The sequence below is a fragment of the Camelina sativa genome, chromosome 15 (genome assembly GCF_030686135.1).
Source record: "Camelina sativa cultivar CO46 ecotype springtype chromosome 15, ASM3068613v1".
Taxonomy (NCBI): domain Eukaryota; kingdom Viridiplantae; phylum Streptophyta; class Magnoliopsida; order Brassicales; family Brassicaceae; genus Camelina; species Camelina sativa.
The window spans coordinates 11086411-11197590 of NC_141894.1; the positions used below are offsets into that span (position 1 = coordinate 11086411).

The 111180-nt window shown below is 35.6% G+C and overlaps 12 protein-coding genes, 2 long non-coding RNA genes, 1 other non-coding gene and 3 pseudogenes across 22 annotated transcripts; 6 read left to right on the forward strand and 12 right to left on the reverse strand.

Moving 5' to 3' along the window:
• Positions 1–2106: 2106 nt before the first annotated feature.
• On the reverse strand, positions 2107–5320 carry LOC104746477 (F-box protein At5g49610-like). 2 transcript variants are annotated; one of them, XM_087487819.1, is made up of 5 exons: positions 5179–5320; positions 4993–5083; positions 4242–4640; positions 2509–3672; positions 2107–2424 (listed from the first exon to the last, which is right to left on the reverse strand). In XM_087487819.1, exons 4-5 carry the CDS (start codon positions 3644–3646, stop codon positions 2402–2404), a joined length of 1161 nt encoding a protein of 386 aa, XP_087343945.1. In that variant the 5' UTR covers positions 3647–3672; positions 4242–4640; positions 4993–5083; positions 5179–5320; the 3' UTR covers positions 2107–2401. The 2 variants fall into 2 exon arrangements, with proteins under 2 accessions (XP_087343945.1, XP_087343944.1); XM_087487818.1 differs by lacking the exon at positions 5179–5320 and having other exon boundaries at positions 4242–4430; positions 4553–5150.
• A 451-nt stretch (positions 5321–5771) lies between these two features.
• LOC104746478 (ubiquitin carboxyl-terminal hydrolase 14) lies at positions 5772–12488 on the reverse strand. Of its 4 annotated transcripts, none has more exons than XM_087487897.1 (20): positions 12194–12488; positions 11897–12068; positions 11692–11804; positions 11248–11584; positions 10647–10741; positions 9805–9938; positions 9669–9725; positions 9473–9550; positions 9142–9196; positions 9016–9039; positions 8580–8660; positions 8247–8445; positions 8092–8149; positions 7899–8021; positions 7716–7804; positions 7536–7625; positions 6746–6916; positions 6524–6636; positions 6285–6414; positions 5772–6159 (listed from the first exon to the last, which is right to left on the reverse strand). In XM_087487897.1, the coding sequence occupies exons 1-20, from the start codon at positions 12287–12289 to the stop codon at positions 5981–5983; spliced, it is 2394 nt and encodes a 797-aa protein (XP_087344023.1). In that variant the 5' UTR covers positions 12290–12488; the 3' UTR covers positions 5772–5980. The 4 variants fall into 4 exon arrangements, with proteins under 4 accessions (XP_087344023.1, XP_087344022.1, XP_087344025.1 ...); XM_087487896.1 differs by having other exon boundaries at positions 7899–8024; positions 12194–12481; XM_087487899.1 differs by lacking the exon at positions 9016–9039 and having other exon boundaries at positions 12194–12450.
• Positions 12489–14478: 1990 nt separating this feature from the next.
• LOC104746480 (transcription factor bHLH123) lies at positions 14479–17481 on the reverse strand. Its single transcript, XM_010467964.3, has 7 exons — positions 16988–17481; positions 16193–16880; positions 15998–16111; positions 15529–15594; positions 15223–15288; positions 15055–15105; positions 14479–14844 (listed from the first exon to the last, which is right to left on the reverse strand). Exons 1-7 carry the CDS (start codon positions 17233–17235, stop codon positions 14695–14697), a joined length of 1383 nt encoding a protein of 460 aa, XP_010466266.1. The 5' UTR covers positions 17236–17481; the 3' UTR covers positions 14479–14694.
• Positions 17124–17610, forward strand: LOC147926494 (uncharacterized). Its single transcript, XR_015581418.1, has 2 exons — positions 17124–17262; positions 17470–17610. It is a non-coding gene; the product is annotated as an uncharacterized LOC147926494 (long non-coding RNA).
• A 23459-nt stretch (positions 17611–41069) lies between these two features.
• LOC104746481 (mRNA cap guanine-N(7) methyltransferase 1) lies at positions 41070–44434 on the reverse strand. The gene is made up of 14 exons (XM_010467965.3): positions 44020–44434; positions 43565–43704; positions 43405–43473; positions 43246–43317; positions 43049–43150; positions 42829–42885; positions 42555–42693; positions 42403–42467; positions 42255–42305; positions 42001–42063; positions 41778–41901; positions 41636–41697; positions 41459–41554; positions 41070–41384 (listed from the first exon to the last, which is right to left on the reverse strand). The coding sequence occupies exons 1-13, from the start codon at positions 44093–44095 to the stop codon at positions 41462–41464; spliced, it is 1113 nt and encodes a 370-aa protein (XP_010466267.1). The 5' UTR covers positions 44096–44434; the 3' UTR covers positions 41070–41384; positions 41459–41461.
• On the reverse strand, positions 44412–44484 carry TRNAR-ACG (transfer RNA arginine (anticodon ACG)). Its single transcript has one exon. It is a non-coding gene; the product is annotated as a tRNA-Arg (tRNA).
• Positions 44485–45090: 606 nt separating this feature from the next.
• Positions 45091–48860, reverse strand: LOC104746482 (organic cation/carnitine transporter 4). The gene is made up of 2 exons (XM_010467966.3): positions 48302–48860; positions 45091–46450 (listed from the first exon to the last, which is right to left on the reverse strand). Exons 1-2 carry the CDS (start codon positions 48711–48713, stop codon positions 45279–45281), a joined length of 1584 nt encoding a protein of 527 aa, XP_010466268.2. The 5' UTR covers positions 48714–48860; the 3' UTR covers positions 45091–45278.
• Positions 48861–49677: 817 nt separating this feature from the next.
• Positions 49678–50669, forward strand: LOC104746483 (putative histone H2A.2). The gene is made up of 2 exons (XM_010467968.3): positions 49678–50172; positions 50271–50669. The coding sequence occupies exons 1-2, from the start codon at positions 49984–49986 to the stop codon at positions 50478–50480; spliced, it is 399 nt and encodes a 132-aa protein (XP_010466270.1). The 5' UTR covers positions 49678–49983; the 3' UTR covers positions 50481–50669.
• Positions 50670–51101: 432 nt separating this feature from the next.
• On the reverse strand, positions 51102–52293 carry LOC104746485 (uncharacterized; annotated as a pseudogene).
• Positions 52294–52580: 287 nt separating this feature from the next.
• Positions 52581–53870, forward strand: LOC147926495 (uncharacterized). The gene is made up of 3 exons (XR_015581680.1): positions 52581–52749; positions 53032–53150; positions 53524–53870. It is a non-coding gene; the product is annotated as an uncharacterized LOC147926495 (long non-coding RNA).
• Positions 53871–62387: 8517 nt separating this feature from the next.
• LOC104748376 (putative F-box protein At3g20705) lies at positions 62388–63494 on the reverse strand. The gene has a single exon (XM_010470028.2). The coding sequence runs from the start codon at positions 63492–63494 to the stop codon at positions 62388–62390; it is 1107 nt and encodes a 368-aa protein (XP_010468330.1).
• Positions 63495–64432: 938 nt separating this feature from the next.
• On the reverse strand, positions 64433–65500 carry LOC104748377 (putative F-box protein At3g20705 pseudogene; annotated as a pseudogene).
• Positions 65501–72809: 7309 nt separating this feature from the next.
• On the reverse strand, positions 72810–74214 carry LOC104748378 (putative F-box/kelch-repeat protein At3g20710 pseudogene; annotated as a pseudogene). Its single transcript, XR_015582775.1, has one exon. The product of XR_015582775.1 is annotated as a putative F-box/kelch-repeat protein At3g20710 pseudogene (transcript).
• An 848-nt stretch (positions 74215–75062) lies between these two features.
• LOC104746489 (uncharacterized) lies at positions 75063–82953 on the forward strand. Its single transcript, XM_087489302.1, has 20 exons — positions 75063–75442; positions 75542–75630; positions 76008–76117; positions 76211–76265; positions 76769–76857; positions 77077–77143; positions 77220–77282; positions 77503–77670; positions 77789–77882; positions 77966–78045; positions 78138–78210; positions 78315–78358; positions 78853–78920; positions 79438–79520; positions 79628–79785; positions 79866–81171; positions 81313–81596; positions 81763–81975; positions 82065–82221; positions 82315–82953. Exons 1-20 carry the CDS (start codon positions 75331–75333, stop codon positions 82605–82607), a joined length of 3606 nt encoding a protein of 1201 aa, XP_087345428.1. The 5' UTR covers positions 75063–75330; the 3' UTR covers positions 82608–82953.
• On the forward strand, positions 82710–85181 carry LOC104746488 (pentatricopeptide repeat-containing protein At3g20730-like). Its single transcript, XM_010467972.2, has 2 exons — positions 82710–83527; positions 83621–85181. The coding sequence occupies exons 1-2, from the start codon at positions 82882–82884 to the stop codon at positions 84691–84693; spliced, it is 1719 nt and encodes a 572-aa protein (XP_010466274.2). The 5' UTR covers positions 82710–82881; the 3' UTR covers positions 84694–85181.
• Positions 84705–88470, reverse strand: LOC104746486 (polycomb group protein FERTILIZATION-INDEPENDENT ENDOSPERM). The gene is made up of 13 exons (XM_010467971.3): positions 87989–88470; positions 86846–86911; positions 86617–86739; positions 86421–86501; positions 86232–86324; positions 86074–86149; positions 85904–85983; positions 85742–85813; positions 85575–85634; positions 85395–85491; positions 85239–85302; positions 85082–85141; positions 84705–84958 (listed from the first exon to the last, which is right to left on the reverse strand). Exons 1-13 carry the CDS (start codon positions 88163–88165, stop codon positions 84898–84900), a joined length of 1110 nt encoding a protein of 369 aa, XP_010466273.1. The 5' UTR covers positions 88166–88470; the 3' UTR covers positions 84705–84897.
• A 1426-nt stretch (positions 88471–89896) lies between these two features.
• Positions 89897–91592, forward strand: LOC104746490 (GATA transcription factor 29-like). The gene is made up of 4 exons (XM_010467976.3): positions 89897–90107; positions 90255–90372; positions 90741–91259; positions 91357–91592. The coding sequence occupies exons 2-4, from the start codon at positions 90262–90264 to the stop codon at positions 91444–91446; spliced, it is 720 nt and encodes a 239-aa protein (XP_010466278.2). The 5' UTR covers positions 89897–90107; positions 90255–90261; the 3' UTR covers positions 91447–91592.
• A 585-nt stretch (positions 91593–92177) lies between these two features.
• On the reverse strand, positions 92178–104929 carry LOC104746491 (non-structural maintenance of chromosomes element 4 homolog B-like). 3 transcript variants are annotated; one of them, XM_087487662.1, is made up of 9 exons: positions 104715–104929; positions 94680–94951; positions 94510–94590; positions 94113–94371; positions 93923–94016; positions 93485–93695; positions 93298–93389; positions 92940–93199; positions 92178–92548 (listed from the first exon to the last, which is right to left on the reverse strand). In XM_087487662.1, exons 1-8 carry the CDS (start codon positions 104795–104797, stop codon positions 92945–92947), a joined length of 1347 nt encoding a protein of 448 aa, XP_087343788.1. In that variant the 5' UTR covers positions 104798–104929; the 3' UTR covers positions 92178–92548; positions 92940–92944. The 3 variants fall into 3 exon arrangements, with proteins under 3 accessions (XP_087343788.1, XP_087343789.1, XP_010466279.2); XM_087487663.1 differs by having other exon boundaries at positions 92178–92519; positions 104715–104890; XM_010467977.3 differs by lacking the exon at positions 92178–92548 and having other exon boundaries at positions 92621–93199; positions 104715–104890.
• Positions 104930–111180: the final 6251 nt, after the last annotated feature.

A 111180-nucleotide genomic window follows, 5' to 3' on the forward strand; every position in this document is an offset into this window, starting at 1 on the left:
TCATCCCCGAGCCGCACCTTACCTGTGACCGTCTTGTCAAGCTTGGAGAAGTATGTGAGATTTCCGGACATATGATTGCTCGCTCCATTATCAAGATACCAGACACTGGTGTCATGTTTTTCGAAATCTTTTGGTGTCACATTCTTCTCATTCAGGTAGACGACTTCATGTATCATGAGTTCCTCAGCTTCTTTGGTGTCCTCTTGATCATTCTCTCGTGTTTCTTGGAGTTTAAGCAACCTATCTGGACATTCTGATGCATAATGTCCTATTTTATAACACCGAAAACACACCACCTTAGACTTGTCTCGCTCTTGCCTATATCCTCCGTTTGATTGATTCCAAAAACGTCCTCTTCCTCGTCCTCAACCATTAAACCGTCCTCCTTGACCTCTACCTCTTCCACCTGAGCCATAGTTCCCTTGGTAAGGCTGAAAGTCCGTATTAGCATACATGAGTTTTCCTTGATCATTTGATTGTTCATCCTCTTCTTTGGCAGATATCCGCTCCTCATAGGTTTTCAGCCTTCCCACGATGTCTTCAAAACTTGTGGTATGAAGATTAAGCACTTGTTCAAGTGAAGCAATAATATGTATGTATCGCTTTCTTGGCAAGCTCATAAGGAATTTCTTGACAAGTTTTGGTTCTTCAATGGTTTCTCCTAAGGCAGCAGATTTTGTTGACTATTCTGAGAGCTTACCGGCGAAAGCATCGATAGTGTCAGATTCTTTCATCTTGAGTCGGTCAAATTCGGCCAGAAGAGTTTGTAATCGTGCTTCTTTGACCCTGTCAGCACCAACATATCTTGCTTTGATCGCATCCCAAACTGCTTTAGAATTATTGAGATCTCCAACTTATAGAATCAGCACCTCCGCTATGGACTGGAAAAGAAGAGCTCTCGCCATGTCATCCTTCTCAACATCGGTCGTTCCTGGTTCTATAGCTTCCCAGACCTTATGTACTTTGAGCGTAATCCTCATACGCATGGACCACACGGTGTAGTTGGTGATGGTAAGCATAGGACATTGTATGGACGAGAGATTGCTTTCTTTCGGTTTAGCCACAACGATATCACTCATGTTTGCGATTTCAAACGGAAGAACTTAGATTCTAGTTTTGCTCTGATACCAAATAAAGAACTAGAACACAAGAACTTCAAAGAATTTAAGAACACAATATCAAAAGAATTACTCTCTTTTATTAAGCTTTAGGAAAATCACTCAAAACCTAAAGTTCTCTCTTGCTCTCTCTTAAACTCATAAGTTATGCAACACCCTTGCATCTTCTTATATAGTAAAGACCTTAGACAAAGTTTCCTAAACCAAATTGGAAAACTAACTTATTAGATATCTCTTAAATCTCAAATATGTATATTTAGCTTTTCTCCTAAATATACTTATCTTTGGCCTCAAGCTATGTCAAGCTTATACAACAATATATTTATTTACAACTCTATTCACAAAATTGAAACCGTAAATCATTGATGTGCTTTTATAAAATTGATCGACAACACAAGTCAACAAAAATGACATGCTTCGTAGAAGATATATGTAATGTAAGTGGATATTGGATAATACAATGTTTTGGGGTTGTTGTGTCACTGCGACAATAACTCCTACAAGTTCAAATATTAAACCAATCGCATATTTTCTGAATAAACAAGTGTGCATATATAAATTTTAGTATGACTTCTTCTTTGCGAATAGTCGTCGGTTAGCCTGTTAAAAAAAATCATTTTCATGAAAACTATACTTACTATATACCTTCTTCACAAAACACTAGATTTATATTTTTCAAAGACGCGGTATAGTCTTTTTCAAATATTTTGTTTCGATTATAGTGAAAGTTGTCATTTGATTACTACAAAAGTTGTCATTGTCAAAGTTGTCATTGATTACTATAAATGTTTACAAGCAATGAATGACCCCTATTGATCTACTACATCATTTTCCTATCTACATCATTGTATATATATGCCTAACCCCTGAAACTGCCGACATTGGTAAAAAATTGCATTCTTCAAACGTAAACAAACTCGGTTTAATATGATATAATTTGATGTAGTGAGAAAAAAATGGCCCTAAGGTCGTTTTGAGCCGAAAGGAGAGAGAACTCAAAATCAGCACACTAATATATCAAATAACAACAACAGGTGAACCACACCATAGCATTAAAACTTTGTTTAGAGACAGCACCCACGGCTTATTATTAGTATCAATGAAGCTTCAAGTAAGAAACTGTATAAAACCAAGTTTAAAGAAAAAGAAGAGGAAAAAAAAAGAGAGACAAACTGACAGAAACAAAAAAAGTATTAAACCCCAAACCAATATGACAGCTCCTCAGAGAAACACATAGCCTTCCAATTCAACAATCTCTGCATCAGATACTCTTCATGTTCCATCTACAGTCCTACACCACCATTACCTGATTCACCAAACAACAGATCAAAGCGGATTACATGGCAAACAAAGGAAGAAACACAGTATCATTCATATAAACACAACTTACATGGAAGAATGCTTTCGGTGAATGGGAATACAGCCGGATTCCTAAATCCAGTACGAGGGCCCCTTCTCTTCCTCCAGATTTTAGTCTCCACATCATATATACGCCAGTGTGTCTCAGTCACACATATGATATTGTTCTTTAATGAAGTTACAGATAAAACCAGTTCTTCATCTCTGATTGGAGTTTTAATCGTCAGTACAGGGTCCCAACTATATTTCTCACCCTCGTCTTTCCAGACCCAAATATCCATCTTGCCTGGATGTAGAACAAACAATGCGAGAGATCCTTGAAAAATGATTAGATGAGTTGCCTCTGTGATCTTGTCTTCACCCTTTAGACCATCTGAATACTCAGGCAAGTTTATAACCTCAAATCTCCCTTCCAAATCCACTGAGAGGATCTCACCTGGCTCATCTAACGATACCAGCCAGTATATTTTACCTCCAACAAAAATATGACCAGTTCTGTATGGCCTAAGACCAGAACACATAGGAACACAAGGCACGGAGCCGATGTTTTTCCAAGAACCATTGCTGGACGAATACACCTCACATTCAAATGCTAAAGCATAAACAACTTGACCTTCTTGAAAATAATATCCCTTTACGGTCACCTTTTCTTTAGGAATTTCCTTTCTAACGCAGAATATACGGAAAATTCTATAGTCACTAATGTCGGAGCCATAAGCCACTCCAACACTTGGTTCAATCCCAAATGAGGATCTCCCTTTGGGAAGAAGGAGAGTTTCCCTCGTACAAGGGTTGCATATCCATATCTGCAGATCACAAAACTTGTTTTCTACGTCTTTGTCACAAAATGTATTTACACAGCAGATGATTCCGTTAGAGGATGATATCATGTACATGGACTCCTCATGGCTTCTTTGAGATGGATCAATAGTGTTGAGGAGTGAACATCTAAAACTCCTTGCATCCATCGAATACAACTTCATTGTTGTCTCCATAGTAGGACAAACTATAAATGATGGATTCTTTCTTGATTCAGATAACTGCAGCTCTGCAAGGTACTTGCTAATTGTCTTACAATACCGGATATATTTGACAGAGACTCGAGACCGCAAGTCAATTGCATCTACGGCACTCATCCGCTTGATCCGCTGAGAACAAGTTTTGACCATTTTCTGTTTGCTCTGTTGCTAGTCCTCTGCAGCAAAAAAAAAACGATTAACACATAAAAGAGATTCACAAAGAAATCAGTGCCCTTTAAGGACCAAAAAGACTGGAAAGAAATACCAAGCACCCATCAGAACCAAGTAAAACGGTTTGAAAATGACTTAAAAGTTAAAACTGAAATAACAGTACATATCAACAGTTCATAGTCACGATTTACTAGGAAATAGTTTACCGGCAGAGTAACTAACTAATACATGGACTGACTTAAAAGTTAAAACTGAACACTCTCTGCAAAGAACTTAAAGTGCATTGATGTGATCTGAGCATTCATATTCATATAAACCCACAATTTTGAGCATGAATTTCAAGAAACCTTACTTACATATACCTATACAGGTGACAATATTAATGAACAGAGAGAAGACAAACAATGCCAACTTTAGCTTCTTGATTGTGCCATTTCCCAAAATGCAGAATAAAGAAAATGCAGATTCTATGTAGCATATGAAACAATCTGAAAGAAATGGAAGCATATGAAACAAACTGTTCCTAGATTAGATTGGCTAATCATAGTCTATTCACACCTGAACAACAACGAACCTTTTCACAAATCTTTGATTGAAGCTTTCAATATTGCGTATTTGGCCTATGTTGAAAACCCTAGATTAGATTGGCTAATCATTGTTCCACTGTGAAGAGTATTCACAAACGTCAGTTGGTATTAGAGCCGAATCGGTACGCCTGATGCCATTCAAGACGGTGTCATTTCCCACAGGACGTGACTGTTGACTGACCACCGCACCAATCCCCAATTCAACAATGATTAGCCAACATAAATATATTAAAACCGGTACTCTTCACAGATTGGCCAAATACGCAATACGCCTGTTCTCAAAGATAAAGTCACTAACCTGGCTCTGATACCAAAACTGGCGCAGCGTAGTTGATATAAAACCTTATGTTCGTTGATTCCGATGAATAGCCGAACAGAAGGGTGGTCTTGTCGTTCGTTGATTCAAAGAATAACCGAACAAAAGACGATCTCGTGAATCGTTGATTCAAAGAATAGCCGATTAACAAGAGATAAAAGGAAAAGCTTAAAGCTTAAAGTATTATTCAATAAAGTCTTCCCTTGCTAATGACGCTAAGAGGCTATTTAAACAAAATAAGCAAAGAACCCTAGGTCACAAACCGACTCAAAGGAGTTTGAGACAAAACGTAAAGCCCAAGAAACTTAAACAAAACAAAGCCCAACGAGAAAAAGGAAATAAAAGAAGACAACATAAAGATGCGCTGCATCAATATCAATGCAAAGGGAGAGAAAGAAAAATAGTTTTCCTGGAAACCAAACCTGTGACAAAAAGACGCAGCTGCTGATTGCAGCGAAAAAAAGTCACAAATGATCCATGAAACTATGCATGACCTGTTTCATCCAGCTTACCCTTTAAAATGGAGAAAAATCATAAAAAGTGAGTCTTTTTAAGGTTTTTTTTATATAAATGAAACAACAAATCCAAAGAAAACAAATTTGACCCACATTTATGTTCATCAAATCATAAGAGATAAAAAAAATCGATTCTATTCTGATTCCCGCTTTTGTGCACCATCAATCACTAAAAGATTGTAACGCTTCGAACATGATTCGATTCACCAATTCTCTATATTTGTCAGTTACCTCCTCTCATAAGTAGTAGAAGAAGAATAAGATAACGGCAAGAGATTCCGATGACAGGCAATTAAAACTCCCCAACAAATTAGGTAACAGTTTCATCACTCACTCTTTTTTATTTTGCGGCTTTTGATTTTCTTTTTTTTTGGAAATGGAGAAGAGTATCGAGGAAATGAAGAACACGTGTTTTGATTTGGGAGAAGAGAGATATCAATCATATACTCCCTCCTGTAACGCTTGTCATTAGGTTTTGGTTACGATTCTCACAAATTTAACCGGGAAAAAAAAACGGAAACAACCCCCTCTCCTCCTTGACTCGTCAGGTTCAAACAATGCGGCATGCAAACCAAAAAATGATTACTTCTTTGGTCTAATTCATCAATGTGGAAGCCAAGCAAAAGCATATTGAAAAGAAGAAAAGAGAATGATAATTTTTTTGGCTATTTAAAGGGGACGTCAAATTTGTGAAGAATTTCCACAGATTTCATAGTCAACCAAATTTACTAATCCACAAGTAAGATTTTGGAACCGAACCATGTCATCATCACCCATGGGATGGGGACACCTCAATCCACATCTTAAAAAAGAAAACCCTATCGACCTTAAAAAGTTTCTACTAAAAAAAGGAAAGGATTAGTTTTTTTTTTTTTTGTCTTTGAGACAGAATTAATCAGCCGTCGATCCGCTGGAAGAAGTAGACGTAACCCATGTCTTTAGGTGGGTCAGTCGAGATACCAACTTTGCTGTCATTGAAAATCACCCAACGACCTTCTTTCAATATGTGAGCCACGTAATGCCCACAGTGAACTGATGTTCCCATGTGACTTACTATTCCAAACAGCTTGTATTCTGCAGTTAAAGATCATATTCTTAGAGTTAGGAATTATTCTCGTGAAAACATTGAAAAAAACACACTAAGATTTGTTTTGCAAAATGAGATCGAAAGACTAAAAAGGAGGGTTTAAGAAACTAACTCCCTCCTCCATCTGGTAATGCACTTTGAGCCGGAGTCTGCGCTGAATTGCTAGAGGAAACATCCATGTCTGAAACAGATGCATTAGGGTTGTTGAATATCCAATCTGTTGCTTTCTCAATATCTCCTCCCTGATTAAGAAAACCAAAAAAACAAAAAGAAGAAGACAATTTCAGTGATCAGAGTAAAGAAAAAAAGAGCCTCGCAGTACTGCAACTAATTTGCTCAAAAGTATTATACCGAAGCTTTTAGTGCCTTTCGAGCAACATCTTCAGCAAAACCAAAGGAGAGTAAGGTATCAACGCTTGATTGATCAACGTCCGATGTTTGATGTGAGATCGGTGCATCGATGTCTACGAAACATAATGCCTCATCGTATTAGAAATTGGTCTCCAAACGTAACATGATATAGTTTGATGAGTGAAGTTGAGCCTTAACTACAAGACTGGTGTTTTCAATTACCTGGATCATCCATGTGAGAAAGTAACCAGTTCATTGCCTCTTCAACCCCAGCATTGGAAGTATTTATGGCAGCTTTCTGGCAATGAAGCTGGTTAAATCCCATTGAGACAAGTTGTGCAACTATCTCCTCATTTGCCACAGGCTTCGCTGATTCCATCACTTCTTCTGGAACTGTATGCAAAAAAAATCCAACATCCAACAAAATTACAGGGAGAATTACAAGTTTTGTTTATCTGACAATATAATAAATGAATGGAGAGTGGACAAGGAAATAAAGAATAGAACACAAAGACTCTAAAACAACTATGACATGCAAAAGAAAAAAAAACGTAATCAAATTACTGAAAACAACCCAAATAAGTAGCTAGTGAATGCAGTCTAAAAGAAAGAAAACTCCTCTGTGATAAAAAAAAAAAAAAAAAAAAAAAGAAAAGAACGCAGCAGACATGTAGTTTGACTGTTAAAATTCCAGCAAAATTTATCTGCTTGGAAATGTATTTAAGTGATTTGACGATTAAGGATGATTTATTACAGCCATGGTGTACAGGATGCAACAGTACACAGACTTCCCTTCTTAGAAAGTAACTGCCATGATAAAGAAACAGTTTAAGGTATGCTGGTACTTTTAAATGATTAATAAACTGAGTACTAATCCAAGATAGGTTCAAAAAGGCCAGTAGTCATGACATTCGAAGAAGTAGCACTGAGATCGAAACAATCAATAAATTAAGTCAATCATTATGTATGTGAATCATGAAACACAATTCTTGTAATAAATATAACGACGTACCGCCATCTGGCAACAGTTCTTCCCCAGGTTGGAGTCCTTTGCTACGCATGTGGCTGATATCAATAACATCCGGAACATCAATGTACACATCTGCCTCAGCAAATCAAGAAAAAGCTAATAAGTATTTATATACAGGGCCAGTAGGGGAACATTACAAGGAACTGTGTATCAGAAAGAGACCAAGTTTCTTTGGCACCCAGCCTTCCTCCATAACAAACTTCCGCATGTGCAAAACCAAATAATCTGGGAAAGATGTCAAACCAGTAGTCCTGCATGAAATGGAAACCAAAAATACACCCTTAAAAACTTACTTTCATTTTATTCTTGGTGCACTTGAATTCACTCAGCAAAAAAATATCATACTTGATAGCTGTTGTCCTCCCCTTCAGAGCAGAGCTATAATAATCCTCAATCTGCTCTGATGATACAAAATTTGCTAAACAAGCTTCTAAAGGAACGCGTGGTCGTACGATTTCATCACTTGCCCTGCTGAAGATAAATATCTTAGATAAGCAGAGAAAATACGAACATATTAAACTTGAGTTAATTAACTCACATATCATTTTCTTCCAATCCTTTTCCTGCTTTCTGCTTGTTAAAGGCTTCTAATTCATCTTGATCACCAAACATTCAGCAAAACAAAGACAACAAAATTAAGAAACACACCAAATGACATAGGAAGGGGAACAGAGACAGACGAACAGGATATACCTTTATTAGTTGCCTCATGCAACGGAATGTTCAAAGAAAGAATACAGTCATCCCTCTTATTATATGAAACCTTTCCAGATGGACAAAGGATCTTTTCTTCTATCCCAAACTTGAAGCTCCTCGAGGGGTCTAAATCTGGCGTCGTGCTGTTGGCACGCTCAACCTTGCCTACCATATAGAGGAAAAAATCAAGAGCATCCTACGATACAAAATGGTGCTAGTTAGTGTCGAAACATAGGTAATTTCGTTGACAGATGCCGAAAAGGAGCATCATTCAAATACAAGTACGAAAATAAACAAAACTCCGAACATTTAAGAAGACATGGTTTTCACCTGCTGTCTCATAGAAGAGAATTCTGCGTGGCTCGCAGCAATTACGTTTTTGAACATGCGAGGAGGTATTCCCTCTTGGCTCTATTACCGATTAAAAAAAATGTGAAGTCATCAGAAATCAACACAAGGGGGGTATGCAAAACAAATTGTGGCCATTCACATACATATATTTATTAAAAAGTCAAACAAAGGACTTCAAGCATTTGTTTCTTAGCTGTGCTGGCCTGTATTTATTAACCACACAAGGCACAAGTCATACCAAAAATGAAAGCCTCTAAGAGTGAAAAATGACTAAAAATGAGGAACTACCATAAAGCCCGGAAAAAAACCCACTAGAATAAAAACATTGATATGCTTCTAAAGCTCTTGATTAATCAACGGTTTCTATTGAAAGATCAATAACGAATCTAATCATCATATAGAATAAGAATCTTACAGCATCTCCAGTTGCAGCATCCTTCTGCAATCAGAAGAATGGCAAAATCAATGTACTGAGGCCCTAAGAGGTGGTTTAGATAATATTTATGTATGCAAGCAAAAAAAATTCCTGATATAGTCATACCTGTGTTGCAGGAATAGAGTACTTCCCAGAGAGTAAACCATGTCCAAGCTTTGTTCTGCAACCAACATAACCAACAGTGTAAGGAGAAGGAAATAAATATGCAAATTGCCATGCAATTGTCCTCATGGAAACCAGATGAGAAACAGAAGTGCAGATCATATTAAATCAAACAATTAAAAAACAGAAACTAAAGCATGTATCATGCAGATACAGGGTATACACAAATATAATCTTAAAACCCTTTCATCAATACAATGTCAAAAGTTCAACCACATGATTTCAGAAAGTCCAGAGCATAAACGTAGTAACATTTGTTATAACAATAACTCACAATTGCATATTGAGGTCCAAAGTTGGATCAGCAGGAGCCATCTCAAAAGCCATCTTTAAGCTCTGATGCGAAAAGTATCTGCAACAATCTCAGAACCAAAAGTTACTATATAGTGGATATAAGAAGCAAAAGGTTTGTTTCGATTTAAGTTATACAAGTGAAAAAAAAAACAAGAAATATGGGCAATGGCATCTACCTTGAAATAAATGAATGGGTAGAGAAAACAACTTGCATCGTAGCTGCCAAGTAGCAACTGGCAAAGGAAATGAAATGGGCATAAGACATCTACAAGGAAACGAAATCCCTGAATAAAATATCATCACTAAGAGTACCTGTTCCCAAGATTGACAAGTCCGGTATATCCAGGTCCAAAAACTGGTACCAATTCTTTTCCACTCTCTTGTATACGGTTCCAATCAAAAGTTGTATTTTGATCAAGTTCTCTTTCGGCAGTTGTCATTTCAGTCTGTGAACATAGTAGCAAACATCCCAAGAAACTTAATATTATTCAGATGAAAGCTGTTCTATCAGAATAGGATATCTTTTAGCAAAGAAGATGATCAGGCAGTATAAACTGGAAAACAAAGACAGGTGAACTTAAGATGTACATGCAGCAAGGAATAGTGAGAAGACAAAAAAAAAAAAGCGTTTAGTAAATGTTAAGACGTTCATGACGCAACAAATACAAGTTATTAGACTGCACGCGTGAATGGAATATTGTCTCAAAACAACCTAAAATTACGTTCTCCAAGTGCACTATGCAATAATACTGATGTGAGTCTACTTGCTCTTGGTAAAGAAACATTTAGCCACATACATATTCCACATATGTACAGTTCTTTAGTGGCAATTGATACTGAAGAAAGAAATGAACACAAGACATCAGCTTTTTATTTCACCCAGCAGTTGACCAATGCGACACAGGAAGGTATCTTACAAACCATAGCACTCAAGAAAATAAATGAACTCGAGACATAAGCTTTCTAGTACAATCAGCACTTGCCAATGCGACTCAGGAAGGATATCTACACAAACCATAGCACTATAGCTTGAGTCTCTGATAAAGATGCCGTATACAAAATTCATAACTACAGACAACAACAATATAAAGTGCCAGACAAGATGCAGTCTTGACTTTTATACTTTAGCAGAACCATGAATCATCATTACTAACCTTCTGCATCGACGAGAAGTCTATTCCAAAATGGGCCAGATGCTCAGCCAGGAGCGGGTCCAAAACACTGTCATCTTCCGGATATGAATAAACATCTGCGTTGCCAAAATATTAGCAATCATTAGTGCTGAAGAAATCAAAACCCATCCAAAGAACATAATAATCCACATGTATCAACAAAAAAAAAACCAAAGTGATGCATGAAGTCCCCCTCTCCGGCCCAAAGAGAGAACTATCAACTGATACTAGCCATACACAACAGGGAAGTCTAGCGGCTAATCTGGTTTTATGAATAAGGGATCCAACATCTTTTTTTCATAGGCACGGTGTAGAAAATATACAACATCAAAGCTCTGAAAGCTCCAGCCACATGCAATGAATCATGACATACTAAAAAGGTATCACCTACATGATGGCTTTGCCTTAAGGGCAGATATCAGTATTATTGAACACATATGTAAAGCGGCTAAAGAGTACCTAGAAACTTTTCAAAAAGGCCAATTCTAATATCACAAGTCTTTACATTACTCAGAGTTAAAAAAATAAAGACATCCACAACAGAGTGAACTAAAACTAGATATAGGAAACAAGATAACTGTACCTGCTGCTTCTAAGTCAGCTGTGATTGTTCCAAGCTTAACAGCAAGAGGGTAGGCAGTCTCTTTGTAGTGCTCAACTGCATGGTTGTTTCCACCAGTTCCATCCCAGTTTTTTCTTCCACAGAGAATCATTCCATCGGTAAGATTAAGCCAGAGATTCTCTGTCTTATCACACTTGGCGCATTTCCAACCAGAGGGAGAAATGACAATGCCACTCTTGATTTGCTGCAGTGTCAATGCATGTTGACTAACTTGCTTTTTCTCAGCTGTCCAAGCTGCAACTTGCTCTTTCCGCTCAGCACCAACAGCATTCACTACAGTATCGACCGCAATCCTAACCTGCAAATACAAAATACCAAAGAAAGAAAGCTAAAGACATGCCATGGTATTTGCTATAAACCCTCTCTGACAACACAACTAAAATCAAAAAAACACATTGCAAACACCTTCTCTGGTAGTTCAACAGAAGGAAATGGAAGTGAAACAAAATCCGGAAGTATGAATATGCTGTAAGACTCCTCGTACTCAGGCTCATTGTTGTCAAATCCTCCATCAACTCCTGCGAATTGATAAACAGTTCAAAATCAACCTCCCTTTCTTTGGTTCAAAAATCAGTATAATAGATACAGCATTGGAATCATTGTAAAATACCAATAGCGAGCAGAGTGGGTTTCTTAAGAGGACGATCCTCGGGAACAGACTTAGGCGTCTGCTTGATATGAAGATAAACAGGGTTCCCAGTCTTCTCATAATTCCAAGAAACGTAATCCTTCCCGAAAGCAAGAAAACTATTCATGTCTACGAACAATCCTCCTTCGGATCTCTGTAAAAAATCATCATCGCGGAATCATCAAAACCACAAGAAACGACAAAAAGAACAGCAGTCGAGTACTCGGAACTGGAAGAAGAAAACGAACTGAGAGAGGAGGGTTTATTGAAGAGGCTTACCGGAGTATCGAAGGAGATGCAACACTCATGCTTGTAGATGCGGTGGGTAGGTTCGGGGATCTGAACCCTAGACAAGTTCGATCGAAGGAGCTCCATAGGGTTTTTGCGAAATCGGCGAAACTATCGACGGAGAGAAGACGAAGAGAAAAGAGTTTGTTGAGTAGTGATGAAATTGCAACACGTCGTCTCCGTTGCAAGCTTAAGAAGAAGAAGGAAGGTACGGATGAGAAACGTCGTCGTCGTCCTTCTATATTCCTTTCTTTCGTTAACCGGGTTCTTTTGTTGGGTAAATTTTAAAATTATTCCAAGTTAAGGATATACCAAATAATTTTGTTCGGCCCATTAGAATTTGTATTTACCCAATAGCAACCCAATATTATTCATTGACCGACATATTCTATCATTTCTATGCAATTGGTCTTGACTCTTGAAGCGACTTTAGTCTAGTAGTTAACTAAAAAGACTTCACATAATGCAATATGAGGATAAGACGAAGATGGATGATTTCCGAAATAAATATAGCACACAACTTAGTACAATATATACCACTCATCCAAGGCAACTTGACATCATATCCAAATAATATCACGATTTGCATCATGATCAGTTTGATGAGAAGGAACTACACAAGCGGGTATGTTGGCAATGAGAGGGTGTTCGGACTTCGAAGGATACATGTATATATGAATGCTTTTAAAGAAGGAACAATGGTGAAGTGGTTTTATTGAGATATATTTCAAATATATTTTGTAGTTATTTGGGTTTCTCTTTTTGTTATGTTACATAGGTAACTTGATCTAGGTTTATTAGCTAAGTCCCTTGTAAATACAGGCTCAGCGGCATCACTGTTTAACAACACAAAGATTCACATATGGATTTTGTCAGAGGTTTTGTTTTACGTTTGTATCTTAGTGTCAGTTTCTGGATCGGTTGGTACGGATCCAAACCGAAACGTTCGTAAATCATTCTTCCAGCTAGCAAAAACTAAAATGATTTTTTTTTTTTTTTTTTTGGGAACAAACGCAAAACGAAAATGATTTGGTTCAATGGTTCTTCACTCAATGTGTAAAATATACTATAATGTGTTTGTGGACTACATAACTTATTAGACTGAACTTCTGTTTCATTTTTATTCTCATATTTCTCAAGAGAGAACCAATGTTTTAAAAAGATAAGTACAAACCAAAATCTTTCGTTCCTGTGATAATGGGTAGTATTGTAATAGTAGTTTTAGCTTGTAATTCTCCTATGGAATGAAATCTTCACATTAAAACCAAAAAAAAAAAGATAAGTACAAACCAAAAGTAACAGTTTTGAAAATATTTTTCTGTTACTAAATCTAAAACTATAGTACAATTGTATCAATGTGAAGTGTTTGCACCAAAAGAAAAGGTATTGAAGTTATATGGATGACACCATGAGCAAGTGGGTGATTTTGGGTGAATAATATTGACAATGATAATCGCGATAGTAATACTAAAAGAAGTACTCACCTTTTTCGATGATCTCATTTTTCAGAAATTTTCCAAATATATATTTTTTATTAGGGATAAATAAAAGAAACCGAACTGGAATTGATAGGTCAGTGATCTAACATCATGTTACTAGATCTCACTGTGTTGGGTTCAAAATTCTACATAAGAAGTAAAAAAAGTGCTCTAAATCCACTAGAGTTGTTGACAACAAAATAGCAGAGCCGATTTTTTCCATCCAATTTTCTCCATATAGAAAACTATTCTCTTTTCAGTTTTCAAAAAAAATTATACTCCTATATATCCCTTTAAACAATACTAAATTCAGTGTAATGAAAATTTGCTTTTCGTTTTTTATTTCTTTAAACAAAATGTTCAATAAAGAAAGTTTGTAAGAGAAAAAAATAAAATAAATAAAAAAACGTTGCGGGCCATAACCTTACTTCCACTAACAATATTCCAAAGTTATAAAAATATATTTGTCCCAAGATTTTTTTTTCCTCTTGTCCAATCAAAATATGAATATCAACACATTACTCTCTCTTATTCGTGGAATCTAATTATTCCCTTTCAAAAAATAGAATAGCTAAAAAAAGGAAGAAACAAAAGCTCCTTTTCATCTTAATTAATTCTTCTTTCTCCCTCTCTGCATCAATGAAGACAATACTTACATTATAGATCCCTACATTCTTCTCCAAACCAATAACTTTACATCTAACTTTTTTATCTATCTATTATAACCCCCATAAAAAAAAGGACTCCTTTAGATATATGGTTTTAAATATGTTTGGAATCGATCGCGTGAAAAATTAATACATGTCAAATCTCAATAGCTCTTATATATTTATGCATGGTTCTTCGATTACACATTGTTTTGAACTAGTTCTATGTATAGGAAAATATAAATGGACAAAACGTTTCACTTGTCCATTAAAAATGCGGTGATTCTTATAAGCAATCAACGTATATATATAAAGTTAAAGGATACGTCAACCAACATCTAATATACGATTTTTCGTCTATATATTTCTATCGAAAAGTCCCACCAAATGTAGGAGTCCAGAAATCTACTGTAGTATCGTGTGTCACTGGAAACGTGCTTGAAACTGGCACTAAGCATAAACCTCGACTTCTAAGATCTGGTTCTTCTGATACTTCTAGTTCCTTGGGGTGATCACTCTGCATCATTAAAAAAACAAAGAAAAGAAGAAATAAGTTTCAAATGATTTCTTTTTTCTTTTTTTGTCCAATCTTGAAGATGAAGCAACCATTAAATACATGTAATAAAGAATGTGAAGGAGAGCCGTGTACGTACGTTGAATCAATTGTATAATAATAAGAGTATAATGGTTTAATAATGTACCTAAAATTATATAATCAAAGAAATACCTGTTGATGCTGTAAAGAAGCTCCACTTTTCATGTATGGGTTGCTCAGAGCCTGAATTATAATCATTTGCAGAGTTTGTACATCAGTAGAAAAATACAATATAACTAACTCAAACTGTAGCAGAAAAATGTTATATACTAAAAATATCAAAAGGATGGGCTAACTTACTGAAACTTGTTGGTGTAAGAACTTAATGTATTCAATGGCTTCAGAGAGCACTGAGGCTGCATCAGTCTGACACAAAACCACATGAGATTCAGTAAAACAAAATCTAAGAGTTATCTCTCATTCATTCATTCATTCATCCCCAACATAAATATCTATAGAAATAGACTTTACATATTCTATATATCAATAAAGATATAATAATAGTATGATAAGTAATAATGACAGTATACAAATATACTAATACACACTCATCATCTTTCTGAAAGCTAAAGCAAATTTTTGCAGACAATGAGAGAGAGATAGTACCTTTCCGAAAGGTGAAACCAATTGTTGGAGCGCAGCGATTCTGTCCCCCATTTTCTCTTTCCTCACCTAATTCAGCAAAATTTAATTCTTAATAATCCTTGTTCTTAAAAAAAAAAAAAAAAAAAATCCAAGTCTGAAAAACTAAAGAGATCTAGTGCAAACAATTATGCAAAAAAATTGGGTAGAATGTTTGTTTTCTTGAATGTTACAAGAATACTACAACTTCACAATAAAAGAGTCTTTTCTCTATATCGGTTTATCAATACTTTGGTGGTATAATGATAAACCTAATTTTATAGTTTAAATTAGGGTTTCGTTTTGTTTAATTAAAAAGATTCTTTTGTTTTTGGCAAAACCATAGAAAGCTAGTTTTATTTCATTGTCGTTAAAGATGCTTTTATTTTTCTACCAAAAAGAAGCTTTTCTTGTTTTTTTTTTTATAAAGAAAAATCATAAAAAAGCAAAATACCTTGAAAGCTGGTGACGGAGACGCTGTTTCGCTCTTAGCCCTTTTCGCCGCCGGCTGATCTCCTCCGCCTCTCTTTACTTCGTTGTTACTTGAATCTCGAATCTCCGATATATTCTACGACAAAAACAAGACATATAAACATACATACATGTAATTATATATAACTCGTGCAGCTAGCTATAAAAATATATATACCTTTGGTTGTTCGTCAAAGCTCGGCGCGTGAATTTGCGGCGGCTGTAACGCCGGAAAAAAGTTCGAAGACGCGTCATGAGAAGGAGGAGGACCTGCGTTTCCAGTCGCCGCAGGGTTCCAAAACGTTGCGTTGTTAGAAAATCTCAAAGGACTGTGTGGTTTTGGCGGCGAAGCTCTTAAAAACCAAGTCGAATTAGGTAACGCCGACGCCATTTGATCATAGTTTCCCGTGGATGATCCGTACTGAGAGTACCCCAGAGACGACTGCTGATGGTTCCTCGACGGTTGTTGATCGGAAGAGCCAAAACCAGCTGTTTGATGTTGATGAAACATACCCGAAGATGAATTAGGAGTTGTAGTTGCTGCTGCTGCGTACAAGGTGTTGTTAGACGAGTTGTCAACAGAGAAACCTTGACATGTCACTGTGCTACTGTCGGTACTTGAACTCCCGTGTGGACTGAACTGATGATCTAAGAAAAATCCGCGATTGTTGTTCGTCATGATTTGCGGTTTGAAATCGTTTTGTGGATCTCTCCACAAAGCTTGGTGGTGAGAGGAATCAGATTCTTGTAGCTGGTAAGATGATGTGGATGACGTTGTGTTAGCGTTTGCGTTTGAAGCCGCATCTAAATTAAGATTCTCTTGAAGCATCACTCCAAAGCTTGTCTCCGCTTTACTATCTCCACGTCTTTTGTTCCCCGCAAAGAAAGAAAAAACACACACACACACACAATCTTTACGCACAAAACTTATGATAGAAACCAAAAAAAAAGAGGAGACAAATTTGGGACTTACAAGAGAGATTGGTTCCATTGATCAACAGGTGATTGTGAAGAAAGCCCTAGACCAATCATCTGAAGATGATGATCAGAAGTACCTAACGAATGATCATGATGATGATGATGATGAAGCTTATCGTGGAAAATAGCAGAACCACCAGATTCAATTGAGCTTGCTCTCATGGAAGAAGAAGAAGATGGTGAAGAAGAAGAAGATACTTTCCACCAGCTTCCTGAGTTGATGAAATCATGATGATCTCCCATAGCTTTCTCACGACTATATATATGTGTGTATGTATATTGGATCTTAATTTTTGCTGTGTCCTCTCAGATTGTGGTTACATGAAATGATGAGGATCCACACGAGAGAGATACTTATAGTTATAAATATTTATCAATTTATATTTGGATATATATAATTTTTTTTTCTGGTAGGGTTTTCGTTTAACTATTTATGAAAACATCCATCCGATTAATGTTTGGTTGACATTTTTTCAGGTGGCTCTCGCTGACTCTCTTGCCCACGTCATTCCCAACTTCTTTATTGTTTGTTACATTAACTAAAAGAATTGTTTATTTTTCCGTTGGTTAAACACTTCAAAAGAATAATTATAATAGTAGCACGTATTTCATTTCTCATACTTTCCTTTATTTTTTGGTAAAGTTTCCTTTTATATACATTTTCTACGCATATATCACTCACAAATTTGTATTTTCAGTTTGAACATAAATCATGACAAAACAACATTAAACATACCGTTAAATTTAGACAACCCTTCTAGTTTTTTTTTTTTAAAGACATACACGGTGATGTTTTGTATTAACATCCGTCAATTGTAATGACCTTTCATTTTCAAAAAAGAAAAAAATTGTAGTGACCTTTCAGTAAAAATGATAAATATGTTGTTAGGAGAAAAAAAAAAGAACAAAAATCTAGTTTAAAGAATGTTCACATTGAGGAGTAACAAATTGACTTTGTTATAGATAGATAGATTTTGAAAAGTTTTAGGAGGTTGAGAAATGGATTTGACTTATTTTAAGCAAAGAAAGATAGAGACCAAGGATGGACTAGAAGGAGCGGGTCACAGTCACGGTCACAGTCAGAGTCACAGACCACTGAGATATTTTTTTAATTTTTTTTATCTTTGGGTTTATGAATGATTTATATGAACTTCAGCGTTTTTTTTGTTTCTCAGGTCACACCAAGTCAACGAGTGGGCTCCACGTGGCGTGCGCGCGTGCTTTCAAACTTAGACCCCACTTGTTCCGTCTCAGAGTCAGAGCCCTGAATATGACGCTTCTCTCTTTTTCTCTTTTTTTAAATCTTTTCTCTTAATGCTAAATTAAAATTGTAATTTGTCTGTATTAATAAGTCCTTATTTTGTTCATTTGGTGGTCGTCTCCCTAATCATTTTTATTTATCTAACATTTGTCTCTCTATATGAAGTCGTATAGATATTGAATTTTGCTGTTTTTTTTTTTGCATCAGTGTTTGGATTGTAGTCAAACAGAGTGCATAATATTACATACCTTCTCTTACAGTAGCATAGTTTGCATGATCCTATTCCTTTCTGAAATATTCTACATTTTTTATTGATTTTAAAACACACCAAGGAAGTTTTAGTTGACACTGGATTAATAGTTTTGAGTTACTGGTCCAATCGGACCTGGTTTATCCTGTTATCCATTACATTAATTAGTTAATGCTATATTAGCAACATGAAAAGAAGAAAAAAAACGAAAAGGTGAGCTTGGTGAAAGCTAGGTAGATATACGTATACATAGCACCAATTAGTTTATTTATTTACCTTTTAAATGGAGGTGTTAATTGTTCATTTCTCTAAGATAGATTATAAGCCAAGTACAAATTATTACTTACTTATTACAATATGATTGCCATTGGAGAAAACAAAAATAAAAAGAGCTCCACGGTTGTATTCCATTTTGTTGGTGTATGATCTTTTACTTTGAAGAAGAAGAATATCGCAACTTCTAACTTGCAACATTTACGGGCAATGGAAAGGGTTCAGTGGCATATTTCACCTCTAGCCATAATTCATTTGCGGATTTTTAATCGTCTATTTGTTTCCATAATTAACATTCACCACTTGTCAGATGATCCGATCCATCTTCTATATTAACATTTTTGAAGTACATTTTGTGTTATGCCCTTTTAATTTTGTTTATTTAAAAAGTTATTTACAACATTAACCCCTAAAATTTTTCCAAAACTAACATTACTACAGATTTTGTTTCCTAAATATTTTACATTTCATTACAACTAAATAAATAACAGCAATCAATCTAGAAATAGAAACTATCATATATTTACCCACACATTATGTTGTGTTTTGAAGATATTCTATATTTGAATCCTTCGCAAACAAAGAAAACAAAAATTTGATTCCCATTTTGTTTTCCAAAACCTGTGAGCTTTGATTCTTAACGTAAGAAAAACTTTGATTGACATTTATTTAAATATTATAATTAACATATATAAACTTAACAAAATTTTTAATTATTACGAATATGTAAAATTAAAAATTTTTAAAATACTATATAATGTGGTTATATAATAGATGAGTTATAAAGAGGACATGTTGGAATTAATAAAATATTATTAAATTTGTGTTAACATGGGTTAAATTCTCATTTAATTATTTATCAACACTACGAATATTAGAATATTTGACATAAAATCAAATTAATTTAACTAAGATTATGTAAAATAATTAAATCATTGGGAAAAATATGACTTAATCACAGCATATACATTACTTATTATGAATTTAGATCTCTTATTTTTTGTTATAATAACTAAAAATCAAAATAGAATCTCAAACATTAAACAAAATAAACTAAATATAACAAACAAATTGTCATGAAGTGTATTGCGGGTTAAAAATAAAATATAAGCATTTATCCGCATAACAATCGGAAAATTTAGTTACGTCTCTATTTACAAAACATCAAATATTTAACAAATATATACAACATAAATATAAATTATAACAAAAATTATATGCCCGCGGTGTAGCGCAGGTTAAAATCTAGTTCCATTTTATATATAACTAGTTTTCAATAGTTTTTGGGTTTTATGTTTATTAATTAATTTTACCACGTTTCCCTGGCATCCAACTCTTTGCAAATGTAGATAGATGTTTTACATAAAATACTAATTTCTTAGCAAAAACTGTCGTGAATATAAAATATATATCATGAAATTTATATATATATATATATAGGCCTATAGCTAGTGACAAAATGATATATGAAAGTTTTAGCAGCCATGTAACTTGAACTCCTGACCGTTTGATTTGCTCCAAATCAAATCATTCATAATCCAACTGCATGCATTGCTTACAACATATATCTTGCTCTGACTACTGCACTACAAAAACTAGTGTTACTGCTTAAGAAGAAAAAGCGATAGACGACAATCGAATAAACTTGTTTCCATATTGTCTTTTATATTAGCTACGTCTCCATCAATTAGAATTAATTGTATACCAGATTGTGTTATACGACATGCATCTTCATCAACTGCTAGTTTTCGCCGTCCAAAAACCATTGGTATACGTTGGATCCATCTTCCCTAGTTCCCTATGTTTTTGAAATGAAAGCCTTTTAGAATTGGTTTGATTTCACATTATAGGAAAGGAACTAGATTGAGGTAGAGCAATGCTGTCATAATGACGTAAGCATGTGGTGTAATGGAAAAAGGACAAAACATAGAGAAGAAGATGAACATGTAAACTGTACAGTGAAGAAAATTTATAGAAAGAAAAGAAAAAAGCTGAGAGAATTAGAGACTGTCGCGGAGACAAACCCACACGGCCTCTCTCATGCCCTTTCATCATCACATCATCAACTATATCTCTGTCATATTATTATTTTATGTTAGAAAGGGAAAATACAACAACTGATTTTTGATAAATTCCTTTACTTAAGAGTAATACTACACTCGAAAGCGTAATATATACCACACTCGAAAATAATTGTTGTCTTTTTCTCCAAATTGATTTAGCCAACAACGTGTAACGTACACAAATATCATGCATTATGATTCGAAATGATATATATAGTAATTTCTTTCATTTATTTTGTTATATAATGCATTTTTATGAATTTGTGTTCCATACCATGTTTATGCACAAACTAACATTTTATGCAAATATTTTGTATATAATTTTTATGCAAATATTCCACAGCATACCATGTATATACATTTTATGCAAATGTTTCGTATTAAGTTAAGGTATAGGCCCTGTTCGGACGGAGAGTCGCAGCGACAGCTGCTGGAATTAAAAAATTGCCTTTACTTTTCTTCATCTTTTCTCCATCTTTCTTAAGTTTTCAGTCGCTGCGACTTCATTTTACAGATTTCAGAATCGCTGAAAAAACCAGCAACACAATTCAAGTTTTAATTTGTCATCAGCGACAGTCGCTGGATTTTGAAAATCAAATTTGGTCAGATCTGTAAACATTTTCACAGTAAAAATAGAAATTATTGTTGGAGGCTTGCTAAATTTATATTTGTAATCCTTAAAATACTTAAAATTAAAAACTGACATGTAATATCATAAACGTAAAAAAATAATACGACAAAAGTAAAATATAGTCCAAAACGATCATTATCATTGCTCTGTCGATCAAACGATATAGTAATTGATTAGATCTCGACCGTCATAATTTTTTTTTCGGATTGTAAAATATTTGTGTACACACACTCTCTCTCTTATGTGCTCTCAACTATTCTTGTCGCCTCAGTTTGACGTTTATCTCACAATTCTTCTGTCTAAGTCAACCTCTGAGTGATTTAATCGTTTACACGTTCTGTGTTTTGCTTTATTATTTTAGTCTTTTGACTTCAGTTATACTTTAGTTATGTCATAGTTCTAGTTGCGCTAAAAACAAGTTTCATATTTTTATAAACGGCTCATTTTTTTTTCTTTCTGCAAGGGCTTTTTTATAAACGGTTCATGCACCAATCAAAAACAATGGTGGCTCAAGGATTTACCGAATAATAGATAATACTATTTATTTCAATGAGATGCTAATATATATATATATATATATATATATATATATATATATATATCTATACTATTAAAAGGGAAGCATTTTTAATAAGTAGACATAGATTAAGAGATTATTACATGAAATGTCACTCAAATTAGACTTAATCATCGAGCCAAACAGACCCTAAATGAGTTAGGATTAGCAAAAATCGGAGCCAAACAGATATTATTTAGTATTTAATTATATATGTCATTTAAGCTAAACAAATAAAAATTGTAGCAAAAATGGTGACACATATTAAAGTGTATATTTTCCTAAAAGCTAAATAAATCTTTCCACGTAATTAGCTATATTTATGGAAATTACACACTCAACAGGATAAAAATTATCTAATGTTTATGGAAATTAATTTTAAAATAATAATAATTACCTAATATTTATGGAAATTATTTAAGTTTGTTACCATAAAAATCGGACTCTTAAATTCGAAATTACATATATGTAAATATATTTAATTGAAATTATTATACTATAACAGCGCAATCAACAAGATAATAATTATCTAATGTTTATGAAAATTGAATTAAAAATAATAATGATTACCTAATATTTATGAAAATTATTTAAGTTTGTTGCCATAGAAATCAGACTGTTAAATTCGAAATTACATATATGTAAATATATTTAATTTCCATAAAAAATTTGAAATATTTCTGGAAACAACTATTTAATTATAATATAATGATAACTATTTAAATGGGTAAAAAGTAGTCCAAATTAATTGGTTATCATAAATAACGTGGTTAATTAAAGGAAACAAATATTGGATTATCAAAAATGGAAATAGAGAACGTTAGTTTTCTAAATTTGTTCCAAAAAAACTAAAATAATACTTTTGTGAAATAAAACAATAATTACAAACAAGACCACAATAACCAATGAAAACTATCTATAAAAGGAATATTGTTCTTTTCTATTGATTTCAAAATGATTAAGAAGAAAGTATTTCAAAAATCTATTCAAATTATAGATAAAAATAAATTATAATTTTAAAATTTATGAAATATCTACTAAATCCTAATTTTGTGAAAATTCTAATTTTACAATAAAATATTATGTTTAATTAAAATAAATGATGAATAGTATAAATTGAAATCTATAATAAATTTTCATCGATTATGGTTTAAAATTAATTGAAGATAATTTAAGTAATTAGTAACTGATATTGAATTTTTGATATTCTGAAAACTATAAGAAGATTTGTTTAAACTCTTTTGTTAAAACAAAATGTGGACAAATTTATAGTGGCAAAATTGTAGATGAACAATTAGGAAATTTATGCAATGTTTTGGGCAAAAAATATCTTAACAATAAATGAAAAATCACAAACAGATATTTAACTTATGTCATACCATTTTCCTATATATATAACGAAATATTTTTGTTTAAAGCCTAGATATCCTTTTTTGTTTTTCAATTTGGATAGCACATATTTTTTTTTTTTGTTCTATTTGCTAATCGAAGTAGAATCTGATTTTGAGTTTTTTTTTTAATTCTTGATTTCAGCGTTCGAATGGAGCATGGAGACAGTCGTTTCCCCTCCTTATGTGTTAGTATCTCTTCAAAACTATGGTACTTTGATCTATTTATTTTTGAATTTTACTTAGTTTGTTGATTTGGTGGATTTTATATTATTTTAAGTTTGATCTTTATTTTGCATGACACACTCTCTTATTGAAAGAGTTTATAAACTGATATATTAAAACATCAAAAAAAAAGTTATCAGGATATTGAGAAGAGCAGGAAGAGCTGTTCATATAACATGTATCCTCAAAGTAACTCATAGAGCTGTAATTATTTTTGTTAAATAATGATGTAATTTTGTGGTTTGTATTGAGTTTTAAGGTGATTTTTGTGTATTATTAGTTTGTGTGCTTTGTTTTTGTATATGGCAAACTTTAGTTCAATAATTTGGACATGGGAATCAAACTCATAGGTATGTAATACACATAAACATTAAGATTCTTATTGTTGTTAATATTTAATGTTTTTTTTATTTAAAAAAAGCTAATAATTTGGGTGTGTTTATACATGATTAAAGGTTAACATAGTCGAGAAACCTATGAAACTGTCTTCTTCTTTGTTTAAAACGAAATTGTTTTTCATTTTATGTTAATAAATCTTTATGTTCATATAGAGAATAAATGAGTAATAAACCTGAAAATTATGTATGAAAACCATTTTAAAATTTCCAATTACGCACATAAAGATGTATATATTTTTTGTGAGTAGTAGTGTGAAGAAGAAAGCATGTAGGTTGAAACATGGATTAGTAAAATCAAGAGACTTTAATTATGACGTGAAGAATATACTTCACTTGCGATTGTTTTTACTATGTTTAGACTTTTAAACAGGCAAACAACATGTTGTATAGAATATTTGTGCATTCATCCACACGTTTAGTATAAGATATATATATATATATATATATATGTGGTATAAAATATAAAGTGTATATTAATATATTTTACAAAGAAATTGTAAATTCACATTTTTTTATAAATGTAAACTTATTTAATTGATGGTATATTATTTGTTATTTCCAAAAACAACCATCTGATTGAATATATCCAATAAAAATCATTATTTTTTTAAACAAAAATAATAATTAATTCTGATTATAATAAATAGATTAAAACCAAAAAAATGATTTTTTCCAATTATGAAAACAGTTATTATATTTGTAATATATAATCTAACCATGATTTACTATTTTGAAAAGTAGTATTTTCTGTATATAAATTTTGGATTTTAGATTCATCATTATCTCAAAAAATTCAAATATAAATCGGTTTCCAAAATATTAATTCAAAATATATACTATGTTGAAATTTTGGTTCGTAAGTGAAAAAAAAAAATTACATTTAAGAACATTTTTAATGGATTAATATCATAACTGCTACGTTCTAATAAATTCTATGGTGAAAGGATTATTATTTCATTCTCACACTTTCATAGCAAACTATTTTATGTTATAGATCCTATACAACTAAATATATCTACAAATAAAACCCACACATACGTGAGGATCCGCACTTACTTATTTCCTTATCTGATCAACTAAAATGTATAATATGAAATGTGTATATTATTATTAAAACCACGGTTATGAGATGGAAAATCATATCTGAGATGGGACATACCACTTTTGTTTTACTATTTTTCTGTCCTGAAATAGATATATCGTTTTTCTCTTACTATTTTTTTAATGTAGTTATCTTTACATATAACAAAGATAAAACTGTTAACTTTTTTACTCTAAACCAAATTATAAACAAATCGAATACTTAACTGGTATAAGTGCAGATTATGAATGTTAACATTCCTAAAAAATATGTCTACAAACATAACTTCACACATATGTAATATATTATAAATCTAATAGCAAACTTAATTTTTGAAAACAATCTTAGTCTTTGAAATCAATCCCGCACGTATGTGCGGGTCTGAATCTAGTAGTTATATACTAGTCAGTACTCAGTACTGTGATCTATTAATCCAACTATAATAAACATATATATATTTCACTATTACCCACTATCTCTACATATATATATATACTATATATAATTAACTGCATTATATATATACTGTATGTGTATAATATGCTCACGGTATATAGACAAAAAGGTATTATATATAGTCAATAAAATGGGATTTTTTTTCAATCAAACTGAAATGAAATAGTAAAACCGTATAGCTTGGAGGTAAATATTTTATATTTGACACAAAGAAGCAAAGTCGTACCATTCATATTGCCGTCAAATGCTGAATGCTTAAGTTAATGATTAGATCATAGAAAAGGTTACATCTTTGCTATCACCAATTTCAGTTTCTCCTCTCTCCATGATTTCACCGTACATATATTGTAAGTAGGGACATATATGCGTATACATAATTAACACCTAGGCAGTAGCCATATAGCTATATGATTAAACAACACATTTCAATGTTTGTAGCAAATCATAAATTAACGCAAAATCTAACCATAAGATTATATCCTCTTGTAGTCTTGTTTTTTTTTTGTCATCTGATAATATTATAAATTTTGAAAAGATACATAGTGAAATACAACTTATGCCGGCGGAAAACAAAGATATCTTCGGAGTCTACAGTCCAAATACAACTCTTGTAGTTTTGTTAATTAAATCCATATATATATATATATATATATATATATATATATATATTCTTTTAAGTCATTTGTTGGTATATGTTATTATTTGTAATTAAATTTGTCGCTATTCAAAATATCCTCTTTTAAATAAAACGGAAGTACACGACTTCAAATTGGTAGACCATATAATATTAATATAGGTTATAACTAAGATTAATTATTTGATAGGTTATATAAATTAATTATTTGATAGGTTATATAAATTTAGGATTATGATCCACTTAAAAAGGATATTCCAAAAAATCTCGAAAAATATTTAACTAACCATATATAGACAAAAAATCTCATAAATTAATAGAAATTAATCACTTTTATGTAGATTACAAGTGATTTCCGATTATACTAAAAATACATTAAAAATTTCATGCTAGAGCTTCATGAGTTAAAATTGATTTCAATCTGTTAAATATAATGATTTAAAAATTTCGATTATAATAAAAATACATTAAAAATTTTAATATGTGCTCTAGCACGTCTTTTTCTTTGTTTGTGATGCCCCAGTCAAGAGCTTCATGAGTTAGCCTGAAAACACGCATAAGCTGTTTTGCACCCAGAGACAAAGTGGTGACTACGGACTGCTCATCGAGATTGTGTGAAACGACCGACCTTTTTTTTTTCCTTTTAATAAATAATAATTAATATAAATATATAAATAAACTACAACTAGTGGTCCCATACCCACTAGCCACCTAACCACATTCACCATCAACAGCGGAACAAAAACAAGCAATATCCAATAATAAACCAATAATACTCCAACAACAATCCAATATCATAGCATAAACAATAACCAAATACCAAACAACAAGAAACAAGGAACCAGCAACCTAGCAATGTTTCTAATGACTCAACTCTAGCAACCTAGCAATGCCAGACAACATCCAATCGAGTCCCTAGAACATCCTCCTCTTCATTGCCTTGATTCCACGATCACACTTTGCCTTTACCTGCACCACAAACACAAATTGAGATGCATGAGTATTTGATAAACACTCAGTGAGGCAATCCTCCCATCTACTGGGCTATACACACAAGCAACAATGATTCCAAAGTTCCAAAACAAGCAACAAACAAACACACAAACCAGGAAATCAAACATCGTCTCGCTGGAAGGGAGGTGTCGACCGACACCAGCCTAGTGTCGACCAACACTGGCTAAATGGTGTCGACCGACACTACCCCACAGTGTCGATCGATGCCTGACTTGCTGGTGTCGACCGACACCAAGTGGTGTCGATCGACACTCCCTCTGCAACTGCGATCCGCGCGAAGTTGAGAGTCGAATCTCGCTCCCAATCTCCTCCAAATCGCCCAATACTCAAAACCCAAGCCTTATACCTCCGTAGGAACCTGTATCAACCAATTCCCAGCAAGAAAAACACACAAACAAGCAACAACAAGCAAGAACAAGGGAATCAAAGGCTTAGATCAGCCATGGTCATGCACTCACCTCTTTCAAGAAGATTCTGACCAACAAGAACGAATTCCCTCACTCCTAGCAAGCTTCTAACACCTTCCCAGCCTTAGATCTCCCAAGAACAGCAAGGAATCTCTCAATCTCTTCCCAAAAGCTCAAGAACACTCTCTCTCTTTGTGTTTTCTCTCAAAAACGGCGAATAACCCAAAACAACACGACCCTAGGTCGTTTTCTTCCTCTAAAACTCGATTTTAGGAATTCTCTAAACCAACCACGCAAACCAGACAATTAAAATTGAACCGACCAAACCGGCCACAATTGGTGTCGATCGATGCCTCACTAGAAGGTGTCGATCGACACCCTTACCAAAATACCAAAAATTGGTTTGCGGGTGTTACAATTCTCCCCCACCAATCTAGATTCGTCCTCGAATCTCGAACAACCATCAACCAAGGACTCCCGTGCAACCGTCTCCACGGCCCGCACTCCTCCGACCGATCTACAGAAGGTCACCTCTAGGCGATAGACTCACGCTCCAGGCGTCATTTGCTCTTGACTTTTTAGACCTTCCTTTACCCATAGGCCTAAACCTTGAGTTTTTATTGGCTCCTCATCAGACCTAAGTCTGCATGCCAAATGTTGGCTCCTCATCAGGCCGAAGCCCGCATGCCATAATATATAAGGAAAAGTCCAAACTCGTCTCTCGGGTTGCCACCCTACAGCGCGCCCCCGGATCGTCATCCGAAGTCGATATACCAACCATACTCCCGAGCCACAAAGTCTCTGAATATGGCAGTACTAGGAGAACCTAAGTCCCCCAAGAGTCGCGAGCAAACGATTCTGAACACGTCTGAGTCCTATCCCTATCCAGGTTTCCTTCCCGTGGCTCGCGTAAAAACATCTCAATGCCCTACCAACCACATATTCCCTCACCGGAATACCTCATGACCACAAGAGGATCATATACACGCCACAAGGACCGCCACAAAGGCCAAACAAAATATCCTAAAGAGGACCGCCACTAAGGCCAAACAAATGTCCTAAAGAGGACCGCCACCAAGGCCAAACAAATGTCCTAAAGAGGACCGCCACCAAGGCACTCTGGCTAAAAAGCCCGCCACAAAGGCCATCTGTCCCGAAGGACCGTCACAAAGACCATATGTCCCGAAGGACCGTCACAAAGACATTCTGGCTAAACAGCCCGCCACAAAGGCCATCTGTCCCGAAGGACCATCACAAAGACACTCTGGCTAAACAGCCCGCCACAAAGGCCAAACAAATGTCCTAAAAAGGACCGCCACCAAGGCCACACAAATGTTCTAAAGAGGACCGTCACGAAGACACTCTGGCTAAAAAGCCCGTCACAAAGACCACACATTGTCTAAAAAGACCGCCGCACACGGCACACTGACTCAAAAGTCCGCCACTAAGGCCACACACAAGCCCCCTTTAAAGCTCTCCACCGCTAAAATGGACAAATTCCAACTCCCATAAAACTTTCCATATTTAGCACTTTCCATTTTTGGAAACTTCTCCTTCAGAAAACTTTCCTTCACAACCCCGCCTCACGGAAACTTGTACCCCAACACCACCTCATCTTGTTACTGAGTCGCACAACCAACCACCCCAAGCGACCGAGTAACAAGAGAGATGGGCTGGAATACTCCATTCTCGCTCCAGCCACGGATTACAGATGGGACCAGGCTAAACAAGCTCAAGTCGCGGCTTGCTTCTCATACCACTTCTTGAACCTTGCCTTCATCTTTGCCTCAGGCTCCCAAGTCTGCTCCTCAACACCATCACAGTCCCACAGGACTCTCATTAAAGGAATCTTCTTCTTCCGAAGTTCCTTGATCCTCCTCTCGAGAACCCTCAATGGTCTCGCCTCCAAAGTCATGTTAGGCTGAAGATCCTCCGGAATCTTAGCCAACACCTGTCACCCTCACGGAGACACTTCCGCAACATAGACACATGGAAAACCTTATGGAATGCACGCATAACCTCAGGTAACTCCAATCTATATGCCACTGGTCCAACCCGCTCAGTCACTCTGAATGGACCCATATACCTCGGACTCAACTTAGTCTCTGACAATGACCTGTTCGGACCCCGCAACATGGCCATCTTGAGGTACACTGTGTCTCCTACCTGAAACTCAAGATCTCTCCTCCTCCTATCTGCATAACTCCTCTGCCTATCCTGAGCCTCCTTCATGTTCAGCTTGAGAACCCGAATCTTCTCTGAGGTCTCCTGAACAAAAATAGTACCAAACATGCTCCTTCCCCCCACCTGAGTCCAGCATAATGGTGTACGACATGGCCTCCCATACAAAGCCTCATAAGGAGTCATCTTAATACTCGCCTGATAACTGTTGTTGTAAGCAAACTCTACCAGGTTCAGGTGATCTGCCCAATGGCCACCCCAATTCAACACACACATCCTCAGCAAATCCTCCAGCGTCTGGATCGTCCTCTTAGACTGTCCATCTGTCTGGGGATGATAAGCTGTACTCATATGCACCTTAGTGCCCATCTCCGCCTGAAATGCCTTCCAGAACACCGAAGTGAACTTAGAATCCCTATCAGACACAATGCTCGCTGGCACCCCATGCAATCTGACTATCTCTCTCACATACTTCTTGGCCAAGACCGCTGCTCCATCAGTCTTCTTAATGGCCAGAAAATGTGCTGACTTAGTCAACCGATCCACAATGACCCAAATAGCATCAAAAGTCCGTGACACTGGCAATCCTACCACAAAATCCATGGTGATCATTTCCCACTTCCACTCAGGAATGGGTAAACTCTTCAGTAACCCGCCAGGAACCTGATGCTCAGCCTTCACTAGCTGACCCACATCACACCTCGAAACCCAACTAGCCACATCCTTCTTCATCCCGACCCAATGATAGTACCTCTTGAGGTCACGGTACATCTTAGTCGCTCCTGGATGAATGGATAACTTGCTCGCATGAGCCTCTCTCAGAATCTCCTGTCTCAACTCCTCATCCTTGGGCACACAAACCCGACCGTGCACCAAGATAGTACCATTATCCGAGACCTGATACTCTGAATCCACATCCGTAGAGGCATTCACCAGCCCCAAATCCTTCTCCTGAGCCAACCGCACTCTACTCAGAAGATCTGCTCTATCTACTGCTTCCAAACCCAACGGTTCCTGTGAAACAGCACACAAGCTCAAAGCACTGATCTCCCCTACCAGAGACTCCATCTCCTGCTCCTGAGCCGAAGCTACCCTCTTCCGACTCAGAGCATCTGCAACCGTGTTAGCCTTACCAGGATGATAGGCTATCTCCAAATCATAATCTGCCACAAGCTCCATCCACCGCCTCTGTCTCAAATTCAGCTCAGGCTGAGTGAATATATACTTCAGGCTCTTATGATCTGTAAACACCTGTACCTTTGCACCATAAAGATAAGACCTCCAAATCTTCAGGGCAAAAACTACAGCACCCATCTCCAAATCATGAGTAGGATAGTTGCCTTCATGCACCCGCAACTGCCGCGAAGCATAAGCAATCACCTTCCCATGCTGCATCAGAACACAACCCAACCCAACTCTAGATGCATCTATATAAACCACATAGGGTTCTCCCTGCTCAGGCAAAGCCAACACTGGCGCAGTAGTCAACATCTCCTTCAGGCTTGCAAAGCCTTCCTCACACTCTTCTGACCAGACAAAAGGAACATCCTTCCCTGTCAACTTAGTCATAGGACGTGCTCTGCTTGCAAACCCCTGCACAAATCTCCTGTAGTACCCTGCCAATCCAAGGAAACTCCTGATCTCTGTGGCATTCTGCGGTCTACAGAAACTCCCTCTGCAGAAACAATGTGACCCAGAAAGCCCATCTCACGCTGCCAAAAACTACACTTGCTCAACTTGGCAAACAACTTCTGCTCCCGCAGCTTCTCCATAACTGCCCTCAAATGCACTGCATGCTCCTCAGGACTCTTAGAATAGACCAGGATATCGTCGATGAAAATGATGACAAATACATCCAGAAACTCCTGAAACACACTGTTCATCAATCTCATAAACGCTGCTGGTGCGTTAGTCAACCCGAAAGGCATTACCACAAACTCATAGTGCCCCTACCTCGTCCTGAAAGCAGTCTTCCTCACATCTGCCTCATCTATCGGTATCTGATGATAACCCGATGCCAGATCCACCTTGGAGAACCAAGTAGCACCCCTCAACTGATCCAACAACTCGTCAATCCTCGGGAGAGGGTACTTGTTCTTCACAGTGACCCGGTTCAAACCCCTGTAATCAATACACAACCGGAAACTCCCATCCTTTTTCTTGACAAACAACACCGGCGCTCCCCACGGTGACACACTTGGACGGATGAATCCCTTACTCAACAAATCCTCTAGCTGCTTCTTCAGCTCTGCCATCTCTGCTGGAGCCATTCTGTAAGGAGCCTTGGATAACGGTGTCGTCCCCGGTTCCAGTTCAATGGTAAAAGGATCCGACCGAGATGGTGGTAATCCCTGCAAGGACTGAAACACATCCTCAAACTCCTCCACTACCGGAATACCGCTAACCGTAGACTTCCCCACTGACTCTGGCATAGATATAGTAACCAAATAAGCCTCACGGCCCTTCTCGATCATCTTCCCAGCCTGAATGGCTGAGATCACGAGACTCCCTGAAGTCGGTCTAATACCCTGAAAAACCAACTTCCCTCCTGGACGCTCAAACTCCACTCTACCCCGATAGCAATCCAAATGCACCCTATGCCGATGCATCCAATCCATCCCGAGAATAACATCATACAGCTCCACTGGACTGATAAGCAAATCCGCTGGCCATGACTCTCCTGCGATCTGAATATCAATTCCTCTAGCTCATCCAATAACTCTCAGGAACTTGCCTCCCGCAACTCTAACAACTTCGGTACGCTCTCCAGGATCCCCGCTGATCCCCGCACACTCTGCACACTCTGGAGTAATGAAGCTATGCGAAGCTCCAGAATCAAACATAACGTGGGACTTAAACCCGCCCACCAACAAGGTCCCTACACAAACCTCATGTGTTGAGAACCTAACACTTTATCACAGGAAACATATACACTCTGAACCTACTAAAATTCACAAAGTTAAAGTACCAGAAAATATACCTGTGATCGCCCCGGCACTGGTTCCACCAGTCTCAGCTGTCGGGTAAACTCGTGGCGCCTGCTCAATCCGTGCCACCTGCTGACCCCCAGGCTGCACTTGCTGCAACGCTGCCACTGCTGCCGGCTGCAACTTGGGACAAAAAGGCCTGATGTGCCCTGTCTCCCTACAGTGATAACATACCCGAGGTCCTGCCGTCGGAACACTCCTCTTGGGACAACTAGCAACCCTGTGATCCCTGCTCCCACAACCGAAGCAACCCGCACCACTCGGCTTCTGCGTAGCCTCCCACTTCCTCTTGGTCCCCTGAGCATGCCTACCGCCCCTGCTAGAACCACCCTGCTGCTGAGCCTTACTAGGCTGAACTGCTGGAGCTACCGCCACTGACTGGGCCCGGATATCCTCCTCAATCTCTGCTGCAGTCTCAACCAGCTCTGCACGCGTAGCATAACTCCTCCCTCTACAGTGAACTCTCTAGTCATCACGTTGAGCCCTCAAGAATCTCCTGATCTGAGCCTCCTCAGGCTCCATAGCCCGACCTCCATAACAAAGAAGTCGACTGAACTCCAAGTCCAGCTCCCGCACTGACCGTGTCTCCTGAGACAACTGAAGGAACTGCACCTCCAAACGATCCAATGCCTCTCTAGGAAAATACTTGCGGTTGAACTCCAAAACGAAGTCAGCCCAAGTCATCTCCCGCTGCACCCTCCTAGCAGCCACAGATCTCCACCACAACTCAGCATCACCACTCAAGAAGTAAACCCCTATGTCCACCCAAAACTCCTCAGGACATCTCAGAGTATGGAAGTTACGTTCCACTCTCGTCCTCCACGCATCCGCAGCAGTAGGATCAACACCTCCCGAAAACTGCTCAGTACGCAACCGACCCATCTCTGTCAACATGCTGAGATAACGAGCATGGACCCCCGCATCCCCAGCCACTGGCTGCCGCTCCTCCGCCACCACTGGTGGCACTATCTGAGCCTGAGCCGGTACCACTGGTGGTAACCGCTCTAACACCTGTGCTAGCAAAGCCGCAACGTCTACACCAGGGACTCCACCCGCTGGGACCTCCACACCTGGGACCCTAGCATCACCGGCCACTGGAGCATCAACACCGCCCCCTCCTGCCACACTCACGGAATCCCCCGGAACATCCTGCGACTCGCCAACACCCTCAGCTGTCACACTCTGGTCCTCGGTCTCGTTAACCACTGGGGCTCTACCCCTACCACGACCACGTCCGCGACCACGTCCGCGTCCACAACCTCGACCAGTCACAGCATCCTCTCTAACCATCTGCACTACCATGAACAGAAGGCTAAGCAAACAATTTCTATTAAAACACAGAAAACATAAACTTACCGCGGAATCACACACTCGGCTCGAAGAGGATGTTCTAGGACTCCACGCCACACATACCATTGACTAACTCACATAATCAATCAATACATGCAATCCCAACATCTACAACAGAAACCTAGTGAACCCAAACCTAGAACCGTAAGGGCTCTGATACCAAAATGAAACGATTGACCTTTTTTTTTTCCTTTTAATAAATAATAATTAATATAAATATATAAATAAACTACAACTAGTGGTCCCATATCCACTAGCCACCTAACCACATTCACCATCAACAGCGGAACAATAACAAGCAATATCCAATAATAAACCAATAATACTCCAACAACAATCCAATATCATAGCATAAACAATAACCAAATACCAAACAACAAGAAACAAGGAACCAGCAACCTAGCAATGTTTCTAATGACTCAACTCTAGCAACCTAGCAATGCCAGACAACATCCAATCGAGTCCCTAGAACATCCTCCTCTTCATTGCCTTGATTCCACGACCATACTTTGCCTTTACCTGCACCACAAACACAAATTGAGATGCATGAGTATTTGATAAACACTCAGTGAGGCAATCCTCCCATCTACTGGGCTATACACACAAGCAACAATGATTCCAAAGTTCCAAAACAAGCAACAAACAAACACACAAACCAGGAAATCAAACATCGTCTCGCTGGAAGGGAGGTGTCGACCGACACCAGCCTAGTGTCGACCGACACCAGCCTAGTGTCGACCGACACTGGCTAAATGGTGTCGACCGACACTACCCCACAATGTCGATCAATGCCTGACTTGCTGGTGTCGACCGACACCAAGTGGTGTCGATCGACACTCCCTCTGCAACTGCGATCCGCGCGAAGTCGAGAGTCGAATCTCGCTCCCAATCTCCTCCAAATCGTCCAATACTCAAAACCCAAGCCTTATACCTCCGTAGGAACCTGTATCAACCAATTCCCAGCAAGAAAAACACACAAACAAGCAACAACAAGCAAGAACAAGGGAATCAAAGGCTTAGATCAGCCATGGTCATGCACTCACCTCTTTCAAGAAGATTCTGACCAACAAGAACGAATTCCCTCACTCCTAGCAAGCTTCTAACACCTTCCCAGCCTTAGATCTCCCAAGAACAGCAAGGAATCTCTCAATCTCTTCCCAAAAGCTCAAGAACACTCTCTCTTTGTGTTTTCTCTCAAAAACGGCGAATAACCTAAAACAACACGACCCTAGGTCGTTTTCTTCCTCTAAAACTCGATTTTAGGGATTCCCTAAACCAACCACGCAAACCGGACAATTAAAATTGAACCGACCAAACCGGCCACAATTGGTGTCGATCGATGCCTCACTAGAAGGTGTCGATCGACACCCTTACCAAAATACCAAAAATTGGTTTGCGGGTGTTACATTGTGGGAGCAGTGGAAGATGGCGTCCCATGGCGTCAAGGTTTCTATTTCAGGACTTTGTGTGCGTATCATGCCAATTGGCTTCAAACCATACGGAATCTGGTCTTGAGGGACATGTGAAGCAACGAGACACTGGTTTTGATGAGAGCACCACTGGGGAATCGTCACGATGCAAGATACAACCGTCTTCTCAAACCCATAAAGGAAACCCACAATGTATCTCTCGGATCAGAGATCTCCGAAAACTTATCTGATAGGGTGGTTAGGAAGAGGTAGCTATCTAGTTCCTCAGGAGCAACCTACACAGTTTGGATAACAATGATGCAAGTTTCAGATCACTGTCAATCTAAAATTGTAACCCACGTGAGAACTGGTTTGCTGGGAATTTAATAACTCTGATTCTTAACAGGAGTAGTAGGAAAGAGGTTAAACGTTAAATCCTAGATTAGTAAGGAAGAAATTCTTAGAAACTGATTATCTTAGAAAAGGTCTTTTTCTCCCTTCACAGCTCGAAATTTGATTATAAAACAGAATATGGTTAAATATGGACTCACTTTTATTCGTGTACTTATTAAACTCACACACCTTCTAAGTTTATTTTTAAATAGAATACGTTATGAAAGAACAAAACGTGTACAGTCATAAAGCCAATCAAACATACAAAACCATCACCTCCATGACATAAAGCCTCCGACTAAGCATTATTAGTTGTTATTTGTGTTTACTGTTTATCTTTTCAATTATATATTTGCTTTAGATTTTGGATTTATAGGTTTTTGTTTGTAATTTTTATCATTGGTGGTATTATTATCATTATAATCCTTTTTTAAATAAAACGGAAGTACACGACCTCAAATTGATAGATCATATAATATTAATATAAGTTATAACTAAGATTAATTATTTAATAGGTTATATAAATTAATTATTTGATAGGTTATATATAGATTTAGGATTATGATCCACTTAAAAAGATATTCCAAAGAATAAAATAAAATCTCAAAGAATAATTAACTAACCATATATAGACAAAAAAAAATCTCAAAAATTAATAGAAATTAATCACTCTTCTGTAGATTACAAGTGATTTCCGATTATACTAAAAAATAAAATCTTACCTAATTTTATCAGAAAATTTTGACTGAGTAAGGGGTTAAAATTTGAATATTTAAATTAATTTCATATATTTCTTTTGTTGAATTATATAGTTTTATATACTATGATAAACTTTTTAAATAATTTAATTTGGAATTTTTAAAAATAGTTTAATTTGATAATTTTCAGAATATCATAGATATATGATAGATCAAAAAGTTAAAATTATAAACACTCTAATTTGATTTGTTATAGCACGGATCAATAATATGTCACTATAATATGAAAAAATTTTCAAGTAATATGATTTCTTGCTAGAGCATGAGTTAAAATTTCAAAAATATGATTTTTCGGATTAAATTTAAGTTGTGGGATAATGTTGTTTGGTAGGCTTTCTCGGTCACGATAATTTTGACAAACATACGTTACATATTTGGTCCTAAAATTAATATGCGCTATACTATATGTTAATGAAATCATAGAATTAACAATTAAAATACAATATATAATTGTAAACACTAAAAAGTCAAATAAAATTATCACACAACTTAATCTGCGTCAAAATTTAGATATACTAGAATATATCTTACAAACTTGATATTACTTTCATAAGTCATATTCAGTATATGATTTCATGCCATAGTATTTTATCTAAAAAACCTTTTAAAATAAATAAAATAATCACATATACGATAGTTTTAAATAAAAATTACCAAATAAACAAAAGAAAATAATTTTAATCTGTGCTCTAGCACGGGTTATATTCTAGTATCTTAGTAAGTAAGTGCATGTACGAGGGAATAGTTCATTTATGCTGATGTATAAAGTTATGTCTTAAAGCATATTTGTATATACAAGCATGTATGCAATAATATTATTTGAATAGTAAATTAGTAATACAAGCCGCCCATAAGCACTGAGACGAAAGAAGAAGAAGAAGAAGAAACAAAAACTGAAGGAAATAGAAACAGCTAAGACTTCCACTTGGGCATTGATCAAATGGAATTGTTGTCTGTCTCGATATGTCTTGTATAAGTCATAACGTGACAAAACTCCTTTTTGTAATATCATATTAAATATCTTAATTTTTTCAACTACCTTAAGATATTAAATATACGAATTAATTAATTACAATTTTAATTTGCGCACTTAATTCGTCGATTGCTTCATTATTTTGTTTGTTTTGTTTTTTCTTTGTTTCAATCATATCCCCGCCGTACTTGCTTATTCTAGTAGCATATCTTGCCCCACACAAAATGTTATACTAATTAAATTGTTTATTGTGTTAAAAATTTAACATGCGTACAAAATTAATAATATGTAAAAGTTATATATATATATATATTTAGGTCAGCTAGTGGTAGAGTTCATATCTAGATTGATGACTTCTACCTTTGGATAATTCCATATTATAGTTCTGATATGTTGTTAGAACTATCATAAACGTGTTTCCTCTTGGAGTAATCAGGATTTATGTTCTTTAGTTTAAAGGAAAACGTAACAATCAAATCTCGTTCTGATATAAACATAATTTGTTTTTTTTTTTTAAGAACATCATGTATTTGCTATTACTAATTAAAGAAAACAAACCCCACTCCCTCATTCTTCTATTTTACTTGTAATCTAAACTAAGCCCTGATTAAATCACAAATGACTCAACTTTGCATGTTTACTTGTGGTTTTAATTTGTTCGAATAGACTTCCAAGAACATTGAAATCTTATATCTTTATGGTAAAAGAAAAAAAATCATATAATTATGTAATATTATTTATTATACATGTAATATCATTTGAGCAAAACGTACTCTGATCAGAAGTAAGATTTTGTAAGAAGACTAGTGTTATTCGTTTAATTAAATAACATCTTAATTAAATATGCCATGAAAGTATTAAGTGAAAAGATTAATAATCGAGCTGATAATTTCTAAATAAACCATAATGTATTCATCGTCACCAACTTTCCCACCCGTCCTAACCCCACAGATGTAGACCAAATCATAATTCTTCTTTCTAGAGCTAATTAATCGATTTCTGTTTTTAATTAGTATATAAATAGGGGTTGACATATCTACAAAAACTTGCTTATCCTCTCGTGAGTAATATATTATTTGATAATGACTCTGATAGGGGTGAATACGAGTTGACTCATTCCAAATTGGTTGTATTCCGATGGTTCATAAATAATCATGTTAGCTAAAATAATTTTTTGATTCAATTTTTAAACACTTATATATTGAAAATACAAAACTGAACTTTCATGAATTGGATTGAGTTTCTTCTCCGAAAGTTCGGGTAAATGTGTCAATTGAATGGATCATCTGTTTATCTTCGTGGAAAGATGAAAGAGTTTAAATAAAAAATTATGGGTCGTTTCTAAAAAATCACAGTATGACAGGTTACAACTTATTAAGTCAACAAAGACATAAATATGTAATATAACATAATACATATCCTTTTTAGGAGTTGACATATCATTTTATAAAACTAGTGCTTCCAACAAAAATATCTTTTAAACATTCATCTTATCAGTATCAACAACAATATAAAATTGACTCTTCTGAACCCAAAAAAAAAAAATGACAAATAAAAAAAGATATCATAGAAGTGATATGGACAACTCTACCGGACACCTCTGTCCGAACATTCTCTCGACCTTTACTATACGGGCTCACTTCTTCTTATTCAAATCGTTATTATTAAAAGGGAGTTAGGTGACAATCTCGAATCAATTGTTCAAAACTACATTTACAAAAATTATGCTACTTGTATTAGTTTTGATGTCTAATATAATTAGTACATATATGAAATAATTATAAACGAAGATAGATAGATCTTTCGATTTGTAGCTATATATATATACATCTAGTAATTTTTTTAACTAATGATATACAACTCTTATCAGTCGGACGATAAGCCAACTTCTAACATCTAAACGTAGAGGATTATTTATTGATGATACATAAATGGTGTTTTTGTACTTCTAATTCTTCATAATCAAAAGTACGAGGAGAATCGTCGATATGTGAACAAATGGTTAGTAAAGCATTAGATCGAAGTTGTTGTGACCGCATGATAGCAATACCTCATTCTTGCATCATCAAAAATATACATAATTTAAAATAAATTATTTTGATTGACCAATAAAAAACAAGTTAAGGAAAAAAGGAAAAAATAATTGATTATAACAGGACGAAGAGAGCAAATAATGGAGTGACTTTTTTGTTCTACTTTTCTCGATCTGCTATGATTGATTATATTCTTCAGACTAAGCTTACTTAATTGAATAGTAGTAGTATCATCTTAAAGAGAAAGTAACGTCTTTAATTAACATTAATAATTGGACTTTGTGCATTTGATTATCACATAATGATTAACCTATAAATTTTTGTAAAAAAAGTATTTTGTTTGCCTACTCTAGAGAGATATTTATAGCTTTTCGTACCAAACAGAATTATATCTTTGTTATTAGACTTCGGATGCTTACAACAACATGATAAACGATGTTGCTAGTGAGACCGATACAAGCCAAATGATGTTGTCGGTGTTAAATAATTGGTGCAAATATTGAAACATGTAGTAGTATTAGTTATGTAATATTATTATTTGTCCAAATGGGTCATATTTATAATTTTACATTTTTGAATAGTTCTCAGATTTTGAAAGATATATGTAAAATTGTGAGCTTAGTAGTATATATGCAATATTAATATAACTAAACCTTCTCGTATAATTACTCGCATTAAACATTGACGTGATCTTGGTATCAATTAGTCTACATAAAGTAATTCATTTCTTATCCTACCAAATTACGTTAGGCAGAGTGTGTTTGGATCTGTTAGGTTATTTAGGTTAACCTCTATTCTTCGAACCGACAAAAGTCTTTGTGTATTTAAGAAACCATTTGTGATGTTCTTCAGCTTTTAACAGATTTTTAAAAAGGAAAAAAATCTGCAAATTCATAATATGAGAATGGTTCGAAACTTCAAAATTGGAACGGAAGGTCTTAGAAATATTTGAAAAGAAAGAACACACTAAACCAACCAGAGGGTTCGATTGTTTCAATCTTAAGCGAAGAGACTGAGCAAAGCAGAAAGTTCCAACAGAAAAAAAGAGAACCAAACAGAGTCACATGTTCGAATGTGTTTCTGGTCTGTTAATACCACTCGAGAGTCGAGATCTTTGTATGGAAAGAACATGCTTTGAACATACATTGAGATTAAGAGAAAATAAAGACAACAAGTCGTGATTAAAGTTTCGCTTGTTCTCTGAGTTGTTTAAGCTAAATTAGAAACTTTTTTGTCCTTGTTCTATGTAAGAGTTTGGTAAGGACAACCAGATAACGCGTAAATCTTGCCTCTTATAATTTTCTTGTTTAAGTTTTAACCACACGAGAGTCAAAAGTGAGATCGAAAGCAACAGAATAACATAACAAAAACTTGAATCTTTCTCAATTTCGTCAAGTTCACAGTGAATATAATCTCAGTGTATAGTAATACAAATAAAAAGCCATCGACCTTTGTAAACAAAAGTACGCTGCAAATACATCATAATACAAGTCATGAATAATGCCATGATGGTTATCATGTTCATCATCCTGATGGTATATTAAAAGCCTACACACTTGAAAACACAAGTGTTCCAACAACTATTCGTATTATTAGGCTTCTTGTCATCTTCTTTCTTTGTGAAGGGGGCAGATTTTTCTTATGTAAACCAATCTCTCAATTCAAAATGGCCTAAAGCATAAGAGAACAAAGTGAGACCAAAACAGAGACTTGAGACACTGGTATGTAATGGAACAGTCTCTCACACTTCAGTTATCGATATACAAAACATCGTCTTTTGATAAGTTCATTTTCCCATTCTTCCTCCGCCCACTCCTTCGAGCTCCATCTGATTCTCCCCTCTGTAAAACCCCACCATTTATAAAACATAACCAATGGAAATAGGAAATGTGAAAATCGAAAAACGATAAAAGAAGACAAACCTTCCTCAAGACAAAGGAGAGGTATAGATATGCAGCTTCCCATTCATCAGCTGATAATGTGCCTGGAAAAAGATTTGTCGAGTCAGTTATGTTTTTATCGCATTTGATTAGAATTAAACGGATAATATGAACAAAGACTTACTCTGATCATTGTTACCATCACCCAAAGCACCAAGCCTTCTCATGAGTTCCACAAACTCTGGCTTTTTCATATACTCATGGACAAACTCGTGGGAGTTCTTCACAAATACCAACTCTAAATCATACTATCCAAAAAATCATGGGACAATGTCACTCTCACAAATCTAAACCAGTGATTTTGGCAATTAGAGAGTTTTCTAGTTAACACGAGATCAAGCAATTACCTCTTCTGCTAAAGACTTGAAGACGTTAAAGGGTACAATCCATTCAGGGCAATCAACAGCATCCTACATTACAAATTCATATGTTACATTTACTTTAATACAGCAAAACTAACAGGAAAGATTTTGGTAAACCTCCATCGAATTGCTCCTTGTGTTGTACAATTAATATACACCAAAGCTTTTTTTTTTAAATGCTTAAGTTTCTGAGGTAGACTAAGTGAATAACTCCAGAAAATTGTAGATAAATTATGTACCTCAAGATGAAACACGTATTCGATACCAAAGGGGCTGCTAGATTTGAATTTCTGAACCATATATAACAAATATCAACATCAGAACCACAGCAGAGATAACTTTGCGCTAAACGTTAAAAAGATAAAGCTATGGACAAACAATGATCACCTTTTGGGAATACTCTGCACCAAAACGAATCCAGTATACACTATTACCAATCTCCAAACCTTCAGCTGCAAATTCAGTATACAACAAAGAACAGATTAATTTACCAAAATCCACAGATCAAATTCTAAGCAACGAAGCAAAAGAAAAAGAACCTTCTCTGAGTTTTTTTATAATAACATTGGCATCTGGCATTGTTCCGATAAAGACACCTCCAGGACGGAGTAAAGCTGAAACATTTGCCAAAGCTCGTCGTGCTCGTGCCTCAGTAGTCCATGAGTAATGCATAGCAAACTACAAATAAGCAAGAACTTGGTAGCTTTAGAATCTATAACTACACCATTAACCTTATTTCACCAAACGCTCTTCATCAAATACCAGTGGGAATCAGTAATTTGAAAACAGAAAGGCGATCAAAATATATGAGACCTGACAACTGCATATATCAAAAGGGGCATCCTCTTCAAGAATCTTGTCTAGCTCTACCTGTAATCATTGAAATGCAATTCCACTATTAGGACTTACAAAATCGTCAAGCAAATGAACTTTTGAGTTTGCTGTTGCATATGCATCTGGTCATTTGACTCATATCATGTCAATATATAATCGAGATCCCTGAACTACTAGAAGGGTGTTGTTCTCATAATACCTCAAAACAATCCCCACATAGTAAACGGGACGGAAAACTGAACTTTTTACGCCGCTGATGATGGTCTGCATCACCATTATAACGCGTGCGGCAATCTTCAATCTGATATCAAGTGTAACATATAAGCAATTTTCAGATATAGAGATATGAAAGATATGCAAAAAAAGATACAGCTATTATTAAGCTAGTCAACTTACCGACCCTTCAGCAATATCGATCCCAACATAGTACCCGATCCTCGCTTTGTCCCACTTGATCAAATCACCACCCTGGTAGATTCAATACATTAGAAAACGTTTTGAGATATTAACAATATTGAAATAAACAAGAAGATATGTTTTTAAGAAGAGAGGAACCTTTCCACAGGCAAGATCGAGGACAGCATCGTCAGGACGAGCATAAAGCTGGATCAACACACTTTTAATCTGTTTGAAAGAATAAGAAGAAGAAACAAATTAATACAAGTTGAAGTGTCCCCGTAGAGAAGAAGGTGGTGTTAAAATGAGTAAAACCAACCCAGTTGTTAAGTTTCTTCAAATGAATGATAGGACTAGCTTCTCGCTCTTCCAATGTTTGGTTAGTTCTCCGACTGTAATGATCAGCAACTTTCCGAGCAAAATTCTTAGTGGTCTCATCTTCCAGAAACTGAGAATCACCTGAAAGAAAGAATATAACTTTTAAGCTTTACAATCATAGTCATTTTGATAAAATCTATAAGAATCCAAGTGAAAGCTTGAACTAAAACTCGAACAAGACAAGCAGAACAACACAGTTAACACTAGAGGGGATAGAAACTATAAAGAACGAAACTTTTTCCAACGGGTTAGCAAAACCAACTCTATACTCCAAAGGAGAAACTAGCAAGGAATAAAACAAAACTCCTGTATAACTTGAATCCAATCAACAGAACACAAGGAGGCCAGATTATGTAGAGAGGAGGAGGAGGAGGAGGAGGAAGAGGGAAACGAAACCTTCGGGATTAGATTTGAATCTGGAAGAAGAGGGAGGACCAGAGCTTGAAGGAGAATCAGGGTATCCTCGTTTCATAACAAATAAAAGCCAAAGGTTTGTTTACGAATTTCTTAACTTGTAGCCCTTTGATGTTCTTCAACTCCAAATTAAACAAAACGAGAAAGAAAAAGGAGGATGCTTTGGAGTTGGGATTTTCTTAAATCGTCGATTCAACCCTTTTTGTTTTTCTTCTGCGACAAAGCAAAAACAACGCAAAATTTTGGTTTAATATGAAATCTATTGGTTCATAGAAAAAGCCCCAATTTCTGTTTTGCGGCTGCGGCTTCGGCCTTGTGTCATACCGCTGCGACATAATATTAGTATTTTGGTCGGAAAAACAAAAAGTAATATACGATTCCACTGGGGATCGAACCCAGAATCTCTGGTTTCGTAGACCAGCGCCTTATCCATTGGGCCATGGAACCAGATGTTAGTTCTGTCTCAAAATAACATTAATATTGTTTTTAAATTTATTCTTTTCCTGCACTGGCCCATTTACCTTGTAGCCCAACCCAATTTAGTTTGTGAACGATGTTTGTTTTTTTTTTTTCCTTAACCTACTTTGACAGTCTTAACTTCTTTCTCCTTGATCATTTTCTTCACCGCTTGAATCCTAAATTCTCTGATCTGATCTCCGAAGATGGAAGCTGTTTTTCGCTTTAATGGACCCGTAGTACCTGCGTTCAAAGTTGACATTCAGGCTGATGGTTTTACAGTTACTGTTCCGGCTGGGTTTAACATTACCCTTATTCCTGTTGATGGAACCAATGCACAAATTCCTATTCCTACGCTTGTAGGTGGACTCTCATCCAACGTTAATGGAGCCGCTCCTGTTGCTGAAGATGTTAAGCCTCCTGGTGTTGTAGGCTGATTCTGATAAATCCTCCATCGTGTCATTTACATATAAGTTGTTAATTTGTTTACGAATGTTGAGTTTGGCATCGATCCATTATTTATTTATTTATTTTTCTTTTGCAAACAGGATCTGTCACATCTATGTTATTTGTCTTTGCTCTGTTCATAGAAAAGTGTTGGCAAAACCATGAACGTGTTCACTAAAATCAATGTTAACCTTATTTATCAACGCCCTTCACCATTCAAAACCCAAAAACCTTAACGCAAAAATCACAACGTACAAAACAATTCGACATTTGAAAACACCTATCCCTAAGATCTTTATTTGTGTCTTCATGTCTAAGTGTTGTTGATTCCGTTGCTTTTAACACACTACTACTTCTTCTCTGCCTCCTCTGTTACTCTCAGCTTCGTGCATCCCAAACATTGTATCATACAAGGGCTTGTTCAACGTCTCCGGCAAGTAAAACGCAAGCCCACCTCCCACTAACCCGCAAACAGCAAACACCCCAAACGGTAACTCATCCCCTAAAACCACCACAAAAGGCGCCAGGATCGCTCCCATTTGAGACGCCTGAGTCGCGCAGCCCAATGCCGCGTTCCTCACCACCGTAGGAAACAGTTCAGCTATATATATGAACAGAAGATTGTACGTTCCGGCCATCCCAAATATCCCTAAAACCCCTGCAACCATTCTAACCGACTTCCATGTACCAGCTCCCCATATAGCGAATCCGGCTAGGCAGAAGACGCAGCTGAACCACTGCGTCCCTATAGACAGCGGTTTCCTCCCGTACTTGTCTAGCAAAGCCGCTGTTATAGCAAACTCGGGCATCTCCGCCACCGCGTTGACAAAGACGTTGAGGTAGAGATTGGTCTTGAGGTTGACTACGTTGAGGCTTAGTCCGTAGTACACAATCGAGACCGTGAAACTTATGGCAACTGTAATGAGAAGTCTGATCCGCGTGAGAGGCGACAGTATAACATCTTTGAGCGAACCCTCAACAGCAGTATTATTCCTCTCTCCGTTTTTATCTTCCACGTCGTCGTCTACAGCAAGAGTGACTCCATCGGGAATGTGACGCCCGTTCGTTTTAGCGATACAATGCATCAGCTTCATCGCCTCGTCAACTTTGCCTCTCACGAGATACCACCTAGGGGACTCGGAGATGAATGGGATAACAATGATTAGGAACAAGAGAGAGGGTAACGAAGACACTATGAAAAGCTCCCTCCATGATCTGAAAACGTAAGCAATGCCGGATAGAACTGCAATGCCGCCAGAGAAAAAGTAGAAAGTTGACATTCCGGCTACACCGCGTTTGCTCGGTCCTATGGGTTCATTGGCTAGGACAAACGCGGTTAAGCCTACACCACCGGTGCTGAAACCTGTCAAGAACCGGAGAACCACATAGGTCCAGTAGTTTGGGGAGAAAGCTGTCGCGATTCCGAAGATTGAGTTAATAATGCAGACGACTGTTAGTGAGCCTTTTCTTCCTAGCTTCGAGTCTGATAGATGTCCGAATACTCCCGCACCTGCACATAATTAAGTCATCACACCTATAATTAATTAAGCCATATTTGTAACCAATAAATGTAGGGTAACAAAAAGTTATACAATAGTAAAAAAAAACAGTTTAAAACTTTGGTTAAAGACTTATCAAAAAGATTTGACAAGTTCATAGGGGACCATAAGGAATGTATGGTCTAAAAAACGAAGTACTTTTTTGAGATATGTTGGACCAATGTTTCACAATCATTTTTCTGCTATTTATATGAAAACGATATCTTCAACTTTCATGGAACATAAATTGACTAGTATGCAACTCTAATTGGATATTCCTTGGTATATCCTATTAATTATGTGATATGTATCAAATGCAGAGATTGGATCATCTAGAGCCAAACTGTCTCTTTTTAATAAACTAATCTAAACATAAGCCAAAATAAGGTATACAACTTTTGGTTTTTCTATTGTCATTATATGAGCCAATATTAGTAACGATCGAGGTCATATTGTAATGATTATTTTGTTTGTTTATGCAAGTAGCTAGACATGTAGTAGAACTAGATGTGTCTTTGGCTACACGTTTGTTTCAAATGTGAACGTGATGTTGTCGTATTCATAAATAGCATCCTAATGTAAATTGTGTCTTAAACAAGATCATAACATGCTCTAAAAAAAAAAAAAAACTATGAATAGTCGAACATATTTCAAAGATTAATTAACAAATTAACATCGATAGAAATTTCTTAAGAAAACTACTTATTTTTCTACTAAAAGTATACTCATGTAGTCATGTGAGATAAAACCTAGCTATTTCAGGAAAACAAAAGAGGTGGCCTGTACTAAAAGTATACTCATGTAGTCATGTGAGATAAAACCTAGCTATTTCAAGAAAACAAAAGAGGTGGGATGAACGTGTGAAATGATGTTAGGTGAATCATGATTTTAAAGCCGAAGCGGTGGTATAACCCAGACAGGCGCACGCCATGCCAAGAGAGATATTTTTGTGTGTTTTTCAACTTTACAGATCAATTCAACGAATATTAAAGCAGGAAATTATGACTTTTTATCCCCAAAAAGCCAACAAGATAATATAGAATGTGATCAACGTAACTCCTTTAGTCAGTCACACCTCAACGTAACTCCTTTAGTCAGTATGAATGTATAATTTACATTCTTGTCATTTTAACTGTTTTGTTTTTTAGCACCAAGCATACGAATCAAAGTCTATCTTTTCTTTTATCGCCAATCACTTTTTTTTTTGTGTGCGTGAATTTGAACCGCCTAATAAATATTATGGGTAAAAGCATTATCTATTCATTCAAAATTTTCTAGTATTATAAAATGAGAGGTATATATCGGAAAAAAAGTGAGGTACATATCCTTTACTCTATAGTGTTATTTTCTAAAAACTGGATAAATCATAAAAGATTCATGTGATCAGGGCACGTGGTATACAACTGGGAAGGATCCAGATTCAAGCCAATGTTGGATCCAATATACTAAGCAGTAAGCAAGCACACAAAAAACCAAAAAACTTGAAAAGAGACAAATCCACTTAAAATGTTAAAATGTTAAAATGTTTAAGAGTTTAGAGTAAACTTTTGGTCGTTATCGAATTAGATACACACTCGGAAAACTATATATTACAAACAACAACCCAAATTATGTATTTTATGATTTTTCTTAAGAAAATAATCAAAGTTTCTTTAGTTAAGTTAAAACTTAAAAAACATTTAACAGATTAATTTCATTTTTTGTTTGCTATCATTATCTTTTTTTAAAAATTGAATTCGACGTGAAATATATTTTCAGGAAACAGCTGTTATTTTCTGGTTAAAATAAAAAACAAAACTTAGAAGAGATAAAAAAAAACTTACCGATCATGCATCCGGCGAAGAAGAGAGCTTGAACGAGACCAACCTTATACTTCTCGCCGCAAATCAACCCCCACTCGGACACGGTGGAGCTTCCTTTACCCGCCGTCCATTCCCAAGAACTCGGATCCATACCACAAGTCGAAGACCCGACCCGACAATCCGACCCGACGCATCTCCACTCGGGCTCTTGATCGGCGAATATCATAACCATCGTGTGAAACGCCTCTAAAGCCCAAGCAAGACACGTCAAAACAAAGTGTTTCATCTGCCACCTCCCGAACTCGCCGCAATATCTCTGTAACATCTCGTCTATGCATAATCTCTCCTCTCCTTCCGCTTCTTTCTTCGCCGGGATTTTATCTAGCAACGGTTGTCGGACGTCGTTGCCGCTCCTCTCCACCGGAGACTCCATAATTTTTTATTTTATTTTAGAGGCGTTCTTGATTTGGGTTGACGCGAAAGAAGAGGTGGCTTCTTTGTCGTATATATATATCTCTTTGCAATATTTTAGTAACTAGTATTTTTTTTATTGTTGATGATATTGATTGACTACATAAGTGAAAAGAGTTGTGTTAATATCTCTGCTTATATAATAGCTAAAAATATGGTAAATGTTAATAACGTGTATGAGTTGTCACTTTGAAAATTAGTATGCCACGTCATAATATTCAACAAATACATGAATACATATAGTATAAGTTCCATTTTCAAAGTCAAAAAACAATTGATTCTATCTATGGTTTAATTACCTAACCTGTAATTGTTACTTAGCATGTATGATACAATATTTCACCTGATGCTTTAAAAAATTCCACTAATATAACATTATTATTTTTAGTGTATTTTAGTAATCTATTATTTTTTTGTACTTTTAGAGACTTAATAAGTCTCTCATTAATAAATAATGTGATTTAGCTTGAAAATATTTATTTTATATGTTATCTTAAATTTGAAGATTTCTAATTAATATATTTAAGATCATATCATATAAAAATTTAAATATATTTAATTTTATTAATTAGTTATATTTATTTATAAGAATAAATTATTATATTATATAGTATTAATAATAAAATATACTTCATTTGTCTCTTATAGATTAATGTGTAAAATATTTTGTTTTTCAAACATTGATTTTATAGATAAAAAGATTAAAATGATTTTTCTAGTTTATATTTTTTTCCAGATGACATTTATCTAATGGTTTATATTTTATCTATCTACTAAAAAATAATTATAAATTAATTGACAATTAAAATTTAATTTTTTTTTAATATGTGTAATAATGTCAAAAAAATCAATTTATTATGGAGAGAGGAAGTATATAGGATTTGTTAGATTTCAAAATTTATTGTATATCAAATTTGCTGTATTTTTCAGACAGAAGGGTATTTTCGTCAACGCAGCGTTTTAACGTGGATCCACCTGTGTAGTTCAAAACAAAAGGTAAATCCAGAACTGTCGATTATGAACCGTCGATCTTAAATATAATCCAACGGCAATCACAGCGATCCGAGTGATTGTTTTCTATTGGACAAGCATCAACTCAACCGTCTCTCTACACAATATATATATATATACACCCAAGAGCCTTGTTTCCACTGTATAGTTCTCGTATTGTTATCCCTCGCTTTGAAAATTTTCGTATTTGTTTTTGTTATCTCTCTCTTTCGAAACCACAAATGGCTGGTCGTGGCAAAACCCTTGGATCTGGCGTTGCTAAGAAGGCGACTTCGAGAAGCAGCAAAGCCGGTCTCCAATTCCCAGTTGGTCGAATCGCTCGTTTTCTGAAGAACGGCAAGTACGCCGAACGTGTTGGTGCTGGTGCTCCGGTTTACTTAGCCGCCGTTCTCGAATACCTCGCCGCCGAGGTAAATTATCATATTTGGATCTTCAATTTCTATTTTTTTAAATAAAAAAATGATTTTTTAACCGGTTTGTGTTTGTTTTGGGAATTGGATCTGTGTAGGTGTTGGAATTGGCTGGGAACGCAGCGAGGGATAACAAGAAGACTAGGATTGTGCCACGTCACATTCAGCTAGCGGTGAGGAACGATGAGGAGCTGAGCAAGTTGCTTGGTGATGTGACCATTGCTAATGGAGGTGTGATGCCTAACATTCACAACCTTCTTCTTCCCAAGAAGGCTGGTGGTTCTAAACCTTCCGTTGATGAAGATTAGATTAGTTTATCGTGTTGTTGTGGTTTGCTAGCTAATGTCCTAATTAATGTGTAGCCTTTAGGTTCAGATTAGATCTGGTTTAGTTTAATTTGGTGTTTCATTAGCCTGTGGTGGTGTAGAGTCCTCCACACTATGTTTGAAAAGAAATGTTGGAATCTTATGATATGATATTATTATTCGTTATGCCTATATTTGTGTCATTTGTTCGAATCCGCAAGTGAATTTGCAAATTCATACCCATAATACCCAAATTAAAGAGGTTTTGAATAGATAAATTGAGGCATGACCGGCTAAATGACACAATTAATCCCTCAGGATTGCCTACACTTTATATTCTTAACTTTTCAATTTTGGCATTAGCACATTAGATTTATGGACTTGGCTCATATTAGAGCAGAAAAAGCTTGCCCTTTCTAGTTAACGAAATTTGCATGTCGGATTAGTTACATGGCAAAGCGCATAAGTTGAAGTACATGACTTCAAGTCTTCAAAGAGTAAGCCTCCAACAGGATTACACATTCAATTCAACAACAATGAGAAGAATAGATGTGTAGTGACAAACAAAAACTGAAAGCATTCAATGCTCAAAGCCTCAAACCTAACCTTGCAACGCGTGCTCAATGCCCAAGGATGAGACTGATGTATTAGATTGAACTCGTAAGGTTTCTCTATGCAAACATTGATTCTTTACAGGAAACTCTCTTAATTCAAGAAAAACTGAACAAGACATTACTAAACATTGGACTTCTAAAACCCCAATTACTTCTTCCCAGTGATGTTTGAAACCAAATCCTTGAGAAACTTAGCTGATTTGGTGATAGGCGAATTCATAGCCATCAAGTTATAGAGAACAAGCTCAACTTCATCCATTGAAGGCCTAGCTTTGAACTGAGACACCACTTTCAAAGTTCCATTACCTTCTTCTTCTTCAACAAGGACGTTCCATCTCTCTCCACTCACAACACCATCTCTCACACACTTAAAGATCACACCTTTCCGCTTACTCAACACTCCTCTCACTTCTAAACCTGTGAACGCATAAATCACTTCAAAGGAACCAATAAAGCCACTGAACTCATCACCAAAGCTTTTCTCTTCCTCGAACAACCATCTCGGGTTGATCATCACCACAGGTTTTGAAGAAAAAGCTTCACTCGCCGTCCTCACATCCTCCATCTGCGTTCTCTCCGGGGCCATGAAAACCGCCACGTCAGCAAATCTCAGAGCTTTGGTAACAGAGTCTGAAACAGGGGACATGGGGATGTGGCTGATAGAGTCTGACCGGAAAGCTTTGACGGCGGAATCGAGGAAAGAAGTGTCAGGCCAGAGGAAGAGAAGCTTGACATTGGGAGAGCCTCTTCTCGAGATGGGTAAGTCATGAAAGATGGAAAAAGCGAGCTGAGAGAGAGAGGAAGGAGAGTCATCGTCAAGGATTGGGATCTCAAGACGGAATCTTGGTTGTTTGAGCTTCTTGAGTTTTGGGGAAGCGAGTTTTGGGTTGTTTAAAGGTTTGATGAGACAAGAAGAGAGACAAGTCTTGGCTTGAAGAATGGCTTCTTCTTTGGAGTTAGGAGGAGAAGAAGGTGAAGGAAGTGAGAAACAGAGAGGAACGAAGGAGTAGTTGTGGTGTGTTTGTGGCTGAGCCGTGAATGTTGTTGAGTTTGGAGAAATGAAGATGGAAGATTCTAGAATTTGGAGGAGAAGAAGGGTTTAGAGCTTTGAATGTCTGTGTATTGAGTTTGAAGAGAGCCGAAGAAGCCATGGCTGACTCCTGGAAAAGTAGAGACAGGATAAGTAAGGGCATATGCATCGGTTGTCCCATAATTTTTTTGGTCCTTCAATTATTTTATTTATATTTTGAGGTATAGCATTGGTATCCTTCAGGATGTGGTCCTTCATAGTATTTTTAATTAAAAAAATTAAGAGAAATACCTTAAACTAGCACTAATCTAAGTTTTTCTTCCAAAGCTAGCACACAATCTCAAATATTCCAAAATTAGCATTATTTTTTTATATTTTAAATAATAAAATTAATTATAATACTTACAATTTTGATGGTTTCACTAAAGCTTCTGGAGATGCTTGCGACAAAGCTCCGGTGATGCTTCTTCTTTTTCTTTGTGTATCAATTCAAATCTAAACTTAGATATGGAGAACAAAGAAGAAGAACGAAGATCGGGAGAACGAAGATCGGGAGAACGAAGATTGGGAGAAGAAGCCACACCGTTACGGTTCTCGTTTCTCCGTTCTCATCCAAAACCTTATTCAGGTATTCTTACTGTTAAATTATTATAGCCATGATTTTACAATTGGCTTGAGACTGAATCGAACATGTATGGTTTGTGAATCATGTTGGTTTAAGAATTTTTTGAATCAATGATACAATTTGTTGATGGGTTAAAGTTCTCGGGATGATCCAACAATTTAATTCCATATACACACACATTCACACTCTCACAAAGCTAGAAAGAGAGAGAGAAGCTTAAAAAAATCACATAACTTTTGTCTCTTCTCATCATCCTCACTCAGATCACTTTGTCTTCTGATTTAGGGTTCTTCATAAACAGGAAGAAACAAAGAGTTTTTTTCTTTGATTGTACACTATTTTGAATTGAGAAGAGAGAAGAAGAGACGCCATGAATATCTTCAAGAAGAAAACTACTCCCAAAGGTAAACAAAAAGTTGATTATTTTGTTACCATTGTTAGTTTTCTGTGTATTTTATCTTCTTCATCTATGAAATTGCGATTAATGATATGAGTTGGTGGAACAAACTCAATCTAGATAAAAATAGGAGCTTTAAGTGTTTGTTGTGTTCAAAATTGGATCTTGCTGTGTGGGTTTTTGTTATCCATAAAAAGGTAGATAGATTTCTTTATTGCTACTTAGTAAAAAGATTGGATTGAGAGAAGAATGCTTTACCTTACCAGTTGTGGTTGAGATTCACCAATGATGCATAGATATGAAAATTACATTACATTGTAATAGGAATTTGATTGAATTAAGCTTTGTCTAAAACTCATGAAGCATTGTTGAAAATTTAGGAAGGGATCCATAAACATTAGGAAGACCTTCCTACACGGTACAAGAGACTTTGGCGATGGTTCTTGACGGAAACAACAGTGGTGTGGTCTGGTTAGGCGGCGGTGGTGGAGGAGAAAAGAAAGAGAACGAGTAAGGTGGTTTGTGGGGAATGAATAAACAGTACATTACATTGTACTAGGAAAATTGATTGAATTAAGCTTTGTCGAAAATTCATGAAGCAGTGTTAAAAATTTAGGAAGGGATCCGTAAACATTAGGAAGACCTTCCTAAACATCGGTGGTTCTGTTTGATATTATGGTGTCCTTTGTAACATTGAGAAGTTTTTTAGACGTGTTGTCGTTGATGTTTTTGCTAAAATGGGTCATTATGGATGATTTCATTCCTCTTACGGGAACAAGTAAACAAGCTTTGGCAAATCAATTTATGAATTTGTTTTCATGTTAATGAGTGTTTGGTTGGGCAATGTAGAGCTGAAGCCATGTTTTCAGAAGGTGTTGCTTTAGTCAAAGGAGTAGAAGGATTTGATACAGATGCAGCTACAAAGAGATTCTTTTAAATATATCTCAATCATGTGATGTTTATGCTATATAATTAGAACACTCAGGAGAGAAATTTTCTTTACATTAGAAACTTGTTGATGTTCTTGAGATTGATTGATACTCGATCTCTTCTTGTGTTTTTGATTTGTGTAATGTCTTGAGATAGAGGGGAAGAAAAGAGAGCAAAGAGTTGATGATGAAGTTTGAGTTCAGGTCATTATGGAAAGTCTTCCTAAATTCAAGAATGCCTTCCTAAAAGCTATGAAATTCTTCCTAAATTTTTAAAAATGTGTTTTTAAATATTTTTGTATGTGTTTTACCTTATTGTATCACATATTACTACATTAGTGATGTATGATGATTTAATATTGTGCACATATTGGTGTTTTATAGTAAATGTAGCAAATATGAATATCCAGCATGATATTATAGGAAGACCTTCCTAAACATCAATGACTCCTTCCTAAATTTTAAGTAGTCCTTTCTAAATTATACTTAGGCTACCTATCTTATGTTTTGCCTAAATGTAAGACAATCTAATTTAACATAATCCCTAAGTTCATATGTTCAAAACATGGTAGGTGTGAATTCACATTTATGAATGTTATGTAATCTTTCTTGAATGTCTTGAATCTAAAAAATGTGTTTAAAATCTTTTCATTTTTATGTTTGCCTCAATTTATCACAGATTTTCTCATCAATGTGGGGTAATGATTTGTTTTTGTGCACGTCGTGAATACTACAATAGAAGCCTATGTGTAGGGCTGTAGGCTGTAGGCTGTAGGAGTACTATACATTATTTTCATGAAGATCTTCCTGAATCGCAAAGAATCATTCCTGAATATCATACACTGTATTGCTGCAACAACTGTTGCAGATCTTCCTCATGAACCTCCCAGTAAACGTCATATTCACACATAGTTTTAGCAAATGTTCAAAAAAATTTACAAGCAAATGAAATCTGTAAATGATAAGAGTATATACGTATTCCTAACCATGAACCAAGTTTATCAATCCATCTCAACCAAAGTTCTTCGGTGGTGAATCGGATATGTAGCGTTGAGAAAGAGATAATCCATAATCTTCTTCACTTGAATCATCATGCTCTTCTCCGCTCTCACCACCACCACCACTCCTGTCAGCTTTTTTTCTGGATCTACGCCGCCGATACTACATGTTTCTCCTTACTCTCATCGATTTCTGTGTTCATCGTCGCGAGATCCATCGCTTCTTCGACTCTACCTGAAAATAGAGACTCGCAATAATAATCTTATTGGAGACTCGTCGGATTGATTCGGCGTGGAGGTGAAACGTCAGAGTTTATATGTGGATGATTCCGGCGGAGATAAAGCGTCGGAGAAGAATGAAGAGAAAGGAGAAGCTATTTTGTGAAGAAAAACAATTGATTTTTTATATATAATTTTGTGCTAATTTTGGAACATTTAATAATATGTGCTAACTGTGGAAGAAAAACTTAAAATGGTGCTATTTTTGTCAATTGCCCAAAAATTAATTATTTAAATAAATATATAAAAGAGAAATACCCTAAAATGGCACATATTTGTGTTTTTGTTCCAAAACTAGCACACACGCTAGAATGTTCCAAAACTAGCATTTCTTAATACTGAGTAATTAATAGAGAGAAATATTATTATTTCTGGGCTTTATTAATTATACAATTATTATTATTTCTGGGCTTTTACTTTGCCTTCGTCCTCAACAATTTTAGAGTCATAGCTCTGACCAAGCTTGTGATGAAGATTCTGATCTGAGATCTTCATTTCTGATCTCATATCTTTTCAATTAAGTGCCAAAACAATCGACTAAAGCTTCAATTACTTGCCAAATCGATCGACGACTGAAGCTTCTCCAGCTCCATTAGATCCACGTTGAGATCTCATCTTCCGACCTCATCGTCAAACCTCCTCTTTTTTCCTCTGCCACCGCCACCGTCGTTTCAGCCCTGCGAATTCCCACCGCCACTACCGTGAAAATGGACTCAGCGAAGGTGACCTTCATTGCTATAGTGGGACTGTACGGACCACCAAACCCTCTAATCTATGATTCTGGGATTCATAATTTATGTGTATTAAGCTCTCTGTTTTGTTGGATTGTTATATCTATATGTGTATTAAGCTCTCTGTTTTGTTGGAATTGTTATGGTTTAAAGTTTCAGAATTGAGAGGGATAAATTTAATTACGTTTTCAATCTTTGTGACCCTTACGATGGAGCATCGAGGAACTGATTATTGGAAGTGACGCTCTGTTCCATTGCAAAACACAATCACGATTATTGGAAGTGACGCTTCATGAAGGCTTTCATGAAATTCATATTGGCTTTCCTGAAATTCATATTGGTACATAATTCATATTCGTGAAGGCTTTCCTGAAAAGATTTGAGCGCCTATGAGGTTTGTATGAGCGCCTATGAGGTTTGTATGAGCGCATATGAGGCTCTCTGATATGAGCGCCTATAAAGTTTGTATTTGATAATTATGATGGAACATTGAGTAAGACACTATTCTGTTGACTTTGATCATACTTGTGAAAACTGATACATCTCTCTCTCTCTGTCTCTCTTGATTAGATGCTAAGCATTGCTCAACTGTGTTTATTGTGCATAAAAATCAGGTTGATTCTTGATTTATGTGACAGATAAGGAACTCAAATTTCATGTTGCACTAAGAAAAAGGTAAGTGCGTCCACTTTCAAGGAGCTGCATTGTATGTACCTATATTTGATTTTCTCATATGCTTGTCGATATGTCTTGATATGCTTGTCATTTGTTGTGTGAGTGCAGGTACTTTAATACACTTGACAACAAGAAAATTGAACATTTTGATATTTTACAGTGGTGAACCCACACCTGAAGAAAATGTTCAAATAGATGTTGGTTTCAGACAATTAGGAAGACCTTCGTAAAAGTTAAGGTCATTATGGAATGCCTTCCTAAATTTCAAGAATGCCTTCCTAAAAGCTAGTGAATCCTTCCTAAATATTTTTAAAATGTGTTTTTAAATTTCTTTATATGTGTTTTGTGCCTTATTGTATCACATTCACATATTACTCCATTAATGATGTATAATAATTTGATTTGGTGCACATATTGGTGTTTTACAACAAAGGTAGAAAATAAGAATATCTAGCATGATGTTTTATTTTAATTTTATGAAGGTCTTACTAAAATACGAGATATCCTTCCTAAATATTTTATTGTGCATAAAAATAGGTTCCATAGTGTAATATAACTGGGTTATCAACAAAAGTTTAAACGTTCTGTAGTAATGATAGATGTTGTTGGTTTCCCAAGTTACAAGAACATGAGAAGGTAACTACAATCTATCAAGGAACCATCTATAAATAATGATTTTATGAAAATAAATTTGAATTCATGAAACAAAGAAAAGTTCAACAAAAAAACTCAGCATTACTAAAAAAAATGTGAAACATAGAAAGAAAACTCCATTAGTAAAGGGTAATGGTATCATTTATGTGTTACCCTAGTGTTTACCAATATCCAGAATTTTTATGTAAGTCATCCTGAAATCTAAATTTGTTATGAAGGTCATCATGAAGTTCTAAGAATCCTTCCTGAATTTCGTGTAATCCTTCCTGAATTTCACCAGTATCACGACCAAGTGACATCGTACATTTTTTTGCTGCAACAGTTGTTGATCCTCCTAATGAACCTCCCGTAAGAGTTAAATCCCACAGATTCGCAGTTACCTTTGAACACAATCTAAGCACTCCCTTGACTGAACACAATCTAAACCACAATAGTCTATGAGATTGTAAGTGTTAAATAAGCTGTAACCAAGAAATTTTTTGTAAAAAATCAGAAGTCAAACCTTCTCTTCCTTCTTCTTCTTCTCCCGCTCAAGTTCCTCAACTATAAGGATCTTCTTCTCTGCTTTGGACTGCGAACTAAGAAAACAAATAAAATTCCATTCTTAGAAGAATTTCACAATTCAGTGATAATCAATGACAGTGTAAACAGAGAGAAAAATCGTAGTTGATGATTCATAAAAGCCAAGACTAAGATGCTGCACATGATACAAGACGATAATCAAGTCTAACCAGTTCAAAAAAGTGAATTCAACAATTTGATAGAGAGAGAGAGAGAGAGAGAGAGAGAGAGAAAAAAGCTAACGCCCAGCTGCTCAAACGCGGAGACGTCTCGATTCAAACGCGGAGACGTCTCGATTCAAACACGGAGACGTCTCGATTCAAACGCGGAGCCGTCTCGATTCGATTGTGCCTGAGAATAACACATATATTTTTGCTCTTCGTGTCTAGTTACCGATTTGTGGGTGGTGTTCATATTGAAATCTGGGTAAGGGATGAATCGTGTCGGTGTAAGCAGAGAGGAAACGACATAAACTTTAATTTATTGATAATTTAATTTTTTCCAAAATTGATGATATATAAATGTGTGCTAGTTTTGGAACATTTAAAAACATATGCTAATTATGGAAGAAAAACTTAAAAATGTGCTATTTTTGTCAATTGCCCTATATAAAAACATATTAAAGTTTTAATTTAAATAAAACATATAACATTGACATTAAAAACATAAGAAAATTACAAACTTACAAAAACTTGAAAAAAAACAAAAAATACAATTAAAACATGAAAGATAAAAAACATAAACCATACAAACATCAAAGATAAAAGCATGAGGAGATTTTGTTGGTGAAATTTCAGATCGGCTGGAGCAAACAAATCGCCGTATGAGAGAGAGAGAGTGAAGAGAAAGACTCGGACAGAAATAAATGATTTCGACTCTTCGGTTTTTTTGCTTCACCCTTCCAATAAAGCAACAACAAATTACAAAAGGACACGTGTGAAGACGGACGAGAAAAAATACGTCCCAATTATAAAAACGTACCTTCGTTATATTGTCAATTTCTATTTAAATTTGAGATTTAATTACTGAAGGACACTTCATTTATATGCTGATGCACATGCCCTAAGGTCGTTCAGATAAGAAATTCGCACACGTATGAATTTTAGCTTCCCACAAGTGTTACAAAACCGATCGAAAAATAAATACAAATTTTTTAATTTCGGTTTAGGTCGGTTTATATACTCGTCACCCTTTTGTTGTTGTCTCCCTAAAGAGAATCTCCTAACCAAATCATCTGAAAGACTGATCTTGTGGATTGTGCCTAACCAGATCAATTTATTTTTTATTGTTGTGCCTAACCAGATCAAATTAATCACCACTTGAAATTAACTTAAATAAATTATCCGGTATGATCATACGGATCTTTGTACGGTTTAGCTGTAAAAAATATATTCAGCTCCTCTTAATCAACCAATCAAAATACAAAAATATATCATGTCATATCATATTTTAAAATTAAATCAAAATTAAAATTAAAAAACAAAAAAAATTAAGGAAACAAATTTTATATATTTTTATTAAGAAAATTATATGGTTTGGGTTTATAAAAGAAGTTGAGATTTAAACTTTATAATTAAAAAGTTATACTATGTTGGTTTAGGTTTATAAAAGAATGTTTAGAGTTTAGATTTAATAATTAAACAAAATTATATATTTGCTTGGCTTTACAAAAGAGTGGTTAGAGTTTAGATTTTACAATTGAACGAAATTTTATGTCGGTTTGGATTTATACCTTCACGTAAATACCACAACCCACACAGAGCTCCTCTGAGATGATAGAGGCCTTGGAAGCAGGAGTCAGCTCAACACAACGTTTCTCTTGAAGCAAATACAATCACATCACATCACACTCTACAAGAGTAGTCACTAGAAAAATGTAAAGGCTGTAGAAATTGAGGAAAAATACACCTACTAATGGATATTTTCCCTTGCACTCTAGACGACACTTATCTGGTTTGCATAAATCTTCGTTCACTACAACAATCCGCTTCAGTCTATCTGCCATTTTTATAAAACCCTGTGTAACATACATGAATTATGTTATTAGAATCACTAAAGAAGCAACATGTATATAGGAAAAGTACGAAATCATGTTCATGTTATCTTCTTTAAAAATAATTAAACGAAAAATCCTAAATCGCCAAATTCAAGCTTTAAATCTTTGAAATTAATTGACTCGTATAGTATAGAACCCGTTCCACCCTAGGGTAGTAAATTGAAATATCTCAAATTTTTATGAAAATCTCGTTCGACTCTTGGAAACCCCAATTTCAAATACGCAGAATCAAAATAGAAGAAACCGATTAACAAAAACAAAACCTGATGGGAATATGACGCGTATGAATGTGAGAATGGCGAACCCCCGTGTGGAACCTTCACGGCGGCGAATCGGTGAGAGCTATTTTTTCACGGAAAAATATTGATTGAAGATTTCTGATCGTAGGAACCCTAATTGAAGAGAGGAACCCTAATTATTATTTTCTTAAATAATTCAATCATTTATATTTCATTTTTTATTTTTTGATAAAATGTGAATTATAATACCAAAAGGAACAATGTTTAGTACAAAATTTTAGGGGTAAAAACCAAGTAATAGCTATGACCAAAAATAAATAAAACAGCCATAGGAATTAGAGTGGGTAAACAAGAAATGAAAAGAAGGCTTACCCACTTAAATGAATTACTTTGTAAGGTTATCAAGTGATTTCTATATATTAACAATTTTGACTGTTTGATTTGGTAAAATTGCTTTGTTCAAAAAAAAAAAAAAGATTTGGTAAAATTACAGTTGAAAGAAAACTAAGCCACACAAGCACAAGATGCAACAACTTTAGCCATTAATCCAAGTTTTTTTTTATGACTTCATTCCCGGTTAAAAATCGTGTGATGCATTTTTCACGAGTTGATATTGTAGAACAAATAGACTTTTGGTACAAATGGAGAACATGCTTTTTCATCTAATTTTTTTTATCTACTGTGTGTTGATTTCTAATTAAGCATACGAATGTTCTCAAAACAAATTGACATTAAAATTTTATCGAATTATGTTTTTTTTACAGATGGGCTATGTACATGTTGGGACATGACATTTTATTTATTTATGAATTATATAAGTTTTTAAAATTTATGAATTTAAATAATTTTAGCAAAATAAGATTAAAGTTTTGAGTGTTATAAATTTTGTGGTTTTAGAATTTAATTTGTAATACTTAGAAGACATTATTGACATTAAATTACAAATACTATAAACAAATTCACTTATACACATGACATATATAAATTTATATTTATGAATAAGAATACAATTGTTATATTTTAATAGTCTATAAAGCTATCAAAATAATCAAATGATGGATATCTAGAAATTGAGAACTTTTTCAATAATTAGTTATTTTTATGACATGTTATTAGCGTATTTTATATCATTACAGCTTAAAAATAGAAAATAACATTTTTTTATAGATATGAGCTATAGGAAAAAATTTAAATTTTAAAGCAAACATTATCATATAAATTTACATGATTACTAATTTATGATATTATTAGGACCATATTTTATATGGGGATTTCAAAAATATTATTATCTTATTATCTTATCATTTTACCGAACTTTGTTATTTTTTACACTGTTCTAACTCGGGACAAACAAAATTTATAAATTTATAGTTTAATTAATTTATAGAGGTTTTACTGTAGTTCTAAATTTACCTTAAAATACCCAAAAATCAAATAAAATATTAGTTATTTTATACCTTCAAATATATCTACAAATATCTAAAATTACTCGAAAATACTTAATATATATGGATATCTTATCATATAAAACTTCGTTTTCAAATTTGCTAACTGACACAATCGCAACACATGTCATGTCCATCGATTAGATTTCAACATATGTCAAAAAAAGAAAACACATTTAAAAATATTTTCTTAAAAATGTTATTATAAGGAAATTATACAATATCATTATAATAAAGAAATTATACTATATTATTATAATAAGGAAATTATACAATGCTCAAAGCCTCAAACCTCACCCTGCAACACTCACTCAATAGTCAATATAATGCCCAAGCTCTTGAAATTATCCTTGAAAAAATGTTGAATCCATCATGGAATTCTAACCATTGTGGAGATGGTCTAAGGCTGTTTAGATAAAGAAATTCTCCCACGTGTGAACTTTTACACTCGCTCAAGTGTTACAAAACCGATCGAGTTATATTAACAAAAGTTTGATTTCGGTTTGAGTCGGTTTATATACTCGTCACTCTGTTGTTGTCTGTCTCTCTCTTTTCTTTTGTAAGAAATTCGATCAATAACTTAAAATCTTCATAATAAATGAATTGCGTAGAAGAAATGAGAAACAAAATAATCATAAAAGAAGATGAAAGCAAGGAGACTAATTCACAATTCTGGTTTAGTTGATTTGCACAGAACTTGGAACATAAGAGATCATCAGCATACCAATGGGACAATGTAGTGAGTTTGGTAATTCACCGAAATCCACTCTTCTTACATAACCTTTCTCTCCAATGATGTAAGCTTCGCTACAATAGGATTTCATCATCTTTTTCCAATCTTTATAAAAAAGCACTGCCACTTTCTTTTCGTCGTCAATCAAGAGATCTCGAGTCAGATAAATATGTGGTCGCTTATCGAGTTTTAAGAACTTGCTCCATAACACTGCATCGGGCTCCATCTTATCCGTAACCCAAATCTCATACTCAAATGTATCCGTTCGCTGTAATAACATCGCAAGCTTCTCCTCGCTAACCACATGTAGAGACCCTTCTCTAATAAAAGGCAAAGGCAGACGCGGCCCAAATCTCTCTCTTGTAAAATCGAAACAAAGTAAGTAATAACTGAGTGATGTCTTGTCTTTTGCACACCAGTAAGTATTTCCCTTTAAAGACACGCATGATTGCATGTACACCATATCCCATTCATTAAGAGTGACACTAGGAACCATCCATGAATCAGAGCTCAAATGGTAGATTTCGTAGTCACTTAGTTTACTACTTAAAAGCCTCAATATTTTGTGGCTACCGCAGGATTTGTCGTATCCGAGAGCGAACCTGTCGACTGTCGTGTAATTAGTTCTAAGTTTGATCCACTTTGGTTTCCCACAATACGGGTTCCAAATCACAAGCCTACGATCCATGTTTCTTGGTGATGAGCATAGCAATAAACCGTTGCAGTGAGAGACGGTGACCACGTCATCTAAGTTGTCCAGGCTAATAAGTTTACCTTTACACTTTATAGATAGATCAACATTGTTGTTTTCAATATCATGGAGGTGGAGATTGACGCCAATCAAATAAGCCTTATAATTCTTGATCATCAGAAACTCTCGTTCTCCTGATACGGCTACAACATTCATGCGGATGTGCTTATCTGTAAAGCTTTGATCTTTGGTTAAAGCGTTCCACTTTTTGCAAGTAGACCTCATTGCTCTCGTAGATGTCAACGGAACCCTAGAGAGAATCTCCTCTACCAAATCATCTGGAAGGTTGGAAATCATCATTGTCGCCGTTTCAAACAAGGATGATCGGTGTAGAACAGATAAAAGTTAGGTCAGTTTTTCTTTTTCCTCTGTGGCTGCTAATTTCTCCTTGGAGAGAGGTTCTCGATAGATTGTTACTAAAGACAAAGAAACCCTAAATTTTAATTAGCGTCTGAACCACTCCAATAACGATCCTTGTCTATTAAACAAATTTTTGGTTTCGGTTTGGGTCGGTTTATATACCTATCCCTCATGTTATCAAAGAAGTACTAAAGATCAATCCTTCTTTACCTTCATTTGGTTGTGATGTCCAATTAGGTGAGTGAAGCAATGATGAGGAGCTGATTTGTTATGGCGTTGGTAATGATGGCACTTGTGTTTAGGTGCAAAGTCAAGAACATATCCATCGTATGTTCGCTTCTCCGATTCACTCACAGTACTCTTTCTTATCACAACATGAAGATCATGACTAGATAGGTCTAACAGATTAACACTAGCAATTTTACTATAATGTAGAAAATTAGAAGCTGTGTGTTGTGTATAATCAGTATATATATATGTCAGAACAAACAAACATGAGTCTGGCTCTTTTTTCATTCGTGGATAGAGGAGAGAGAGAGAGAGAGAGTTTGGATAATCTTACTGTAATTAAGAAAACACAAGGGATTTCATTGCTTGGATCAGCTCTCTTTCTAAGCATTTGTTATAGTCTACGTAGATTATTTAGCAATGGGTTAACAAAAGTAAAACAATTACGTTGAGAATTTGATTGCAACCCGAAAACTGATAGCTCTTGCTCGTCCATTGTTGTCCCTCTAAGTAGTAAAAAATCAAATTAACTAAAAATTATTATCATAATGCATAGAAGAGATGGGAAACAAATGAATTCATGCTGACTAATCTTGTTCAAAAAGCAAAAATAAAAATGTAAAAGGGACTAATTAATTCATAAATCTGGTTTACTTGACTTGCACACAACTTGGAACATAAGAACACACAAGACGGCAAAGTGGTGTGTTTGGAGATTCACGGAGATCCACTCTTGTGTAATAACCATCCTCTCCAATGACATAAGCTATGTTGTAAATGGTTTTAAACCCCTTTTCCTTGTCGTTATCAAAAACAACTGCGAATTTATTTTCCTTGTCAATCAAGAAGTTGCAAGACCGAACACAAGGTTTCATTCCAACTCTTAAGAAGTTTCTCCACGACACCGCATCTGGCTCAATCTTATTCGTAACCCAAATCTCCATCTCAGGTTTATCCGGCAGCTGTAATAACACCGCAAGGTGATCTTCTTTAAACACAGATAGAGACACATAAGCTCCGTTGAAGGGCAGAGGCAGACGCGGTCCAAACCTCTCTTTTGTAAAATCAAAACAGAATAAGTAATGATCTTTTGATCCCTTATCTTTAGCGCACCAGTATGTATTTCCCTTGGAAGACACGCCAGGTTGCATATAGTCTATATCCCATTCAAGAGTGGCATTGGGAACCATCCATAAATTAGACCTCAAATTGTAGATTTCGAGTTTATTATCGAAACCGAAAAGCCTCAAGATTTTGTAGCTACGGCAGGATTTGTCGTATCCGAGAGCAAATTTGTCAAATCCCCCGTAACTAAATCTGGGAGTGATCCGTTTTGAATACCCCAAATACGGGTTACACACCACAAGCCTAGTATCAACATTAGGTTTTGCTGATACGCATAACAATAAACCATTGCAGTGAAAGACTTGAGATACATAGATTGATTCCTGAGCTGTTTTATCTCGGCAAACAAGTTTACCATTATTCTTTAGGTCAAGAACAGTGTTGTTGTGAGTTCCATGGAGATTGACGCCAATCAAATAGACTCTGTGATTCATTATCATCAAAAACTCCTTCCCCCGCTTGTTTGCAAAGCTCTGATCTTTGGTTAAAGCGTTCCACATTTTGCAAGTAGATCTCACTGCTTGTAGTGATGTTAAGGGAACCCTAGAGAGAATCTCTTCCACCAAATCACATGGAAGACTGGACATCATCATCATCGTACGTCGCCGTTTCATGTTTCAAGCAAGGATGACGACGTAGCAGACAAAGTTTTTAAAATCTCTTTTTCTTTGTCCTTTCTTGTTGCTGACTTCTTCCGGAGAGGCTGTTGATAGATTGTTACTGAAGACACAAACCCCATCTTTTTTAATAAACTTATGAAATACTTATACGCAAAAAGCTTTTTAACCTTGCAAAACCCCTAATTTTCTAAATGCTAAGTTGCAAAACCACTAGTTCAATAAACAAAACCCTAATTATGTTTCCCGATTATGCCATATATACTACGTACGGGCTTTTGAAACATTATGGCATACAGTGTATATAACGGAGAGGAAAACAAAACAGTAAAAGGGCTACTAATCTTCTATATTAACATTTTAAAACTATACATATTTATATTTGACAATCTATCCTTTTAATTATACTTAATTACGTAGAAGATTCTTGAAAAACAAATTCTAGTTTTTATCTAATTCCTGTAAATCTTTTTATCTAATTCAAATATAAATATATGATTTTCTATTCACTTTTATTTGATCTTATATTTAAATTATTTTAAATTATTATACAATATATTTACTTAATAAATTTTGTAATTTTTCTGCATATGATATATGTGATTAATTTTTTTTTTAAGACGGACATATATTACTCAATCGATGAATAATATGCAATGTCTCATATTGATTGGAAATATAGGGCAATGGTTCTGATTCATACTCTAAAAGAAACAAATGATTATGAACACAAATGAGCACTGAATTTGATTTATAAGACAGTCAAAGATGGTTTACTTCAGTTATTTATTTTAAAGAATTTCAACTTTTAAAAAGTTAAATTTCATTAAATTGGTGTTACACGGGTAAAAGATCATTTCATTATTTTGTTAGCACTATCAATATAAGTATAATACACAAATCTAATTAAGTTGATTAAAGTAATATTAGGTAAAAAATCAAATTGTTTTGTAGTATGTCGCAGATTAAATAATAAAATTAACAATCAAAATACAATTATACACTCTTAAAAACTAATCTAAACAAACAAAATTTACAAATAAATATAGTTTAACACTTTTTAGTTACAAATAATCTGTCATGGTGTACCTCGGGTTAAAATTATACTAAATAAAAGTAGGAGCTATAAGCTCCTAAGACTGTCCACATAGGATTTAAAACAAGCTATCAGGATTCGACACGTCACTCATTAACATTTTATATAATTTACAGAATTTTCTATATTAAGAATTATTTTAAACAACCTATCATGATTTGACATGTCATTCATTAACATTTTTTAATTTTCCAGAATTTTTTAGAAAAAGGAAAATTTTAAATTTATAGAAATAAAAGAACAATGTACAATATCCCACATCGGGTAGAAAATTTTTAGACAATGGTTCAGAACCAGTATAAATAAGATTGATATGCTTCCAACAACGAATGAGCAGGAAAACTTGATTTATCAGGCGTCCAAGTTTAAAAGTTTTATTCGGTTTGATCCGGTTTTTTATTTGATCAAATTAAAACTTTAAAAAGTTTAAAAAAATATTATAATATTTAAAAATTTAAAAAGTTTAAATATTATAAATACTGAAACTTTTAAGAGTTCTTAGCTTTTAAAAAGTTTTTAAATATTATAATTTTTAAATTTTAAAAGTTTAAAATATTATAAATATTGAAACTTCTAAAAGTCTTAGCTTTTAAAAGGTTTCAAAATATTATATTTTTTAAATTTTAAAAATTTCTTATCATTTAAAAGGTTTTGAAAAAATTATAATTTATAAATTTTAAAAGTTTAAAATGTTATAAATATTAAAACTTCATAATTTTTAAAAATATTACAATTACTTAACCTCCATAGAAATTTTAAAATATTATATCTATACTAATAAAAAGTTGAAGCTATAAACTCCTAAAGGTTTCCATATAGGATTTTAAAAAACTAATAAGAATTAGATATTTCACTAATAACATCTATACTAAATAAAAGTAGAAGCTATAAGCTCCTAAGGCTATCCACCTAGGATTTAAAACATCCAATTGGAATTCGACATGCCACTAATTAACAATTTTTTAAATTTTTAGAATTTTCTATCTTAAAATATTTTTTAAATGACAAATCGCGATCATACAACTCAATATTTAACATTTTTGAAATTATGTTAAATTTCTTTATTAAAATACTTCTAAATAAGTGTATTTACAACGTCCCAAATCGGCTAGAAAATTTTAGACAATGACTGAGAACCATTATAAATAAGAATAATATGCTTCCAACTATGAATGAGCATGAAGTTTGATTTATCAGGCGTCCAAATTTAAAAATTTAAAAAGTTTAAATTGTTATAATTATTAAACTTTTTAAAAAGTTCAAATATTATAAATATTTAAACTTTATAGGATGTTTAAAAATATTATAAATACATTCATAGAAAGTTTAAAATATTATAAATATTTAAACTCTATAAGAAGTTTAAGTATTATTAATATTTAACTTTCAAAAATTTAAAACATGTTTTTATGTATGACTTTATAAATGATTTAATATTTTTCTGTAAAATTAAATTTTGGGTCAAAGAAAGAAGGATTGACATCACAAGATCTTGATTTGATGTTATTTGAGTTAATTTTGAGGTTTAAAGAAGAAGGATCGATGACAAGCACACTTGTTTTATTTGCTATACATGTGTTCATATTACTTTCTCTACAAGTAATTTGCAATTTTGTAGTATTAAGGATTTTGGTTTGAAAAGTTTCAATACATGTGGATCTAAAACCGAGTAAGTATACAGGTGAAAGTATCAATAATTGAGTGCATGTAGTGACTAAGCTGGTCCGTAAAATTGCAAAAATTTTATGAGACAAGAGACAATGATTTTGGTATTAGAGTTTGATGGGTTAACAAGTTGTGTGGTAGTCTAAAAAAGGTTTTAAATGATTATTCAATGGAAGAATGTGAGGAAGCTGATGAGGAAGAGGAAGAAGAAGAGTATAATGAATAACCGGACGGTAAAAGTAACGTTGACATTTATCATGAAAATTTGACAATGAATATGATATAGTTGGTGGTGGTCAATTAAATATGAGAAAACATTAATTCATGATTATAAAAATGTTTTGTTTGTCTGATAGTCAAAGAAACGGTTTAGGATATGTTAGGTAAAGTTTTTAACATAATTGACTTTTATATTTTTAGAAAGTAAAATTTTTACCAATCAATTGTAATTTAAAATTTTATATAAGCTAATATTTTATAATTGTCATTAATTATATATAATTTTTACCAAAATAAATCAAATAAATACTAAATAAAAGTAGGAGCTATAAGCTTCTAAAGCTGTCTAACTAAGCTTTAAAACAATCAATAGGGATTCAGCATATCACTAATTAACATTTTTAAAAATTTGCAGAATTTTATATATTAAGAATTATTTTTAAACAACCTATCAGGATTTGACATGTCATTCATTAATATTTTTTAAATTTCCAGTATTTTTCAGAAAAAGGAAAATTTTAAATTTATGGAAATAAAAAAACTATGTACAACATCCCACATTGGCTAGAAAATTTTTAGACAATGGTTCAAACAAGTATAAATAAAATTAATATGCTTCCAACAACGAATGAGCAAGAAAGCTTTATTTATCATGCGTCCAAGTTTAAAAGTTTTATTCGGTTTGATCCGGTTTTTTATTTGATCAAACTAAAACTTTAAAAAGTTTCAAAAAAATATTATAATATTTAAATTTTTTAAAATTTTAATATTATAAATATTGAAAAAATTAAAAGTTCTTAGCTTTTAAAAAGTTTTTAAATATTATAATTTTAAAAATTTAGTAGTTAAAATATTATAAATATTGTAAATTTTTAAAAGGTTCAAATATTATATTCGAACCTTTTAAAAGTTTAAAATATTATAAATAATGAAACTTCTAAAAGTTTTAGCTTTAAAAAGGTTTCAAAATATTATAATTTTTAAATTTTAAAAATTTCTTAACATTTAAAAGGTTTTTAAAACCTAAGCTTTAAAACAACCAATAGAGATTCAACATGTCACTAATTAACATTTTTAGAAATTTGCAGAATTATATATATTAAGAATTACTTTAAACAACCTATCAGGATTTGACATGTCATTCATTAACATTTTCTAAATTTCCATAATTTTTTAGAAAAAGGAAAATTTTAAATTTATGGAAATAAAAAAAAACTATGTACAATATCCCACATTGGCTAGAAATTTATAGAATAGTAAAATCAAAAGAGAGCAAGTAAGAATAGTCTTCTGATTCTTTATCTTTAGCATAATATTATAATTTTCAAAAAAATATTATAATTTTTAAAATTCTTAAAAGTTTAAATATTATAAATATTGAAATTTTTAAAAGTTTTTAAATATTATAATTTTTAAATTTTAAAAGTTTAAAATATTATAAATATTGAAACTTTTTAAGAGGTTTAAATTTTGTATTCCGAAACTTTTTAAAAGTTTAAAATACTATAAGTATTGATGTAAAACATAAATTATCTTATTTATCTACGTTTGTGCTTTTTCTTTCTTATGAGCTACAAAACATATTTTGTGTATGATTTTGTAGATGAGTTGATATTCTTTCATTAATTTTTTATTTTTGGGTCTAAAGAAGAAGGATTGACATCGCAATACCTTGATTTGATGTTTGAGTCAAATTTTGGAGTTTAAAGAAGAAAGATGGACAACAAACACACATGTTTTATCAGCTACATAGGCAAGACCAGAGTTACGGTTGTCACGGTTATGGTTTATTAACCATCGGTTATGGTTAGAAATATTGTTTAGCCTTAACTATAACCGTTCAATAAACGGTTAAATGGTTACGTTTAAATACGGTTCTGGTTCAAGCGGTTACGGTTATATACGGTTACGGTTATTTGAGAATATGATACAGTTGATATTATTTGATGATATAACATAATTGATATTATTTATTTATAATTAATATGTTCTTATAGTGTACTCATATTTCTATATATCATATGATTTATATTAAATAAATTATTATTAATATATTTTATTACGTTTTTAAAATATTATAAACCAAGTAAGGATTTTGGTTGGAGAAGCTTCTAAACGTGTGGATCTAAAACAAAATAAGTATATAGATAAAATTATCAATAATTGGATGCATGTGTTAACTATGCTGCTCTTCATGAATTTCACAAATTTTATGAGAAAAGAAATAATTTTGTTCTTGGAGTTTGATGGGTTAACAAGTTGTGTGGTAGTCTAAAAAGAGGATTTTCAGTAGAAGAATGTGAAGAAGTTGACGAGAAAGAAGAAGAAAAAAGTATAGTGAAGAACCAGACGATAAAAGTAACAATGAAAATTACCTTAAATTTTGACAATGAAAATGATAATACTAATATTTTTTTTATAAAATAATATTTTATTACCGTAATTAATCATATATAATTTTCATTAAAATATATCTAATAAACCTACGTAGGTTCAAAACATAGTAGTTATAAAACGTTGGCCAATTTATTTAGAACTACTCTCCTTCGATATATATCTACTAGAGATAACTAAACCTAGGAGTCTCTTTTAGCCGCATCTCGTTCTTTCTTATTCTAAGAGGAAAAAAAAATGTACAATGGCAATGATCTCATGAGATCAACCTAGGCAACGGTGGTGCGCCCATGGTGATAAACATCACCGGTCCTGGCATTAACGTTCATCTCGCAGGACTCGTTAGGAATCCGGTTCCTGTGAATCAGTCAGCGCAAGCGGCACGTCAACCGGCGGCGCAAGCGGCACGTCAACCGGCGGCGCAAGCGGAAGGTCAGGCGGCGGAGGAACAACCCATATGGGTAGACATGAATATTGGTATGATTTTATATTACCGTATACATTTTGTGGTAGACATGTATGTCCATGAATTATATTACCGTATACATTTTATGGTAGACATGTATGTTTTTTAGATTCATGTTCTTTTTTTAGATTCGTGTTTTTGTATTTTTTTTTTAGTGTGCAAATGATTCGTGTTTCTGTATCAGTGCCGGCGCTGACCCAGTGCACAAAGTGCATTTGCACCATGTCACAATATTTTGGAAAAAAATATAAGGTTTTTAAGCTCTTCAATGTTTCATATTTTGACAGAAAAACCCCTAAAATACTGAAAATCTACAAATAAGACCTGTAAATTAGGAGAAAAAAAAAATTTGGCACAAGGTGCAAGAAAAGTTTGAGCCGGCCCTGTTCTGTATTATAGCACAAATCCAAAATCAAGCCCTACACCATGGCATAACGAATGTCCAAGCTCTTTTTCTTCTCCAAAACGAAGCGGAGGTGATGGATTTAGCACCTCATGTCGTGCAGCGTCCACCACACCATCCTTTTGTGCACTTGTTGATCATGTATCGGGGTGATAGAACTAGATGTCACTGACCGTCGATAGAAGTACACGTGTTGAGATCTTAAAAACCATCTTGGAATTTAGTCTTATTTGGCACAAAACCGATCGAGTTATAAAACAATTTTTTTTGGTTTCGGTTTGGAATTGGTTTATATAATATCGACCCATCCCTAGCTCCTGTTTGCAAAGAAGTTTTTAAAGATGAAATTTGTTGAAATAGCTGATGTATTTGTGAGTGAAGCAATGACGAGGAGCTGATTTAGTAAATGATGGTAATTGTATTAGCTGCAAAGTCAAGATCCATTGTGTGTTCGCTTTTTCTTATTCAAACACTTGCTCATCATGTGTTCTGTTGATCACAATATATGAGGATCAGTACTACGTTTTATAGAATAGCACTAGTAAATTGTTATTATAACGTTAAAAAACTAAGTTCTGTATGTTGTTTATATATATGTCAAGACTCATGAGCTATGGCAAGAAAGGTTCCAGTTAAGCCCCATTAAGAAATTAATGCATCTGAATCTGATAAAGGGATGGACAAGAGTGCACCCAAAACATGAGTTTTCTATATAAGTTCCAGAACAAAAAACATGAGTACTATGGCGTTTTATTTTTTAATCTGTGAATAGAGAGACAAAAGGTAATATGAATAATCTGAATGTAAGAAAAATAAGGGATATCATTGCTTGGATCAACTCTGTTTCTAAGCATTTGTTATATAGTCTGTAAAGTTTATAACGCATTAATGGGTTGAGAATTCGATTGCAACCGGAAAACTGATAACTTTTGCTCGTCCATTGTTGTCTATCTAAATAGTAAATATCATTAGGTATCAGCTTCTTTCATGCATGTTTTTGTTAAACAGACAGAGGGAGTAACTTGCTCGACCAATGTCCTCGTTAAGTTGTTTTGTAAAATGTAAAATTAAATGAATTCTCTCACCCATATTGCATAAGACGAAGAAATGAGAAACAAATTCATATTTATCTACTGATAAATCTTGTTCAAAGAAGATGCAATCAAAATGAAAATGTAAAAGGACTGAATTTTATGAATCTGTTACATGATTTTCATAGAACTTGGAACATAAGAGCATAGACGGCGAAACTCTAGTGTGTTTGGAGATTCACGGAGATCCACACTTTTGATATAACCATTCTCTCCAGTGATGTGAGCTCTCTTATATATGGTTCCAACCCACGGTGACCTTTCTTTCTCAAAAACAACTGCCACTTTCTTTTCCTCGTCAATGAAGAAATCCCCATACCCATAGCAATTATTGTGATAATGTATAATTGGTTTCATATCAAGTTTTAAGAAGATGCTCCACGACACCGCAGCAGGCTCAATATTGTTCGTAACCCAAATATCCATTGTATCCCACAGCTGCAATAACACCGCAAGCTTTTCTTCTTTTACCGCAGATAGAGTCGCATGACCTTCATCGAAGGGCAGAGGCAGACACGGTCCAAACATCTCTCTTGTAAAATCAAAACATAACAAACAATATTTTTCTGATTCTTTATCTCTACCATACCAGTAAGTATCTCCCTTCAAAGACACACAATCTTTCATATCCTTCCTATCCCATTCAAGAGTGCCATCAGGATGAACCTTCCATGACTTAGAGCTCAAATCGTAGATTTCGAGGCAAGTTACGTTAATACCGAAAAGCCTCAAGATCTTGTGGCTACCGCTGGATTTGTCGTATCCGAGAGCATACTCGTCTAATCTCTCGTAAGGAGCTCTTGGTAAGATCCATTTTTTGTGTCCCCAATACGGATTCCAAACCACAAGGATGTGTCCCCGTACACATAAGAATACACCGTTGCATTGAATAACTTGAGAATTATGGAATGCTTCAGCTGCCTTGCCTCGGCTATTAAGTTTAGCTTTACGCTTTATAAAAAGATCAAGGTCGTTGTTTTGACTTGTGTAGTGGAGATTGGCGCTGACCAAGTGAACATCAAATTCCGTGACCATCAGAAACTCTCTTTCCCCTGACACGGCTGCTTTGTGGATGTTCTTGTTTACAAAGAACCTAGTTTTGGATATATCGTTCCACATTTTGCAAGTAGATCTCACTGCTCTTAGGTTTATAAACGGAACCCTAGAGAGAATCTCCTCCATCAAATCCTTTGGAAGATTTGACATCATCATCGTCGTTGGAAACAAGGGTCGATCGATTTAGCACAGAGAAATCTAGGTTATTAAATATTAAAAAACTCTGTTTCTTTTCGTTGTGGTTGCTGGTATCTTCCAAAAAAGGCATTCGATAGGTTTTTGCCATTTTGGTGTAGAAGACACAAGAACCCTAAAAAGTAAGACGGTGGCGCATCTTATACGTTCATATCTATTGGGCCCATTATACGCATTACAGTTTAGGCCCATGAGAGGCATTACAGATAAGGCCCATGTTTTAAAACATTTGTGGCAATAACATTTCTCACCTTATCCCCTCTTCCTCTCAAATCAATATATATGATTCTCATGATCTCATCATTCTATGTCAAACAAACTCATCTAACACATCTGGTTAAGACAAAGAGAACTATATAGTGACACAAATTCCATCACACTGTCATAAGATGTGACTAATTCAACTGAGGCTTATAAACAAAAATAGTTGGTTTTATTAACTTCAATGCTGGATAATTGATTTGATGGTTAGCTTCAATGTGGTAAATTTAAGTTACTTTGTTCCATAACATATTTCCCAAAATACAGTAGTGATGTTTGAAACCAAATCTTCTTAGGCTGAACTTGGTGATGGGTGAAAACAAAACAGTCTCTACTTCATCTGTTGGTTACCGGCTGAACCTGAACATGATGAGGAGAGAAGATTAGACAAAGAATACTACTGTAAACTTCAATGTGGCATATATCAATATCATTATTCCAAAACATAGCTAAACTTGAATCAAAATCCCAAATCCTTGAGATACTTATTTCATCCTATCATCTCATTAATAAATGGCCGACATGATGAGGATAGTAAATACATACTACACTACTCTTTTAAGGTCTCTCTCTACTCTAGCTACTTCAATAATTTAACAAGTCGGTCATCTCTTCTTCACACGTGCGAACCGAACAGCCTCGCACGTGCCAGTCTTACAATAATTTTTATTTTTCCTCATCTTCTCTCCCATGAGAACAACACATTTGATAAGTTACAGCCCTTTTTTTTTTTTTTTTTTTTTTTTTTTTTTTTGTGTGTCTGAAGAATTTATTAATACAGAAACAAAAGAATCTGTAATGTCATAGTAACGCAACAATCTGGATTCCACGTCTTTTGCTTTTCTACGGAAGAAACCCAATTTCTCGGATCTGGGATCGTCGTATGAGCTGGAGCTGCTGCTGTTGATTCCATCATTTTGGTGTTTGTGATTTGGAATCACAGGATCGATCGATCAGCAAATGGAGTCGATACTGGCACGAGCCTTAGAGTATACACTCAAGTATTGGCTCAAATCATTCACCAGAGATCAGTTCAAGCTTCAAGGCCGTACCGCTCAGCTTTCTAACTTAGGTCCCCTTTCTTCTTCGACTCCGAGTTCTTCATCTCACTAATTGGGAATAAAAATGTCTTCTTTCTTTTCTGATTTAGATTATTTTGTGTGTGATGCAGACATTAATGGTGAGGCTATACACGCCAGTATGGGTTTGCCACCCGCACTTAGTGTGACTACTGCCAAAGTTGGAAAATTGGAAATCATGGTTTGTCTTTCAACTCCTTCCCCATTGTTATCTGTAATTAATTGTTTTCAAATGGAATTGAGTATAAATTCAAGTGAAATTGGGTATAGTAGCAGAGTCTTGTACATCTTATGTCTTTTTTTTGTTTCTCTTGATTTTGAGATGGTTCATTGAAATATTAGGCCATAATCCTGAGTGCATATCTCTAGTTTCCACCTTTTCTAAGAACATGGCTTTGATTTGTGACAATTCCTCGAGTGTAATGGAATTGTTGAATTTGATGGAACTTGCTACTAAACTGAAAAAGTTATTCTGGTTCTGTTAACGTGTGTGATCTAATCTTATTATTCACAAGCATTGAATTTTGTTTTCCTTCTCTCATTTTCCTCTTCATACAGCTTCCATATGTCAGTAATGTACAAACTGAGCCCGTAGTTGTGCAAATAGATAAACTCGATCTTGTTCTTGAAGAAAATCCTGATGCTGATGTGACAAAGGGTCCAAGCAGGTACTACTGGATCCCTACTTCAGTGTTCAGTCTTAACTGAGGCTTTGCTTAATTTCCCAGAATATTATTGATTCTTTTTTTTTTCTCATTCAGTGTTCAGTCTCCTACCGCCTCTGGAAAAAGTAATGGTTATGGATTCGCTGACAAGGTGTGGTATCTCTACTACTTGGTCAATATTTCAAAAATTTATCCCATAAAGCACAGAGGCATTACTAGTTATTAACTTGGTGGATCAAATTGTCTAGCCTCCTCTAATTATTATTTTTGTGATTTTTCCTAACAGAACTGATAACTACCATGTGTCATACTCTCCATATATAGAAGAATATAATTTCCATCTCACCTTGAAATTATATTTCCTAAGGAAATGCTGATAATGTTTTGTCCAATATATGTTTGTCTGGTAAATCTCAGTATAGTAGGTAGGCTAAAAATTCAAGAATGAGGAAATAGGCTGTATGGTTTCGATCACTCTGTAGTTAGGTAGGTGGTTTTGAGCTTTGTTCATTATTGTTCTTTCTTGCACAATTTGGTTAAAGACTAGCAATGCATATAATCCTCTTGTTTTGCCGTAGCAATGATGTCAATTTGCCTGAGTGATATCTTTGTTTGGGTTTATAGTTGTATTCATTTCCGATATATATGTATCAGATTGCAGATGGAATGACTTTACAAGTTAAGGTGGTCAATCTTCTTCTTGAAACCGGAGGTGGTGCTCACCGTGAAGGAGGGGCAGCCTGGTAAGTTACTTTTAGTGCACCCATTGTCTATCAATTTGAGATTTAGCATGTCTGTGTTGGAATCTCGTTACGTAGAGTTCTGGTTGTTTTCTAATCTATGCCTTTCACACTCCTACCTGACTAAATTCTCGTTTTCGATTTACTCTACTCGGGGATTAATTCTAAGTTCCCTGAGTTGCTGCTTATGTATGTCTAAGCTCTTATACTCTATATATCTAGGGCTGCTCCGCTGGCATCTATTACAATACGTAACCTTGTTCTGTATACCACTAATGAGAGTTGGAAGGTGAGATTTGCGAGCAATGATGTAGGAAAATTCGTTTCTGGAAGAATTGTATTTCTGAATGAATTTTCATTTACAGGTTGTAAATCTGAAAGAAGCGAGGGACTTCTCTACTAACACAGGATTTATTTATTTGTTTAAGGTATTGATGACACTCGTTAGCTAGTTTTCCTTGATATTATATTCTTGATGGCTCAAGATTGAGCATTCCGTTTAAACGAAAACAGTGCCAAACTATCCATCTATTTCCATGGTGCTTTGCTTTTAAAAGTACTTTATTCCTACCTGTTAATTTTCTTTGAATTTAATACTCCTGATGTGATTTGTTTTTCTACCTGTGATGCATATCCGTTTGTTATCAGAAACTTGAATGGGAAGCTTTATCAATTGATCTTCTACCACATCCTGATATGTTCACTGATGCTAATTTAGCCCGCTCTGAAGAAGCAAATCTCAGAGATGACGATGGTGCAAAACGAGTTTTCTTTGGAGGAGAACGCTTTTTAGAAGGAATTTCTGGCGAAGCACATGTAAACATTTGTATTCGATTCTCTTGTTCTTGTATATATGATATAAAAGCAAAGTGCTTGAATGCATTAGATGTTTTGGTGCCTAATTCATTAGCCCTGATGGTGGCCTTTTGTTCAGATCACAGTTCAGAGAACAGCACTAAACAGTCCACTTGGGCTTGAAGTCCAGTTGCACATTCCAGAAGCTGTTTGTCCAGCCTTAAGTGAACCAGGTTTGAAAACATATTCTCTTAGTTTTCTGATAACAGGTTGATGTAGATGAATAACTAAGTCTACTCATTATTCTTCTAAACAGGGTTGCGAGCTCTTCTCCGCTTTCTAACTGGAATGTACTTATGCCTAAACCGAGGAGATGTGGATCCTAAATCTCAGCAGGTCTTAAATTTCAAACTTCCAATTGATCTTTACAAAGGAAACGATTTACTTGAATTCTTTTTTCTCACTCTTTAATGGTATGCCTCCTCCAGTCTGCTGAAGCAGCAGGACGCTCTCTTGTCTCCGTTCTTGTGGACCATGTATTTCTTTGCATTAAAGATGCTGGTTAGTTGATTTGACTCACCTCATGCTAGCTAAGAGTGTGGTCTTGCATGAAATCATTACTATCTTTTCTTGGGTTTAACAATTACCATCTTTCGACGTTTCAGAATTCCAACTGGAACTACTGATGCAGTCACTCCTTTTTTCTCGAGTACGTTCTCACTGATTCTTAGAATTTGATCCAGTAACTAGCATGATTATGTTTCCTGCATTCACATTATGCACATTATGCACTATGGAACTTTCTTAGTTCTAGGAAATCGTATACCAAAATCTCAGGAAGTCTTGTTCTTATGATTTTATTGTAAGTGTGAGTATGAGTTTGAACAAGACACAAATTATCTATAATGAAATGGTATCTCGGGCAATGTTATAAAGAAATTAGGGATTTGGACCAGATTTGCTCCCTCATCAAAGTAGTTTCATGGTTAATAAATTTTCTAAAATGACTAATGCATATATTAGGTTTGACCACTAACTTGGTTGTCTCAAGCTCTATATATCTCTTCCCTGTCACGTTATGTTCACAAGAAAGTTTATTGCCCTCAGATGATTTATCGCACTTCAGTATGCTAAGCATCTTAATGAATTATATCTTGTTATGTGGTGCTGAAATCTGATATCACTTGGCATATATACTTGCAGGCATGTGTTTCGGACGGAGAATCAGCTAACTACTTGACCAAGATTTTGATTGGTGGGCTATTTTTAAGGTGAATATGCTTATGTCGGGATAAATAGTAAAATTCCTGATTAGAGTAATCTGTTTATAGCCTTTTTAAAGTGCTGACTATGCTCCCGATCATCATATGAATAGTATTCTTTACAATTTTACTAGAATGAAGAGCACTTAATTTTTGTTGATCTTTAGAGCATTATGATTGTCGTAGTTGCGATTTGCATAGTCAGGATCTTCGTTTCTGATGGCGCTTTTGAAACCTTTATCTAATTACCTTGAGTTTAATAGATGCAGAAGCCAAAATTTTACTTGATAGTGTATGTCCTACGGTATAAACAGGAAAGAGTTGTGGAAACTTCAAATAATCTACTTAGTACTCTGTTTATGGTGTTTTTTTGAAGCTAGGTCTTTTCCTTTTTTCATATCTTTGTTTCACATGCATTTGCTGGTTATGTTTATTTATAAACGTTTATATAGTTTCCATGTACCTGTGTTGGTTCACAAATTTGAATTTAGAGTTCTTGCATAATTTACTCATGGTTTTAATTCAGGGATGCTTTTTCGCGTTTACCTTGTGCTCTAGTCCAACCATCCATGAAAGCTGCAGCTGAAGACCTTGCAGTTCCCGACTTTGGTATTGACAGTTCTGGCTGTAGATTACAAAAATTCTTCCATTGTGATCCTCTCAGTTGCTAAAACATTTTCATGCTGATTAATTTTCCTTCCATATTTTTGGGACAGCCAAGAATTTTTGCGCTCTCATATATCCATTGGACAACGGCCCGTGGCAAATAGTTCAGGATGTACCCTTGATCTCCCTACATTCTCTTCAGGTCAAGCCATCCCCAAAACCCCCACACTTTTTCTCAAAGACAGTTATCCAGTGCCAACCACTCATGGTATGTGTATATAACGTAAAGATAAAATTCTCTTTTTAAACAAATTCTTCACCATTTTCTTCTTCTATCCTTTCTCTCAGGTTCATCTTCAGGAAGAAGCTTGTTTAAGAATTTCTTCTTTTCTGGCTGATGGCATTGTTGTGAATCCTGGTGATGTTTTGCCAGATAACTCTGTTAACTCTCTTCTTTTCACCCTGAAGGAGTTAGATGTCTCTGTTCCATTAGACATGAGTAATTTGGAAGATTCAGCAATCAAAGAAAACCTTTCCGTAAATAAGTCCTTCGTTGGGGCAAGGCTTCATATTGAAAACTTATCTTTTGCGGAGTCACCTACCCTAAAAGTTCGGCTACTAAACCTGGAGAAGGATCCTGCTTGCTTCTGTCTTTGGCCAGGACAGCCTATTGACGCCAGCCAAAAGAAATGGACAGCTGGAGCCTCACATTTTAGTTTGGCTTTGGAAACATCTCCCAACTCAACTGAACTTCAGAGCTCTCGTGGTCCGGAAATGGGTTTGTGGAATTGTGTTGAAGGAAAAGACATGTGTATAGAAGTTGCTATGGTATCTGCTGATGGAAAGCCACTGATAACAATTCCTCCTCCTGGTGGTATTGTTCGCATAGGAGTTGCTTGTGAGCAGTATATTTCGCGTGCTTCAGTGGAGCAGTTATTTTTTGTTCTGGACCTCTATTCTTACTTTGGTAAGGTCAGTGAAAGGATTTCAACTGTTAAAGAAAGCAAACGCCAGAATACTGTTTCTTTGACTGGAGGGTTGCTGGAGAAAGTTCCGAGTGATACTGCTGTGAAATTGGCTTTGAAGGATCTGCAGCTTAAGTTTCTTGAGTCTTCCTTTACTAGTACTCAGGACATGCCACTCGTTCAGTTTCTTGGCAAAGATCTTTCTGTGAAGGTAACTCATAGAACCCTTGGTGGCGCTATTGCAGTATCCTCCAACATATACTGGGAAAACATTGAGGTAGATTGTGTAGATACCGACGTACAACTTGAACATGAGAATAGCTGGAATGGTCACTTAGTTAGCTGTAATGGGTCTACTCCACTGAGGCGTGTCTTTTGGGTTGTCAACGGAAGACATGATGGGCAAAGTGGCAGCACTCTTATGACACCTTTTCTGGACATAAGCATAACACATGTGATTCCCCTCAGTGAAAAAGATATGGAGTGCCACAGTGTAAGCATCGTGGCTTGTATTTCAGGTGTACGCCTAGGAGGAGGAATGAGCTATGCTGAAGCTCTATTACACAGATTCGGAATTTTGAATCATGATGGTGGTCCAGGAGAGGGTCTGTCTAGAGGATTAGAGCATTTATCTTCTGGGCCTTTGTCAAAACTTTTCAAAGCATCTATAGTTGATGACAGGAAAAAGGGTACTGAAAAACTCCATCTTGATTGTTTCCATTTCATATAGTTCATGTGATAGTATCCTCTATACAGATAGCCTCTATACAGATAGTTCTTATTTACAGCTTCAAGTTTCACTAACCACTGTTGCTAATATATGCATCCAGATGGAACTCCAGGAAACTGGAATGGCGATGGTTTCCCACATTTGGGAAGGCCAGATGACATTGATGTCTCTGTTGAGTTAAGAGACTGGTTGTTTGCTTTGGAGGGAAGAGAAGGTGTTGGCACACACATTCTGAATAATGAAGATATTGGAAGAGAAGAGAGGTGTTGGCACACAAATTTCCGTACTTTCCGAGTAATAGCCAAGAGTACACCGAAGAATGTGGATTCAAATGGGACAGAAAATAAGTATGATGCTCACAGGTATCCTGTGGACTCAATTATTGTAAGTATCTGTACTCCCAATTTTTCCACACTCAATTTCTTTCCCTGAATTTTCTGAGGTTATAACCACTTCAGTTTGACGGAGAGTATGGTGGTGTGCCATAAGCGTTGTGGACCTTTATGTGTTACTGAGCCCGTTAAATTTTTATTTGGGAAATGCATTATAGGTCAGCGTCGAAGGTCTGCAGACAGTGAAGCCTCAAATGCAGAAAGGGACTGATTCTTGTAATGGTTTGCTTACAAATGGAGTTTACGAAAATGGTCACGTGCATGGAGGAGTAAACATTGAAGCTAATATTGTGGCATCGGATGACAAATCTGTTCCTGATGACTCATTGAACTGGGTGGCAGAAAGTTTGAAATTCTCTGTTAAGCAACCTGTAAGTGAAACTGATCTCATTGTTGTATGCTTCTTTCTTTTGTAAAGTAGTTTTTGTAATAGAGGATTTTGTCCTCTTTGTGCTGCAAGGTTGAGGCAGTAGTTACAAAAGATGAGTTGCAACATTTGTCATTCTTGTGCAAATCTGAAGTTGATGCAATGGGAAGGATAGTCGCAGGGGTTTTACGTGTGCTGAAGCTTGAAGACTCTATTGGCCAGGCAACGCTAAATCAACTAAGCAACCTTGGTATACTCATCACAAACTCCTCTGCATCTATTTTATAAAGAGTTTCAACTTTTGCCCTTTTGGCTTATAACTCTTATGTCTCTTTTGTTGCAGGAAGTGAAGGTTTTGACAAGATGTTCTCTCCAAAAGCGAGCAGAGCAGGAAGTCCCAAAATCTCACCTTTTGCTGCATCATCAGACTCTATGAGAGAAATCTCGTCACGTACAAACCTAGAATCTACCATTTCTTCCATAGAAGAAGCGTCGATGGAGTTAGAAGCCAAGTGTTCAGCTCTAGTTTCTGATCTCAGCGATTCAGAATCATCTTCCGCACATCACGCCAACGAGCTTAAGCAGAAACTCGAGAGTTTGCAGAGCTTAATGGCTAAATTACGAACCCAAATCTGAAATTTTTATACTCACAAGAAGAAGTAAACAAGGCAGCTAATTCTTTAATGTATATAGCCCCCAATATATATATAGAGATGTGAGAAATCACTACTTGAAGCGCGGCAAATTTTGTATTTTTATATACGGTGGAAACGAAACTTGTGTATGCATAACAACAAAGGAACTGTCTTTTGGATTGAAAAGTTTTGAGAAATTTTTGCAGAAAAAAAAGCTTTGGTTTTTACGTAAAGGGATCATTTTTATCGTCTCTACGGTTGTTGGATATTGGATAATGCTGGCTGCTTATGGGGAGAGTTTGGTTGTTTCGAAACCTTACTTGTTAAGTCCATCTTTGTACCTAAAAGCTCTTAAATTATGCAGCTACCAAATCGTCAAGAAACAACTTGTGTTGATCCAGGGGGATTCGGTTACAAATGGGTTCGGATCCAATCTCCAGTTGAACAATACGTTGATAGATTTGTACTCAAAACAGGGAGATGTGAAACACGCACGTAAACTGTTTGATAGAATTCCTAAGAGAGATGTGGTTTCTTGGACAGTTATGATTTCGGGGTTTTCTCGGTGTGGATATCACAGGGACGCGTTGCTGTTGTTCAAACAGATGCACCAGGAAGGTGTTAGGGGTAATTGGCACACTTACGGGAGTGTTTTGAAGTCGTGTAAAGATTTGAGATGTCTTAAAGAAGGGATGCAGATACAAGGTTGTGTGGAGAAAGGGAGATTTGCAGGGAACTTAGTTGTGAAAAGTGTATTGCTTTCTCTTTATGCCAGGTTTGGAAAGATGGAGGAAGTTCATCTTCTGTTTGATTCAATGAACAAGAGGGATTTGGTTTCTTGGAATGCAATGATTGATGGATACACCGCTAATGCTTGTGCAGATACTTCGTTTAGTCTGTTTCAGTTAATGCTCTCGGAAGGTGAACTACTACTTTGTTTCTATTCTTTCCACATATTTCAAAACCATTTTGACTCAGTTTGGTTAAATGGGTTCTTGTGTTGTTCTGTGTTAGGGAAGAAGCCAGACTGCTTCACTTTTGGAAGCCTCTTGAGAGCTTCTATAATTGTTAAGTGTCTTGATATAGTCGGTGAATTACATGGATTAGCGATCAAGCTGGGTTTTGGAAGATCAAGTGCACTGATTAGGTCTCTGATTGATGCATATGTGAAGTGTGGTAGCATTGCCAATGCTTGGAAGCTATATGAGGGGACGACAAAAAGGGACTTAATCTCTTGCACTGCTCTAATTACAGGTTTCACACAGCAGACCAACTGCAGAAGTGATGATGCGTTTGATATCTTCAAAGAGATGATACGGATGAAAACAAAGATGGACGAAGTTGTAGTATCCTCGATGCTTAAAATATGCACCAACATCGCATCTGTAACCGTTGGAAGACAAATCCATGGGTTCGCCTTAAAATCCTCCCAAGTCAGATTTGATGTTGCTTTGGGTAACTCGCTAATAGATATGTATGCAAAGTCTGGAGAACTTGAGGATGCAGTCCTTGCTTTTGAAGAGATAAAAGAGAAAGATGTGAGATCATGGACCTCTCTGATTGCAGGATATGGAAGACATGGAACTATTCAGAAAGCAATTGATCTTTATAACAGAATGGAGCATGAAGGGATCGAACCAAATGACGTTACATTTCTTTCTCTCCTCTCTACTTGTAGCCATACAGGACAAACCGAACTAGGCTGGAAGATTTACAACACAATGATCAACAAGCACGGTATCGAAGCTCGAGAAGAGCACTTATCTTGCATCATAGATATGCTTGCACGTGGTGGCTACCTGGAGGAAGCTTATCAACTGATAAGAAGTAAAGGGGGTATTACAAATGTTAGCTCATCAACATGGGGATCTTTTTTTGATGCGTGCAAGCGCCATGGGAACGTGCAGCTCAGTAAAGTAGCAGCCTCACAGCTTCTAAGTATGGAACCGAAGAAACCAGTTAATTTTATAAATTTGGCCAGTGTATATGCAGCTAATGGAGCATGGGACAATGCTTTGAAGACTAGAAAGCTAATGAAGGAAAGTGGCTCCTGCAATAAAGCTCCAGGATACAGCCTTGTGTATTGAACAAAAGAGAATAAGTGAAAATCTCATAGAAGGTTTACAAAGTGGTTCAAATGTTGACGTTTACAAGGCTATAGGGAGCATCTCAAGGTTTCAGGGCGTAGAGACAAACTATTGCAAATAAAACCATATAAGAGTTACAACAAAAGAATGGAGATCTCATTTCTCAGCACTCCTAATTCATCAATTCCTACAAGAATCAGACCGCTACTTGTTAATCATGTCCCAGCGCCATATAGTCCCGTCCTCGCAGCAAGCAAGAATTGTGCTACAATCCCATGGAAGAAACAGAGTATGTCGGAATCCAATGTTTGGTTTCATTTACAGTAATTATTGAGTCATAAATAAAATTATGAAGTTTGCATTTGGTGAGAGAGAAGATTGATTATACCTTCCATCGACAGACATGGCGGTTTGCCTGATTACAGACTTTGATTGATTGTGTGATAACCTATATAGCAACAGAGAATTACGTCAAGACTACAAAGAAAGACACACCAAAGCGAAGCTTGATCATTTGACTAAATCTGAATTCGAAATTAACGTACTTTGTAATCAAAACAGGAGGACAAGTTTTTAAATCCCAGACATAAATCTTTCCTTCCTGATTACCTGATACCAAACCAACAAGGAAGTTGTCACAAAATGAATAAGAAATGTTATGTATGTACTGCAAATTTGTATCTAGTAAGCTCTCTGATCACCTATTGCGACAGAACTGAAATGGAGGTCATAAGAAAACTTGATAAACCAAATATCGCACATCGGAATCGGGTATCTTAGTATAACATCAGAAGTACCCTGCAAAGCACGGAAACCTCATCTGTAAAATATGTGATGAAATGAATGAATCTGTTCTGTTTGACGCAGAAAAGAGATCTTACCTCTCCAGGGGAATTCTCTTTCAGTTGTGGTTCCCACAACACGATCTCGTTGTCCACACTCTAAAATCATATAGAACACACAAGAGTAAGTGTCTTAGTATTACACCTATCCACTATTGACTTATTCCACCAAATGAAATGATCTTAACCATCATTGACTGACTAACCTTTGAAAGAATAAAATCACCAAACCAACGGTTACAATCTACATAATTTGTATGAACTGAAGCAGTAAATACCTATCATAGAAGTAATGTTATCAACAAAGGCCATCAATACTTGTATACCACTTGTTGTTATACAAGACAAAGGGAAAACAAAATACTCACAGGGAATTGGACAAACTTCGTGGGAAATTTTGAAGGTTCATCATTCCATGTGAACGACTTCTCGACATATGTCCAAAACTCTAACGACAGCCAAAGAATAAGATGATCATACAAACGAACCACAAGCCATTTTTCTCAAAAGGGTTCCTTACAAATGTGCTTGATCGTACCTTTCATTGACCATATTTTAATAGTGGTATCCATACCACAACTAGCAAAACGGTAAATATCAGAAGGGTGAAAATCCTACAATTTTCAACTGAGTCAGATTGTAGTTATCTTTCATATCCATTCTATTTAAGGGAATATAAAAACCATATTGGCTCACCACACTTAGAACTTCGTAGCGATGACCTCCAGCTCCAGCAAATATCAGAATACATATCCCAGTTTCAATGTTCCACAAGCGAACAGATTCATCCTGATTCCAATTAAACATAAGAGCTCTTAATCTTCAGCAAATAAATAAATGTCAGGATATTATTAGAAAGAAAAGCAAACCAAGAGGTATGAATACCTTGCTAGCAGTAATCACAAGTTGAGGCTTCAAAGGTTGTGTTCTGATTTCGTTTACTGAATCTCCATGGCCCACAAGGCTCTGCACATATGTGAGCACAGATTATACAAGAAAGAAATAGAATCATTTCCTAGGATACATAGAACATCCATAAATTCTCCATGTCATTCAAAAGCTTATAGAATTGCAATAATACCTTATGAATCCTTTCATTGTTGACGTCAATGACTCGGATTATGCCTTTTACTCCTCCAGCAGCAACATATGGGCTCCCATTAACGCCACACGCCCAACTTACAGTGTAAAACGACTCTTCCTTCTGATCTCCAGAACACATAGACATACACTCAAATGGCCTCAACGAAACATAACTTCTTTTAATTCATGGAAAAGATATTAAATCTATTATATGTATACTTCCTTACATCCTCATCAGTATAAGATTGCAATGCAGATATGGCTCCATCTTCAAGACAATTGTACAGAGTAATCTACATAATTAGAGAACCATGTTAAAGCTTTTATGGGGAACTCAAGAATACTGTTAACTAGTATCGCACACCATAAAATCACTCAATTGAAATTATACAGAAACTAGGACAAATGAAATTTTTTACAATTAGTTAAAAAACTACATTCACTTTAAGCTACCAAACAACCTTACTACAGAGACAAAAAAAACTGTAAGAACCACTGCATTAAACAGATAATGGGACCTAACTAAGCATATAAGATTACAAACTAACTCCATGAATTCCAAATTGGTTTTCAAAAATGGAACCGGAGAACTTTCGAATGGTATAACTGCTGATGAGACCAAATATCTCTCACCAAAAACATCATTCAACTTTAAATTCAGTTGGAACTGAGAGAGAGGGAAACATTTGCAATTAGTTAAGAAACAAAATTCACATTGAGCAACTGAACAACCTTACTGCAGAAAAGAATATACTATTAGAAACACCACACTAAAAAGAGAATGAAACCTAGTCAAGTGTAGAAGGTTACGAATTAACTCCACTCATTTCCGATTGGTTTGTAAACAGAAGCCGGGAACTTTCACACGACATCAAAACCCACTAAGCCTAAACTACCCGATACTTTCGACTGAAGAGAAGTGAGCCCAAGGAGCCATAATCAGCTAAACTAGGAACCGTAATTGAAAACAAGATAGAGCAATCAAGTGTATAAGGTAAATCATTGATGAGCAAAAAGTATTATCAGCTATATTAGGAACTCTCATTGAAGACAATGTATAGCAATCAAGTATAAAAAGGTAACCAATTCAGTCACTCCAACATATAACTTTCACAAAATCTCCAATACCATAATGCTTAAAACTTAGACACTTCATAAATCAATGATGGCCGTTTCAAAAGGAACACTCAGATAAGCACACCTAAGAAGCAAAAGTTTCAATTTTTAAATCTCAAACAAGGCTAGAAATCCAGAATCAGACACAAAAGGAAAGTACCTATTATTGCAAATCAATCTCAGTCAAAAAAAAAAAAACCTAAACCCAAAATTGAAACCTTTTGATTCCGAATTGAAAAAGTTGAAACCTTTACCCGATTACCACCAGCGGTGACGAAGACACTGAAGAATCGAGAATCAAGGAAGTTAAAAACAACAGCATACAAAGGTTTCTTCCCCTCTTGGATCCTATTCGTCACTTTGTACGTATTCTTGTTCGATGGATTCAAAGACCCAACAAGTGACTCGTTCCCTAAAACTATCTTCGACATTCAAAATTCCAAATCTCTCTCTCTAACTTTTTCTCTTTCTCTCTCTCTCTCTCTCTCGCTGGCACAGCTAATCTAAAAGCTCGCTCATGCAACAAACCACCACAACGGGTCTTTTGAAATTTTCGATTATACACACAAATTTGCGTGCTATTACTGTGTAACCGAAGCTTTGTGACCTGACGACAAAATTTTATTTTGGACCTGACACAAATTCCTACCTGTTATAAAAAGAAAAAATAAAAAAAATTGGTAAATATTAACGTTATGCTCACAATTAACGTTATGCTGAAGAAAAAAAATATTATAGATTCTTTGATTGATATCATCGAAATTTACCTATTTGTTTTATAAAAAAAAAAATTGTTAAAAGGTAAGATTGAAATTTTGTAAGAGCAATGATAAGTAAAACCTCTAAAAGTTTAATAATATCCAGCTCATATTTTATTGATTTATAAAGCTATTATTTATAGAGAAATTTCCTAATTTTATAAAATTAATACCTAATGAAAATTATCTTTTTCTGATAAAATTTATAATTTCCTTTCTTTTTTTTTTTGAGTTTTTGGATGTAAATATTTTCTGATGAAATAAGAAAAGATTATATATGAGTTCAAATAAGAATGTAAATTTAAATATAACAAACAACACTATGGTCATTTTTACTTAATTTGTCTTTAGGTATATATCTAAATAAATTTATTAAATTAGTAATTTATGAAAATAATAGGATCACATGTTTACATAGGATTTCAATAATAAATACTCTCATTTTCCCCACTTTATAAGATCTTTTAGGTGAAAACCCAAAATTTAAGAAACCATAAATATTTTGTTATTTTTACGCAAAAAAATTATTGACTATTGATTTTTAAAATTTTAACCAATAGAAAAAAAAAAATGCATAATACTAATGGTCATAAATTTTTGATTGAACCTCTCGTAAAAACTAGTATGAAAGATTTTTAGGTGGATTAACTAAATTATGACGCGTGGACACAATGCATCGATTAAAATCTTTTCAGAAGATGCTAACGATTAATCTGACCTCTCATAAAAACTAGTATGTGATGAATCCAAAACGGACAATTTCCATCATTTGAAAAATGACAGTAGGATCTGGATCACTCCACGATTGAGAAATTGGGTTAAGTTCATCATATAATGATTGGGTTGGCTATTGTACTCACTAAAAATTAAGAAGCGACGATATGGTCTCATAAATAATCTTTTGAAAAAATCCGATAAATACTAAATATTTATCATGAACAATATTTTTCAATAGCTTGCACTTTATAACATTTTCAATTGTTGTAGAATTCTTATTCAAAAATTTAAGTAATTTTTTGCAATATTTTAAATAATAATAATAATGAGCGACGACTAATAATAAATCTAAGTCTACACAAAGAACATAAATTGATTCTAAATTATTTGAAAGATAAAAATGTTTTGGATGAGATATGAATGGAATTACTGAATAATTTCGTATAGAAGAATCCTACCACATCTATAAATCACTCCACTTCATATCATCATATTCACTACAAAGTTTTTCACTCAAGAAAAAAAAAATATTTAAGGAAAAAGAGCTCTAGCTGTAAGTTCTGATCTCCCTTTCAGTCTTCTCATGTTATTTCCATGGTTTGGTCCTAAAGAGATTTACCGTTTCTTCAATATTTAATGTATTTTTTTCAAAATTAAGCTAGATTTGTCATGTAGCAATCATGATTTGACGATAATCACATTTCTCATGCCTTGTTGTTGCTCTCTAAATACGTGTGTACATATACATGTAAACGTTCATATATTTATCAATGTGTATAAATATAGGCACCAAACCAACACACGATCTCTACAAGAATAGTGGATCGATTAGTTTCTGAAAGAAAAAAAAAGAAAAAAAAACTTAAATTTTGTTGATCGATTTGCTTAATTCTTTGCAGTAAGTGTTTCAAACACATATAGTGTATTATGCCCTATTTCATATCTTATGCTTTCTGTTTATCTATTATCCTCAGAAAATTCATAGAAATATTGTCAGAAATTTATACTGTTTTTGTTTTGATTGATTTTTCTTCAAATTTTATAGAGTGAAAATGGAGAACGAGTTGGACTTAACACTGAAGTTGGGTTTGCCGAATTCGACTGTTGCTGAGACACATCTGAGCTTAAACACTTCCACCACCACTTCAACCATCACTGATCAGGTCTTATTTCATTAATTTATTCATTGTTCTTTTTAATTTTTTCACTATAATTGATTGATGTGGGCATGAATAAATATGAAAAAAAACTCTTCAATCGTAGAGATCTCTATTGATTACCATTTTCTTCTTCTTTAATTTATTTGCTTTTGAAGAAAATGAACTAGTTTCATGCTTATCATACACATGTTTTTCTAAAAAAAATTCATTGAACTTTTATTAGAAAGACCAAAACGCTAAAAGTCTCTTAATGGTAAAAACACTAATTGGAGGAAAAAAACATAAAAACCTTATCACATAAATATGCATTAATTTCCTAATATATTGAAATATTTAATTAATTAATTACGTAACAAAAAAAAAAAAAATAGGGAACCACCAACACCAACGTCGTGGACGGTGGCCGTGGAGATCACAACAACAACAACGAAGGCAGCCGCGGAGGCAGCAGCAACAACGGTGGTGAGGTTTTCAACCTACGTCGGTCTCTTTGGGGAGATAATGAAGTGATCAACGACCAAGTTGCAAGAAGCAACGTGGACATGAATATAAGAGTCTACAATTACATCTTTCAACAGTTCGTCGGCGCCCCTAACACCTTGAACGTCGGTCCTTATCCGATGCCTCCATCTCTGAGATCGGCACCGGCTCCGGCCGTGACTCCTGAGTTTGTTCTGATCGACGTTCCCACTAGGAGAGCTAGTCGTAACAACACTGAGTTGATGGCCAATGCTTGGAACGAGACCCCGAGTGCTCACGCGAAGCGGCTTCGCGGTTACGGTGGCTACTACAGCGGCGGAAGGGGTGAAGGGACGTTGAGGAAGTGTACGAACGTGAATTGTAACGCAGTTACCACTCCTATGTGGCGAAGGGGTCCTCTTGGTCCTAAGGTGATGAATTAGTCTTTAATTTTTTTTTAAGTAAGTAATTAATCAGGTCTGAATTATTTAATTACTAATCATTAAATTGGTAAATGTGTGTTTTCAGAGTTTGTGCAATGCTTGTGGGATCAAGTTCAGGAAGGAGGAAGAGAGGAAAGCCAAAAGGAACCGAGAGTCATTGTCGTTGGATAATTGATTTTATCATTATAAATTTATAATTAAGCAATTGTAATTTGAAGGTCGCTCATTTGCATGCAAAGCTTATAATATTCATGAATTTGTGGTTTTTTTCATTTATTTATTTATAATATTCATACTGCAGTGAACGGTTACATATCAAAAGTATATTACTCGCAGACAATTGTACTCAGTACACAAAATATTGTTTGGTTCATACTTTTGAGCAGATTTCAATATTAGAATATATAAAAACTTGGAGAAATAAATACATTTTGGTCATTCATTCAAATAATTGTATATTTGATATAAAAAGAAATATTGTTTATTTTTTTCTCTCCAAATATTGCAGAAGTGTTATATTTTATTTTCCTTTTTCTAATTTTTTTAAAAGTCTGTGTAAAATCATATATTCATATACATCTACCAGAATATATTTAGTAGTCTAAAATAAATTCAATAGAATAGTATTTTATTAAAAAAATCAATAGAATAATAGTATCTTCATAAATTATAATTTTTTGTTGATAGATGAAAATGGTGATTATGTGTAGAATTAAATACTAAATAAATTCCAAAATCTAGTGACGACAAGTAAAGACAAGTAAGTTTGTGTACGTTGTTTTTTTTTTTGTTTTATTACTAACAATAAAGGCTATTTTCTCTAAAACCGATGTAAAGGGTTTTCCTCGTTTGTGTTGGGTTCGATTTGTTGCATGTGAGACAAGTCGAACAAGACAGTATCGATTTATTATATAAATGCAAAACCAACCCATAGTATTAGTATTAGAGAAAAGTGTTACATAAAAAAAGGATTACTTTTACATATTGCCAAGCTTTCGGTAATTACAAGGAGCCTCACTACATTATGAGAGAAATTATGTAAATATGTAATGTTTTGAGGATATTCGTGCAAAATTTTGGGAGTAGCCAATATGTGAATAAATAAAATCGTCGGGGTTTAGAGAATAGATGACTTGCACCATGGAAAGAACCATTATGGTCGTAGGAATTAAGCATCGGGATGGTGGTACTTCCCCAACACACTCACTAATGATCGGGATTTAACCACTGGAGAGTAGATGACATGCACTATAGAAAGAACCGTCATGGTCTCTTATCTTCATAAACGAATATATTGAAGACATATGAACATTTGGACAATAGATCATTAACTAGTATCTGACCGAGAAGATCAAAAGTGAAATTTACTAAAACTCAAAAGAACAATAATAATTAAAGCCACGAGTTAAGGAGGAAGATGGTCCAAAGTATCAAGTCTGTTCTAATCAAAACACCTCTTAAAACTTCTGTGTTAAACTAAGTAGAAAAGCAAAGGCCCTCTCCCTAATTAACTTCCTAACATCAGTCAAAGTAACAATCCTAATCAGAAACAATCCATTAAGATATTTGCCAACCACATAAATGATGCTTCCTACCAAATCGAAACCACAGGTTAAAAGTTGCTATATACCCTAATGGATTAGTTAAAAGACTTGTCAATTCACGAACCTTCTTCACAAGTGAGTCTTCCTAAGCTTGCATTCCCGGCGATTTTCACTATCTTCATTGTCGCCGCCTTCAATGTCAGTAGAATCTTCCACAACTGTTTCTTCTTGACTCACGAAACCTTGCTTCCTCGACAGGTTTCTTATTGGCTTTGTCTGAGAATCTTGTGAGAGCTTCGATGCCAAGTCACAAGTAGATGAAACGACTTCTGTTTCCCTGTGTGGCATCAGCTCCTCTCCCACTGCCACCATTTTGCTCATTGGCTATACAACAACAATCATCAAATCAAAAACTCATTAGAGCTAACTAATTAATATACACCACTAAGAGAATTATTGAAATAGAACTAATTAATCTGTACCTCCCAATCTTTGTAATCAAATCTAAGTACATAATGATTGTGAACGACCTCCCCTGACATCACCTGGTTCGCAGCAGGAGCATTCCTCGGCTCTAAGGACAAATCAGGAAAGCAAGATAAACTGTAAATAAACCTTTTTTTTTTATAAATCAAATACCAAAACAAGACAAGAAAAGGTCAATCTTACCAACAAAATGAGAACCATTTTGATCAACATTGATCTCAACTCGTCCATCTTTCACCAAGAACGATAGTGCAAACACATTCTCTACCGTCTGAGCAAATGATTTCCTATTGAGCACCAAATTTTCAATCTTGACACGTTTATTTTTCCGCAAGATGTTAAACATTATTGCCATGTTTTTGTCTGTATCAGTTTTCTTTTCAGTATTATCAACCTGAAAGGATATCAAAAGTAGCCAAATCAGCACTCACTGATACATGAATCATCAAATCAATCACAAACTAATAAGTAATATGGAAACAGAGATTTTAATACATCAAGCATGCAATTACACGCAGCTTAGTATGCAGAGTAAATCAAAAGATGCATAAATTTGGGAACTACACAGTCAACTTTGCTCCAGAGACAAAAGATTACTGAAACTTTCAGAACATTACTCACCTCCTCTGGCCTAACCCCTGCACCAGGCTTTGTACGTTTTCTGTTTCCCACTGCCCTTTTCCTTTGTTTCAATTCAGTATCCATAGGACCTATCCTAAAAGAGATACAAAACAAGAAAACAATAATTAAAAGCAATTAGTTCAGATACCTAACATAAAAGCACTTGTAATGAGAGAAAGAGAGAACTCACATTGTAGAACAACCACATGAAACCAAAACCGTAGAGCAGACAGCAAACCCAAGGTCCTTCCACTTCATCGACACTTGCCTATTTTCTTCATCAGCATCAATTCTTAAAGACGTTTTCCCAAACCCATTGGTCAAGGCATTAACAAACTCAGCTGGAGAAACACCACCATGAGCAGATTGAGATTTCACTGACGAAACCACGTTATCCACTAAATCCAAAAGCGCCTCCGCGTCAGCAACTTGCTCTCTAGGCTTCTGAACTGCAAAAATAACAGCACCAAATAAAATCAGTACAAAAATAAACTACCTTTGGTAATTACTACATAGTACACACAAAATAAGAAACATCTCCTCTTAATTTTAAGACCAAGACATATAAAGAACAAAAATAAAATTACCTTTCTGGTGCAAATTTTCAACCTTATTAATGATACGGTTGAACTTGTCAGAATCAACTTTGGTCAAATCATCTTTAGCATCTATTCACACCAAACCAAACACAGTTATGTCAGAAAGAAAGATAGAAAAACACAAACACACAAAAGTAGAAAGAAGCGAGAGACAGTGCCTTTAATCTCGTGGGTAAGAGCTAGGTATTGAGATCTTATAGCTCTACGATCATCAATCCCTTGTTCTTCCCCCTCATGAATCGGCGGCTCTTGAGACCGTGTTACTGAATCAGTTACGGTTTTACTCTGCTTCTCCTTTTTCACGATCTTAGGTCTCTCCGACGACGACGACGGTTCATCGGCTTCTCTTCTCCTGCTGCGATCTCCGGTCGATTCCGCTTCCCGCTTCACCGAGTTTCTCATGATGATCGTCTCAGGAAAAGAAAAGAAACTGAGAAACAAAACGTGGAAGAGGTTATTAAAGAAGAATATAAATAAAACCCTAACGGCGGCGAGAAGATGAAGAGACGTCGATGATTTTTCCCGCCGAGAAATAAAGATAAAAAGGAAATTAGTATTTTTATAGAGTTCTCGTGCCCTCGAAGTCTTTTGACCATATTATTTTGTTGACTTCCCAGAGTACATAAAAAAAAATTTAATAACCAAAACTGTGTAACAATTTTTTTATTTTTTTTGGTATCAAATATTTTAAGTAAATGTTAACTAGCTACTCTTATAGGAAAAAAAAAAAAACCTAATCCAAGACGATCATGATATCTAACACCGTCGCTTCCAACACCAACCAATGAGAGTAGTGACGTGAGCATTGGTTCATGCTCACTGTCACTGAGAATCGTTTGATCGAAATCCCGTTTCCTTCTTCAGCGTGACCCATGCTCTGCTGCTCTCATGGTTGGTCCCGATCGAGATCTACTTCGTTGGTGGGTTACTACAGTCAACATGTGGATACTTGATTCACGGTCTGGAAAGTTGCGTCAGGGTCCAAGTATGCCAGTGGCTCGCTATATAATAGGTGTAGGGGACTAGTTAATGGGAAGATTTACGTGTTTAGAGGATGTGATGAGGTATAGCCAAGTGATAGTTTATGATCCGGTATAGCCAAGTGATAGTTTATGATCCGAGAGATGGTACATGTGACAAGGTTGAGACACCATGTGGGCACTATCGCCGTAAATGTGTGTGTGCGTGTGTGATAGATAATGTGATACTATATTTATAACTCTCCTCTTGTGATTGGAGAGTTGTTAATAGTTTGAAACTTGACAAGTATTGTGTTATATAAATCAAAGTCGCAATGCGTGAATATATACAATGGAAAGTTGGTGATTTTTTTAGGCAACGTTCTTGGGAAGTAAAGAAGAAGAGGGACATTTTGTTGTGGAATAATCATAGAAGTGGAGCAGAGATTTTAGTATTATATATTTATATTGTCCTCTATTGAGGGGCAGCTGAATTCAATTGTTTTATACATTGACGTTGATAAAGTAGATGGGACCAAAATACGTAAACATAAACAAAAGATGTTCTCCACTGAAAATGCATCACAGCTCTGTCGGTGACACGATGCTGTGGAGAGTCCCAGAGGTCTGATTAGCTGATGTGGCATGAAGTCCTGATGTGGAGAAAGATTGTTGGACAAAATGACGAACCATGGGATTTGGAAGGAAGAAGCAATCATGATATACTCGAAGATATTGAGAGTATATCTCGTTAAGAGAATAAGGAAGTAATATTCTTGGAGATCAAGGATATTTCCTTATTGTTATGATGCACAAAGATTTAGGTTAGAAATCTTGTGTGCGAGTATAAAAAGACGAGGGCTAGCCGCGAAAAGAGTTAGCACTCGTGGGGTAAAAGTTTGTGAGATTTGTAACCTTCAAGCATTCATAAAAAGACTTAGAATATGAGTGTGTTTTAAACTCTTTTAGATCTACACAGGGTGTTGTGTTAGATAGTTAGGAGAGTGGGCTTTGTTTCAAGTCTTGTAAGGAACGAGAGTTTTCATATAAGATTGAATAAAAAGCGTTTGCTTGGCGCATTTCCAAGCGGGTTATTTGAGTTGTGTGTTCTTTATACCTTAATAGTTGGTATCAGAGCAGACACCTGATAAAAAGTTCTGGTATCCTTTTTCAACATGTGAGATCTTGCGACAAGGGTATGGAGAAATCACTGGATTTTGTTGCGGTTCAAACACCATTGAAACTCGATCCTGAGTGCTTTGGTTTTTGGAAAGTCTCAATCAAGCAGGCCATCTCAAGCATCGACATGGAAGCTTGGTTTGCGGTGGAAGACGGCTGGTCACATCCTACGGAGAAGAATGAGGAAGGAGAACTGGTTCCTAAGCACATGCAGAAATGGACAGCAGAAGAAAAAGCAAAGTCCAAACATAACTCACAGGTATTGTCAGTTATCTTCAAGTCTCTGCCTAGGGACATCTTCAATCAAGTTCAAGGATGTGTAGCAGCCAAGGAAGCATGGGATATTTTGGTCGTCACATTTGAAGGCACATACAGGGTTAAACGCATAAGGCTGGACAATCTTGCATCAGATTTTGAAAACTTGCACATGACTGAAACTGAGTCAGTGGCTGATTACAGCAGTCGGTTGAGTGGTATTGCGCAAGAAGCTGTAGTTTTGGGGAAACGGTACAAGGACAAGAAGCTGGTGAAAAAAATTCTTAGAAGTCTGCCTGACAAGTTTCAACCACACAGGTCTGCTATAGACGTGTCTCTAAATTCTGATGAGCTCAAATACAATCAGGTGGTTGGGATGATGCAGGCGTTTGAGATACAGCTGAAGGTGGGCTTGTTAGTTAAGAAGTACTTTCGCAAGATGGAAAGAGGTCAGCGGAAGGGAACAACATCGCTCACACGCTCACAAAAACTGATATGATAAGGAGATCAGGAAAAGTGACAAGTAGGAGCGACAATGTGCTGAGTGTGAGGGATATGGACACTACAAGTCTGAGTGTCTAAACAACAAACGTAAGAGTTCTCTGCAGTGTTATGGGTGTAAGGGTTATGGTCATACTAAGTCTGATTGTCCTTTACGTGAGAACAAGCAGAAATCTTACATTACTTGGAGTGAAAGCGATTCAGATAAAGAATACAGCAAAGGTGAGATTCTGAACAGCTTTGTGGTACTGCTGGGTGTCATTGAGGAAGACGAAGAATATAAGGTGTTGGTAAAAAATGAAGATATAGATGAGAAGGTTGACTCTGACTCAGATGGAGAGTAGGCTGATTTATCGGCAGAAGATCAGATAGAGCTTCTCATCAAAACAGTGTTGCAAAAGACTGAAGACAACACCTAGCTGACTTCCGAGAGGGATACACTACAACTGAATATTATAATGATTTCTAAAGAACTAACTGAAGAGAAGGCTAAGACTCTGCGACTTGAGAAGCAGTTAGAGGAACAACTGAAGAACATCAGGATGCTGAGTAAGGGAACTAAAGATCTGGATAGATTATTTAGTACTGGAAGATCAAGAAACTTGAAGTGGGGTCTGGGTTATCAAGGAACAAACACTGGCACGACTACTCAATTTGTCAAAGGGTTGGAATCTGAGCCTAAACTGAAAGCGAAGATATTCCCTACAATGACTAGTCCATATGGTCAGCGTCCTGGGAAAGAGAAGATATTCCCTACAATGACCAGTCCGTATGGTCAACGTCCTGTGAAGCAGAATCCGAACTCCAAAGGATGAGTATGCAGACTGGATTACCTACAAGCAGCCATATGCTCCAAACAGTTATCAGCAGACAGCTCAGAGACCTATCCAGCTCAGCAGAAGAAGAGGATGCTGGTACTGTGGGCATCTGTACCATTATAAGGCCCAGTGCTACAAATTTTGGAATCGTGTGTCAAATCTGATGCAACATGGTATGTTCTATCCAACTGTAAGAAGAAACAATCAGGGGTATGTCAGGAAAGAGGATCTCTATTGTCAAGTGGCGTACACAGCCGAAAGAACAGAAGTTGATCAGGCCAAGTGGTACTTTGACAGTGGATGTTCCAGGCATATGACAGGTGCCTTTGACAATCTATCCCATATAGAAGATGTTGCTGGAGGAAGAGCTACTTTTGGTGATGGAGGAAAAGGAACAATCCGAAGAAAGGGTACAACTGGTGGTGAATCTCAACCACATCTAAATGATGTTTTCTTGGTCGATGGCTTGAAGGAAAATCTGATCAATGTCAGTCAGCTGTGTGATGAAGGCCTGGATGTCACTTTTACCAAGAAGGATTACAAGGCAGTTGATCAACAAGGATCTGTTCGGCTCAGAGGAAGGAGATCTGGTAATAACTGTTACATATGGAAATCAGCGATGTAGTGCTTCAACATGACCACTGAGTTGAACACAGAGCTGTGGCATCAGAAACTTGGTCACTTGAATATTCGCACAATGATGAATCTGGCTAATCAAGAAGTTGTCCGTGGATATCCTAAGCTGAAGGGTGATCCACATTTCATATGCGGTCCATGCAACAAGGACAAGCAGGTCAAGGCATCTCATGGGTCATTGTCAGAAATTCGAACTAGTCATACACTTCAACTGGTTCATATGGATCTGATGGGTCCTATACAAGTTCAAAGTATATTTGGGCGACGGTTCACTTTTTTCATGGTTGATGACTACACTCGTTACACCTGGGTGCGATTTCTACGGGACAAATATGATACTCTTGAATGTTTCCGCATACTTGCCTTGCAGATCAAGAGTGAGAAGTGCTCTATCCAAACTATTCGTAGTGATCATGGAGGAGAATTTCAGAATGACAGGTTTGATCAATTCTATGGCCATCAAGGCATTATTCATCAATACTCTGCCCCAAGAACACCATAGCAGAATGGAGTTGTGGAGCGGAAGAACAGAATAATGCAAGAAATGGCACGGGCTATGCTGCATGGAAATCAGGTTCCTCATCGGTTCTGGGACGAAGCTGTTAACACCACCTGTTACATCATCAATCGAGTGTATGTCCGACCAAAGACCAATAAGACTCCCTATGAGCTGTGGAAAGGGAAGTCTACTACAGTAAGCTACTTTCATGTCTTTGGATGTCTCTGCTATATTCTGAATGACAAGGATCAGTTGAGTAAATTTGACTTCAAGAGTGATGAAGGGATCTTCTTTGGTTATTCTGGACATAGCACTACATTCCGTGTCTACAACAAACGCACACAATCTGTATAAGAAACTGTCAATGTTGTTTTTGACGATACCTCGTTTCAACGGGTCGCTATCATCTCAGACAAGGACATGGTAACTGATGATGAGAAGCAAGAGCAAGAACCTGCAACTCATGGTGACTCGATCAGCCCTATGTCATCATCGTATGTTCTTCCTTCATCTTCTCAGGTTCATCGGAATCACTCCTCTAGTGATGTTATCGGTGTAATTCAGGGGGTAGAGTTACCAGAGGAAAGCAGATTGATTTTGCTCAACTGGCTGGAAATAAACAAAAGGCTGTTGTTCCTAAGACTGTTTCTCAGGACTCTGATGTTGTTCAATTTGTTTGTTTCGTTTCAGCTATTGAGCCAAAGAATCACAAGGAGGCACTTCGCGACAAGTTCTGAGCTGCTGCAATGCAAGATGAGAGGGAACAATTTGAGCGGAGTAATGTGTGGGAACTCACTAAACGCCCTGCTAATGTCAATGTAGTGGGAACAAAGTGGATCTTCAAGAATAAGAGTGATGCCAGTGGATGCATTATGAGAAACAAATCCAGATTGGTGGCTCAAGGTTACTCTCAAGTTGAAGGAGTTGATTTTGATGAGACTTTTGCTCCAGTAGCAAGGTTAGAATCAATCATATTCATGTTTGGGATGGTATGTGCTCTAAAGTTCACATTGCATCAGATGGATGTTAAAAGTGCCTTCCTGAATGAAATAATACAAGAAGAGGTCTTTGTTGAGAAACCAAAAGGCTTTGAGAACTCACAACATCCTGAGCATGTGTACCGGCTCAAGAAAGCATTGTATGGTCTTAAGCAGGCACCGAGAGCGTGGTATGAGAGGTTGACTACTTTTCTTCTGGATCAAGGATACAGTCGAGGAAATGTAGACAAAACGCTGTTTGTTCTTAACAGTGACAACAATCTGATGTTTGTTCAGATCTATGTCGATGACATTGTCTTTGGTTCAACTTGTCAACTTTTGGTTAAACAATTTGTGGAAAGTATGTCACATGAATTTGAGATGAGTATGGTGGGAGAGCTAAAATATTTTCTGGGTTGCATGTTGAACAATCAGCTGATGGGATTTTCGTGTCTCAAAGCACCTATGCCAAAGAGTTGGAACAACGGTTTGGATTAGGGAAGAGTAAAGAAGCAAAGATTCCTATGGGCACCAATGACAAGCTCTCAAAAGATGAAGGAGGGTAGGATGTGGATAAGTGACTATATAGAGGTATGATTGGAAGCCCGCTATATCTGACAGCGAGTCGTCCAGACATATATCTGTCAGTGGGGATCTGTACACGCTATCAAGTCAAGCCCAAGATGTCACACTTACTAGCGGTTAAAAAGATCATCAAGTACATCAAAGGGACAGTGAACTTTGGTATTTTCTACACCAAGGATACCAACACCAGCCTGAGTGGATACTGTGATGCTGATTGGGCAGGATCTATGGATGATCGTCGTAGTACAAGTGAAGGATGTTTCTTCATGGGCAACAACCTGATATCATGGCATAACAAGAAGCAAAACAGTGTCTCCCTATCAACCACTGAGGCTAAATACATTGCCTTGGCAGCTGTTGCACACAGCTCCTGTGGATGCCGCAAATGTCCTCTGACTATAGTATGGATTCTAGTACTCTTCTAATTCATTGTGATAATTTGAGTGCAATAAACATATCAAAGAATCCTGTTCAACATTCACGATCTTAACACATTGATATTAGACACCATTTTGTTCGTGAATTAGTTGAGGCGAAACTGATTGAGATTGACCATATGAGCACTGATTTTCAGTTAGCTGATTTGTTTACTAAGCCTTTGGATTTTAACAGATTTGTAAATCTGAGGAAGTCAATTGGTATTTGTGAGTTCTAAGCTGTGCTGATCTAAGGCAGGGACATGCGCTAGGACAAATCATGGAAATCCTAGAATATATAGAAGATCAGCACTCTGAAAGCAACTGTGGTAAATAGCTGCCGGTCTGTCCATCCTGTTAAAAGTTGTCATGCTTTAAGGAGGTCAAAGAGCTGTGAAGAGGCATGAGCATACACCTTCAGGAAGAAATTTCCTGTTGGATGGCAAGTTTGAAATCAATGACTGGCAAAATCAAGTGATGTCACTAACCTTCAAGGCGGTGCAAAAGCTAAGAGAAGGCTGAATAAAAAAAAATGCTCTTCAAAGAGATTATCTCCAGCTGCCTTAACATGTTGGGATGGACTGTAGACTAAATGCATGCCAGTGTGAAAGACTACCCACATGCAACAGGTTCCTTGATCTTCAACAATTCAAGAGGTTATGATAGTTCCTGGCAAATGTTCTGAGCATATGATTAACACATCACAGGTATGGTTGTTCTCTTGTAACTGGTGTGACTTTATTTAATAATAAATAAATAAAAACTTGCTCACATGTGTCTATTGCTCGGTCTGGGTCCATGTATGTTCACCATAAGTGGATGTGTGTATCTTGTTCTTAGGTTCATGAACATGTTGGGAAACTAAAAAAATAATAATAGGAGGAGAAAGGATGTGATTTATTCGAATCTTAACATTAATGTGAGTGTGTGATTTGGCAAGTGAACAAAAAAAAAGAAGGGAAGGTTCGGTGTACACTAATGGTTAATTGAGTGGTTTTCAGGACTGCTATGGTTAACGGGCCGGGCCTTTACAGCCCATTAGATCACACGAAGGTGTATAAAAGAGAGCGGCTAGGGTTTTGGTGTTTTCCTCTTCATCCTTGCGATTCAACTCTCTGTCGATTAAGCCTCTATCCTCTCTTCTCCTTTGTTTTTTGTGGTCTAACCTCTAATCACCATGAAATCAATCTTTACCGGCTTCCACTATGACTCTAGCTCGGATGAGGAACTTCACACTTTGCCATCAGCACTGCCTCCACCGTCTCCTCAGGTTCCGATTGATCCGACCACAGCTATGGTCGTCTACGAGCCACGCGACGAGTTGACTTCAGCGACCCCAACACCGGAGAATCCACTTCCCATGCTTGCTTTCATCGAGGTGGACCACAAGACATGCGACTCTTCGTCTTCTCCACCAAGGGAGGTGCCATCTCAGTTTCCGGTGGTTGATCTCACCGGTGATGTTCCCAAGCCTGCTCTGTCAGGTCAGGGAGTCTCGTCTCGTCTGCGCAAGAGACAGCCGATTGTTGATGCCGACAGCCGTGATTCCAAGCGTCTGTTTCTCGCCAAGGATAAGGGCGTTTCCTCTTCTCGTGGCGCCTCTTCCAAGGAATTTGACTCAAAACGGTTCACGTCCTCTAAAGCTGCTCGTCGATATGGGTTCTTTGTCTCTCGAACCCTTGCCCCTGAAGCTTGCTACTCTCTCGGAGTGGATGATAAGGCTAGGGAGCTGATCGATCAGGCTGGGCTGTTGAAAACCGTCTCTCAAGTTGGTTCTTTTGATTTGGATGTTGTATATGAATTTTGGGCAAATCTTCATGCGGTGAAGATTGAGGGTGACTCGGTTGATGTCCTTGTTCGCGACTGGGTGTATTAATTCTCTCCTAGTCAAATCAATGCCCTGTTTGGTCTACAATCCGTTGATGTGCGCGAGCAACGATTGTTGACAGCTGCTATCCTAGAGGAGGATCTGGCACTTTTTCTATCTGGTGGAAGGTGAAGTCCTGCAAGCAGTTGGTGTCAACGACGATCAAGAACCCGGTCATCAAGGATCTGCATAAGATATGATGTAGCAACTGGTCTCTAGTGAACACCGGTTATATCTCGACGAACAGAGCAATGGTGATCTATATGATCATGCATCGCATTCCGTTCAACTTTGGGAGGATGATCTACAATCAGATCATACAGTTGGGTCTGCAAGCTCAATCTGGCTTCCGGTTGCCATTTCCCAGCCTCATCTATCAGCTCTTGGAAGCTCAGCGACCTGTTTCGAGTCTTCGGCCACAAGACAAGAAGAAGACCAAGGGGAAGAAGACTGCTTCACTTCCTACGGAGCCTGTCCTTCGGAGTGGTTTGTCTGCAAAGCACAAAGCTATCTGGTTGGCCATCAAGATTCTGGAAGACGCCTTGGATGCTGGTAAGTAGTTCTCTCTCTGCTTGTTTTCTTTTTGGCATATCATATTGATTGTTGGACAAGATGACGAGCCATGGGATTTGGAAGGAAGAAGAAATCATGATATACTTGAAGATATTGAGAGTATATCTTGTTAAGAGAATAAGGAAGTAATATTCTTGGGGATCAAGGATATTTCCTTATTATTAGGATGCACAAAGATTTAGGTTAGAAATCTTGTGTGCGAGTATAAAAAGACGAGGGCTAGCCGCGAAAAGAGTTAGCACTTGTGGGGTAAAAGTTTAAGAGATTTGTAACCTTCAAGCATTCATAAAAAGGCTTAGAAGATGAGTGTGTTTTAAACTCTTTTAGATCTACACAGGGTGTGTTAGATAGATAGGAGAGTGAGCTTTGTTTCCAGTCTTGTAAGGAACGAGAGTTTTCATATAAGATTGAATAAAAAGTGCTTGCTTGGCGCGTTTCCAAGCGGGTTATTTGAGTTGTGTGTTCTCTATACCTTAACACTCACGTCTAAGCCAATATGGTTCACAAATGTCTCCGCCAAGATGGTTCTCTAAAAGTGTATTGAACAAAAAAGGGGATTTAGATGGAAATATATATATCCTAAACGAAGATATATAAATCCTAAACAAAGAAAGGATTGAACCTCTGAAGTCTGAAGCAAAAGAAAAGGATTTAGAGAGATCACTTACACAAATGAATAAAAAAGATTTACTTAAACTGCATCCACAATTGGTTTAGGTTCTGTAGACCTTGAATTATCACAAGTCAATGCATATTAGCCTATAAATCTGACTTCAAACTCGAAAAAACTCGAAATCAATTCCTAGATTTCGTTCACATAATCAAATTCGACATCAAATTGGAACCCCGATCCAGATAACAAAGGATTTTTCTCAAATAAGAAAGGTACCATAAATATGAGGAAAAAAAGATGTTTTTTTTTGCTTACCTACAGTGCCTTCTGCTGCTATTTCCGATCAGAACTTCAATTGGTTTCGTTGATTTTGATTCCCTTTTGATAAATCGATTCATGCGATTTTTTTCCTCGTTCGTTCGTGAGAGAGAGAGTAGAACAAATGAAGAAAAGAGAAAGGAAAAAAAAAAAAAACAGAACAAAGCCAATACATTATTGACACGTAGGTGTCTCTGGATATCTAAAATGGTATGGGCAGATACACAGGTCTCTGAATAATTATGATTAAAACTTTCTTTTTTTCATTTTAGTATTAAAAAACTAATAGACATCCCAAAGGTATAACCGATGGAAATGCTCTTAATAGCTGAGAAAATGAAATGAAACAATGGGTGATACTTGATACAGGGAAAATGAAGTATAAGTTGAGTTATATCATTTTGCTCATGTAGCTGCATTTTGTGTAGAGATCATCACTTTATGATGTATTTCCATGACTCAGGACAAGACGAAACGAACCAACTATCAAGGAACAATTGTACATGTTTGATGGTTCTGTTTGGCTATTGATGTTTCTTCATTAAGGTTGGGAGTGCGTTCTGTTTTTGGCTTATGTATCTTCATTAAGCTTAGGACTTAGGAGTGCACTTTTGGATCCATATACCATATCTTTAATCTGCAGCTGCATTAAATGGTTTAGCTGGTCCACTCCATGGTTTGGCTAATCAGGTAAGCCATCTTATTTATCACCTGAATGAACTTGTTCGAAAATATAAGTGAGAGTTCCAAGAATGACCCTTATAAACTAAACTTATGATATTCAACCAAGAATTTTGCAATCTTAGTCTGCTTTTTTTTTTGCATGGTCTTGTTGAATGAAGTTTTTCTGTGGATCAAATCAGTTATCAAGGAATATGGAGAAAATATAGCAAAGGAACAGCCATAAGATTATGTCTGGAAAACATCAAACAATGGCAAGTTAAACAAAATTACATGCTATGCTTACCCCTTTGACAAGCTTACATGCTCTGCATTTTGAAGTGTGTTTCTCCTCTTCCTGAGCTGTGGGCTGTGACAGTGGGGAGTTTCTTTTCTTTTTTGGTATGTTGAAGATGCGAAGGAGTTTTAATGGTTCTATTGACATTTGATAATGAAGTCCTCAACTGATTTATTTTGGGTGTTACTTTATGTTGTTGGAATTCAGGTGAGGCTTTAATTTTATTGATTCTTCTTACGAATGTTCTCACTTCTCAAGTAGTTAGTGAAAATTGAGAACTTCACCTCCTTACTTGTTGGTTAAATGTGTTTTTGGATTGTTGTTACCTCCAAATCCTAGTTCCTAAGTGATGTTTCCTCAACTCATCATATCGTCTCTCGAACCTTAATATTAAAACCTATGTCGGGGTTTCCATCTGAATTCTATGTATTTGTTTTTTTATTGTATCCAGTTTTAAGTTAAAAAATATACTTAATTTAATGATAACTAATGAAAAGAGAAAAGTTTGTGAGAATCTAAACTTAGATTAATATTATTTTTAATATTATCTAAAGTTTAAGACATTGATTTGAGTATTACTCAGAGATGCCCTTATACTGTTATTTATTTCCAATATTTTGTCATTCAAGTTGCAAAAGCACAATCGTATTTGATCTTGTTTTGAGCTAATATAATGCTTCGTTTTGACTTTTTTCATCTTTCTTTCTGCTACAGTTAAACGTTCTTCTTTTATAACAAAGCTGTCACGTTGTGACTAACAATAACATACGTTATGTAGTTTTCTAGCTTTAATTTAATCAACTTATGTATGATGGGTTTTTTTGAAATTTAAGTTCTGAGTTTAGTAGGTTACTTTGTCGATCATGTTTCTTAAAAACACTAGTATAGTAAACAAGACCAGGGTTTGAATTTGTAATTTGAAACCATTTCATAATAAATAAATTTAAAAAAGAGATAAGTAAACAGTACATTTAAAGACATGAATATTGTTAAACTAAGGAAAAAAAAGATATTTAAGAATACCTCACATCAAAGATAGCTCTTTTTTTTTTCTTTCTTTTTTTTTGGTTTGGTATATGTGCTCGATCACTCGAGCTCGTAGTCACAAGCACTGACCCATGCTTGAATTCTACCAACGAGCCACTAGCGACAAGCACGTTTACCTTCAAATACAATTGCTATTATCCTTTGTTCTTGTGATAATTAATCAATTAATGAAAACTAAACGTAGAGAGATAGCTAGCGTGAATCAAATCAAAACTTTTAAATTGTATAGTCAACTCATGAAAACATAAACACATCAACACTTTTCAATTGTAAAGTCCAACTCATCAAAACATCAACACTTTTCAGTTGACAAATCAAGTCATCAACACAAATGATCTACACCCAGGACTCTCACTTAGAAACAAAACCCTCACCCTTTTCTATTAAAGATGCCAAAAGTCTTACAAGGTTTTTTTTCTTTTTTTTTTAACGTTCTAGAGAGATGAGTTTCTAAGTGCTAGACCCTCTATATTTAAGGGATTTCGTGCCTCTCCCAAAGCTATCAACTTTCCTAAAATCAAGAGGAAATATTTTATTTAACTTTATTCTTTGTTAAACGAATATTTCCTAATCCCATTAAATCTTCTAAATATCTCCAAGCCTCCTTTTTCTTCGTGCTTTACCTCCAAGTAATATCCCAAACCGTGCCTTAAGTATATCTTCACAAATCTTCAAAACCGAGACATAAAGACAAAATCAACAGACCTCTGATGCTCTTTTGTAGCACATAGGCTTGAACATACATCAGATGTCTGTGCCGAAACAGAAGCTTGTGCAGATATATTTTGTACAGCTTTCTGAACTTCATCTTTAACTTGAGCTTGCCCACATACACTTACATTCTCCCCCTTTTTTACTGAGCTTTATAACTCAAGCACAACACTTCATGATTCTTGGAAATCCATAACACAACCCCTTGAAGACTCCTCCAAAATCAGACAACATCTTGGAAACTCCCCCATAATCAAGAATCTAATTCTTCTTACACCATCTCCCCCTGCTTGAGTGGTAAAACTCATTAAAAAAACTTTAAATATCTTGAAATATCAACCATCAGCACAAGACTTTGATCAGTCGTCAAACAGACAGTTATCATTCTTCTTATTATCTGGTCTGGGAGACGTCATATTTTGGCTCAACATCTCGGTCTCCAACGTTTTTTCCATTGACCTGAATCTTGGAATTCCTCATGCGCATGTCTTAGATGTTGTTTCTTGCTTTGAACACCTCTCTGATTCCTTGAGTAGCCACTGTCAAAATACAAACATCTGTCCCTTGATGCATGTTTTATGTAGTCTTCAGGACAATATAAATCATGCTTCTTGATCCAAACTTGATTGAATCTTTGACCCTCTTTGTAATATTTTTTCCTTCTCATGACTTGTGTTACACTCTTCAAGAACTTGTAGCACTGAGCTTTGATATGACCAGCTTTCCTACAATACCAACAACCAATCACTCTTCTTTTAAGGTTGTTGTGTACAGACGCCTGCCAAGATTTCAGCCGGTTGTCACCTGTCTCCTTGCTGACAAACACGTTTCGGACCTTTGATGGAGATATGCAGACACTTGAATCTACAAATTTTGAAGCCAAAGTTTCTCCTTTAACAAATTGAGTAGTTGCACCAGAATCACCTCCATGGTAACCCAAACCCCATCTGACATTACATGTTCTACCAGTTGTCAGAATCTTGTCAAGATCCTTAGTTCCTCTGCTCAACATCTTGATGCTTCTTAACTGATCTTCTAAATGTTTTTCTAAATCACAAGACTTTACTTTCTCCAGAGCTAGATCTTCTTCCAGATTTGAAATTTTGCTTACCAAGTCGTTCTTCTCTGTGACAAGCCTTTGATTTTCCTTTTCTCTTTGTATCAGATCTTTCCTCAGAGTATTGATCAGATCATTCAGCGATAAATTAAGTTCTTTTTCTGCTGGCTCAGAGTCCTGATTCGTATAACAAGTTGTTCCATTATCAGACTTCAGTTCCAACTTATCAGCAGCAAGTTTCATTGAGCCACAAAGAGCAACAAACTTTGACTTGTTTGTATGAGGCTTTTGTGTGTTTTTCTTCCTTTTTGGTGAATGCAGACTCTTGATCCCTTTCTTCCTCACTGAAGGACAATCTGATTTAAAATGACCAAAGCCCTGACAAACATGACACTGAACCTTATTCCTTTTCTGTTCGGCTGTAATCTTCAAACTTTTGCGTCCTTTGTTCACCACAAGACTCTCAAGTTCTTCCTTTTTACGAGTCTTTGTGTTTTCTTCACTATCACAGACTGAACAAACATCAATCCCTTGTGTGTTCTTACCTACATCAGACGATAAGTACTGCAACTCATAGCTCATCCGTCTACTGGTTACCTCAACAAAAGACATATTGTCTATATCAAGAGCAACATCCATCGCAATTTTCACAGGACGATATCTATGGGGTAAACCCCTCCACAATTTCTTGACCAACTTCATGTTTTTGTAATTCTTTTCAATAGCTCTAGATTCATTCGCAATAGCATATATTCTACCACTAAAAGCAGTAATGTTCTCAAACTCATACATCCTAAGATTCTCAAACTTAGAAGCAAGAATATCTAACCTTGTGCGTTTCACACTTGTTGTACCTTCAAAGATATTTTGCAGAATCTCCCAAGCCTCTTTAGCAGATGTACAACCTTGAATCAATGAGAACTGATCCCTGCGAACGCCACAAAATATCGCTGAAAGTGCCAGTGACTTGAGTGTGGACAATGCTTTGTCAGATTTTGACCACTCTATTTTGGGTTTTTCAACAGTCACCTGATTCCCGTCAGAATCTACAACAACCACCTGTTTTGGCGACTCCCATCCACATTCAACTGCTGTCCATGCATCTACATGAATTTCTTTAATTCTATGCATCATCAACACCTTCCACCTCCCATAATGATTTGGATCTAACATCAATAAGTCGTTTGCCATGAATAACATTGACTGTGCCTCCATGTTCTTCTTCCCAAGATCTTCACCCATTGGTTGAGTTAGACTCTGCACAGATGCCTGCTCTGATACCACTTGTTAGTGTAGAAGAGACAAGAGACACACAATTTTTAACGAGGTTCAGCAAATGGCTACGTCCTCAATCTTTGTTGGAAATACTTCTTGAACATAATTACAATTAGTGTTCAATATTGGACTTACACAACCCTAAGATCTTCTCTTAGCTTGTTCCCAATTTATTTCCAACCCACTAAGAGATCCCTAAGATCAACACAAATGATCTACACCCAGGACTCTCACTAAGAAACAAAAGCCTCACCCTTTTCTCTCAAAGATGCCAAAAGGCTTACAAGGTTTTTTCTCTTTTTTTTTTACATTCTAGAGAGATGAGTTTCTAAGTCCTAGACCCTCTATATTTAAGGAATTTCGTGCTTCTCCCAAGGCTATCAACTTTTCTAAAATCAAGAGAAAATATTCCATTTAACTTTATTCTTTGTTAAACGAATATTTCCTAATCCCATTAAATCTTCTAAATATCTTCAAGCTTCTTTTTTCTTCGTGTTTTACCTCCACGTAATATCCCAAAACGTGCTTTAAGTATATTCACAAATCTTCAAAACCGAGACATACAGACAAAATCAATAGACCTCTGATGCTCTTTTGTAGCACAGAGGCTTAGCATACATCAGATGTCTGTGCCGAGACAGAAGCTTGTGCAGATATATTTTGTACAGCTTTTTGAATTTCATTTTCAACTTGAGCTTGCCCACATACATTTACAGTTGTTGTTTTTAAGCCCCGCTTCAAAGTCGGAATGCATGAATATATACAATGGGAAGTTGGTGATTTTTAGGCAACGTTCGTGGGAAGTAAAGAAGAAGAGGGACATTTTGTTGTGGAATAATCATAGAAATGGAGCAGAGATTTTAGTATTATATATTTATATGGTTTGTCCTCTAGTGAGGGGAAGCTGAATTCAATTGTTTTATACATTGACGTTGATAAAGTAGATTAGACCATATTTTCAGTGTTGTACTGTTATTTATTTCCAATATTTTGCCATTCAAGTTGCAAAAGCATTATCGTGCTCTTTGTTCTTGTTTTGAGCTAATATATAATGCCTCGTTCTGATTTTTTTTTTCATCTTCTTTTCTGCTACAGTTAAACTTCTTTCTTTTATAACAAACCTGTCACGTTGTGACCAACTACATATACGTTATGTAGTTTTCTAGCTTAATTGTAAGTTTGTGAAATCTAAGTTCTGAGTTTAGTAAGTTACTTTGTCGATCATGTTTCTTAAAAACTTTAGTATATAGTAAACAAGACCAGCGTTTGAATTGGTAATTTGAAACCATTTCATCATTCAAAAAAAAAGAGATAAGTAACAGTACATTTAAAGATAGGAATATTGTCAAACTAAGGAAAAAAAAAAGGTATTTAAGAATACCTCACATCAAATAAATACCTTTTTTTTTCTTTCT

What these genes read in the sequence shown, in the direction of transcription:
- LOC104746478 (XM_087487896.1), bottom strand. Translation starts at nt 12,289, where the DNA reads ATGGAGCTCCTTCGATCGAACTTGTCTAGGGTTCAGATCCCCGAACCT. An exon ending in CTGTTGAACTACCAGAGAAG is followed by an intron (nt 11,585 to 11,691) that starts GTGTTTGCAATG and finishes TTGTATTTGCAG; the next exon opens with GTTAGGATTGCGGTCGATAC. An exon ending in GGATTGGAAGAAAATGATAT is followed by an intron (nt 8,025 to 8,091) that starts GTGAGTTAATTA and finishes ATTTATCTTCAG; the next exon opens with CAGGGCAAGTGATGAAATCG.
- LOC104746490 (XM_010467976.3), top strand. Translation starts at nt 90,262, where the DNA reads ATGGAGAACGAGTTGGACTTAACACTGAAGTTGGGTTTGCCGAATTCG. An exon ending in CTTCAACCATCACTGATCAG is followed by an intron (nt 90,373 to 90,740) that starts GTCTTATTTCAT and finishes AAAAAAAAATAG; the next exon opens with GGAACCACCAACACCAACGT. An exon ending in GGGGTCCTCTTGGTCCTAAG is followed by an intron (nt 91,260 to 91,356) that starts GTGATGAATTAG and finishes GTGTGTTTTCAG; the next exon opens with AGTTTGTGCAATGCTTGTGG.
- LOC104746477 (XM_087487819.1), bottom strand. Translation starts at nt 3,646, where the DNA reads ATGGTCAAAACTTGTTCTCAGCGGATCAAGCGGATGAGTGCCGTAGAT. An exon ending in CACCGAAAGCATTCTTCCAT is followed by an intron (nt 2,425 to 2,508) that starts GTAAGTTGTGTT and finishes TTGGTGAATCAG; the next exon opens with GTAATGGTGGTGTAGGACTG.
- LOC104746489 (XM_087489302.1), top strand. Translation starts at nt 75,331, where the DNA reads ATGGAGTCGATACTGGCACGAGCCTTAGAGTATACACTCAAGTATTGG. An exon ending in CCACTAATGAGAGTTGGAAG is followed by an intron (nt 77,144 to 77,219) that starts GTGAGATTTGCG and finishes TTTCATTTACAG; the next exon opens with GTTGTAAATCTGAAAGAAGC. An exon ending in ATCCTGTGGACTCAATTATT is followed by an intron (nt 81,597 to 81,762) that starts GTAAGTATCTGT and finishes AATGCATTATAG; the next exon opens with GTCAGCGTCGAAGGTCTGCA.
- LOC104746480 (XM_010467964.3), bottom strand. Translation starts at nt 17,235, where the DNA reads ATGGGAGATCATCATGATTTCATCAACTCAGGAAGCTGGTGGAAAGTA. An exon ending in CAATGGAACCAATCTCTCTT is followed by an intron (nt 16,881 to 16,987) that starts GTAAGTCCCAAA and finishes GGGGAACAAAAG; the next exon opens with ACGTGGAGATAGTAAAGCGG. An exon ending in CTCCGTCACCAGCTTTCAAG is followed by an intron (nt 15,595 to 15,997) that starts GTATTTTGCTTT and finishes TTGCTGAATTAG; the next exon opens with GTGAGGAAAGAGAAAATGGG.
- LOC104746491 (XM_087487662.1), bottom strand. Translation starts at nt 104,797, where the DNA reads ATGAATCGATTTATCAAAAGGGAATCAAAATCAACGAAACCAATTGAA. An exon ending in TCTTACCCACGAGATTAAAG is followed by an intron (nt 94,591 to 94,679) that starts GCACTGTCTCTC and finishes TGGTGTGAATAG; the next exon opens with ATGCTAAAGATGATTTGACC. An exon ending in TTGATTACAAAGATTGGGAG is followed by an intron (nt 93,200 to 93,297) that starts GTACAGATTAAT and finishes GTTGTTGTATAG; the next exon opens with CCAATGAGCAAAATGGTGGC.
- LOC104748376 (XM_010470028.2), bottom strand. Translation starts at nt 63,494, where the DNA reads ATGATGATTTCCAACCTTCCAGATGATTTGGTAGAGGAGATTCTCTCT.
- LOC104746488 (XM_010467972.2), top strand. Translation starts at nt 82,882, where the DNA reads ATGCTGGCTGCTTATGGGGAGAGTTTGGTTGTTTCGAAACCTTACTTG. An exon ending in TCAGTTAATGCTCTCGGAAG is followed by an intron (nt 83,528 to 83,620) that starts GTGAACTACTAC and finishes GTTCTGTGTTAG; the next exon opens with GGAAGAAGCCAGACTGCTTC.
- LOC104746482 (XM_010467966.3), bottom strand. Translation starts at nt 48,713, where the DNA reads ATGGAGTCTCCGGTGGAGAGGAGCGGCAACGACGTCCGACAACCGTTG. An exon ending in CTTCGCCGGATGCATGATCG is followed by an intron (nt 46,451 to 48,301) that starts GTAAGTTTTTTT and finishes AATTATGTGCAG; the next exon opens with GTGCGGGAGTATTCGGACAT.
- LOC104746486 (XM_010467971.3), bottom strand. Translation starts at nt 88,165, where the DNA reads ATGTCGAAGATAGTTTTAGGGAACGAGTCACTTGTTGGGTCTTTGAAT. An exon ending in TCACCGCTGGTGGTAATCGG is followed by an intron (nt 86,912 to 87,988) that starts GTAAAGGTTTCA and finishes CTAATTATGTAG; the next exon opens with ATTACTCTGTACAATTGTCT. An exon ending in GCTACGAAGTTCTAAGTGTG is followed by an intron (nt 86,150 to 86,231) that starts GTGAGCCAATAT and finishes TGAAAATTGTAG; the next exon opens with GATTTTCACCCTTCTGATAT.
- LOC104746481 (XM_010467965.3), bottom strand. Translation starts at nt 44,095, where the DNA reads ATGAAACGAGGATACCCTGATTCTCCTTCAAGCTCTGGTCCTCCCTCT. An exon ending in TCGATATTGCTGAAGGGTCG is followed by an intron (nt 43,151 to 43,245) that starts GTAAGTTGACTA and finishes ACTTGATATCAG; the next exon opens with ATTGAAGATTGCCGCACGCG. An exon ending in TATGTGGGGATTGTTTTGAG is followed by an intron (nt 42,886 to 43,048) that starts GTATTATGAGAA and finishes CAATGATTACAG; the next exon opens with GTAGAGCTAGACAAGATTCT.
- LOC104746483 (XM_010467968.3), top strand. Translation starts at nt 49,984, where the DNA reads ATGGCTGGTCGTGGCAAAACCCTTGGATCTGGCGTTGCTAAGAAGGCG. An exon ending in TCGAATACCTCGCCGCCGAG is followed by an intron (nt 50,173 to 50,270) that starts GTAAATTATCAT and finishes GGATCTGTGTAG; the next exon opens with GTGTTGGAATTGGCTGGGAA.